At 44.0% G+C, this 111,060-nt stretch overlaps 2 protein-coding genes across 5 annotated transcripts; one reads left to right on the top strand and one right to left on the bottom strand.

The window, feature by feature from the left end:
- The first annotated feature begins 15,296 nt into the window (after positions 1-15,296).
- On the top strand, positions 15,297-79,804 carry CDC42BPG (CDC42 binding protein kinase gamma). Of its 4 annotated transcripts, none has more exons than XM_075281434.1 (37): positions 15,297-15,477; positions 38,651-38,742; positions 41,754-41,837; positions 55,033-55,128; positions 55,882-56,030; positions 57,948-58,041; positions 58,606-58,806; positions 58,940-59,188; positions 59,310-59,389; positions 60,770-60,858; positions 62,548-62,652; positions 63,479-63,576; positions 63,698-63,940; positions 64,276-64,386; positions 64,503-64,771; positions 65,309-65,414; positions 65,546-65,670; positions 66,849-66,963; positions 68,588-68,736; positions 68,919-69,007; positions 69,087-69,136; positions 69,507-69,587; positions 70,317-70,385; positions 70,654-70,759; positions 70,838-70,971; positions 72,167-72,294; positions 72,374-72,455; positions 72,640-72,856; positions 72,952-73,014; positions 74,752-75,339; positions 76,419-76,516; positions 76,875-76,959; positions 77,040-77,160; positions 78,277-78,394; positions 78,758-78,836; positions 78,915-79,000; positions 79,606-79,804. In XM_075281434.1, the coding sequence occupies exons 1-37, from the start codon at positions 15,297-15,299 to the stop codon at positions 79,651-79,653; spliced, it is 4,878 nt and encodes a 1,625-aa protein (XP_075137535.1). In that variant the 3' UTR covers positions 79,654-79,804. The 4 variants fall into 4 exon arrangements, with proteins under 4 accessions (XP_075137535.1, XP_075137534.1, XP_075137533.1 ...); XM_075281433.1 differs by having other exon boundaries at positions 69,504-69,587; XM_075281432.1 differs by having other exon boundaries at positions 62,548-62,670.
- Positions 79,805-79,963: 159 nt separating this feature from the next.
- On the bottom strand, positions 79,964-95,395 carry SCYL1 (SCY1 like pseudokinase 1). Its single transcript, XM_075281424.1, has 19 exons — positions 95,259-95,395; positions 92,247-92,387; positions 91,087-91,209; positions 90,775-90,992; positions 89,759-89,849; positions 88,823-88,978; positions 88,516-88,674; positions 87,671-87,778; positions 85,421-85,534; positions 84,670-84,825; positions 83,876-84,064; positions 83,717-83,792; positions 83,276-83,464; positions 82,193-82,323; positions 82,022-82,099; positions 81,504-81,746; positions 80,807-80,888; positions 80,557-80,714; positions 79,964-80,120 (listed from the first exon to the last, which is right to left on the bottom strand). The coding sequence occupies exons 1-18, from the start codon at positions 95,361-95,363 to the stop codon at positions 80,590-80,592; spliced, it is 2,484 nt and encodes an 827-aa protein (XP_075137525.1). The 5' UTR covers positions 95,364-95,395; the 3' UTR covers positions 79,964-80,120; positions 80,557-80,589.
- Between the last annotated feature and the right edge of the window lie 15,665 nt (positions 95,396-111,060).

Genomic DNA, 111,060 nt, shown 5'->3' with positions numbered 1-111,060 from the left:
TGCCCAGGGTGCACACCAGTCACAGTGACCTGTATCCGCCGGAGATTTGTTTGTCAAAATGGGAACAGTAATAGGAATAGAAAAAAAAAAAAAAAAAACCTCTTTAATTTACATTTGCAAAGACAAAGGCCTCGTTCACACGGGGCACGGGACCGTGTATTTTGGTCCTGATTCTGATGCGAGAAGCTGCGTCAGAGTAGGACCAAAATGCGACAGTCGCAGCTTCCCGCTCCGGAGTAGGCCCAAATGAATGGGCCTAGTCAGGAGGGTGCTGTCGCGAGGGGCTATCTCAGTCACGGAATCCGCCTGAAGAAAAGGAAGCTAGCGGTCTACATAGACCTCCATTGTGAGGGGGCGGATTCTGAGCTGGAATCGGCGTCAGAATCAGCCCAAACTCAACTATTAGCTTTGGTACAATGTGGCAGCCATCATTCGCCCCCTGCTGGCAGTGTGTCTGTAGTGTACGTGATGCCTTCCTAAAAATAAACTACATGAGCATTTTTACTATAGGTCTTCAGTTTTTTGGATGTTTATGGTAAGCCAGGATTCAGGCAGTGACCCCGACCCCATTTAACAATATGTCTGGGGCAACAGGAAGACCGTCATTGCCAGTGAGACCTCCACCCATTATTATAGTATTGATCCCTTGTGACAGGGTCCTGTCCGATAAAAATTAGGAAGCTAAAGTGGCATTAATTCTAATCCTCCGAAATGTTTGATATCCCCCTTACTGGTTATAAGGGAGAAGGGACCTGCAAACTCAAGGAACTTTGCACTTGAGATAAATGGTTTGGGTTTTTTTTTGGAAATTCAGTTGCTTTATTTTTTCTTAAAGTGTATCTACATTATTGAGGTAACGGATTTCCACAAGAGTCGTCCTCTTTGAAAAGTTTGTAACATAAATGTGAAGTGAAATTATAATTAAATTTTATTATTGAAAAAGTAATAATATTAGTTTTATTCACCGTGTAATAAGCTCCTGATGTTAGATGTTGTGTACTGGATATAGGTAGAATCGGCATGAGATTGGATGAAGATGTACTGTACTGATCCTCAGCTACAACCGGTATTAAGTACCCCAGAGCTGCATTCAGAATTCTGCCCAGACATGTAAGACACACAGTCTGCTGAGCCCCTGTAATGCAGATCTAGGTAAGTCACATTACTGTATAGCAGGGGTAGGGAACGTACGGCTCTCCAGCTGTTGCAAAACTACAACTCCCAGCATGCATACTGGCTCTGCTGTTCTGGGAACTCCCATGGAAGTGAATGGAGCATGCTGGGAGTTGTAGTTTCACAGCAGCTGGAGAGCCGAAGGTTCCCTACCCCTGCTGTATAGTATATGGTGTAAAGATGACACGTCCCTGAATCCAAATCAAAAGCTGGCCATACATATTTAGTGTATGCAACCCAAATGTGACCATTTTGGGAGACTCCTCTCACATGTTGTCCCCTGACGGCAGATATTGGCGGAGATTGGATTGGATTTTAACATGCCCGATCCTATTATTTTCAGGGAGATCCTGTCAGTGGATTTCTCACCTCTGCCCAATGAATACATATGATCTAGTTGTGCTTGGTATTCACTTGAATGGGGCTGAGGTTCGATCAGGCCATGTGACCAATGAACATACCGTGAAGCAGAAACAGCACTCAGGGAATGCCACTTTAAGGGTAAGTTCACACAGAGTTTTTTGGTAAGGATTTTGAGGCCGTATCTGCCTCAGAACCCTGACCAAAAAGACGGCTCTCATTGAAATCAAAGGGAGCCGGGCATGGTTTTTTTTTTTTTTTTTTCAGGAGCCAAACAAACCAGAAAAAGTAGCGAGGTGCTCATTCTTCAGGCTAAGTCGCCTTGCGTTTTGGCCTGAAGACACTCCCTCCTCCGGACTAGGCCCATTCATTTGGGCCTAATCCAGAGCAGAGTTCGCGGCTGGATAACGGTGCATTGCATCGGCTTTCAGTCACGGCTACCCGGTTTTTGGAATGGAACCTGAGGCGGCCTCTGCCTCAGGTTCCGGTCCAAAAAACTCCATGTGAATTTACCCTAACAGCTGATCCATGAGGATCCCAAGTGTCGAACCCCCATGAATCTTTAGTTGATGACCCGTCCTAAGCAGAAGTCCTCAATTAAAAAGTCCCAGGAAACCCCTTCAGTTTCCCTATGACAGAACGGAGCAATGAAAGTAACAGCACTACAAGATCCATCACATGCAGATATCACCGTGCCCTACTATAATGGGATTTGTTGGGTTTCTTTCATGGTCTCTATGATATTACTGGACAAAATAACCCAGTATGTCAATCGTTTTGATCAAATCCATGACAGAATCTCCAACACCAATGTGAACACAGCTTTAATCTGTCAGGGTATAAAATGATGTAGCAGCTAGAAATGTACAAGTGTTGACAGACCTATTCCACACCGGTAGCATCAGCCGAACTGTTTTCTAAGTCCCCATTCACATCTGCGTTTGGGTTTCCGTTCAGGGAATCCTCTTGGGGACCCTTCCCCTAAACGGAAACCTATACACATTAAGAAGTGGCTACCTAAGGAAACCACACGGACCCCATAGTGTATAATGGGGTCCATGTGGTTTCCACACGAAACGGGAAAGAAAAGTGCTGCAAGCAGCACTTTTCTCTCCACATGATTCGTGCGGAAACCACACGGATCTCGTTATAGTCTATGGGGTCCGCGGTTTTCCTTAGGTAACCACTTTTTAATGCGTATAGGTTTCCGTTTGTTGGGTCTCAAAACGGAATACCAAACACAGATGTGAACCGGGTCTTACAAAATATATTAAAACTTAAACATTCCATAAAAAAGTAACTTTAATACATAATAGGTTAACGATCGTTAAAAGCGGCCTCATTTACCAAACGTCCCAGCATGCCCTTCTCTATTCAGAGTAACATAAATGGAAATATATGATGGTATGGCTTCACTAGTGTCACAGAAGTGGAAATATATGCTGGTATGGCTTCACTAGTGTCACCAATACCAGCAAATTGTGCAACTAGAACCTCAGCCAAACAGGACCAAAAATAGCTAAAGACAATGTTTTTTTTTGGTGGGGGAGGTGGGTGCTACCATATAATAATGAGACCATGAGTTCCTTCGTCATATGCTTATAGAAATATTGTCTGCGCTCAAAAACGTTTCTTTGGATTTTTATAACATATATAATATTTACTTCTAACTGGAAACCTATTGGTCCACACCTTATAGCGCCATCCTTCTGTAACCAGGTCACACTACGGTTATATATTCTGCACAGACCACCATCATTTTCATCATTCTATATCTTGCTTGAGTAATTTAGTTGTATTTGGTTATGGGACAAGATTACGGGACGTGCCGCCACATCGTTCCTCCTCCGCGGTTGGTGTCGGCATACGTTTCGCAGCTGCTTCATCCCATTTTATAGTATTATAGAAGTTATGAGATGGCAGTTCTGGCCTTTTATCACACTTTGCTTATTAAAATTACTCACGATTGTAATATTTATTTGTTTGATTTAATAAAACTGGAATAAAATAGTTTGTGGTAACGTGTTTGTGATATTGGATGTACAGATATGGGGCAGGTGTGTAGAATACGGACTCATTGTGATAGTCACGTCGCCATGTGCCGCTATATTGTGCCATTATATGGAATCCAATGATACATCTCCCTTTAATTCGCACACTAGTGACATTTTTGACAGCTCTCACAGCCATTTTGCATCTGTTCTTCAGTTTTTCATAGCCAAGTGTCCATTTTTAGCTATTAAAAAAACGGATGAATTTCATCTTTTTGACCCGACCCACTGATCCATTGTTTTAACGTACGTCAGTCCATTAGACTTCGATTAAAAACTGATCTGTTGGGTCGGTATGTTCATCAAAACAGGCAAAAATAGAGCAGTCAGCTTGAAAATGTGAAAAATGGAAAAAAGCTGAACATGTGAATAGACATATTGAAATCAATTAGAGGAACGTATTAAGACCGGCGATCTTTAGGGTTGTCCCATCACAAGGATCCTATCTATACTGCTTGTGAATGTGGATGTAAGACTTTTCCTAAATACATTGCTTCAGCAAAACTGCTTTGTTTGTCCACTATCTTACTTTATTCAATTCATTGTTGACACAACCCTTGATTTATCTGCTCAAAAGTCAAGTGATGTATCTGCTGCTCTGAGGGGGGAGAGAGGAGGGGCTAAGTGCACGGGAGCGAGCCTGTGTATCTAAGCTATTCCTGTGTCTACACCACCTGACCTAGCTCCCTGTTAGCAGATAGGGGAGAGGAGCTGCTTTCATTTCTTCTGTTCTCCCAGTTATCAGGCTAGCTAATTCAATTGTGTTCATTATGGCAGAGACAGGCAGTCTCTGTATGTAACACAGAATGGAGTTGCTGCTGCCTGTACTTCATAGTCCAATATGGGTGGGCGGAGCTAAACAGCAGGTTGCATGTGAAACCCCGCCTACCAAATGATGCAAGAAACCAGGAAGAAAGAAGATTTTACAGCAGTAAAGACTGGTGAGTATGTGAGGTGGGAATACCCCTTTAATTCATTCCCTGCCAGGTGCACGGCTCTAGAATTATTAGAAGGCTCCGGCCTCTTAGTACTTCTTACACCTGATCGTAGGCTTATGGCGCAACGGACACCAGTTTTTTATTAAAACTTGTGGGCCTGGGTGTCCCCATCCCACCAAATCTCCTCCGACTGTCTAAACAAGTGGCAAGTAGGGCACAGAGGTGTGCCAAGATAAAGCACTTTTTTGGCCACTTTTGAGGCACATCCACCTGTGGGCCATTGCGTGAACAAGGGCATCATATCAAGTCTTTGTAAGACATGGGAGCAATGGTGTAACTAGGAATGGCTGTGTCCCAAGACAAACATTTGACATGGGGCCTCTGACAAGACCCTGAAGTATAATTACAGCGGTATATTTGAGGTTCACGGGTCGCGGCCTCACTTACCGATCCCTGTTCCTGATCACAGAAGGGGAAGTGCCGGTGGGTGGTAGCAGGAGCCAGGATCGGTAAGTAAATAGGGCCTGTTACCTGCTGGACTTACTCCAGCAGATAATAAAAAAAAAAATCAGGGACCCGCCAGTCCCCTATTGTCTTGGACCTTGTTGCATCCGCTACCGCTGCTACCCTGGTAGTCACGCCCAAGAATGAAGATCTTTCCTGCTTGTAAGCAAGTTCTGAGACGGAATGGGACAGCATAGATATTTCCGTTCCTTTGGAACAGACGCGGGATTTCTACTCCCCCAGTTTATTGCTTTGTGGAACTGGAATGTAAAAGCGCCAGAAGCAATGTGACCTGCTTATACAGTAGGCTATAAAAGAGAAAATCAATGAACACTGGAAACTAATACAATGAATAGCTCATCTGTCCTGGGGAATGTGACCTAATGGCATTCTCATGGGTAGAGGGAATGCAATATTGGAAAACGGCATAGCAAATGTGTTACGTATCTATTTACAGTCATGTCCAAAAGTTTTAGGCAGGTGTGGAAAAGAAAGGTTGCAAAGTAAGAATGCTTTGGTAAATAGAAGGGGTCATAGATTATTTTATTTTAAATAAACGAGAGAGAAATCTACAATTCCGTCAATAGTTGGTGTGACCTTTGCCCTTTGGAGGAAGAGTCCTGGATATGTTGGTACGGCCCCCATAGAGCCCTGAGCGCAACATCATCCAGTCAGTCTGGGATAACAGATAGTGATACGAAAGACACTAACAGCCCCCATTGAGAGACATTGGGGACAGTCACGTAGCCCGATATATATACAAGACAAGTCTATGTCTATTCTATAACGTCTATATGTATTCTATAGCTCATACAGCTCATCCCCAACTATTAACAGCGGGGGCACTATTCCAGTAATAATGTTCAGTAGCTATATTGTTGTCATGAGACAATATAATGGTGACTATACCAAACTTTTTGCATTTAATCCCAAATTTTTTATTTTTTTTCACATGTAAATTGAATGCAAATAAGCAGAACTCTATATAAAACAACAAAAAGCGATACATATTTTTTTTACTTAACCCTTATTTTCCTAAAATTGCCCAAAACTTCTCAGACTACTCTATTTGTCCAGTTTTTACCCCTTGCTCTTGGATGGATTGGCCAAGAGCAGGAGGACATGTCTTAGGCCGGAACCTGCCAGTTCAAAAAATGGGTAGCTGCCACTGGATGCCGGTTCAGTGCACTCTGCTCCGGATTAGGCCCAAATGAATGGGCCTAGTCGGGAGGAGGGAGTGTCTTCAGGCGGAATTGCGAGGCGACTCTGCCTGAAGAATGAGCATGTCCGTTTTTTTTTCCGGGAGCCGAAACAAACGGCTCCCGGAAAAAAGAACTGACCAGCTCCCATTGATTTCAATGGGAGAAATCTTTTTGGTCAGGATTTTGAGGTGAATACGGCTTCAAAATCCTGACCAAAATACCCTGTGTGGACTCATTCTTAGAGTGCGTTCATATCTGTTTCATTTATACTGTTCTGGGACATCTTAGGAACAGTTTAAGCAATAGAGACAAATCCATCTAATAGATAATAATGGATCCTAAAGGACCCCATTGACTATATTGGGGCCTGTGGGGTATCCGCCTTCTCCTCCCTGCCTTTGGCAGATTATAAAGTCTACCATGCAGAATAGAAGGATTCTGACACAAATGTGAACATAGCCTTAGGCCTCATCCACACTATTGAATGCGCAGGCTGAGTAGGGCCTGATTTTTTTTAATGGAATGTACTTGGATGACATCTGGGGCCTCCAATCTGTTCTGATGACACGGAGCAGGATAGGACCAGCTCTATAATCATCAGGACAGAATAGCTAGAGCACTGGATGGCACACTCAGCCTTAGGCCTGGTTCACCTCTGCATTTGGTATTCCATTCGGGGACTCCGCTTGGGGACCCCCTGTACAGAATACCGAATGCATTAAAAAGTGGTTAGCACAGAAAGCACATGGACCCCATAGACTATAATGGGATTCGTGTGTTTTCCGCGCAGTGTCCGCACGAATCATGCGGAAAGAAAAGTGCTGGTAGTAATAATTAAAATGGTGGAATAATTGAAGCAAAACGTCCAGAGTTCTGAATGCAGGGCTGCTCACTGTTCTCCACAGACAGATCTCATACAGCTCAGTTGAATTGTCTACGTCAGCAGACAGCTGAGGGAAATACGTGGTTATTTTTTCAACCACAAGAGAGCAGAAGTTTCCAACCCGTTTATTACCAACCATATCATCAAGTGAGGAATTGTAATCATCAGAATCCAGAATTATTATTATAAATCATGGATAAGCCAATAAATACGAAAGGAATGATTTAGTATGAAGTCCCAAAAATGCCTCGTATGTGAAGATTGCCACAGTAAAAGGTGGCCCTATTGTTCCATAACTGACCCCAGCAGTTGTAAATCTATCTGATGACGTGACTTAATACAACGCAATGACCTTGTGGTGTGAACATAGCACATGCACAAAGCTTTACCATGTATTAGGCTAGGGCTTTGCGGCGATTTTGGCCGTGACCCTTATAGTACAAGCCAATACATGGGAGAGGCCAAAATTGTCATGTAATCCCAGCCTTAAAACTTAAAGAGAAGCTGTCATGGGGCAACATGGTAGCTCAGTGGTTAGCACTGCAGCCTTGCAGCGCTGAAGTCCTGGGTTCGAATCTTGCCAGGAACAACATCTGCAAGGCGTTTGTATGCTCTCCCTGTGTTTGTGTGGATTTCCTCCCATTCTACAAAGACATACGGATAGGAAAAAATATACATTGTGATCTCTCACATAAAAAAAAAAAAGAGAACCTACCAGGTAAATTTGTGACACCATATGGACCAGTGGTTTAGTGCCAGGGGTTTTAATTAAAAAAGCCTATACTTACTAAGAGTTCCCAATGTCGGGCACATGCACAGTTAGGACTCATGCACACGATCATGCGCTAGTCATGTTTTTCATGGCTGTCACACTGACCCATTCATTTCTTTGGCTTCATACACTTGACCATGAATTTTAAAAGTCCGGTTTATGGGGCCGTGAGCAAAACTCAGGACAAATCCTGTACTTGTCTTTTTTGAAGACGGTGCTCACTGACTGCAATGAATGGGGCTGCAAAAGCACAGGCAGCGCATGGATGACATCTGTGTGCCGTCAGTGCTGTACAGACACGGCACGGTGACACGCACATGGTCGCCGGGACGCTGGGCCTTCAACTAAGGCATACTGTCTGAGAATCTCTAGAGAACTGCGCATGAGCCAAGCGTATGAGAGAACATTGGACTCATCTCAGTAAATATTAGGGCTTTCCTAACTCCTTCCCATCACATCCTTTTTTTTTATTATTATTATTATTATTATTACTACTATAATTATTATTATTATTATTTTTGATTTCTACCTTCCATAAGCCATAACTTTTTTTATTACTCCATTCACAGAGCCATATAAGGGTTTACTATGTGATAGACAAATTGTATTTCATAAGGTACCATTTAATATCCCATACAATGTAGTGGGAAGCTGGAAAACTATTCAGAATAGTATTACAGTTTATGGGACATCGCTACTACTACCGGCAAGCCTCAATAGTTATATTCCTATGACGGGCCTGGGAGCCTTCACAAGATGCAGAAAGATCCTGTGATTTTGCTGGGGCAGGGGCCATTTTGGAAGAACAAAGGAACTGAAACGGTGGAGGTGGCACCTGGGAAGACATGGAGGGGGGATCAGGGGTGTAAAGCAGCGCTGAGAGATCTCTGGTCATGGACATGAAGTGCTCCAAATCCAGTGGACATATAAGTACCTGGGCTTGCTCCTCAATAATAAGCTGGACTGGGCCGATCACCTGGAGGCGCTGCACAGAAAGGGCCACAGCAGACTCTACCTGCTCAGGAGGCTGAGGACCTTTGGAGTCCAGGGGACACTTCTTAGGGCCTTTTTCAGCTCTGTGGTAGCATCAGCCATCTTCTTTGGAGTGGCCTGCTGAGTAGCATACCTGCCAGGGATAGAAATAGACTTGACAAGCTCTGTCCTGGGGAGCCCCCTAGACCCCAGTACAGGTGATGGGTGACAGAAGGATACTGTCCGTGGTGAGGTCCATGCTGGAGAACAACTCCCATCCCATGTATGATACCGTGATAGCCCTGGGCAGTACTGTCAGTGACTGACTGCTTCACCCCAAATGTGAGAAGGAGCGCTATTGGAGATCCCTCCTCCCAACCGCAGTCAGGCTGTATAATCAGCATCAGGCTAAGTGGAGATCACTCCGCACAGAGAACTAAATGATCCTGAGTCCTTCTTTTCTCTTTGGTTGCTATGTCTATGAGTATCTTTTCTATCTGCTATGAGCTTGTATGTGTTCTTTCTTGTAATATATTACTGTATTAGCCATGCTGCTGTAACACTGAATTTGCCCACGGTGGCACTATTAAAGGATTATTTTATCTTATCTTATTATCACTGGGTCTCCACTATGTAGAACAATGGAGACTAAGATGCTTGTTCTGCTTCAGTGCCGGCACATATTTAAAATGCCGATATCCACCATGATAATATCATAACATATGTCAGCAAGGTATTAAAACAGCCCCAGACTTATCATAGGCATATTTGCTAGTGGTCTGGTGTCCCTATATTTCCCTTTAAACGAGTTGTCCCAAAGTTAATTAAAGGAAACTGGATATCAAACCAGCCACAGTACATTATACTGAGCACCATCATACCTTTAGATCCAGTCCAATAGATTCTCCATTTCCTTGTAAAAATACAGTTTAAGAAATATGCAAATGAGGCTCAAGTGCAAAGGGGGTGTCAGAGATGCTAAAGATTCCAGATTTGAATCTCCGCCCTCGTGCACTTGATTGACAGCTTCTTCCTATCCTATAGCTATGGTGCTACTTGTTGTATTCCCACATATGTGCCAGATATAAGCTTTGGGATTTCCATCACGCCCCATTGCTCTTGAGACTCATACACAGCTACAAACTGAAAAAACTGGTCCATCAGAACTCGGCTTTAGCTGCCTTGTAATTGGCTGCTATAACATAACATGGCCAGTTTTCTTGTCTTAATCAATAAGTCTATAGGCATAACAAATATTCTATGTAAATGGATTAGAGTCAAATTCCAGCATACATTGTCCAATGTCATATATGGAAATGTAAGGAGTGATTATTTATTTCTTAGAACACTTGTGTATGCAGGAAGCCAAAGTATTTTATAGGCAAGTGAAGATAATTTAATGTGATGACTAGAACTTTGGTATTTGGCCAACTCCTCCTCACCTGCAAGCATTGACCTACTGACATTAGCAAAATTTTACTCGCTTTCACTAGATGACAGCTGACTCAATGGATACACCCTGGTACAGGGAAAAGTTCTGCTCTCCCGTAATTAAGCAATGCTTTAATTAAATGTAGGGTGCGGGCCTAAGAGCCATCTGTAAACTTCTGACTTTACTAGTCCTACAAATTGTTCTCTTTGCATATATTTGAAGCTTCTGGCACTCCGGAGGTCCCAAAGCTAGGGTGACAACCCTCCATAATTGATTGGCTCTTGGACAAGCCCTTTAAGGATCCGTTCACATGAGGAGCGTGTCACTCTCGGGCCAAAATCCGCCTGCCACGACTGTCGTGGCTTCCGAAAGTCGCGGCTTCCCCCTCCGGAGTAGGCTCAAATGAATGGGCCGACTCTGGAGGTTGCTGCTGCGAGGCGGACGCCGTAGCTCAACGAGCCGTGGAATCCGCCTGAAGAAAGGGCAGTTCGCCACATGCTGTGAGCGGCATGTTGCCGCTCATGGAAAAAAGTAGCCTGACGGTCTCCATAGACCACCATTGTGAGGGGGCAGATTATGACGTGGATTCCACGCCACAATGTGTCCCCTCTGTGCCCGTGTGAACTTGCCCTAAAAATGAGTCCGCCACGATGTTCTTCCAGTCACATCACACAGTATTGGACGGATGAGAGTACTAGAAGTTCCTCCAGGCAATAACACAATAATGGTACGGCAAAAGATACCCAAGTTGGAAGGATACTATGGTCTTTTTCCTAGTGGTTTGTGGTGGATGGTACCCCAGAAGGACTTCAGTCCAACACGGACATCCTCAGCTGTTATCGTTAGGGTAAGAGGAATTTACTCATATACTACCAGTGGCGTAACTACATGTAAAGTCTTATGGGCCCCAGTGCAATCTTTTGTCCGGGCCCTCTACCTCATCCCTACAGAGAATTCTTGATAGTGATGGTTACGGGGGCTAAGGAGTTTAATCCACCTTAGTGTGGTCGGGGGAATCTGTGGGTCTCCTTGGCTTATGGGCCAGATGGAAGCTGCAATCTCAATACTGATGCCAGTGCTTATGGGCCCCCTAAGGCTCCTGGGCCCCGGTGTGACTGCACCCTCTGCACCCCCTCAAGTTACGCCCCTGTATAATACCCCTGCAGCAAAATGTTACATTGCCAATGGATTGATATAGGAAAGGGGTCCCTAGAGTGCTCTCACGGCTGAGTCTTTCATGGTAACACGGTATCATTACAGGGAGTCTGTCAGCAATAAATTGGTTATAAACTTAATAGCAGTACCTTGTAGAGGAGATTCAACAAATATACCTTTGTTATAGGGTCCCATTTTCATGCAAATTGCCACTTTAGTGACAGGTCTCTGTTGGTGTAGATAGGTGTTAATGTGGCACATCTTTGGTTTGGGGCACTTTCTTACACCACATCTCTTGTTCTGCGCCTTGTTTGCCACTTTTGGTTAAAATGGATGGAGCAGCCAGGAACCACTTGGTCTGACAAAATTATTATAACTGACATGAGTTAAATGGGAAATCTACGCCATTTCCCGACTGGTGTATAGAATTCAGGTTCACCTCGTGCCAGTCGGGGTTTTTACTAAGACTGGCTTTGGAAATGCTAAAAATTTAGTTTGCAAATATTATAAATAACTGCATAAGGGACATTTGGATTGGTGCTGGGTGAACGTAACCGGAATTTCAAATACTTTAAGGCTACATTGGCATCCGTGTCGTAGTCTGCAATGTCTGTCTGAAAATCGAAGGAGGAAACCTTCCTCCCCAAGTTTCAGTTTTAAAATGACGGACACCCCATGGACTCCATTATAGTCAATGGGGTCTAATGGACCCCATGTGTTATTTCCAATGGACCAGAACAACAGAGAGGCAACATAGTATTTGTTTAAACATTGACCAAGGGAATATAAATAAATGTCTTCAGTCCGGCTTCCAGGCTGCTTGCTATCTCGTGTTCTGTTCCTATTGTAGGACTTTTGTGACCAGACCAAAAGGACAAGATTCATGTCACCCGAGTAGGCTCGTCCTTAAAAAGCTCCTTATGATTGATGAGTCTTTTAGGTGAGTTTTCTATAGAGTTAACCTGATCACTTTACTCATTAGAAGTTCTCAAGGTGTTGGAACTTGAAGACAGGAATGCAGCATGCTGTGGCAGGGCCAGGGTACATCTATGTGTTTTTTTAGTTAACATATTTACATGAATATAAGGCTAAGGAAATTCTAAAATAGTCACGTTAGACACGAAGACGACATCTACTGACAAGAAAGTCATGGGGCTTGATTTACATATTGTGATTTCCATGTGATTTATGAGATTCTCTCATCCATCTTCATAGAAGTCATTTGGAATGTTGTATGACAGTGTTTTATGTCCATCAACATCTAGGGCGTACTGCTACTCTCGTGCCTAGCCCATGTCACATTTGTTTAAGTAACGTATCTGGCTGAGGGACGTTGAGGCTTAACAGGTTTAACACCTGAGGGGCCTTTTGTAATTTAAAGGGTCTTCCAGCCTGAAACATTCATGACCTATTGACTGGATAGGTGATACGTACAAGACAGGTGGTGGTCCAACCACTAGAAGTCTGATCTGCAAGACAGGTGGTAGTCTGACCACTAGGAGTCTGATCTGCAAGACAGGTGGTGGTCCAACCACTAGATGTCTGATCTACAAGACAAGTGGTGGTCCAACCACTAGAAGTGTGATCTGCAAGACAGGTGGTGGTCCAAACACTAGCAGTCTGATCTGCAATACAGGTGGTGGTCCAACCACTAGGAGTCTGATCTGCAAGACAGGTGGTGGTCCAACCACTAGGAGTCTGATCTGCAAGACAGGTGGTGGTCCAACCACTAGGAGTCTGATCTGCAAGACAGGTGGTGGTCCAACCACTAGGAGTCTGAGTTACAAGACAGGTGGTGGTCCGACCACTAGGAGTCTGATCTGCAAGACAGGTGGTGGTCCAACCACTAGGAGTCTGAGCTACAAGACAAGTGGTGGTCCAACCACTAGGAGTCTGATCTGCAAGACAGGTGGTGGTCCAACCACTAGGAGTCTGATCTGCAAGACAGGTGGTGGTCCAACCACTAGGAGTCTGATCTGCAAGACAGGTGATGGTCCAACCACTAGGAGTCTGATCTGCAAAACAGGTGATGGTCCAACCACTAGGAGTCTGATCTGCAAGACAGGTGGTGGTCCAACCACTAGGAGTCTGATCTGCAAGACAGGTGGTGGTCCAACCACTAGGAGTCTGATCTGCAAGACAGGTGATAGTCCAACCACTAGGAGTCTGATCTGCAAGACAGGTGGGGGTCCAACCACTAGGAGTCGAATCTGCAAGACTGGTGATGGTCCAAACACTAGGAGTCTGATCTGCAAGACAGGTGGGGGTCCAACCAATAGGAGTCTGATCTACAATACAGGTGGTGGTCCAAGCACTAGGAGTGTGATCTACTAGACAGGTGGTGGTCCAACCAATAGATGTCTGATCTGCAAGACAGGTGGTGGTCCAACCACTAGAAGTGTGATCTACAAGACTGGTGGGGTCCAACCACTAGGAGTCTGATCTGTAAGACAGGTGGGGGTCCAACCAATAGGAGTCTGATCTACAAGACAGGTGGGGGTCCAACCAATAGGAGTCTGATCTGCAAGACAGGTGGGGGTCCAACCACTAGTATTCTGATCTGCAAGACAGGTGGGGGTCCAACCACTAGTATTCTGATCTGCAAGATTTCTATTTTGGTACACTGACTCCGGATCACACAACTTGTCAGGCGCAAACTCCGATGGGTCAGTGATTATAGATCATCCCCGTAATATTCTGTCACAGTGACATGTTCAATGACAGTAAATTTCAGACAGGTCATGCAGCCAAAAACATTCGTCAGACTTGTCTGAGACATGCTGCCATGTGACTATTTTAATTTTTTAATTTGGCTATAAGAAAAAACAAACAACCCTTGTGACCTGCTTTACTGTCTATACTAGTATACTGGTGGGCGACCTGTGACCAAAAATCAAACAGTGTTGAGTTCAGGATTGTAATGTCGGAGTCAAAGTCAGTTTTGAGTAGAGTCAGAGTTGGACAAAAAGTCACTAACTCCAAAATAAATTGCAAATTATTGATATTGTATAATAATTAGATGTATAGCTTTTACATATTTATTTACATAAGAATCAATCACTACTTTTTCGTGAATTAGAGGACTTGATATTATAGCCAGTAACTCTTTCCTGGCTGGTTTAGCCTATGTGTTACAAGCAGATCAGGCTGCAGAGTGTGAGCACTGCCTGACACGTGACCGCACCTAGGACGTGCACCTTGTACTAAGTGTCAATCATGCCGGAGGGGGCGTGGCTTCCAGGTGAGCGCCGGCAGCCGCCTGGCCACACCCCTCCCGTGTGCGGGGCGTGGCCTGTGCAGGTGAGGGAGAGACGATTGCAACAATTACAGGAAGAGACAGAGACTCGTCCTGCGCCCGGACAGACATGAGCCCCACACCTCACACCTAGGCAGACACACGGCAGCAGGGTTAGCAGGACACTGAGGTGGGTGAGTGCCGGGTCTGACAACCATGTCACTGCTGTGTGGCACTGCTGCTGCTGCAGGGTGTCAGAGCGTGCCCTGTGACTGGGACAGGCAGGTATGTGCATGACAGGGCGCCTATGTATTACCTGTATTGTAAGTGTCAGGTGTGCAAAATACTGAGACATGGGAACCTATAGAAATCCAAAATTACACCTATGACCTGGTGGGCTATAGCGCCACCTAGATGACGGGTGTATACAGCAACTTTGCGGCTATTCCTAATAGGCGATTGTCCATCGTGTGGATATTTCTTCTCTATACCCGTGGCCTAAGACGCCTATAAACTGCTAGAAGCCATCCAAGAACATTTGGATACATTGTAAATACTGGACAGTCTTCCACCACTGGGCCCTCTGTAGTTCTTCCTGGCAATAAGAAGAATCACCAAGATGTCTGTAGAAAAGAGACTGAAGAAGCTGGAGGACGCGGTTCTCAAAGGCCCCTATGGATGTGACTGTGATTCGCTCAGTGTGGAGACCCTTCTAGATGTTTTAATCTGCCTGTGTCAAGAATGTAACACCACGCCAGCCCTGCGACGGGACAAGAATGTGACAGAATTCCTGGCCTGGGGTAAGAGACTGCGTGTAGACCTGAGCTGTAGTGAGTGGACGCGGGGGCAGATGTTTGGGTGGGGGGTTGTGAGGACTCAGCATATTATATCATTCCAGGGATCTATGGGGTGTTAAAATATACATTTGTCTGGACAAGATATGAATAATTTTCCATTGTGTCTCGTTTTTGAGGTCTAAGCCTAGATTCACATGACCGTGGGTAAAAACAGCCGTGAAAAAAATGTCTATTTTTCACGACCGTTTTGCACCCGAGGGGCGCACATTTTCTCAGATCCCTCATTTATTACTGTGTATTGTTATTATTACTATTATTATTATTTATTATTGTGTATGAAGACACAACTAGAGCATGAGCAAGTTTTCATAACAGCTCGTCAAAATAGCATTAATGTGCATAGCTCCTATACAAAAAAAAATCTATAGTGTAAATATAGGGTCACCCATCTGCATTAGGAAATATGTTGTGGAGTGTCTCATGTGAAAATTGACACATAAATTGAGAATTTATAATTTGAGCGTCCTGATCCCCCCCTCGCCGATTGACAGCATTCTCTGCACACTTCCACGGGAAAGCTGTCAATTTCCCCACACGTGGCAGTCTCACTATTTGGAGTTAGGCCTCATTCACACGTCTGTATTTTCCATTATTTTTTGCATCCTGTGGATATTCCATCAATGTCTAGTGGGGGAGGGGGAGGCACTCTGACATAACTCGGTGTATTCCTATGGATGGCAACCATTCATTGGTACACAATCATGTGATTGGAGTATAACTGGTGTCCCCTTCTTCATCATGGCACATGCTGTGTGATAAATACATCGCAGATTTGGATCTTTCTCGTCATTGCTCACTACTACTTGGGTGTGAGTTTTTTTTGTTTTTTTTTATATAGAAATAATAGGTCATCTACATATATCAAATCGGCAGAGATCTGACTTCTGACCTCACCACAGACCAGCTCCTTGCAGAAGCCGTGGTGCATTGGAACTAGCACCATGTACGTAGCGTCTGCGCATCCTGGTGCTAGTTCCAGTGCTTGGTAATGTTCAGCAGGGCTCAGAAGTCACATCTAGTACTGATCTCCTACACTAAGGATAGGTCATCAGTATTAAAATTCTGGAATACCCCTTTAAGCTAAGATACCAAGCCAAGGATATCTGCTACAGACCCACCTGCTGCAAAAGCGCCTGGATGTTGCCATGTCTTTCAGCCGTGATTCTTGGGCAGCTGGTCCCGGCTTTCAACCGTTTTTTTGTTCTGCATTGTATGGATGGGATTTGTAGAAACATCAACCACGACACCACTATTGTACTTCATAGCAGGTTAGCCACCGCAGCCAACCTGCAACTTGTCTCCAGCTTTATAGGTTTTCCCAACATACTAAGTTATCCCGTACCCATAGGATAGGGAATAACTTGCAGATCGGCAAGACCCCCTCTGATCAGCAGAACGGAGTTCTTCATTCATTTCAGTGGGAGTGCCGGAGATGGACAAACACATTACATAGGCTATCTCCTGCACCCCCACTGAAGTGAATTAAGAGGTGCATGTGATGCCCGACCAAAGATCTATGATCTGTTCTCCTGATCAGTGGGGGTCTGAGCAGTCTGACCCCACTGATTTGCAAGTTATTCTATGAATAGGGGATGACTTTCTTTGATGGGACCCCCTTTAAGCAGTGGTGTAAGTAAAGTCTTGTGGACCCCGATGCAATCTTTAGTCCGGGGCCCCCTACCTCATCCCTACAGCGAATTCTTGATAGTGATGGTTATGGGTGCTAAGAAGTTTAATCCACCTTAGTGTGGTTCGGGTAATCTGTGGGTCTCCTTGGTTTATGGACCAGATGGAAACTGCAATCCTAATACTGATGCCAGTGCTTATGGGCCCCCCTAAGGCTCCTGGGTCCCAGTGCGACTGCACCCTCTGCACCCCCTCAAATTACGCCCCGGTCTTTAAGAGCTGTTTCACATTAGTGTATTACTTGGGCATTTTTACAACCCTGAGTTACAGTCTCCTGAATTCACAGACATAATACTTTGGCCCAGTTGTGCCCAGGCATCATAAGGATCTGTAAGGGTGTCGGGAGATCCGTGGCGGGGTCAGGACACAAAAATATACCTGTAATAGACTTGTGTGGATGAGGCCTATGGTCCCAGTAGTGATGAGGTCTATAGGTGCCATGTATATGTCTATTTTGTATTTTACCGTTGACTACAGTAAATCTGCAGCAGTTAAAAAGAAAAGTATTGTTTTCCTGTGATGTCTCAGCTTATTAAGGGGTAAATCAAAGCAGCCGGTAGGGCGTGACTTCTTGTCATGTTGTGACATCACTGTCACCCAACCTGTCCCCTGACCACACTTTGGTATCGGTATCTATGATATTCTCATGGTGCAGACTGGTCTGTCAGGCTTTTACATATCTCGTATTTGTCTATTGCTGACATTTGCTCTGTAGATTTGGCGCTGCATCTTCAGGATCTCTTCAGTCTAGGTTTACACCAGGGTAATCCTAGTGACGTGGTATTCTTGTGCACATGAATGGTTAAACTGAGTGTGTGAAGGAGACGGATTACATTTCATATAGTGTTACTTTACTATAACAAAATAAGTTACATTGTAAATAAATGAACCTTAGAACGTACATTAGACGCTGTTCACACCTGTCGCAGATTCCATCAAAAAATGTCAGGCAAAATAGCACAGCATGCTAACGTGGAAAATAACACCCACAGTCACCACTATAGGTAATGGGCTGGTAGTCCGGGGGGCTCTGTTTATATCCCTATAGGTTGTCATTGGCCAAACTTGTATTTGGAGTTGGATAAATCTGTGGCACAAATTTGGCCGTGGAGTCTGAGTTGGGAAAAAACCTCTGATTCTTCTGTCTGACCATGGCTAGCGGCCATTTATAAAGGAGTCAGAGTCGGGTTGTGTCTGTGCTTCGGCCTAGCGACTCCACAGCAACTTGCACATGGAACGTAAAGCCTAAATGGAATATAGATATAACCTGAGGCCTGTTACGGGTATTTGTCCCAGGCTGACCTCAGGACTACTGATCCAAATTCACCGCACCTCAGGAATCTATAATGCTGTCCGTTCTGGAAAATAGACCAAAGATTGGGCCGCAACATTCATAATACAGAGGCAGTAATGTTTCCTATAATACGCTCATGTCAGTCTAAGACTACGACTCCACATAGCGTAAATTCTGCAGCGTTTTATAGCACCTGCAACACCGTCCACACATTGCAGAAAAATATCCGTAGTGGACATGCTGCGATGTCAAAAACCATCGCGATTCTGTAAATCGCAGCATGTCGCTTATATGGAAGATGTATCATCTATAGTGCTGGATAAAAGGGGCAATGATCGGGCGAATGAGTATCTTTCTGAATGCTCATTCCTTAACCTCTGCCCATGTATCAGGGTCTTTTGGGTGAGTGAATGACTGTAATGTCTATGGGAACCACAGTGGTGGGAATTTACTGTTTTCCGGTGGAAGAAATGGCACAATCTCTAACCTACATTTCAGTTCTGGCGCGTGGGACCTCCAGTGGTGCACCATCATAGCGGATGGAGACTAATAATTCTGGCACATCTGCACACAATATTATGGCCTGTGTATAATGTACATTCTCTCAATGAGGGCGGGTTCACACCTGCGACCCGTCTCCGCTTTAGCCAATCTGGCGGGTTTCCGTATTCTGCCCCAAGAAACTGGACAGGGGATGGAAACTGGCGATCAGTTTTCAAACCCATTCACTTGAATGGGTTTGCAAAGTGACCGCCTGTGTGCGTCTTCTGCCTGTTCGTGGCGAAAACGTTTTATTTTTTTTTAGTCGGACATGTAGGACTTTGAGTGCGGTTAAAAAAAAATGGTTTAGCTGCGGACAGGCAGAAGACGCACACAGGCGGTCACTTTGGAAACCCATTCAAGTGAATGGGTTTGAAAACTAATCGCTGAGCAGATGTGAACCCGCCCTGACTATGGATGCAAAATATAATGTCAGCGCTTTTTATGTGTGCTGTAGGCTGTGTTCACATCTGTGTCTGATCCTACATCGGACAACTGAAAATTGGCAGAGAAAAAGTCTTGCACAAAAGGTCTGCCGGGCTCCATGTGTAACCACTGTTTTAGCGATCTACCTCTTCGTCGTTCAGGTCAGGTGAATTCACCCTTAGAGTAGGGTCACACTACTGTTGGAAGTCCGTTTAAAAAAAAAAAAAAAAAAAAAAAACACACAAAAAAAACCCCACAACCCTCTCAACAACAAAAAAAAAACCGGATGTACGTATTCCACATAGACATTGTGTCCTACAAAGCAGTGTTTTGCCCCATTTTAGGGCCTCGTCTGTCTCATAGTTGTATCTCCACTTACGCTGGAACATCGCAACTTTTTAGCTTTCTGAGCATGCGCAAAAAAAAAAAAAAATCGGACAACAATAACACAGTATAATGGATGACCAAACTTAACTATCCTTTAACCATAAAAAGGAATATAAAAAAACCCAAAACCCCGCAACCTTCACCTCCGTTATTTTGTATATTCTCTGTTTTATCCCTTCCATAATAATAGACGTGTGATGAGTTTGATGAAAACGGACGCCAACAGACCCAGAACAAATCCCATTGAGCCCCAGGGGATTTTTAACAGATTTTTGATGGATCTGTTTATGTCAGTTGTTAATGTTTTCTGACGAATGCTGACAATGGTTGCTACTAGAGATGAGCGAGCACCCATAGCACACACCCATAGGAATGAATGGACGCAGGGGGTTAAGCTGCTTGCAAAGTCTGCGTGCCGGCTGCTTCCATTCATTCCTATGGGTGCGTGCTATTCGAAACGGCCGTTTCGAATAGTACACTCTCATCTCTAGTCTTTATCAGTTGCCAATGGATACGACCATGAATAGAGGAACTTTCAATTGTCAGAAATCCAGCCACGATTTATTTCTTGTAGCTGAATTATCTTCTTCTGTATCTAGTTTCTCTCCTTGGTAACTTGTCTACTATAGGAGTAAGTCCATACGGAGTTTTTTGGACCAGAACCTGAGGCGGAGGCCGCCTCAGGTTCCGGTCCAAAAACCGGGTAGCCGTGACTGAAAGCCGATGCACTGCACTGGCATCCAGCCACGCACTCCGCTCTGGATTAGGCCCAATTCACTCCTATGGGTGCGTGCTATTCGAAACGGGAGTTTCGAATAGTACTCACTCACCTCTAGCCAACTCACTACTAACAGATGTGTGAACACCACCTTACTAACAAAGTGAAAACCTGCCTTATTTAATCAGCCACTGACTTTGATTCCCCTTAGTCATTCAAAAGAGAATATCAGATTTTTGTACATTTGCTCATTAACATGGATCCCTATACTTTTTGTATTGTCAAGCCGAGGTTGCAACACAGTGGTGCTCATATGTCTCTAGCCCCTATTCACATCTGCGCTTGGGTTTCCGTTTCGGGGAGTCTGCTTGGAGATCCCCCAAACAATAACCTATTTGAATGAAAAAAAGCGATTACCTTCAGGGAACACATGGACCCTATAGACTATAATGGGGTCCCTGTGGTTTCCGCACGAAACGTGCAGAGAGAAAAGTGCTCACGTTTTGGTTTATTGGACCAGTACATTGGTATAGTCACATACTAGCACATAGGAAATGTATAATGGACTCCATACAGGTGACAATAGAGTCCAGTACTAATCTGTATAGATGGGCCACATTATATTATAGTGCAAATGTTCCTTTCTGTGCGTCTCTTCGTCTTTGGATCTGTTGTATGCCTTCTATAAACCTTCTTTTGATTCCTTGGGCTCCTTTTGGTTTGTAGTCAGAATCCTTAATGTTTCTACCTTTAGTTCATAAGTTTGTTACTTAAAAAAAAAAAAAAAAAAAAAAAAAAAACACCTTAGGTTTCTGCCGCCTGTCCTTCAAGTGATGTGACAGAGCTTGTTTTTCAGGTAGAACATGTCCATGCAAAACCCTAGAGAATGTGCACTTCTCTAACCAACTTCTTGAGGCCCTAATGAAAAATCTTTTGGATTTATGGCTGCGTGACTTTGTAGATCAGATACATGTAAATGGGCGCTTACTGTCTGACTCTCATTATAGCCACATACCTCTGATATAGTTGTATTTTAGGGAATTCATGGTCAGTCTAAAGTCGAATTGTGACTCCGGTGCTTGTTAATGGGATAAAGTGAACCTGTAACCTCTACCCAGAAGTGTTTTTAGTACTATGATAGAATTAGATGGTGGCGTTAGTCATTTTTCCTATTGAACCAATGGTAAAAAGTGGTATTTTTTTGCGCCAAAAATTACAGCTGGGGTACAAAACGTACTATATCAGCCCCTATGTTTCCTGTATGGAGGAAATGAATCACTATGCGGGTCTTCAGGAGTGACATTGAGACTATGTTTGCATTGTGAGATTGACCTCCTGTTTATACCGAAAACACTGTATGCATCAGAAGAGCTGAAAGGAGTTTAGTGCTCCAGAGGGGAGCATATAACTTCCTAATAAAGTTGCTCATTAATATATTATTCTTTATACTGCTCAGCCCTTGCAAGCAATCTTTCATGATCGCTGACCGCAGACTTCTGATTCCTGAAATTGAGATTGTCCTTGACGAAAAATTTCTTCTGTGAAAGGACAGAACTACATGTGAATGACATGATCATTTCACACTTTGTTAAAGCCCCAGGATTGTTTCCGATTTATTTTAGTTATTCAATCATTTCAGGTGAATTTTACTATATATAATCTGTCTTTATTAGAGATGAGCGAACAGTAAAATATTCGATATTCATTTCGAATAGCCGCTCAATATTCGACTATTCGAACGAATATCGAACCCCATTATAGTCTATGGGGAAAAATTGCTTCGTTTCATTTGACTCAGGAGAGTCACCAAGTCCACTATGACACCCCAGGAAATGATGCCAACACCCTGGAATGCAACTGGGACAGCAGGGGAAGCATGTCTGGGGGCATCTAACATGCCCAAGTCACTATTACGTTGGGATCACTGTCAGCTTGCGATATGAGGGAGCTGACTTTTTCCCATAGGAATACATTGACCAGCGTTGATTGGCCAGTGTACAGCATTCAGCCAATCAACGCTGGTTCTGCCAGAGGAGGCGGAGTCTAATATCAGTCCACAGCAGTTTCCATTGTGGCCCGATCTCAGATGTAGCAGTGCTGACACAGCACTGCTACACAGAGAAGCGGCAGAGCTCAGCACACACAGAGATGCAGCAGAGCTGAGTGTGCAGCATGGTTCAATGCACACTCAGCACTGCAGAGATAGTAGTGCTGGCCGTGCGCTCAGCTCATCTGCATCTTTGGAGTAGTTGAGCTGAGTGCGCGGCCAGCACTGCTTCATCTCCAATGTAGCATCTTCAGAGTAGTCGAGCTGAGCGTGCGGCCAGCTCTGCTACATCTCGGGATAGGAATGCATTGACCAGCGTTGATTGGCCAGTTTACAGCATTCGGTCAATCAACGCTGGTTCTTCTGGAGGAGGCGGAGTCTGAGATCCGTCCACAGCAGTTTCCATTGTGGTCCGATATCAGATGTAGCAGTGCTGACACAGCACTGCTACACGGAGAAGCGGAAGAGCTCTGCACACACAGAGATGCAGCAGAGCTGAGTGTGCAGTATGGTTCAGCGCACACTCAGCACTGCTACATCAGATGCAGCAGAGCTGAGTGTGCAGCATGGTTCAACGCACACTCAGCTCTGCTGCATTGTGGCGGAAAAATTTAAACTATTTTTTATTTGTTTTCTTAAAAAAGGGGCGGGGGGTCATTTTCTGGTGACATATTACTTATTGAATTGACTCCCTGATTGACAATTTTACGCTAGGTTCATACCTGCCTTTGGGTTTCAGTTCAGGGGTCTGCTTGGGAAACCCCGAAACTGAAACCTAAGCTGCTTAAGAGTGGTGACCTCTCGAAACCAGTGGACCCTATAGAATATAATGCGGTCTGACGGGTTTCTACCCGAAAAGGGCAGAAAATGCAGAGAGAAAATCGCTGCTTGCAGGACTTTTGTCTCTGTATTTTTAAAGTGGAATGGTCAACGGAATCCCCCGCGGAGACCGAGCGCGGGTGTGAACCCAGCCTTATCTGCCATGTTTTATGAAAGATCCCACAGATGACTGATCGGCTGCATTGTGGCTGATCACTATCTTGCATTTGGTCAGCAGACAAAAATAGTGTAATTTTTTTTTTTTTTTGTATAATGCACATGGAAATACACTAGGATATACAGCGTCTGATGTCCATATTTACTTGTATGGCAATATTCATTATTATCGGTGCAATTAATGAGGTTGTCTTCTGTTGAACCCTGGAACCCTTGATTGTATTCGAGCCTTGGCGCACTAGAGGGTTCACTTTTAGGCCACTCTCACTATAAGGAGAGAATATTTTTGTATCTTATATACACAGTCAACTTTTGCAGGCCAAGCAATAGTTACGGAGCGTTACAGCAGGACACCCCGTATGGGCCTGGGTAAGCTCACCTTATGGGTGTTTTCAGACATGCAGGTTATTGTTTGTCCTATAATTAGTGGTGTCCTTCTTTGCAAATCACTTGTTAGGATATTTTTTTTTCAGCTGCAGACGCTGCTTATTAAACATCAATTAGCATGCGAACCGGTTTGATTATATGTCTGCGTGTAAATATCTTTTTACAGAGTATATAAACTTGTGTGTACATGGGTGTATACCTGTGTGCATATCTGATCAGTTTAGCACTCTCCATATAGTGGTGGAGGTAAAAATAAGTGTTACTGATGCTTGACACTGTTCACACACCTGCCTTGTGTTAACTGCTTATTGGCTGTTTAGGATTTTATTTTCGCTGTAGCGATGCAGAGTACAGATCCCAATAGAGAGACAGGATTTCACAGAAAGGAGCCAAAAATACCCATCACTATCAAGAATTCGCTGTAGGGATGAGATATGGGCCCCGGACAAAAACAATTGCATCAGGGTGGGCCACACGGTGGCTCAGTGGTTAGCACTGTAGCCTTGCAGTGCTGGGTCCTGGTGTTCAAATCCCGCCAAGGGCAAAAAAAACCATCTGCAAGGAGTTTGTATGTTCTCCCCGTGTTTGCATGGATTTCCATCCCATATCCCAAAAAGACATACTGATAGGGAAAAAATGTATATTGTGAGCTCTATGTGGGGCTCACAATCTACATTTAAGAAAAAAAAAAATTGCATCGGGGTCCACAAGACTGAAGTTATGCTACTGGTGAGGGTGTTTAGATAAGTACATTTGGGAAGGGGGAGGGACATTATCAATACATTCATTTAGGGGGCATTCACACGGAGTTTCTGTGCGCTGATTCTGATGCGGAATTTGCGTCGGCATCCGCGCGGAAATGAAGCCTCCCATTGACTTCAATGGGTTCTGGGTGGAAAACGGAAAAGCCTCCCAAGTCAATGGGAGGCTTTTTTTTTTTTCCCGCGCGGATTCTGACGTGGATTCCGCATCAGAATACTCTGTGTGAATGCCCCCTTAGTATGCTGATCTTGACCATCCCTGAGGAAGCACCTTATTTATGACTAGGCGGGTCCTTCAGTAGGGCTGTGCGCCTGCACTGAAATCTCAGTTTTTATGAAACATTAACACCTTAAAGTATCATATGTGATCATAAATCTGCCAGGGTCAGTGGCCTCACCCACACTACACCCATCATGACACCCTTTTCAGGAAAGTGGTAGCGGTGACTTAAAAATTAAAAAATAAAAATAAAAAAAAATGAAAAGTTGGGCAAAAAAATTGTGACTTGTAAAGTCAGAAGATTATGGGGGACATAAGGCGCACATTTTACTACTGCCCTAAGTAGGAAATCGTTGATAGAATTTTTTTAGTGGGTGGAGTCCCCGAACAGAACACGAGTGTGACCTCAGTCTTGCCTTGTCACTGTTTCTCTCCTTTGAATCTAGGTCTGTGGTTTTTGGTGTTGGGGAACAAAGTTACCAATTCCAGCTTCCAAATACAATATATTATTTTAAATTCTACAAACATTGCTGTTCTAAAGTGAATTGGATTTTGTTGCAGGTTCCATTTTATACAAACTTAATCACTTAATTTATTTTTACCTGGTGCATTAGAGGAGCTTTATTGCATCTGTCTGACCATTTATGAAGTCAGAGTTCACAGCCCTGCTTGGCTCCTCCCTTCTTCCCTCTCCATAGACTTCTATGGAGAGCTGTAATTTGATGCTTCTGTGAGCTGTGGTCTGTTTTGAGTGACCAATTTTTTTCTTTTTCAGAGTGAAGGGAAATGAAGGGCCTGATAAGTGGGGAAAGAGGCATTTTTCTCTTAAGATATGTTACAAAGTTTCTTATATTTGCCTGTGCTATTAGTTTTTGTAAATTTTCTAGGGGGAAAATAAAAAAGACTACTTAGTTTGGGGCGGCCAGTGCAATGTGATATACTTCATATACTTTGTTACTTGTTGGAGAATAAGGGCTCGTTCACACAGCGTTTTTTGGCATCAGATTTTGACACAGAATCTGCCTGAAAATCTGCTGCTAAAAAATGGCTCCCATTGACCCCAATGGGAACCACTCGCTTCTTTTTTACGCTTGATAGGAGTGGAAAAAAGAAGCGAGATGCCCCTTTGTCTCCTGGACTCCGTGGCTGTCTCAAAGTGAGGCTTATTAATTCAGGCCTAATCTGGAGCGGGATGACGGTGCATTCTGTCGTGGCTAGCCGTGCGGTATGTTCACACATGGAATCCATTTTCCGCCATGTGAACATACCCTAAAGGGTAAAAAAGTGAGTTATTCTGTAAGAACACATATTAAAGGGCAATACACTGTATAATACATAAAGTAAAATACTGACCAGTAAACGAATAGTTTTCTTAATGTATGTTATGTGTGCACCAGATCATATTGTTACCATTTGTATATGAATGTTTGCAGTCATTGAACATAGTATATAGCGTGCGTGCCTGGGCCTATGCCTAGTATACAGCCAGGAGCAGGGACACACATACGTAGGACTCCCTCCCTTCTTCCCAAAGTCTTGGTTTCGGTACAGGCGTCTTGTTTTCCTTACATTTTTGCCGGATATCAGGGTGATACTCGACATCTCGGCCATTGAGAGGAATGCAGTAATATGGGATTGCATCCCCTGAGGGTATCTGCATAATTTAACCCTTATTGTGCAGGTATACATTCACACCGGTCTGGTGTGTTCTCCATGGGATTCATTGTCAAATTTGCTAAATAACATTTTCAAATTTGATCCATCAGCATTCAGCCTTTCTTTTGTACCATCACGGCCTTGTTTTATCTTAATAATTTGGTTAGAAAAACAGAACATCCATAAATGAATCCATATTTTTGTCTGTATTCAATATACCACCTGTATGCAGACAACTCAGAGAGCTGAATATCCTTTTTTTTCCGTCTTTCATATCCCCATGCGGACCCAAAGGACAGAAACCCATACGCTAGTGTGAACCTAGCGTTATTCCTTCATTAAATGCCTCCCCTCCCCCACCCCATCCTTTTATATTATCCCAGCTCCCATAGCAATGGTTCCCAAACTTTTTGATGATATGACCCACTTTTGTGCAAAACTTTTGTGACCAGGACCATCTGAACCATAGGGCAAATGGTGTCCTGGACTGGATTGTATGGAGTTGGAGGGGCCCCTCAGCTGGCCCCGATCAAGTGGGACAGTTTTGGATTTTGGGCAGCAGGTTGTGATTTCATTTGGAGAGTTGAATACAATGGGGTGCTCAGAGCCGTCCGCTCCGTGGGAATGGGATTAATGGAACATTAATCCATTTGTATTGTGTACTGTGAAATAACAAAACAATAATTTTGCTCAAAATGTCAGTGATGCCACATGGGTTAGTCCCAAATAACTGACTGTGTAGAGGAACAACTACGGTACATCTTACCCTAATAGTGCCCTTGGATTTCTTTAGCTTCATATCAGAAGAGGCTCTAAGGGGTTATCCAACTTCCAAAAACTATCTTCCAATTCATCCACAGCAGTGCTATATCCTATCTCTTCCCTTGTGCACCCTTTGCTTGACTTGATTTTACTTGCTACTCTCTGTATCACTGTTACTTACATGCAGTGAATCTGTGGACAAACTACATTTCTTGTGACTTACCTGCCTGCTCTCACGTTCTGTGTAACAAATCACTCCCGTATCCGAGGTCAGTATGAGTGACTTCAAGCAGAAAATGTAGGTCATGTGCTGCTGTGATGTTTCATTTACTGGCTGAACTGCTCACAGGGAGGGATAGTTAACTTGTAAATGAAATGTCACAGCTGTTGTCAATGAACTGAAAATAAATCAGATAAATGGTGCTGAATTTAAACTGGATATATATTAGGAAGTGTTTTGAATCGATGGATCCTGTTATTTCACCCATATTTAACCCCCCCACCCTAAAAATAATAAATAAATAAATTTAAAAAAAAATTGGACAATCCCTTTAACCAACAACAGCCACTCACCTATACAATAACCTGGACAGGTAATATTCATGTCTACACAACAGTGTACACACACACCCTACTCCAGCTATGTCCCAACGTGTTTTCCCCCTTGACATGGGTTCATCAATGGACTTCCAGCCAAAACAACCAGCATGGGGGCAGAGTAAGTGGGTCTGTTTGGAGCCTGTAGCTTGAACCATATCATAACTAGTTTTATTACTGATGTTTCATTTTTGGTCTGCAATTGTTAAGCATCATATGTTTGGATTGTTATAATACATATTGCAAATGTTAATATTCCCCTAATATGACACACCTGGCGTCTACTGTGCTATACAGAAGATACTGCTACCATATCCTATGGCCTGTGTGCAGCATCAGGGGTGACCCAGTGTTTACCTGCTCTACTGTTGTGTAATTCCTGTTCTCTAATGTAGTCTAAGGGCTTGTTCACTTCTGCGCCCGGCACTCCTTTCTGCAGGTTTCCGTTTCCTGCACAAAACAGGGAAGGAGACGGAAACCAGCCGGCATCTTTCCAAATCCATTCATTTGAATAGGTTTGAAAAGTGTCCGGCTGTGAGCGCCGGTGAGCGTTTTATGCGCTCCGTGGCAAAACCGTTTGTTTTTTTTTTGTTTTTTTAAACCGGACACAGTCGGTACTCTGTGTCCGGTTTAAAATAAAATGGTTTCGCCACAGAGAGCTCAAAACGCTCACCGGCGCTCACGCCCGGACTCTGCATGACAGGTTTCCGTCTTCTGCCTGCAGAAGACGGATACCTGATAACGGATTCCGGGCGCTGGTGTGAACCCAGCGTCATATGCTTTTCACTACAGATGTGTTCCAAAAACATACTTCATTTTTAGGATATGTTGTTTATTACAGTGATCAACTACATATGCTTGTTATGGAAGTCTGAAGTCTCCAGGTTTGGACAAAATCAACTTTGACGTCTTACACAGATACAGTTGGTGCACTTGGGGCGGGCCTTAAGCTCCAGGAGTGCTGCTCTCATTGTTCAAGTAGGATGGGTGATGTCATAGCAGTGGGAGGATCAACACTCACTGGATAGGGTTGTGCAACCATAGCGTGACACTCTCTGCTCTAGATATCCACCCTAAAAGTATGTTCACATGGCGGAATTTTGGTTTCCACGTGGCTAGCTGCAACGGGATGCCGATGCAGTGCACCGGCATCCTGCTCCTGATTAAGCCTGAATGAATGGGCCTATTCAGGAGTGAGTCTCGTGCTGTGGACGCTGCAACTTTCTGAGCCGTGGGTAGAAGTGGCATCTCGCTTCTTTTTCCTGCTACCGGAGGCTTTTGTTGCAGGCGGTTTTTGAGGCAGATTCCGCGTCAAAATCTGCCTGCAAAAAATCTCCATGTGAACATACCCTAAGGGCTAGTTCACACGTGAACTGCCCGCGCGGGTTTTGACACCGAGAGAGATGCGGGGAGCCGCTAGCGGAGAAAAGAAGCCTGGCGGTCTGCATAGACCACCATTGTAAAGGGGCGGATTTTGAAGCGAAATCCGCTGTCAAAATCCGCCCCCTTTGCCCACATGTGAACGAGCCCTAAAGCTGCCCAGCTCTGCTCTTCCTCCATGGCTTAAGTGACATTTCGCACTTACTCCGCAGTTAGGGGCAATTACTAGGAGTGGAGAGTGAAGTACTGGCAGGAGAAGACTCGCTTCCTAAAGCCCTTTATCAGCTAATTTGCGTAAGAATAAAACTACTAAAATGGAGCTGCAATGCAGAATAAGAGAGGCATCTTTGGAAAGTGTAGAAGCCGACCTGAAAAGTACTGTTAGTTTGATGCAGAGTTTTACTGCTGATGGATTCCCTTTAGTGTCCTGCTAATGGGCATCCAAACTAGTGCATATTCAGATGAATGTACCAAGAAGACATGGTGAACCCCTGTAAAAACACCCTCCTATTATCCCTCCTCCTCCAAACCTTACAGTTGGCACAGTACAGTAAGGCGAGGCGAGGAACTTTCTATGGGCCAAAACCTGTCCATCAGACTAGCCGATATAGAAGTGAGAGCTGTCGCTCTCCAGTGGCGATATTGTGGCCTACTACGCTCCATCGGACACTTGGCATTGTGTTTGGTGATGTAAGGCTTCCATGCAGCTGCTTGGCCATGGAAACCTATAGCATGAAGCTACGGCAGGGCACAGTTTATGGCAGAGGAAGTTTCTCAGTGTTAACTTCTATAGTGACCTCCTCCATTGGTTCTCCCACTGATCCCAAAAATAGGGGTCTTGTGTCCTCATATATAGAAAATAGGTGGCTATGTATATGATGGTGCCCTCTACAGGAGACTCAGAAGTAGCTGCTTTTTAGTTGTTTGGGGTTTGTTTGTTTGTTTGTTTTTTTTTTTGTTTTTTTTTTATATACCTACATGAAATGTCTTGTTAGCCAAGCTTTTAATTAAAATGACCAAGAATGGTTCATTGTCATTGCTTGAGGAGGATCTGAGCTCCCTTCAAGATCTCAAGATTAATTTTTGTTAAATTCCGTGTCATTTTAGATCTCCTTTTAAGGAGTTTAAGCAATTGCAAAAGTTCAGGTTAACGCTATTACGTCTGTATGTCCTGGCAGTACACTATGTACACTGTTTACCGGGACGATGGCTTCTGCCTTCAGCCTTTGTCGTTGTCGGGGGTCTTCCAGGTGTGTTTATTGATCACCTGGGTCCATGGTTATTGTACTCCGTGTAGAGTTGGCACCATGCGTGTGATCTAAGGCGACTTCTTATTTTGCTTTACAGAGGTGGCAGGAATGTTTTTGTGTGCGTGGTTGGTACTCTGTATAAACAGACTTCTGAATCTTAAGATGATTTGATGCCGAATGTGGGAGTACATGGGTTTGGTATGGGAATACTGTGTACACTCTGTTTGGGAATACAGTATCAATGTAAACATGTTTGTTGTTTTTACGTGAGACTCGCGTCTGTTATGGTGGCGATACTACAATATAGCATGCAAGTCAGGAACCTACATGAGACGCAGAGCCATACGCCATAGCCCATATCGCCGTCATCCCCTACTATACAATATGCTGTTTTCTTATCTGCCTATTGAAGGCCATCATTGTTGTCGTCCTAGTATAATAATGTGATAGTACCATAGATATGGCAGGTTAGAACAATCAGCATTGGGGACCCACAGTCTGTGATATGTATTATATTCACTTGCCATAAAGCACTCGCCCTGCTAAAATTTTATATAGAATATCCAAGATATGTTTGTCCCCAATATGGCCGTCGAGATTGTTTTCAGAAACTAAATCATGATGCTAAAAAAAAAAAAATCTAAATTTTTCTACAACATTCTACTTTTTTTTTTTTTTCTTTTCTTGTACATTTTTTTTTTTTCCAACAATATGTCTTTGTAGAATGGGGAGGAAATCCACGCAAACACGGAGAGAACATACAAACTCCTTGCAGATTTTGCTCCTGGCGGGATTTTTTTTTTTCTTTTTTATGTATATAGAGCTCACAATGTACATTTTTCCCTATCATTATGTCTTTGGAATATGGGATGGAAATCCATTCTAACACGGGGAGAACATACAAACTCCTTGCAGATGTTTTTTTGCCCTTGGCGGGATTTGAACACCAGGACTCCAGTGCTGCAAGGCTGCAGTGCTAACCACTGAGCCACCGTGTGGCCCCTTTTCCTGGCAGGATTTGAACCCAGGACTCCAGCGCTGCAAGGCTAGTGCGAACCACTGAGCCACCGTGTTGCCCCTATATTCTACTTTTTAGGCCAAGGCCCTATGGTGTGTGATCGCAACACACCATACACCAAAGTACTAGATTTCTAGGTGCATTTTGTGAACAATAATTTTGCCATCCATGTTAACATCATGGCGTTGTGGCCACTATTGTGCAGTTATTTGCTTTTTAGATCCTATGGCTGTTCTGGTTCATTGTTATGTTGACCTTGAAGAGAAGGCCAGCAGGATTGCGGTAAGCATGTGACGCTAGGTTCACAATAGCGTTTGGTTCTCTTGTTTGGGTCTATATAGGGACCCGAAAGTCGGAGAGCCTGTCTGCTGAAGGCTAAAGCCCCACGCTGTGGAAACGCAGCCTTTTTTGGTTGCAGATTTTGCTGCGGTTTTTTGAGCCAAAGTCAGGAGTGGATTGAGCAAAAGGGAAAGTATAAGAACTTCCTACACGCTTCCCATTCCTCTTGTAGCCACTCTTGGTTTTGGCTCAAAAAACCGCAACAAAATCTGCAACAAAAAAAGCTGCTTTTCCGCAAAGTGGGGCTTTGGCCTCAAAAGCAGTTACCCATTGACACCCAATTTTATACTAATGCTAGCTTCATACTAGTGATAGGGTTTTCTCCCCAAGCGGACCCGAAAAACAAAAACCCTATCTGCTTCAAAAGCAGTTACCCATGGAAACCGGCAGACTCCATAGACACTCAGGTTTGTGCTCAAAATTGTAGACTGAACTGTTGCCGAGTGTGAACTTACCCTGAACAGGAGCAGCAAATCAATTATCACTTTTTTTTTTTTTTTTTTTTTAACCTATCCTGAACCGGTTTCACCAGGGAACCCCGCTTAAAAGTCAAGATTCCCCCTGATGAGCTGATTTATAGCGACCACCTAAGACCGGGTTAGGACATGTTTTTACCTACTGAAAGTGGCCATACATTTTAGATGTCTGTCAAACAAGCATTCAGGTCATAGCAATTTTTTTTCCTGTCAACCCCCCTTTTCGTATTAAAAAAAAAGCTAACTGGGTGTGTGGTCTTGGTGAGAAGAGGGAAGAAAACTGCTGTCAGACACTAGCCTATCCCTGCAAGAACGAGAAGGATCAGGCATGTTACAATTTAATATGCTTGATCCTTCTTCACCTGACATCTAATGTTGAGGTATGACTCCTCCATACCCATTAGATGATCTGTCAGATGGACTTTTTTTTTTTAAGGAGGGGGGGTTTATGACCAGCAATATCAATGTATAGAATCTTCCATAAAATAGTGGGGGAAAAAAAGAAGCTTTAAAAAAAAAATAAAAGTTGTAAATCCCTCCTTTCCCTAGAATACATATAAAAGTAGAAAATCACTGTAGAACACATACACATTAGGTATCCCTGTGTCTGACAGTGCCCGGTCTACTGAATATAGGGGATCTGCAGTGCTCCTGTTCCATTAGGAAGGGGTAAATAGGAGCACTGCAGAATTCCAAGTGGGAAAAAAAAAAAAACAGTCCTCAAGCTCAGGGAAGGGGCAGACAGACAACCAAAACACCCCCTCCCCTTCCCCAGCACCTACTGCACCCAAAAACTCCGACCATTTTAATTTTTGAAATTTTCCAGTAGCTGCTGCATTTCCCCCCCTCGGCTTATACTCGAGTCAATAAGTTTTCCCAGTTTTTGTGGTAAAATTAGGGGCCTCGGCTTATATTCGGGTCGGCTTATATTCGTGTCGGATTATACTTGAGTATATATGGTACTAATATTTGGCATTTGCTATTACTATGTTATACTTGTTTGTGGTAGGAGAGCCCCTTTAGTGGGGGCAGATAGAAAATTGGAAAACTGATGATGTAAAAGAAGGAATCTCTACCAAAAAGTCTACAATGTAAATCCCAATAAATCCATGTAGTATCAGATCTGTCCTGGGTTATACCTTATCCTGGGTCTGTACTATACTTACTTTGGTTACTTTAATTGTAAATCCCCATCATTATTTTTCCCAGCGTAGACGACCTACCTAGAACGTGATTCATCGTCGCCAGTACATCCCTCACCGTGACTCATGTAAGTTATACAGGTTGTTGTGGTCACCTGGAGAGCGGTTGTATCTTACCTGAGGTTTCATGTAGTCGGCAGATTTCAGGATTTTGGATTTATTTTACAGCATTTGCTGCTTTTTGGAATTCTGATCCAGGAGATCCCCAAATAATCTGATATTGAAGGCCTATCTTTGGGATAGCTGAAAAAACCGTTTATGACTAGAGATGAGCGAACACTGTACGGATCAGCCGATCCGAACAGCACGCACCCTTAGAAATGAATGAAAGCACCTGTGACGCTGACTTTGCCGGCGGCCGTCCACTTAACCCCCCCCCCGTGTGCTGGCCACTTCCATTCATTTCTATGGTGTGAGCGTGCTGTTCGGAACGGCTGTTTCGAACAGTGTTCGCTCATCTCTATTTATGACCTAAAAATATTTAACGCCTTGCTGTACTTGTGGAAACGCAGCTTTTATTTTTGTTTGAGTTTTTGCTCTCTTTTTTTTTGAGCCAAGTCAAGAATGGCTACAAAAGGAATGGGAGATATAAAGGAAGTTCTTATACTTCTTCCTTCTGCTCAGTCCACTCCTGGCTTTGGCTACAAAAGAAAAAACAGCAAAATCTGCAATGAAAAAAAGGTGTATTACTGCAACGTGGGGAGTAAAGGTGGGATACGGCAGCCTGTAATAGAAGTCAATGGATTTCTCAATTTACTGCAAAACGTTAGTACTAGTGTAGATGTGGTCAGATCCTCTAAGGAGGGTCCACTGGAGAGGGTAGGCGGGGTGGGGTTGGGGTAGGCGGGTTGGGGTGGGTGGGTGGGGGAGTTAAAATAAATATATATTAAAAAAAAAAAATAAACAATATATATTTAAAAATATTTATTTCTAGATCCCAAACCTAAACACATCTGAAAATACAAGCATAGAAAAATTCTACCCATGCAGTGAACACCATTGTTTTAAAGGACTGCGTGAACAATCCGAGAAAGAATGGAACATGACCGAGTTCACGGATCCTCCAATTGACTCCTATCTATGAGAGATCCGTGAAATCGGATTACCCTTGGGTGTGAACTCAAATTCAGGGCTCTGTCATGTGAATGTAGCCTCAGGCAGCCCTGGTATATGGTAATGTTATGGGTACCAGAATATGATGACTCAAAGAAATTTTTTTTCTATTTTGTTTTTTTTCAAAGTTTTGGATTTAACAACCCCCTCCCCCCAACCCCTCCACAATATAAATTTGGTTTTCCCTGTAGTCGTAACGACTGAATATAGGAAACCTGTCCTATGGGCTGCACAGGGAATGCTGTAAAAACAAAACCCATAAAAAAAAAAAAAAAATGTTGCAAATGCAGTTTTTAAACACCAATTGAGACTTTGGATTTTTTAATATCACAAACTCCACTTTTCCAAAAAGTGGACACCTCGAGAATGGGGCTTAGTAGGAGGCGTTGTGGGGTATTAAATCTGTCGTTGCCTGTCAGGTTTCTTATAACATGCTACAAACTGGAGTATAGTATTGCGGGTGTTTTTAATAAACATGGCGGATCTCTGATATGACACAGGATTACTGTAGAAAAACCATTCCTCCACAATTTTTTTTAATTTATATTTTGGGGCAAAAGATTTTTGCAGGTGTGGAAAAGTGCTGCAAAGTAAGAATTCTTCCAAAAATAGAAGTGTTAAATTCAATCTTTCTGGGTGAAACCCTAAACCCCACACACGTCCTTATGGACTGGGGGGTTTTAGTGTCTGAAATTGACCTGACAGTTTCTCTTCAATAGTTTATTTTTGTTAAACAAAAAAAAAAATAAAAATAAATATACAATCAGAAAGTGAAAAATTAAGAAAAAAAAGTTACAGTATCTGATTTTAATAAAAATCACCCACACTATTATCAGTTCTATATATACCTGTACAAAGTTCTGATCCCGGGGTAATGCACAAGTCAGGTTCTAGTGTGTAACTAATACAGAGCCGTACTCTATATAGGGCTTCATGCGAGGTGCTCTGTTTATGTATTAGGTGTGGTCCTATACTGGAACTTTGCACAGGAATTTCTGGATGACTTCTAATCTGTCACCTGAAAGGTCTGTGATTGATGTGAGTTTGGTTTGGAGCGGCAAGTCATAAGCGTCGTCGAGGGAAGTGACATAGATGTCGCTCCTGATAGCTTATCTAGCACCTCCGAGGTGACTAAACGCCGACATCTATACTCCTATATTATCAGCTGTTCTAAGAATGAATGAATATTCTAGGATAGAACACAGGGAAAAGCCAGGAGCGTACAGTGTAATCCTCCTCCGATAGCCAATGAATGCGACTGCCAAACTGTGCACATTGTTGTGTTGTGTAACTGTAGGACAACTCCACCATTAATGTGTACACTGCGCCGTTTTATCACATTAGCAGATCCAGTTCAGTGCCCGCCCTCGCTTAACTTAATGTCTCCCCAAGGAGCGTACTATCGGCTTTCCCGATCTGTGCCCCGGGTAAAGAGCTAGCGGTCCCGGTACCATAGCACTTTACAGTCAGAAGGGCGTTTCTGACAGTCAGTCAGGTATGTCCTTCTCCACAGCCGTGCCTATCGCGCTGTACAGTGTGAGCTGGGAGGAACGCACTGTCGGCTTTCCAGCATTATATGGAACTGCCTGTGCCCAATCTGATGAAAGGTCCTCTTTACAACTTTTGGAATCTTCCATTTGTGAATATTCTCTTACTGTCTGCATTCTGTAGCTTCCTGTTCCTTTGTCAGACTGTAGTAACATCTTCTATGGGGGACTGCCTAAGGAGTGAGAGAACAAATAGCTGCCTCCTTCTCTTGCAGATATAGATGTGGGTTGTTTGGGTTTTTTTTGTTTTGTTTTTTTTACTCTTTGGGTCAGAATTGATGTTGATCAAATATTGTTCACCTATGATATAGGACGTTTGCCATTTGAACCCAAGATCCCCTTAATCCTCGTGGTTTTCTTCTTTTGCCCATAACCTTGAATTCTGACTTCCATAGCACTTAGCTTTCATAAGCTTAGGAGGATAAAAGCCGTCTTAGGCTGAGGCCCCACGTTGCAGAAACGCAGCTTTTTTTTTGTTGCAATTTTGCTTCAATTTGTTGAACCAAAGCCAAGAATGGCTACAAACAGAATGGGAATATATAAGAAGTTCTTATACTTCTACCTTCTGCTCAATCCACTCCTGGCTTTGGCGCATAAGACCGCAACAAAATCTGCAACATAAAAAGCTGCGTTTTCGCAAACGTGGGGCCTTAGCCATAATGTTCATATGGCTAGGACTGTATCGTGAGTCGCACACCATAATATTTGCACGCTCTTCGATGTGATTCTTCAAAAGCCAGGGTTGGGGAAAAAACTATTCTTGCTGTTTTGTTAGGTTCGTGGTTGGGGTCTTTGTGTGCAGTGTCCAACATCTTGGCTCTAAAGAGACATGTTCACACACGTGCTGCAGCATCATACTGTCATTGAATAGTCTTCCTCCGATCTGTAGCTGGATACTGTTGCTGTGTAGAAAAACTGTTATTGAATCCAGATATTAATACACGACGAGACTTGTCATCCCGGTGCCTTTGGGTACAATGGCCCGTCTGTCATGCCTGAGGGCACACACTGGTTTTCAATAAAAATGACAACCACTGCTTTATGGTAGATGGGTTTCTTCATACTAACCACAGACGCAACAAGGAAACAGAGTTGTTTTTTCGTAATCTTTGTGCCATGAGATCGTAAGGTCCCAGGTATTACATTTCCTCATGCTGTTACCTCTTCCTTCATTTTATAACAGACAGCTACCATTGACTAGAAACTGGTTCTCTGTACTATATTAGAGTCTGCCGAAAGGGGGATAAATACAAGAGACTAGGCCTCTTCCTCACAGTCCCTCCTCCCCATGATGCAAAGTAATGCAAAAGCAGGAGCATGTGCAGGAGAAAGAGGGATAAACATTAGGGCCATCCAGGTAACCTCACCTAGCCCAAGACCCTGCCCAATGCAACACAGTTACTTTGTACCCCCAGTACAGTGATAGTACCCCGCTTTGTGTAAAACACAGTGATGAAACGTTCTTAGGGCCCCCACACAGTATAATGCATCCTATCGTTCTGTTACATAATATAGTGCCTCCAATAGGGCCACAGTGTGATGCCTCTTTAGTGCCACCCATATAGTATAATGCCCCATTGTGGTCCTCACATAATATAATGACCCCTTGTAACCCCAAAAGTGCTCCAACAGTACGTTTCCTTATCAGTGCCACTTCTGTCACTGTATAGTGCCTTCTCAATGCCTTCTGTCCTTAAAATATAATGCCCCTTTATGACTTCCACACAATAAAAAAAAAAAAAATTAACCCCACCCCCCATAAACCCATTTCCTAAGAGCAGTTCTTCCATGGTCTTTTCAGTCACCACAGATGTGATTACACAATTACATCATGCCCACTTTCATCCATGGGGTGAAAGTAGGCAACAAAATGGGCTGAGTGGTGGTGCAGGGAGCTGATGGCTTCCTGCTTTACCAATACTTTCAGCTGTATCTTCATCCGAATTGAAATTGGGAAATATTAAAGTGCTAGGCCGGGCGTCACAAGCCTCATAGCAGTTGCTGGAACTGTTAGAGCAATAGATGGTACTCTGCCTGTCTCCAAATTTTCAGGTGTGACGTAATTGTAAAAGCACCCCATGAGCTGCGGAAATGTTTCACTGGGTCTTCACAATGGATACCGGGTGGTCATGAGTAAATTTTCTTTTTTTTTCTGCTGAAGCTTTGAGTATTATAATTTCACTTATGGGCAACCAAAAGACAACACGCAGCCGAAATCTGGACACAATGGTTCTGTATTAACTATTAAAATTTGATGGTGTAAAACAAAGTTGTTGGTTCTATCTGAAGAATTGTTACTATTTTTTTTTTGCAGCTGAACCTTTTGCCTCAAAAATCAAGCAAATGAGGCTGAAAAGAGAAGACTTTGAGATTTTAAAAGTGATCGGCAGAGGAGCGTTTGGTGAGGTAAGTGCCATGTCTGACCTGTACACATTACACATAGCAAAATCGTAATCGCATGTACATGTGTGAACAGATATATCATTGCCTTGGATAAGGGGATCACATGTAGTACTAGTAACAATATTAATATTATAATAATTATTCAGAGAAGTATAGCTTGTCCTGTAGATGGATATCTGTGCACTGTACATTAGGACCTTTTTCGTATACTGGTGTTTTGTTTTTTTTTGTTTTGTTTTTTTTTTGGGGGGGGGGGGTCATTTTACAAGCATTCTTTTTGGTTTATGTATGGGAGTATGTGCCTTTCCTTCGGTCACCATAAACACTACAACAGAATGCAAAATTATAGGAGAAAAGAAAAAACCTTTAGCCTACATCCTCCATTTCAACACTTAACTTGAATAGTAAAGATTTCAATTACGTGTAGCTCAGAGAAGAAAGCGGGTCCTTCAAATAAAGCAAAGCAGGTCATCCAAGACATAGGTTGAATGGTGGAGCATGGAGCTGACTGCTTCCTGCTCCACCATTGTTTACAACAATATCTACATCTTGAGGAAGTAGATACAGTGGACATTGGGATACAGAATATTAATGCTCCAGGATGGGGTGGCAAGAGGCACCATTGCAGCCATTGTGACTGTTAGAGATATTTCCACCCCTTCCTTTTTACCAAAATTCAATGGGACTGAATTGTAGAAGTATCCCAAAATCTTAATTCTCGCCTGCAAGATCTGGAAAGTGTCCTCGTATATTGTTAGGTTATGAAATAAAGGAGGCATGAGGTCAGGTATTTAGGAAAGTTGAGGAAGTACCACGTCGGACAAACAGCGGTGCAAAGCAATCCACATGGCCTTTAATAATACAAGCCATTGTTTAGAAGTGTTATTGTGGTGCCACTCTACCTGTCTGTGCAGTGGTGAATCCTGAAGGAGTAAGTTAAAGTTTTGGCTATATCCAGAGGTTTTAATCTAGTTTTTATAGGTTTGTAAATGAAGGCCTTAACACGTACCTGCAGCTTCTCCACTTTTCAGGCAGTTACTTTCTCTATGAAGAGGGGAGGGGGATTAGAAAAAAAAAATTGCTGCTGTTACTCTGCTGTTCTTTGCTTTATTTAAACTAAGTTATAGATAAGAAGCTGATAATACACAGAATGAGGCAATAAATCAATTAACCAGTGACAGGAGAATCCCCCCCCCCCCATTCTATAGAGTTCTTCATGTCAGGTTGAATATGGACACTATGTAAACAAGCAGTAAGATGAAGTATAAAGAGCAGGAGAATGGTTAAATAAGTGGAGACGGAAACTGATCTCCTTAATAAGATGTATTACAAAGTTTCTTATATTTACCTGCACTATTCATTTATAAAAGGTTGTTCATAGTTAGAGGTACGCTGTAGAGTCAAAGCCTGAGGCTGCACTACTGACGCATTCTGATGCAATTTTCTCTTCTGATTTGCGTTAGGTGCAGACCTCACTATTCTTCTATATTCACCTCTTATTTGCCACAAATAACTCCAGTTAGGGTAGTGACATAGATATGGATAGTTGATCTTGTATCCACAGTCTCCAAGACTGCACCTGACGGAAATCATAACAGGAAATGTAATCCGTATCTCTCTGTTGTAGCCTCAGGCCTCGAGTCTGCGACTTCAAATGATCATATCTCAACGCAGAACTGAACGATGAAAAGAGGCATTTCATGTTTTTAATGTATGTGAAAGGGCCTATGTCAATGTATTATTGTAGGTCTTCTTTGTGTACCATGTCCTCTCAGGTGAGAAAGTAAGCGGCAACCATTTTCATACCGTAAAACCTAAGCTATTAGGACTGTTTTAGGGCTTCTCCATCCCTTGAATTGTTCAGCCATTTGGTCTCCCCTTTAGTTGGATCTACACCATTCACAGTGAGACAATGGTCACCCACCCACCAAAGTCTTCTAACCAACCCTATCAATTGGGCCATAAAACACTGGTCCAGATCTACTGCTGTGGTTACAACTAGCATAAACCTGGCATAGTGTTGCTCATCTTGGTGCGTCTAGTTTGAGCTAACATTGTTTTTGACTAGCTAGACATGTTAGTGTGGATTCTCAGAAAAAGTGGAGTGACCACCGCATGCCAAAATTGATGTAGCCACTAGTAATTCTTTCACACCCAATGCAAACTTATCACATGTCCCTGGCCTTCAAGCCAAACTCACAATGGAAGGCCATCACAACTACACTGTGTGAGCAAGACCTGAACCATTCAGTGATGGTGAGTGAGGGGCATGACTTAAGGTGGTCTTATATTTTGGATAGTAATTTTAGTGGCTGGAACTCCTCATTGGCGAGCCATAAACTTCATATAGTTTTTCTTCTTGACCTCTGTTTTTCCATAATTCATGCTAGACTGCCTTATATGTCTTTAGGCCTCCAGAAGGATCGTACATGTTCATTTTCAAGGCCTGACTCTCTTGTTCTCAGCAGAGATGACAAACCTTCAAATGTGTTTAACAGTAGATGGAATACACTTTGGGAGGAATCGTTGCCAATGGTCCAGCACTTGCAGCTCGGCAGAGTATGCATGTGTACACAATAGGGAGGAGGGATTGAGAGCTTCTGGAAGTCACCAATATCATTGACCTCATTTTTTTTTTCCCACTATCAAGGGAAAGGCAAGGCACCTCCATACATGCTAAATGGTTGGCTGGTCTTGGTAGAATTGACATTTTGGCCACCATTCATCTGTGTATGACAACACTACACTGTCATACTGTGGTTAATAACTGTTTATAGGTATGCAGGACCACTGAGACCTTATGGAGACTTTTTTTTTTAACTTGCCACTTAGACTTGTTACACTTGCCTTGTCCGATATCTGTGGTTTTCCTTGGTGCCACCCAGCGGTGTTTTTTTTTTTTCTTTTATATACAATGTTTTTCATATACAATGAATTATTTAAAAAAAAAAAATTAACAGTTTAGCTAATTAATGTTTTTATTTTATCTACCACCTTTTGTCTTTCATTTTCAGGTGGCCGTGGTGAAAATGAAGGGCAGTGGAAAAATCTTTGCTATGAAAATCCTACACAAATGGGAGATGCTGAAACGAGCCGAGGTACGCTCTGTTGTATAGCGAATACTTTTCTATGAATATATCGCTTTGTATTTATCTTTACTTGCTGGTTTAACACCTGGATCTTTTACGTTCGTTTTATTTTTGTGTTCTTCATGCGTGGACAACAGGATTTTTTTGTTTGTTTGTTTTAGTAAACGGAAAGTTAATACAATACAGCGTATAAATAGTTTTTCTATTTTGCGTCACTTGTTTAGATCTACAATTCTGGTGAATGAAACTGGGCAGAGGGCAATGGTTTCGGTTGTGTTAGCCATTTTGTCTACTTTAGTTGCTGTAACATTTTGTTGGGATGTAAATGACATATATAAAGGTTTTTGCTTGTCCGTTTTCTGCTTTACTTTGCATAGGTTTTTTTTGTATATGTTTATTTTTTTCAGGTGTGAAATGTACAAAGTAATTTTTTTTTTTTCATTTTCCTGTTTAAATTTTAGTTGCACAAAAACGGAATAAAGTTTTGTTTTTTTTTTTCATGTTCAGTTAGGCCTGTTTTAGTGGGACAGAAATGTTTTAGAATGAAACTGTGCGACATTGCAGCAAAATTTGTGTTCTAGAGCTGAGGCATATGATTAGCCATCCTATAGATCAGGGGTAGGGAACGTACGGCTCTCCAGCTGTTGCAAAACTACAACTCCCAGCATGTATACTGGCTCTGCTGTTCTGGGAACTCCCATGGAAGTGAATGGAGCATGCTGGGAGTTGTAGTTTCACAGCAGCTGGAGAGCCAAAGGTTCCCTACCCCTGCTATAGATGATATAAAGATAGACAAACCACAGTATATTCCCTCTTATAACTTTGCCACAGTATCCCCAACCCATAATGGTGCCTTCCACAGTGTTTCTACCCTAATATCTGTGCCATTTACATTCTCACCCCAGCCATAACTGTGCCAATTCCATTGTCTTCCTACCCTATAATGTTGCCAGCCCATAATGTTATCCAAGGTGCCTCCCAACTGCATAATGTTGTCAGCCTTGTTGTCTCCCCATTGCCCAGAATGTTGCCATCCTGGTGGTCTCTCCATTGCCCAGAGTGGTGCCAGCCACGGGGTCTCTCCATTGCCCAGAGTGGTGCCAGCCTCGGGGTCTCACCATTGCCCAGAGTGGTGCCAGCTTTGTGGTCTCTCAATTGCCCAGGATGGTGCCAGCCTTGGGGTCTCCCCATTGCCCAGAGTGGTGCCAGCCTCGGGATCTCCCCATTGCCCAGAGTGGTGCCAGTCTCGGGGTCTCCCCATTGCCCAGAGTGGTGACAGCCATGGGGTCTCTCCATTGCCCAGAATGTGCCAGCCACGGGGTCTCCCCATTACCCAGAATGTGCCAGCCACGGGGTCTCCCCATTACCCAGAATGTGCCAGCCACGGGGTCTCCCCATTGCCCAGAGTGGTGCCAGCCTCGGGATTTCCCCATTGCCCAGAGTGGTGCCAGTCTCGGGGTCTCCTCATTGCCCAGAGTGGTGCCAGCCTCGGGGTCTCCCCATTGCCCAGAGTGGTGCCAGCCACGGGGTCTCCCCATTGCCCAGAATGTGCCAGCCACGGGGTCTCCCCATTGCCCAGAATGTGCCAGCCACGGGGTCTCCCCATTGCCCAGAATGTGCCAGCCACGGGGTCTCCCCATTGCCCAGAGTGGTGCCAGCCTCGGGGTCCCCCCATTGCCCAGAGTGGTGCCAGCCTCGGGGTCCCCCCATTGCCCAGAGTGGTGCCAGCCTCGGGGTCTCCCCATCGCCCAGAATAGTGTGAACCGTGATTTTCCCTCCCCTATAACAAATCCAGACAGTCTCTTGCCTTATGATGTGGTAGATGTTGGTAATACATTTACCATATTTAGTATCCGTTTTAATCTCCACTTTTTCCTAGAACAATTTTCATCACAATTAATCTTGGATTAATATATTGTGAGCCCAATATGGAGCTCACAATCTACATTAAGAAAAAAACAAAATAAAAACTTAATCTTGGATTAAGAAGTGTAAAAACAATCTATTACAAAAATAGATAAAAATAAAAAATGTTTTACTGATAAAATTCGCACCGCTGGGATATATTTTATAATGACCATCATTCTAATAGTGTTTGTCCTCTGTTCTGTGCCTGCTTTTGTACTGGGAAGGTCACAAATAGTAAGACATTACTACCGCTAATAACTCCTATTACAATCTGTAGGACATATGAGGACTGCTGGTACCGGCACAGTTTGCACAGAGAAGGCGGTGTATCAGATGGGCACCCTTAGGGAGAGCATGACGTCCATACGGCTAAACAAGAGATGTCAGATAACCCTCCCAACGTCTAGTAATCCTAAAGGCACATTATAAAATAACTAAACCATTCGGAATAGAAATAAAGGGTTAAGTTTCAAGACTATCTTATATTTATTTTTTTTCCCCCTATTTTCCTGCAAACGATGGCCGGGGACCAAAGGCGTGCTGTTTTCTGATTACATGCTTTGAAGTGAAAGGGAGGATTCTCGGTTTTCTGAAGAGACACACTTATGTAGATTATAGACCTGTTTATGAATCACTGGCTTTACATCACTTTCAGCCCAAGTCAGATTAGTGCAGGAAACTACTGTTTTTATAAGTCATTTTATACAGGCTGGTAGTTCACAATTTGTGAATCACAGCCCATAAATTATACCCACAGAGAAAAGGTTAAACTTGAATAAATCCAGAAGAAACCGGCATCTTTCTTCAGAACAGGGCCCCCGCTGCTGAGAATGGAGAGGTGGCCAGGCATTCGACACTTTCTATCCACTTTCGTTGGACTTCCAAAAAAGTATGAAACCATGAGAGTGACCCAGAGGGATCTTTCTGACACTGCATGTCAGCCATTTATGAAGGAATTGGAATTGGGCTGTGGTAAAATAGTCGTTGATGGTTTGGCCTATCGACTCAAAAAGCCTGGTGGACCTGTATCTGTCAAACTGGATAGGGGATAGGCGTCAGTTTGATGGGTGGCCCAAACGCTGGATTTCTCATTGATCAGGGAGACGGGGGACCAAAAGTTTCCCAAAAGCCTCCTTGTGAATGGCGCACCAGTGTGCTTGCATAACCAGAGATCCATTCGCTTCATTGGGGCTGCCATGATTGTTGTCTATGGCTAGGAGATAACTGCACAACCTCTTTAACATGTTGAGGGCTTTTTCTATTGTGTGGGTCAAGTTGGACTTACAAAAAAAAAATTGTTTTCCCTTATTAACTTCTTTAAAAAAAAAAAAGTCACACAAGTGCAACTTTGATATTCGACGTTCTGAAGACTTGGATAATGCACGGCCATACTTCTGCTGAGGATGGAAGAGTCTAACAGGCTTGTGTATGGCAGACTTGGGGTTGCCTTTGTTAGACACCTGGCTGCCAAAGCAACCCATCCGCACCCCTACAATGTCTAAAACCACCTAGAGGAGGCCTCTAGCCCTCTGTTGCAGAGATATCACATTTCTGTCACCAATAAGTAGGGTTTTGCCTTTATACCTTTTTCCATAGTTGCTCCCAATAGCATATTTGGATATTGACCTAAACGGTGATATCTTGGCACCAATTCACAAGGTGAAACACCTTTTGATTCAGGTGCCCTAACCTATCTACCTGAGGCTGAATTCAGGTAACAGACTCTGTTTCAGTGCCCCGTGACCATCATTGCACTACAGAGTCTATATCTAATTGTCACAATACAGCTTTCTAGTGTAAGAATCCTGTCTATGACATCCTACATCTCAGTGTCTTGGACTTACTACTTACAGTTTTAAGATGTTATCAATAGTTCCTTATAGGATTGGAAACTTGGCACCCCCACCGATCAGCTGTTGCAAGATGCCGAGCTTAGTTCTCTATGTATTAGTTATAATAAGATGGGACACCGCGGCACACACGTTTCTTTGAAGGTCACAAATTGATCTCTTAATTCACTAGACACATCAATAATTCTAATATCAGTCCTCTGTAGTAAGTACAAGAACATGAGATGATAAATCTGTATAAATATATAAATGGTCCATATAAGAATTATGGGGAAAGCTTTTCCATGTAAAATCGCCTTAAAAGACAAGGGAGCGCTCCCTCTACCTGGAGAAAAAACGTATTATATTCCAGAACTGACAAGGCTTCTTCATAGTAAGGACTGCGAATATGTGGAATAGCCTACCCACAGCTGACAGCTTCCAAAACAGGAGTGAGTAGTATCTGAGCTGTAGTAACTCAGGATGGCCACTGTACAGAGAGTGGCGCCGTCTGCTTCCTGCTCCTTTCTCTGTGTGAATTTGGGAGTTAGATGTGTCAGACCTCCACGATCAGTGAACAACTTATCCTAAGGAAAGGTCATCAAATAAATAAAATAAATCACTGTGTGTTGTGAGTAAATTGCCAATTCCGATCAGTGATGTGCTGGTGGGCTACCTAAGGACTAGACGCTTGGACGGATGGATGTCTCCATCGTACTTGTGCTTCCGGGAAGGGTCACACTTCAGAAGTGCGGTGCTGGTCTTATCTGCAGTATCACTTGACTTGGTTATCAGGGGTTGTATAATGTAACTTCCATACTGATCTTACTGAAAACTGAAGTTGGGGTTGGCTTTTGTGTTCTCTCTTTGTGTAGAATGGCTTCTTAAGTATTTCGTGTTTCCTGAGGCTGGATCTGCCATGTCCACAGTGCAGCAGTATTCAGAACGCGGCATTGTGAGCGCTGACCTTCCCCCTCCGGGTTATGTCAAACTGGAATGCCAAGATGTGTCACTGCTCTATTCACATGTCTGGGATACCTTCCAGAGATCAGACAAGTATAGGCAGGCATCCCAACCCATCCTGCACTTTGTGAGCCGGTGTATATGTTGCACACCTAATGAACTAACACTGGTGTGGTTGGGGGGGTTTATATTCTTTATTCACCTTATCTGTAATCATAAGGGACATGCATCAATATGGAGAGTAGGACCTCCCTTCTTCTTGCTATCTGAGGTGCACTACAATAAGTGTCCTTACATACTATCTAGTAGTTATACATTAGCATCAAGTTCTCAGTCATTCCTAACATCAGTGACTGTATCAACATATACTGAACAATACAATATGAGAATATAACAACAACATGGCTGCAGCAATTAATCACTGTACCTGTAATCATAAGGGACATGCATCAATATGGAGAGTAGGACCTCCCTTCTTCTTGCTATCTGAGGTGCACTACAATAAGTGTCCCACCAGAAACACACCTCTGAGATACATGGTCCCACTCTAGTGTCAGATTACAGGACCTGTAAACTGCTAGTCTGACACTAGGTAATATCCAAATTTTTGTGTGGTGGATCTTTCTGTATATATCTCACATTCTTCCCCACTAAATTAATGTCGTCCTCGACATTCCGCATTTCCGCAATTATGTGGATTGTCTTAAGGTACTTTAGTAATTGAGAACAATCAATTGGTGGTGATATCTCCAATAGAGGTCAATGCCTCATTGTGACATATGTTCCTATAAAAATGTCACAAGTTACTTCTAGGTCCGTTGCTAGCTAAGAGACCTAGAAGAGCCAATGTTAGCACTGGTTCTAAGTAGTATTGGACCACCATGCATAACAATGCTACTACAATATCTGAACCTCATTTTATGAGGTGGAGATTGGTCAGGTCTAATTTTTGCATTAAATATGACCATATAACCTCACAGTTTCTATCGCTAAACAACTAGAAACATTGCCAAATAAACAAACTAATTGTAAACATAACAGTGCAATTGCTTTGAAGGTAAATAGTCTTTATATCCGCTCACAGTTCTCCAGAAAATATGCTGGTGGTAGGTACCATTCAGGTTGTTTCTCTTGGCCAATGGTTTTCACTACCTGTTTAGCATGAAAACTTCTTGGTACCCGACTTGGTTCTCCCATGGTATCATAAGTAAGTGTAACCGGCCTTCGCCTTTCTATCGCAACAGAAGATCTTTTCAAAGTCTGTTGTCCTGAAATTTCTGTTTCTTCATCTGTTTCTGGGTCTGTTGATTCAGATTTCTCCATCCATACTTCTTCCTCTGGAGTTGTTGCAGATTCCTCTGATGACTTTTCTGATTCTGACAGTAGACCTTCAGGTGATGCCAAGATCTCTGATGAATTTTGTGGTTCAAATTCTGCTGCGTCAGGATTAAGTTTACTGCCTTGTGCTGTATAGTTATCTGTTGTAGGTGAACTTAATGAACACATTTCATCTTCTTCATCAACACTATCAGTTTCATATCCTACATGCGATGTTGGTTTTGGTCGCTTTGCTTTGGAGGATCTCTCTTGGCCTAACAATTCAGCAGTCTGCTGTACATCTGGAAGATAGTCACAAGATAATAACAGATTACGGTGCAAAATCCTTGATCTGTTGCCACCTGACTCTGGTTTTACCTCATACACTGGACTGTTTTCGTGTTTTCTTCTCACGACAACATAAATCTTATCTTCCCAATAGGAGCGAAGTTTTCCTGGTCCTCCTTTCTCATGTAAGTTCTTCACTAGAACTCGACTTCCTGGAGTAAGTTCAGCACCATGACTTTTTTGATCATAGTATTCCTTGCTTTTACATGCTGACTTCTTTGCGGTTTCTGAAGCTATTTTATAAGCTTCTGCCATTCTCTTTTTCCAGACTGTAACATAATCCGCGTAAGTTTTGTATTTCTCTGATACTGGAGTGTCAAACATTATGTCAATTGGAAGTCTTGGTGATCGACCATACAATAGGTAGAAAGGTGAATACCCTGTTGCTTCACTTCTAGTACAATTGTAAGCGTGGACAACTTTTGACAAAGAATTCTTCCAGTCTTGCTTTTCTTCCTCTGTAAGAGTTCTCAACATTGACAACAACGTACGATTAAAACGTTCAACCTGTCCATTACCCTCTGGGTGATATGGAGTTGTATGAGAATTCTGAATTCTGCAGTATTTCCCAAGTCTTGCAAATAACTGATTTTCAAATTCTCTTCCCAGATCATGGTGTAATTTTGTTGGAAAGCCAAACTTTAGAGCAAAATCATTAAATATCTTGTCTGCTGCAGTCTTACCAGACTTGTTTGTGGTAGCATATGCCTGTGCAAACCTTGTAAAATGATCCATTACAACAAGGATGTACTCATATCCTCCTTTGCATTTTTCCAGATGCAGAAAATCAATCGATACCATTTCAAAAGGATAGGTGGAGACAATGTTGTTCAATGGTGCTCTGGTTGGTTTATTGGGACGTTTGTCTTTTAGACACTTGCATTCTCTGGTGACATAATGCTCAATATCCTTCTGCATATATGGCCAGAAAAAGCGTTCTCTAACAAGATTGACAGTTCTTTCTACTCCTAAGTGTCCCATTTGCTCATGGAGTTCTTTGAATACTGTCCTATGGTAGACTTTTGGCAGGACTAATTGTAAGTTATGGCTAGTCTTCCTATAAAGAATACCATCTGAATTGAGGTATAACTTAGACCATTCTCTGAATAAGGCAGTTACAGCTGGTGGTTCTGTTTGTCTCTCCTTCTTAGCCGGAAATCTGTTTTGATGTTTGTAGTGTAGCAGTCTCCCAATGATCTTGTCTTCTTCTTGTGCTTTTCTGATAGTTTCTTTTGGGAGCTGGTTAACGCTTGCTCTGAGGCTTTGTTCAGCTTCTCCAGCTGTACTTTCTACAGTTACAGGGCACCACCATGGCATATGTTCCTCCTCTTGTATCTGAACTGCTTGGACAGTGCTACCAATAGCTTCCATGCTGATTTCTTGGGAACATTCCTTCATATACTGGTCAGGATCTAGTGGCATTCTTGACAATCCATCAGCGTCTGCATTTGCTTTCCCTGGGCGGTATTTAATGCTAAAATTGAAGTCTGCAAGTTCTGACACCCATCTATGGCCAGTTGCATTTAATTTCGCTGTAGTGAGAACATAGGTAAGTGGATTGTTGTCTGTATATACAACAAATGATGGACTATAGTACAAGTAGTCTCTAAAACGGTCACATATTGCCCATTTCATTGCCAAAAACTCAAGTTTCCCCGAGTGCAAATGGTAGTTTTTCTCTGCTGCAGTAAGAGTTCTTGAGCCATAACCAATAACTCTCAACTTGCCATTTTGCCTTTGATATAGGACAGCACCAAGTCCTTCCTGAGACGCATCACAGTGCAGTATGAATGGGATGTTGAAGTCTGGATATCCCATCACTGGTGGCTTAACTAACAAATCAATCAGTCTCTCCAGGATTTCTTGATGATGGGCAGTCCAATTGATGGGCTGATGTGCAGGAAGTTGACTTTTTCCCTTCTGTTTGGATCTATCTCTCTTTGCTTTCTTTTGTGTGGGTGATGGTGAACAAGGCCCTACCGACAGTAGATCATACAGTGGAGCGGCAATCCGGGAGAAATTTTGAATATATGTCCGGTAGTAAGACAGAAAACCTAGTATTTTTCTAAGCTCTCCCACTGTAGATGGAGGTTTGTTTTTCAAAGCCATTACTGGAGCAATTTCTGCTGGATCCATAGTATAGCCATCAGCAGAGACACTCTTACCTAGGAACCGGACTTGTCTTTTGAACAGCTCACATTTCTTCGGTGTTAGCTTGATTCCATGCTGTTGGTAGCGCTGAAGCACAGTCCGTACATGTTCCACATGTTCAGTGAAAGACTTACTGTGAACCAGGTTGTCATCAAGATATGGTTGACAGATACTGTCTCTCAGTCCTTCCAAGCATTCTTCCATGCTTCTCTGAAATTCCGCTGGAGCTGAGCTGAGCCCAAAAGGAATACAGATCCATTCATATAATCCCCAAGGTGTTATAAAGGCTGTCAAAGGCCTACTGGATTCTTCCATAAATCCTTGGTGATAGGCTTTCCCTTGATCAAGCACAGAAAACCATGAACTTCCTGACAAACTATTCAGCATATCTTGGATTCTCGGTATAGGATGACGGTCAGGAACTGACTTCTGGTTTAGTTCTCTATAATCACAGCAGAGTCTCAGGCTACCATCTCGTTTTCTTACACATACTATAGGAGAAGAGTAGGATGATTTTGACTTTCTAATCCATCCTCTATTTATCAGGTCTTGTAGGTACTCCTTCACTTCGTTATGAAGCGGTTTTGGTACCGAAGTATATGTCTTTTTAACGGGGGTGGTGTCTTTTAGATTAATCTTTAATTGGAGTGATGGAATACATCCAACATCAGACTCATCTCTGGAGAAGGCATGACATTCTTCTCTTAACATCTGCCTTACTATGCACTGTTCGTCTGCATCAAGATGATCCGTAGGAACCGGAGGATCCCATTCCTCTTTAACTGAAGACACTTCACCCTCTGCTTTGTCAACATTTTCCACTGTTTGTATGTTTGCAGTCAGAGAAGAAACTTGAACAGGTTTTATGCAAGCTGGGTATACCGCTTTGACTGTTTCCAAGTGACCCAACACGGTTTTTGGATCCAGTACAATATCATGTTTAGTGGGGTTCATTACTGGAATGGTTACCCGAGCATAGTTGTCATAAGGTACAATCACAACTGTCTCATCTGTATATATTCCCTCTGGTAACTGTGCAGTGTTACTTGGCACAAAGAGCTTTTCCTGGTTCTTCTTATGAGGTCCCACATGGACACCACACTTGACACCCATTATAGTACCTGCAGGAATAATGGTACGACGTACTCCAGTTCTTACCTCCTTCACAAATGTTTCTGCTTGGCTCACTTGGACGGCTTTTACCACCATCTCTGCTCTTCTTGTCGGCAGTGAAAATGATGCAGCCAGTGTACTCACCAAAGATGATGAAGGGATTTTTCTCAGGATGACTTCCTCAATCACATTATATCCAATGATTGGCTCTTCAGCTACATTATTGTCACTGGATACTAGAAAAGGCACCAGAAGTTCTATGTTGTCATTACCAGAGGACAGCTGGAAGGTTACTTCTATCCAACCAATGAAAGGAATTTCGGTCTTGTTTACCGCTCTCCCGCATAATGGTTCAGAGCCTAGTAATTCTTCCACTGCCCTTACTTCTGTTTGAGGAAGGTACTGCTGCCGCCAACTTTCATTGATGATACTTGCTTGAGCTCCAGTGTCCCATAATGCCTGAAGAGGAACCCCATTTAGTTTACATAGGACCATACACCTTTTTCCTATTAAATTGATGAGTTTTCTTTGGCCTCTCGACACACTTTCACTCATCTGTAAGTTAGTTGTCGTGCACTTCCTAGAAGTGACTTGCTGTATATTGTTCTGTTGAAGCTCCAGTTGTTGGATACGATCACATACATTTTGGAAATAAGTATGTAGCAGATTTTCTTTGGCTTCCATACCTGAAGATGGTACTTTCTTTGGTTGGGACTGGGGCTTGGCACAGGTTACTGATTGTCCCTCATCAGCAACCTCCTGTCTTTTAACTGTGCAGATCTGGGTGCACAACATCCCCTAGCATAATGTCCTTCTTTACCACATTTGTAGCAGTGGCGACATGTATGACCTTGATTTGATGTCTTGCAGGCCTCACAAATTGGATTCTGCTTATTTCTGGAAGTTACTTGGGATGAAACCAATCTTGGTTCTTGAGAAGTCTTAAGTAACTTTTTCAATTCTGACATCTCATTCCTCAGTTCTTTCACAGCCTCCTCCCAGTTTGTCACTTCTGTATCTCCTGAAGGTGGAACTTTCTTTGATTTTAGCGTAGGTGGGGCGGTTTGAGTTGTAGATGACTCTACTTTTGTAAGTAATCCTTGTTGTGTGGTACCAGCCTGCATTTCGCCAAGTTTGCTGATTTTGCTGGAAGAGTACTTCTTTAATTTCTGTTCCCTCTCTTGTTCCCAACTGGCAGCTTCATTCATTTTCTTTATTAATATGTCATCAGTGACAGTGGGATCATCCAAATAAGGTTTCAATTGGAATTTAATGTGTTCACTGAGCAGTCCTGTTCCTACTGATCTCAGGAATTTCCTTTGAATCAAATCCGTTTCAAATTTTTCCTCTGCTCCCACTTCTCTAGAGGCAAAGAGAAGTCTGTCCTTTAGTTCTATAGCCCTGAAGAGGAAATTTTGAGGAGATTCTTTGCTGTCTTGCGAGATATTTACCAGCCGGTGGTATAAGTCTGAGTTGCTCTCCTCCTTGTAGTGTCCTTTTAGGATAGTCTTCAGCTGTGGCAGTGTTAGATCACTTTTCATCTCTAACATATTTCTTATACTCAGGCCGGGGCTTATTGCTTTAACTACTGCCTCAATCACTTCTAATTCACTGTAGCCCTTTTGCAGTCCCATGTCTATCTGGTGCATGAGATTTGTGTAAGACAGTTTGTCTTTTTGACCTCTTTCACCAATTTGACCACTAATTTTAAAGTCTTTCCGTATTGTCATTTCTGGCCACATGTTCTGTGGAGAAGTCCTGCAGTACGTCTCTCTCTCTGACACCTCTTGCTTTGTTTGACTTGATGTCTCAGAAACAAGGGCTTTTTCTAACAGTTTGCTAGATTCCTGGAATGCTTTCTGCAAAGTAAGGTACTGTGCCTTTAAATCTTCCAATTGAGTCTGGGTCTTAGTCTCTTTTGCCTGTGCCCCGACCTCTGCCTCTGAATGCAGATCTGTAATGAACTGTTTGCACTTTTGGAGGAACAGACAGGTAACATCTTCATCCTCTGTTTCTCCCACTTCATCAAGCAGTTTATTGATAGCATTCAGCAGGTGCCTGCGGGTTCTGGCTTTAGAGATTTGCTCCCCTGGCACTTTAAGATATTTGCTAACAGCACCCAGTTCATCAAATGTTAGATGCAGCAAGGACTCACTAATGTCATTAATACAGCTCTCCACATCCATTGTCAGTCTGCTGGGCAGGATCTCACTGAGGGGACACTCACAGGATATCACTGAGATGGCTGCACTTTACAATTGGTTCTTTTCTATCTCTTATTGAGTGAATTCTGCTCTGTATCTTCTATGAATTGTCACTCAATCCCATCCTCGTCGCCATTTTTGTTGCACACCTAATGAACTAACACTGGTGTGGTTGGGGGGGTTTATATTCTTTATTCACCTTATCTGTAATCATAAGGGACATGCATCAATATGGAGAGTAGGACCTCCCTTCTTCTTGCTATCTGAGGTGCACTACAATAAGTGTCCTTACATACTATCTAGTAGTTATACATTAGCATCAAGTTCTCAGTCATTCCTAACATCAGTGACTGTATCAACATATACTGAACAATACAATATGAGAATATAACAACAACATGGCTGCAGCAATTAATCACTGTACCTGTAATCATAAGGGACATGCATCAATATGGAGAGTAGGACCTCCCTTCTTCTTGCTATCTGAGGTGCACTACAATAAGTGTCCCACCAGAAACACACCTCTGAGATACATGGTCCCACTCTAGTGTCAGATTACAGGACCTGTAAACTGCTAGTCTGACACTAGGTAATATCCAAATTTTTGTGTGGTGGATCTTTCTGTATATATCTCACATATATCTCTGCTATATTGTATATATGAGGGATAGCTTCTGTGGATTTGACCCGATTGGTCAGATACCTGTTTATAATGCACATTGTGTAAAATCATCCTTGTGAAGATGGTTAAATTGTGTCACAGTATTAACTGTTTATGTGCTTATGGGTTATGATGGGACCACATTGGACCCCCACAGATCTGATCACTACGATCTTTCCAAAGGATGGGCGATCAGTATATGGTGGAAATGGAAGAATTTGAGGTAGACTTCTGTCTCCTATTCTTCCTTCCTTTCCATCCCTCCACCTTTTTGCCGCGACTTTTACTTGCTTATTAGGCTCAGATGACTGGCTCAGATTGGTGGAGTAGTGGGCGCCATGGAATATGTGGCGAGACTGAGCTGGGCGCTTTTACGTTTGTAGGTAATGTATATGACATCATCTGGTTGCTGTATGCTGTTTTATAATAATAATATCATTATTATTATTATTATTATTATTATTATTATTATTATTATTATTATTTATATACAGTGTGTGTGTGTGTATATATATATATATGTGTGTGTATATATATATATATATATATATATATATATATATATATATATATATATATGAAATTTTTTTATTTTATTTTTTTCATAAAGGAAATATTGTTGCATTGCCTACCGATTTATTAAAAAATAAGTTGACGTGATGTATTGCGAATATATAAAATGTAATATTTATTGGGATTTTTTTTTTCAGACGGCTTGTTTTCGGGAAGAAAGGGACGTCTTGGTGAAAGCAGACACTCAGTGGATCCCCACCTTACATTATGCATTTCATGATGAAAATTACTTGGTAAGACATTTAGGTTTTCGGAAATATTCTAGAAGTTATTTGTATATAGTTAGGTTACTGGTAAATCCCATAGTAACCACAATTGTAAGTTATTCACTGTGGTGTTACTGAATCCTGTCTCTAGTATTTTGGGTCTCTTGAGACATGAGCTGGTCACATGCATTTGATAGATATCCATAAAACCTACCAATTTTAGTAGGACCGGTCAATCATCTTATACATATGGACGATCTCACCGAGTCTGGGGGTGATGAGAAATGGGTTGTTGGAATTGACTGTCCGATCTTTGCTCTCAAGGGGTTAAGCTTCTGACAGAGGTGTTGACAGTGATTTCTACCCATAGAGAACATACTGTATATTAGGGGGGTCAGATGAGGTATCTCTGGAGTTTGACTGGCCAGGGGATACTTTTTGACACCGAGACACCAACCTGTAACTGCTGACCTCTAGATAATAGGAATTAAAGACGACCTCCAGATAATATGAAAGGGTCCCAGTAAATATTCTGCAAAAACTTGCGCTCTCTCTCGCTCTCTCTCGCTCTCTCTCGCTCTCTCTCGCTCTCTCTCGCTCTCTCTCGCTCTCTCTCGCTCTCTCTCTCTCTCTCTCTCTCTCTCTCTCTCTCTCTCTCTCGCTCTCTCGCTCTCTCGCGCTCTCGCGCTCGCGCTCTCGCTCTCGCTCTATATATATATATATATATAATAGATATATGTATATAACACTTTCTGATCTAAAGATCCATTTTGTTTAAAGTACCTGGTGATGGACTACTATGTTGGAGGAGATCTGTTAACGCTTCTAAGCAAGTTCGAGGACCGACTGCCAGAGGAAATGGCTCGATTTTACTTGGCTGAGATGGTGTTGGCAATAGATTCAATCCATCAGCTAAAATATGTTCACAGGTAAGACACTCCCAAAGACACTCGGAGTTCATAGAAACTTCTGTAAATCTTTCACCCTAACCCGTGTGCCAAGTGTATTTCATATTCATAGTCTACCATGGATCTGTTAAGATAACAACATTTTTTTTGTTTGCCCTTCGGGGTATCTAAACTATGAACGTTATTTGATGTAGAAATCGCCCATTTATGAGTTAAAACATTTTAATAGGATTTGTGTGGCCAAATATATTATTTATGCTTTTCAATAAAGAAAACAGAACAGAAGCAGTGTCACATAAGGAAAAAAACAGAAACAGGGTAGTCGTATCATTATAGGACGAGTGGGCAAAATGCAATATAATGCAGGTAGGCAATGACCATACACTGCAGGGTCAAAGAACAGAAATAAACAACTAAATATAATCACACAGTCTCCCACCATTTATACCGCCCCGCGCCCTCACCTACCCTCAACTCATCCAATCAAATGGCTTTCTCAGACTTCTCCAGCCAACATGACCATAGTTTATCCAACTTGTGGGGCATCTCCTACTCGGGTATAGCAAATGATAAAGTAGAACCAAGGGCGTAACTTCAGGGGGTGCAGAGGGTGCAGTCGCACGGGGGCCCATAAGCACTGGCATCAGCATTGAGATTGCAGCTTCCATCTGGCCCATAAGCCAAGGAGACCCACAGATTACCCGAACCACACTAAGGTGGATTAAACTCCTTAGCACCCGTAACCATCACTATCAAGAATTCACTGTAGCGATAAGGTGAAGGTAAAGATTGCACCGGGGCCGCAAGACTTTAGTTACTCCACTGAGTAACTAGTGTTCGAAGTACGCCTGGAGATTTTCGCACCATGATGACCATTTTACTAGCACAAAAAAGGTAGCGTGAAAGTGGCCACCTACAATATCATTTAGTAAAGACAACCCTGGGAAGTGAATATCTGAGGGAAGTCAAAGTGATCACGTTGAAAGAACACAACTGCTGATCCAAAAGGGAGACCTCTTAGGACAGGACCATAAGCAATATATAAAGGTGGGCAATGCAACTTGACAATGGAAGCAATTTGCAGAGGAACATTCGCCCGCTCTGTGTAGTCTAACCGGTGTATAGTAGAAGCAGTGAAGAAACAGGACTGGTCTCTTGCGCTCACCTCAGTGTCAAAAAAGGATAGTTCAACTTCCCTCCAAACTTCAAGAAGCCCAACTCAGGAGCGAGGGAACCCAACTTGCAATTGGAGGTAGTAAAAGAAGACATGCCATGGGACCCTGTGACACTGCACAGGTCCTGCAAAGCAAAGGAAGCTAGTTTCACTGGATAAAAGTTAACCCTGGAACTTTACCCCAGCCCTTATCCATCTCATTGTCCACAGCAGGCCCCAGAAGTGCAACAAATAAGGGTTCACCTAAAGAGGGGTTCTCAGGAATGGCAGAGAGGTAGAATCCCCCTTTAGGATAGCATGTGTTACACACCACACTCGGGCCACAGTTTCTATCAGTAGCAGTTCTCTGCAGAGAGATTCATATCTAGAAAGATCTCCAACTTTTCATATGAACCCACAAGAGCACCCACCAGCACTGTAGCTGCATTACTCAAATCAAGGTCTATCCACCATAGCCATACACTAGCTGGTAGGCTGAGTAGTATTTATATAAATTTGGCACCAAAGCCCCATAGGACTTTTGGCCATACAAAACATAAAGATTTATCAGTTTCAACATTGAAGTTACAGAACAGTTTTCTCCAGGCATTAAAATGTGGGGATGGTGGGTTGTTGGTGGGTGGTGGTGATTGTTGTGTGGGGTATAAGGATAGGCAATCAATATTATGATTTTGGGGAAAACCCCTTTAAGTTGGGTATCAGTGACATGTATCACTAATAATATCCCATTTCCATGTAATATTCAATATGTTTTTACTCCTCAGAGATATCAAACCAGATAATATTCTCATTGACCTGAAAGGCCACATCCGACTTGCTGACTTTGGGTCTTGTTTGAAGATGCGCCCAGATGGCATGGTAAATATACTGACGGAAGCCATTATTATGTCCAGTGATGTCATCGGATCATGTTGTGAAATTATGGTTATAGTAATGTGTGGTCATTGATATGTCTGATAGCATTGCTACAGGAGTTTTGTAGTTAAAGGAGGGGTGGTGGAATGAAAGAGTTATACTTCTAAAACATATAGAAGTATATTACGTTATTCTTGGACTGCAGCACATAACAGGCGTACAATAGAGTGAGTGTTTATACTTCACATAGGGAGTAGAACGGCCCATGCAGAAGGGGTTTGGTGAGCGTATTCTACCCTAAATTTATTCGCATCAGGCGGCCATAAGAGCTTTTACTCATCATACCAGAGGGATCCAATGTATATCCCCTGAAAACAAGTTGGACAGTGTGTTCTTGCTCCCTCCTAAATCTTCTCCAGGTCTGTTGCTCGGTGCATTTACATGTACAGAGGATGTTTTGGTCCAGTCACTACTTATACTAAATCAGAATTTCCCAACTATATGGTCTGTGCAAAATCCTGGTTTCTAAGGACCATTTATAGGTTTTGTTTTATGGTACTTCTTCAGGTGGAGTCATCCGTTGCGGTCGGCACCCCAGATTACATTTCCCCAGAAATTCTCCAAGCCATGGAGGACGGCAAGGGCAAGTACGGGACGGAGTGCGACTGGTGGTCACTTGGCGTCTCCATGTATGAAATCCTCTTTGGAGAGACTCCTTTCTATGCAGAATCCCTTGTAGAGACGTATGGAAAAATAATGAACCATGAGGTAAAGTAAATAGTCATCATGTCTTCTCATGTACTGAAGATGACTTTGATTAAATTGTCAGGATATGCCAGTGTCTTATATGTCCTGTATGCTTGTGCGGTGTATTGTATAACTGCTTTTCTTATTGGTGCAGGAACATCTGCAGTTCCCGTCAGACATTACTGACGTATCCGACCACGCAAAGGATCTCATCAGGCGCCTTATTTGCCGACAAGAAAATCGACTTGGAAGAGGTGGTGTTGATGACTTTAAGAAACATCCATTCTTTACTGGAATAGCCTGGGATAACCTACATACAGCAATTCCGCCTTATATCCCGGAGGTGGACAGCCCAGCAGACACTTCTAATTTTGACGTGGATGATGACTCCTTGAAAAATTCGGTAGGTAATGGTTCGATCTCAAAACGTAACCCCACTTGAGTATACTCCAAAAGTGTGTGTGTGTATACGTACGTGTGTGTGGTTTTTTTGCCCTCTTCATTTCTGGTATATTTATTTCCAGGAAACCTTGCCTCCAAATAATCACAACGGTTTTGCTGCACATCTACTTCCGTTTGTGGGATTTACATTTACATCCAACTGGTATGCATTTTAATATTCCATCTAACTCTACTTTATAGCTGTGGACACTCTTGCTAATAGACCTCCAATGCTTATTATTCTTTAGTTCGGCACTTTTCAATCTCTGTGGCGGGTCTCACTCCCTGGTGAGGTGCGGGTCCTTTCCAGTGTCAGTTTCAACACAAAGCAGGGACTTTAAGCAGAACCTGCACTGATAATGCAAGTGTTGTATTATCAGTGCAGTTTATGTATGTAGAAGACTAATATTGTAGCAATGACATGGCTATAGTGGTCGCATAGGTAGCAAGTGGGATCACATGTTTGGGCAAATAATGAAGCAGATTTCTAATATACTGGCAACATAATCCTGCTATAGTTAGAGCGCTCGCACTATATGATGTGTTGCACCTCCTATATTGTATTACCACGTGGCACAGTGACATGTAGTAACTGCTGGTTTGGAAGTCGGCCTTGGTAGAAATGTTATGCTTATCCTAAGATATCCAGTTGACGTTGCGTAGAGGAGGAGGTCTGTGTGCAGAGTAGAGAGTGATATCAGGTATAATTTTGGCAAAATACCACAATGGTTTGGTCTTATTTAGGATCTGTGTGGTATATTTAAAACACTGGGGTGGAATTTATTAACATACATTGGTGTTACCTACGCCCATCTTAATCCATTCCCCTGCTGGCACAAGACGTGCCTGAATTACTAAGAGTCTCTGGCCTCTTAATAACAGGTATACTCCGTAGTAGAAGTAGCAGTCATGGCAGTGCGACCGCATTCACTAACATGAGTGATGTACTGGCAAGGTGACCAGTGCTGTCTGCACTGTGGAAGTCGTGGCCAAAGTCGCCATGTAGCCCTAGTCCTAGAGATGGTCATAGCTGGATAAGGCTGTATTCATATTAGAGTATACTCTTACATTTTTTGGTCCATTATGTGGCTTGAGCTGAACTCTATGCTGTGAGGTCTCCCGCATTAAGTGAGTGGAACTGCAGTTATTAAAAAAATAAAGAAATAAATTCACTCCTTTTGATCTCTTAGGTCATTTTCACATGGTCAGTATTTTCTATCTGTATTTGCACCCCAAAACCGGAAGTGGAACCTATGGAAGAGATACAGACCATGTGAATGGATCTTTAAAATCAGTCAAAACCAGGAGCCTTGGTGCAGATAGACGTCCAATATAAGACAATAAATGGCAAAATGTTTTCTAATAATAATAAATTTTTTACACATTCATATTGTGTGTGTGTGTGTGTGTATATATATATATATATATATATATATATATATATATATATTTATATATTTATTTTTGTGTGTGTATTTTTTTTCTCTTATAATGGCTGATTGTAATCTTCTCGTGAAATGACAACTCTATATTCTGTACGTAGCCCATTATCAGACAAAGGCACCCTGGTTAACTGTGTGGTCAGTAATGGTATGGGAACCAGACCGGAGCAAGAGAGAGACTCCATTCAAGGTAAGACCTTCACAGACAACTTACGGAAGATTTTGATCATACAATATGTTATATAGATTTGTGTTTTACTTTTTTTTTTTTTTTATTTAATAAAAGCCCTCCATACTTTATGTATATATAAATATATCACGCCAACTTAACGCTGTCTGTCTGTCACACAGAGGAATTTGGTGCTGATTTCGGGTTGAAATCTGCACCAGAATCTGCCTCCTGTTGTCTTCAATGGGAGGCAGAGATTTAAGGCGGGATTCTGAAAAATGTGTCCTGTGCAATCTCGCCACGTATACTGTGGTCAGCCCCATTCAAGGGTGGAGAGATCCCTGTGAAAGCATTTAGGGTATTTTAGGTTTCTCAGGGCAGTACACGACATGTCTGAAGCTTCTTTCCTTCAGGTCCTTGGCCATACTCAGTACTGGGTTTAGCTTTGCTCACACACAGAGCGTGCACCAGAAGCATGGAGACCGAGAGACACAGCCGTCTGCTAGAACATTCTGCTATACTGGCCCTAGGGAAGGAAGAAAGTGTGCAAGACTTCAGATGCTGTTTCTCTGACTTCTTACCTTCACTGGCATCTCATATTGAGCGTGACTAAAGAGCTGACACTGTGACTAGTCAGTGCATTAGACCCACCCAGATGACTAGACATATGGATTGAAAGTGTTGTGTATTTTTTTTATTTTTTTTTAATAAAGCGTGTCATTTAATCACTTGTTTTTGTCAAAAACATACCTTTAAACCAGTTTAAGAGCACTGTAGCCATGTGGTGGGGGGTTAAAATGGCAAATCCATGACACCGATTTCCACCAAGGCAGAACAAAGGCCGCAAATCTCTGTCACGAGATCAGAGGAGTAACTGCACCCTGTGTGGCCCATGATGTCAAGTGTTGTAAAAAATTTTTTTAAAGTAACATTGTTTTCCTACTTTTTGTTTACATCAGGTCCTTTTATAAAATACTGCAAGTACATCTCATAGGTTACCCATAGTAAAATGTTTCCCCTATTATTGGGACAGCAGATCTTTGCCAAATGCTTCTTGTTGGGTGAAAGAATTGAACAATTGACTTTGTTTGTCCAGGTGTTTCTTAAAGGGAACCTGTCAGGGCGATTTGGGAAAATTGGGCTGGGGGTTTAGTGTCCCAAATAGACCTGTTATAATGTATCCATGGCCACATTAAAAATAAAAAAATCTCTATACTCCCCTAGAGATGAGTCTCATCGGACTCCTCTCTGGTGACTCCTGCGATGTTCTTCAGTGAAGTAGGAGACTTACAACATGGCTTCACTGCACATACCCCCAAGAATTGCGCTATAAGAAGGTGATAAGGACCTGTAGGTGGTGTAGATGACTTCTTAAGGTGTCTCCCTGTTATTACAATAACTTGCGACTTGACAAACCTGGTGAGAGAATCACACACCTCTCTCCTAGTCAACAAGTACTTAATTTTATGTATATGGCCAACTTTGTGCCGTTTTTGGCTCAATAGGTGTTTATTCACATCTCTTAGTCGTGTTGCAATGTTTGCGGTAATCTTTTTTTCCTGAATTGCAACATGTAACTATATCCATGACGAAATAAATCCAAGTGTTGTGAATGAAATATTTTAGTTCTCAAAGAAAGAGGTGTCATTCATAGTAGAGATTCCTATGTTATACTGTAGAAATCCTATATCCTAGATTCCTGTCTTACAGCCGCCATGCAGAATTCCCATGTTTCAAACCCTGAGACCCCCGCCAAAGATCGCGAGATTCGGAGTCTAAAGACAGAGATGGAAATTCTCCAGAAGAAGTTAGCAGGTGTGTGTGCACTGTGTGGTAACTACTTTACACTGTGTCAATGCTATATCCTTGCACCCCCCCCCCCCCTCTAAACAAAAACTGCTAAAAAAAAACCCAACAAAACAAACTGGTAATACCGGAGTTGTCTTTGAGTGATGTTTCAGAAATAGACGCCATTCCTAAAATAGACAGGTACATTTGACTTCCTCACCACCAAGGTATTTACTCCCGTAATGACCAGACAATGCGGCAGTTGTACTTGCAGGATTATTGACTGTTATGTTTTCACTTGTGGCATAGCTAAGGGGGGGTTTAACCTGGGGCATGTGCCCCCCGGCTGCTGATTCAGGGGGCACCATCAGACCACTGTTATGTTTTACACTGTTATGTAACTGCAGACACATGTGAATCGGCCCAATGTTTAAAGAGGGTCTTTCACCCCTCCCCCAACTCATTACTTTGCATCCTTCAGTGCATTTGGAATTTTTTTTTCTCTAGCCACCGAAGTTCCTGAGCAATCAATGCTGTTAGTTTCAGCATTCAATATGCTAACTAGGCTCTCTACTGTCAGGTGGGTGGTGCTTGCTTGGAGCAGACTGACTGAGACCACCCACCTGAAAGTAGAGGTCTTCATTAGCATATTGGGTGCTGAAACTAACGGCATTGATTGCTCAGGATCTGTAGTGGCTAGAGAAAAAATTCCAACTTCACTGGAAAGTTCAGCAGCACCTATAGGAGAATGCAAAGAGTTTTAGAAGGTGGAAGCGGTGAAAGAATATCGTAGTCCAGGGCTAGTCGGTAATAACCAAGTACGTAAAAGGTAATTTGCCAGTTTACTCCACAGAAAAATCCACAGAGCATGAGACCATATCAGGAACACAAATTCAGTCCTTGGAAAAACAGATCAGGACCCTCAAACAAGATAAAGATCGATACTCTAAGGTAATTTCTAAGAACCGAGTGAGTCTTCATGAAAAATTATTGTAAGACTTGACAAGCAATAACCTACATATCACATATGTGGCTATACTCATCCAGTGCTCTGTTTTTTTTTTCATTACAGGATCTCACTGAATTGCTGGAACAACTAAAATCTCAAGGAGAAGAACTAAGGAACGCTTTTGAGAAGCAACGAAAAACTCAGGATGAACTGCGACTAATGGAGGACAAGTGTGAAGGGCTAAGTACCCAAAATAATAGGTTGTCCCGTAGACTGAAAGACAGAGAAGATGAGGCAGAAGCGGCAGCAGAAAAAGTGAGGACCTTGAGAAAGGACCTGCATAAAGCCGAAGCCAGTAGACGGGAGGTAAGAACATATAATTTGTTGTCCAGGCCATAGAACTTCTTTTGATATTTCCTTCTCCTTACTATTTCCTGCCACCTCCTCCATAAAAATATTTCTTGTATCTACGGTTTAGTCAACCCACAAGTCTACAAAAATGCTAGTGCCCTCATCATCTCCCATATAGACTACTGCAACATCCTTCTCTGTAGCTTCTTTATTCCAGTCTTATTGGGGTTATCTAAGGAGAGGACAAAAGTTCCTTGGTGGTAGAAATGGTTGTAACGTAAGAAACAGCGCTATTCTCACTCCTCCAATACATAGCAGCAAGGAACCATTGTTTGGTTTTCATTTTCTAGGCAGAATCTCTAGTGGAGGACCTGACCCTAGAAGTGGAAAGACAGAAGAAGTTGGTAGAAAGAAGTGACGCGCAGGCAGCCCAGACTTTAGAAGATCTGGAAAGAGTGAAGGTGAGCGGTCTGTAAAGTCATCGTCTGTCCTAATGGTTTTGGAATACCGATTTCTAGAAGAGCTTGAGTTGTGTGATCTGGGGGGTGTAGTAGTGAAACTGCCTATTCATCTATAGGTACAGCAGGCCGTTGCGTCCCCAGTCATCAGCGGATCGCTTCACAACTATGAGATGAGCCAACAAAGAACAGAATTGGAAAGACGGATTCAACAGCTGGAGGCAGAACTTTCTCAATCGAGAGAAGAGTCTTCACGTCGGGAGGCAGAACACGCCAATGAGACCAAACTACTTCGTAGAGAACTTGGCGAGAAGGAGGAGGAACTGATGTCCTTGAAACATGAATTAGATGGAATACAGGAGACCATTGGCAAAACAAGAAATGATAGGTAAATATTATACTTGGACCTTCTGTGCTTAAAGGGGTTGTCCACTATGAAAATAATAAATGATAGACCGCTGCCGACCTCAATCTGTCATTTTAGAGGGCCCCTTGCTTCTCACAGTTCCAACTGGCCCATGTCAACAAAGTTACATTTCCTTATCAACATGGACAAGGGATAACCCCTATGAGAATATTGTTGATGACCTATCCTTCAGTTAGGTCATATATAGAAGATTGGCAGGGGTCCGAGTCCCAGCACCTCTTTTGATAGGCTGTTTATGGAGTTGTAGTGTACCAGAAATGTACAGCTCCATAAACTGCATAGTGGCTGACAATAGTACTGCAGTCTCAGTCTTAATTTGAATTGGACTTGGGGTTTGTTTTTTTTTGTTTTTTTTCCTTTAGGTTGTTCAGTAATTTTTTTATGTCCTCCATCTCCTCACATAACTTCTATTCTCTGGTCTTAATTGAAATGTTCTCTTCAAATATCTATCAATTAAGATTGTTTGTACTTAGAATTTCTATCCTATTCCTCGCTCAGTGCTCGCAACCAAGAGGAGGAGCTTCAGAACATACACAAGGCCAATGAACGGGAAAAAAATCAGCTTAAGGAAGAGAACCAAAAACTTCAGGAAGAAATCGCTCGGGTAAGAGACTTTCCCTGGAACCTCAAATATGTTCTATCAGCACCTTCAAGTCCGTCTTCATTAACCCGGATGAGGCTTTCATCACTGCTGAGATTTTGTAAGATCATTAAAAATATTTTTGATTTATGTAGTTAAAGACCATATCAGAAAGGATGTCCGCTTCTCAGAAGCAGATGGAAGAAGACGTCCGATTACTGGAAGATAAGAAAGAGACGTTAGCCAATTGGGAAGCCCAAATCACCGACATTCTTCAATGGTGAGCCACATATATGATAATAATTATAAGTAGAGATGAGCGAGTAGTACTCGAGCGAGTAGGTATTCTATCGAATACTACGGTATTTGAAATACTTGTACTCGATCGAGTACCACTCGCTATTCAAATGTAAAAGTTCGATGCAGAACCAGCATTGATTGGCCGAATGCTATACAGTCGGCCAATCAATGCTGGTTCTTCTCCTACCTTTAGAAGTCTTCTCCGTGCAGCTTCCCCGCGGCGTCTTCCGTCTCTGAATTCACTCTGTCGGGCATGAGCAGAGCCAACTACGCATGTCCGCTTGTAGTGTGGGCATGCGCAGTCGGCTCTGCCCAAGCCCGATGCCTGGCAGAGTGAATGAAGAGCCGGAAGATGCCGTGGGGACGCTGCAAGGAGAAGACTTCTCGGAGGACCCAGCCCGACCCTCACTCGTGGACTTGGTAAGTCTAATTTGATCGAACGTTGCCTACCCCTGAAACGAGCATTTTCCCCCCATAGACTATAATAGGGTTCGATATTCGAGTAGTCGAATATTGAGTGGCTACTCGAAACGAATATCGAACCTCAAACATTTTACTGTTCGCTCATCTCTAATTATAACCTATGATATAAATATCTTAATCCTGACTGTGTTTTCAACCAGTGATATCTCTGGAAATAATCTAGATAGCATTGCAATCTTAGTGTGTCCTTTCAATATACAGAATTCTTTTAGGGGTTGTCCAGGATATACAATTTTCAGCAAGGAGGCAGGGAAAGGATAATAATAATAATAATTAATAATAATAAAAAAGCACTGTCTCTCACCGTGGTCCGGTCCTGCTGCTCCTGATGGAAGTCCTCCCATCGCGTGACCTCTGAGGCCAATTGGCAGCCATTGCTTGACTTCAGGGGTCCCATGCGGTGAAAACCTCTGATGAAAGAAGCACTGGGGCAGCAGGACCGGACTATGGTGGGAGACACTGGGGATGGGTGAAGTCGTGGTTTGTTTGTTTTTGTTTTTTTATTTAATTTTATTTTATTTCTCCCCTTACCCAACCTCTTTGCTGAAAATTGTATACCCTGGACAACCCCTTTAAGTACAGGAGGATTTTAGCTCAATTACCAAGGATGCAATTAATTTGAAATACAAGGACCGTCAATACATGTTACATATGTACATATTTATTCTTTTGTAGGGTGAGTGATGAGAAACAGTCACGTGTGTATCTACAAGCCTTATCAGTCAAAATGACAGAAGAGTTGGAAACGTTGAAAAGTTCTGGAAATCAAACCCCATCCAGCAAGACTGGGGTAAGGAGTGCTGGGAGGTCTCAGGGGCTAAAAACTCATTGTCCCTATAGGGTATTTCCACACCGTGTAAGCCTTGATTCAATGACTATTCTTGGATGAATGTGTCTGATAAGCTTGAGGCTCGTGACACAGGATCTGCGGCTTGGTAGAGCAAGACACATATTTTTTCAGCATCCGGCTTTGTATCTCTGCCTCCAATGGAACGCAAATTCGTACGTACCTTTACACAGGCAGATACCGCACAGAGTCGGTGACCTGTATATTAGGATCTTTTTAATTCCTTTACATGACCTTTAAAGGGGTCACCAGGAGACTGAGAGTTGCCAGCATCCATCTTGGGTTCGTCTGGTCCCAACATTGGGGGTTACGTGTCTGGCAACCAGCTCTCTTCATCCTATTGCTTGTTATGACATGTACTTTAGGGCAGTGGTTCTCAACCTCTACTGAAGTACCCCCCAGTGAGAGAACCTCCCAACTGAGCACCCCCAAAGTGACGCTCACTTAAAAATGTTAATAAAATAACGTTTTATAAACATAATTCTTAACACAGGCTCCAAACAAGTCTACTTCTACAATGTAAGGGCCTACTCATTGCCCCAGTAGAATATCAATGTCAGTGCCCTCAGTATAATGGCCCAGCTAGTGCCCCCACATGTAGTATAATGGTCCTCACACTTCAGTGCCCAAAATGTAATAGAATTGCCTCCACATGTAAAATAACAACCCCCCAGTGTCATAAATGGCCTCTCCATACACAATGTCCCGTAGTGGCCCCTACATTAATAAAATTAAATAATTCTACGTACATAGGGATTTTCTAATATTTCTTGGTTTGGCCGAAACCACATTTTTCAGACGAACCTGAAATGTTGGAGATTTGTCACCCACGAACTACAATTATACTCTGTGTTTCTTCAGCAGAGGCTCTGGGACAGTGAATACACATAAGAAGCAGTGTTACTCGCCTCTCCTAGGCTCTGGTGCTGCTCCTTGAGTTTTTCAGGCTTCTAACAATGACTTCCACCTCAGTGGTCATGTAGCATAATGACTTGTCGTTTCATAGTGTCATTACACCACGTGACTTAGGTGACTGCTGAGGCCCATTGACAGGCCTAAGCAGCCCCTGATATCCTCTCTGGAGGCTGGAAGAGGAGAAGCATCGGAGCCCAGGGGAGGTGAGTAACATTGTTTATTCACCTTCTTGCGTCCCCCACTAATTATACTTTGAGGGTCTGTAGAGACCTCAGAGTATAATTGTAGGTCATGGGTGACAAACCCCACAAACTACCATTAGGGAAGGGGGAGATCTCACCATGGCACCCCACCGTTAAAACCACTGCTGTAGGGGGGCTAGCGGAATTGCAATGACAGAGAAGGGATTGGTTTAGCTATTACATTGCGTACATATAGTACGAAGCAAGAATACAGAGTGAGGAGAGAGCCAAACGTGACCCAGACAAGCCCAGGGTTATGAACCTGCAGAATCTTGGCCTGATGCTGATCACCTTCCGTCCTTTTAACTTCTCACTAAGAATAATTTAATTTTATAATATATATTTGGTGAAATAGCCACATCAATCATCTTGGATTATTACATAGTGTATACTTTTTCCTCCCTTTTTAGGAGAGCCAATGGAAAGCACGTAGGCTTCAGAAACTAGAGGCTTCGGCGCGACTCGAGCTTCAGTCCGCCCTCGAAGCCGAGATCAGAGCTAAGCAGAGTATCCAAGAGGAACTGAACAAACTGAAGTCCGAGAGCCTCGAGACTGACAGGTGCGGACGCTCATTGTGTAGAACTATATCGGGACTTTGTGAAATTCGTGATCTTAGATTTCCGTTACGTAACTGAACTTTCTGTGCTATGCTATTCACAGTATATTGTAGATAACCTATGTGATAAGTTATTACTTGGTCAAGAGGCAGATTTAATCGTGTATTTTCTGACTTCTATGTAGAAAGTTACAAGAGGCAGATGACGAAAACAAGACGTTGAGAGCTGAAATAGAGAAGTTGCGCGAGGAGGCGAAGACCAAAGGGACAGCAGGTGACAATGGGTTATCAATTGTGATAATATTACAGCTTTGAATTGCCCAGGTCTTCAATGGAAATTTCTTGTCTTTCAGAAAACAAGCCGCAGCGTTCTCTCATTCCATTTTTATCATTCCGTTCCGAGGTATGAATAGGCTTTTGAGTTGTACGTAATGGTGCAGATTTATGGAGACGGGCATTTCGTATGTCAATCTTAATAAAGGCTCTGACTGACACAGGGCAAGACTGATTTTGCCAGAGGGGACCTTGTGCCAGATGTGTGACACAGTATCACCCCTCTATGCCAGTTTTTAAGGATTGATAAGTTCCCCCCAATGTATATAAAGAATGAATACTCTTTTGCAAGTGGCGTCATTGGCAGCCTATTAAAGTGCTATTCTTGGATTCTCTCTCTAGATTTCTAGTCCCTTTAGTCTTCCATAATCTACAGTAAAGGAATATTTCTTGGCCTGTTTGTCACAGTTTAAGTGATTCTTTTGTTTTTTTTCCAGCAGAAGGACGTGGTCGCATCAGAAAACTCCGAACAGCCACCAGTGTTAAGCAATGTCATCATGAGGCGAGGGGACAGAACCGATGTGAGTAGGGGTCCGCCAGTAATGATTCGGTATTTCTTATTGAGAATTAGTACACTACTTTACTCCATTATAAGGTGGTTGAAATTACCATAAGCTCCTCTTGATGGATAGCAGAGCTTGTTCTATTGAAAATCAAACCAACTCAGTTCAAGGCCTGCTGGACTCTAATTTCTGCAGCCATGATGTGCCATAGATGTGTATATGACAGCTGCATCCAATTGGTGACCTTGGCGGTAGTGACAATATGTATGGGCAATGGCTGAAGACTGAAGAAAGTAGAGTGTACATTACTGTAATTGCAGGGAATTGAAGAGGGGAGTATAGGGGTTTTTTTTTTGTTTTGTTTTTTACACAGGCTCGGACTGGCCCCTAGGGGAACAGGTGAATTCCCTGGAGGGCCCCTGAGCCCCACTCTCTCCATGGGCACTGTATGACACATACAGATAGGTAGCATACAGTATCTCACCCAGCGTATGTGTCATTGAAATAAACCAATGTAACAAAATACCCAGTATATTACCTTAGATGCATTTCGTGGCTGAGATGACATCTTGGGGTGGAGGCAGGCCTGCCAGTGTCCTTCATCCCCAGGCCGACACGAAGACTCCGTTTTATGAATTTAAAGTATTTCATGGCTGGTCCTGTATGTAATGTGTAATGCTTGAAGTTATTATATAGTAAACCTATAGGATGATAAATGTTAAGTTCACTGTCTTATCTTTTTCCTAGTCTGTTAAAAGTAAAGTCAACAGGAGATCTGCCGGGATCTTAGAAAGTGTAGAGGAGTCCTCAGACAAGGTATCTATGTAGTCAAACTTTGAGACAGTTCACCTCAGATTCTTCTTCCATTTCCACCTTTTAAACTTTCTCTTATTTTCCGCCATTTAAGCCACAGAACCAAAACTTCATGACCAGACACTTGCCCAATCGTTTGTTCGTTTTGCTTCAAATTTTTGATAAATTTGCCTAATTTGGTTTTTGTCAAAAAAGGGTGCAGCATACACCTGAATTCTGACGCGTGGACCAGAGTGTTTCTGATTCCGTTTTTTCTATAACTTGCTTACAGCCTAGGTCGCACACCTTCAAAGTGAAAAGCTTTACGTCGCCAACTAAATGTCTCCGCTGTACGTCGGTCATGGTTGGACTGGTACGGCAAGGCGTGTGCTGTGAAGGTGAGACTGGCTTCTTTTGGATCTGGTAAGTTTTGTAATGTAATGGTTTAGAACTGATGTTCCCCTATGTTTCTGCAGTGTGTGGATACATGTGCCATATATCCTGTTGCGATGGTGCCACGATTTGCCCATCTCCCCCTAGTCAAAATAAGAGGCTTCTTGGAGTAGATCCGAACACTGGCAGCGGCACCGCTCTGGAAGGACACCTATCGGTTGGTCAATTATTTTTATTACTGTATTACTTCACAAAGAAGAATGGTAGAGACCTGTTCTTAATATTACAACTTTACAAAACCTGCCGATTCGTCCCAGTTGGGTCAAAAAGCCACATTCGTGCTCCATTTTTTTCTGTTTAACATATCATTTTACACACACATTCCTGCGCGCTCTATGCCCCATAGTGGCCCCAGTACACAGTATTACGCCCCATAGCGGCCCCAGTACACAGTATTATACACCATAGTGGCCCCAGTACACAGTATTATGCCCCATAGTGGCCCCAATACACAGTATTATACACCATAGTGGCCCCTGTGCACAGTATTATGCCCCATAGTGGCCCCATTACACAGTATTATACACCCTAGTGGCCCCTGTGCACAGTATCATACACCATAGTAGCCCCTGTGCACAGTATTATGCCCCATAGTGGCTTCAGTACACTGTACTAGGGCCACTATGGTGTATAATACTCAGTATTCTGCCCAATAGTGGCCACTGCACACAGTATTATACCCACTGTGGACACCCATGAACAATTTATTATACTCTGGGGTCTTTTCAAGACCCAAGGGGGGTGGGGGGGAACCAACATAAAAAAATACCATCACTTACCTATCCCTGGCTCCACTGCAGTCCTTGGTGGTATCGCCCATCTTCCTTGACGTTCGGACGTCACATGACCCGGGACGCAGGCCCGGGTCATGTGACATCAGGGACGTCACACAACTAGGTCCAACGCCTGCCGGGAGCGTGGAAAGGTAAGTAACACCGTATTGTATATTCGCTTACCTCTCCCGGGTCTCCGATCATTATACTCGGGGGTTTGTGGGGCCCGTGGTGTCACTTACCGATCCCGGCCCTTGCCAGGATGGGTAAGTAAATAGGGCCCGTTACCGGCTGGAGTAACTTTAGTCAGTAATGGCCTATTAAGAAAAAAAAAACTCAGCAGTAGCGGCTGTCACCGGGCCCCTAATTTCCCGGGCCCTGTGCCAGCTGCTACCCCGGTAGTTGTGCCACTGCTTGTATTGACGTCATGGTCCAATGTCACAATCCACGTGTGAACCTAGCCTAATAATATTGGTTCAGGATAATAGAAAAGGTTCCGGTTCATTGATCTGCTCTTTATCTTTAGCCTACTATGGTTTGTACGTTTTCTGTATATTATTGTATATTATTGTTATTTAGATCCCTAAGCCAACTGGAGTGAAGAAGGGATGGCAGCGAGTCTATGTGATTTTATGTGACTTCAAGGTCCTTGTGTATGATGCCAGCTCCCAGTGTAACACCACAATGCTACAGGTCATCGATATGAAGTGAGTAGCCACAAGGCACATACCTGTTTACCGTCCTTATTATATTTTCTGCTGTTACTGACTTTTTTTTCTTCTGCAGAGATCAATATTTTTCTGTCAGTTCTGTCTTGGAGTCGGACGTCATTCACGCTAACCCCAAGGACATTCCTTGTATATTTCGGGTAAGTTACGAGACTTTTAACTCTTAAGAATCAACCCCCTAAGCAATGCATATAGCAGGTGTGCACTGTTCCAATATGGCGCAGGCTGAAGAGCTGAGCTCACGACACTGCCGCCGTGCAGCCGCCATGTGGTCGCGGTGGAGTTTTCATTGCTCAGTCCTTGCCATGTTTTCCATTGTTGCAGGTGACCTTCTCGCAGCTCAGCTCTCCGCTCACCACGTCCTCTCAGCTTCTGCTGGCAGAGAGTCCTGAGGAAATGCAGAAATGGGTACAAGTGCTGAAGGAACTTCAATCCCTCCTACGGGAGCAGAGACCCCAGGATCACACTGTTCGGGTATTAAAGGAGGCGTACGACAGTGCCTTGCCCCTCATACGCACAGCGCTCTGTGCCACCATCATGGGTAAGATCACTTTTGATGGCTTTATTATAATAATGTAAGCACAATATACTGTCTGTATCTAGAGAGTACGTGTAATGTATAAATGTGTCTTACAGATCAGGAAAGAGTTGTATTGGGGACGGAAGAAGGACTTTTCCTGTTACACATGAATAAAAACGGTGAGACCTTCTCAGACTAACCTTATAGCCCTAAGGCTATATTCACACAGCTTTGCTGATTCTCAGCCATGTTTTGTCACTGGCACCAGCAGGGTGTCGTGTTTTGTGTTTCACAAACCTATTGAGTATCAGGTCTGTGAAAACGGAATTGTTTCCGTTCCATCAAAAAGTAGATTTTGCTGTACTCGCACAGATCATAGGCAGCATGTGCCAAGAACATTGATAGTGTGAATAGAGCCTTAAAGGGGTTGTCCAGGATGACCTTTTGTGATATGAGGCCAGGGGAAAGTGAAAGAAGAAAAAAAAAATACTCGCCTGTTCCCAATGTCTCCCACCGCTGTCCGGTCCTGCCGCTCTGGTGTCTTATTGTGGCGGAAGTGACCATTGAGGCAATCACTGGCCTAAGTAAAGGACCTGGAATATCACACGCACACGTCACTTGTGATGTCCCGTGTCCTTTCCTTAGGCTGATGATTGACCTCAGCGTCACGTGTGGCAGCGACTCTTGCCAAAACAGGACATCGGAGCCACAGGATCAAACCGCATGGGAGACACCAGAGCACTGGGGACAGGCGAGTATGGTTTGGGGTTTTTTTGTTTTGTTTTTTTTCCCATCTTCACTAGATTAATATAAAAAAAAATAGGTTATCCTAGAAGAACCCTTTAAGATGTTGTGTGTTTTGTTGTTTTTTTTACTTAATTTACATTTCTTAAAACTTTGTGCTGGAAATCTGATGTGTAAGGGGGATTCATATTGTTAGTCAATGACATATCCACCAAACTTAACATTAAAATCCCACTAAAATCCGTCAAAAATAGGGGCAATATGGTGGCTCAGTGGTTAGCACTGCAGCGCTGGAGTCCTGGGTTCGAATCCCGCCAGGAACTACATCTGCAAGGAGTTTGTATGTTCTCCCCGTGTTTGTGTGGATTTCCTCCCATTCTACAAAGACATACTGATAGGAAAAAAAAATGTACATTGTGATCCCTATATGGGGCTCATAATCTACATTAAAAAAAAAAATTAAAAAAAATCCGTCAAAAATATATGTTTATGTCCATCTTCAAGGAACACTAAATTTAGATATGAATTGTAAAAGTAAACAACAAATCTAGTTTTCTTCGCTCTTTCACAATCCCATATAAATCCTACAGAGAGCAGAGGAGTTAAGCTGTGGATCTTCCGCTTATGGACAGTTGAAGGGGCAGGGCTTAGCAGAGAGGGTGTGGCTAAAGATCTTCTGTTCTAGTGCAGACAATGCAGCAGGGACATTCCTGCCCCACCCCGTTGTCTTGTATCCAGACACAGGAGGACGGTGAGGATAACCACTAAAGGAATATGGCTAACCTACTGACATGCGTAGACAAGACTTTGTGTATTTCTCAGATTTTAATTTAATTTGAGACAAAATAAAACAAGGAAATAAGAGCGGAAATATTTTTTTTATTAGTGTTCCTTTTAAAATGGCTGACATTGAAGAGTCTAATTAACATATCTGGCATCAAGACTGCCTGATGGGATTGCTCAGGAATGGTGGGGGCTAGGGAAAAAATTGCAACTGCATCGGAATCCATGATGGGGAGGCTATTAAATGTTAAAATGATAAAAGGTCCTCTTTAAGGGCAAATTGTAGTATTGATGTTATTTTATCTGTTTTTTAGTTTTTTGTGTCTTTTTTTTTTTTTTCTCAGTGCTCATAAAATTGTAACTCCTATATGTACATTTCTCTGAACTAGAAATCACCCAGGTGGGAGACTGCAAGCGTGTGTTGTCGTTGCGCTCTGTTCCAGAAGTCCAACAGTTGGCAGTCCTTTGTGGGAAGAGCCATAGTGTTCGTCTCTTCACTTGGGACCTCCCTCCAGACTCTCCGGGGACTAAAATCCCTGAAGCAAAGGGTTGTCAGGTTATCGCGACTGGTCTGGTGTGCCAGGGCTCAACGGCTGTTCTTTGTGCCGCTTCCAAGCGTCAAGTTGTCTGTTTCCAGTTGACCAGCCGAAAGGGTCTCCCCCGGCGGATTAAAGAGTTCCAAGCAGCCGGCGCCGTGCAGTGTATGGACATCTTGGGAGAACGATTATGTGTGGGATTTACGTCTGGTTTTTCTCTTTATCCCCTCCTTAATGAAGGGGCACCAGTGAACTTTCCGAATCCCGATGATCCCAAACTAACCTTCCTTATACAAGCTGCCCCGGACGCACTCTGCGCGGCTAGACTGACGCTCAGCGAGTATCTGTTGTGTTTCTCCACGTTTGGAATATATGTGAATGGAGATGGGAAAAAGTCACGTTCACAAGAAATCATGTGGCCCGCACCGCCCCTGGCTTGCTGTGAGTCTGACGTTTTTCTTCAAATTTAATTTCTTTTAAGTTTTACTAAATGTAAATTTTGATATTTATTCACATCTCAAAAATAATTGAGGCCATTCTACTGCTGTTTATTTTGTCCCCCCGTCTGCTAGGCCCCCTATGCCATCTTGCCCATTCTTTTCTCTAATACCGATACACTGTAGCGACACCATGGTGGCAGTTATCTCCTATGGGAACACAGAATAGGACATGTTGTATTCTAGAATGCTTGTGTCATAGGCAAACGCCAACAGGAGAAATTCGTGAGGCTTCCACTCATACATAGGAGTGCCACACTGTCCTACGTCATTCTTAGCAATGGCCCCAACAGGCGCAGGGCACGGCTGATATATGAAGCAGCTCCGGCCTTTCCTCCGTTCTGCCGCACAGACGTGTGCCTGCTGTAGATTTGCATTAGAACTGATATGTTGAACCAAGGTATCCCTGGTCCAACCCATTGGCTCACCCCATTTGCAGCAGGAGGGTTGTAGCACGGTTTTGCTACCAGACGTGTACCACAAAATCGTTCCTCTACTCAAGAAAACTGCCATAGTTGGTGTTTTGTTTTATCCAAATCTGTTCAGCCATTCCATAGATATAAGCCCTGTCAGTGTTGATGCAAATTAGGGCGTACTAGCCAGGGAGTAGAGACTAAGCCTGAGAGGAACCCCATAAAGTTAACATCAGCCTGTGTGAATATGGGGAGTTTCTGGTTATTCTTGTATTATAATATTCGTAAAATATGGCCGAATTAGATTTTTTTGTGTATCCACTGTCCTCGTGTGCCTTCATTTATATACATGACCTACAGAATGTCTTGGGCCCCATGCACACGACTGAGTGTGCATCTGAGCTGGGGACGATTGCGCGTCCTAATGCAGGTGGATGACACTTGGGGAGCCATATGTACTAACCTGTATGTGGCTTCGATCCGTTCTATTCCAATGAAATGGAGCAGGATAGGACTTGCTTTATTTTTGCCCCTTAGATGCCCCCTCGGATGGTGCACTCTGAGTGGTACATTAACCACACCTGTTAATGAAAATGTCTTCTTCCTTCAGCGTACACCTGTCCTCATCTCACCGTTTTTAGTGAAAATGCCGTAGATATATTTGATGTCCGAAAAAGTGAGTGGATCCAGACTGTCCATCTGAAGAAAGTGAGTACCCCTGACTACTAATCCTGACCCTTACCCAGGAAATACCACTACACTACCATTACATTATTATATACGTTCTCAGAAGTGGAACTAGAGTATCAGGAATCTTATTTCCCCCCCCCCCCCCATAGATACAGATTGTGTACACGTCACCTCCATGGCCCAGCAGGCTGTCACTTGGCTGTACAGCAGTAGTTGCCTTTCTCTCTGACATCTTGTGTTACAACATGGCGTTACACATACAGAGGGTTCCCTCGGTGCTGACCCAGTTTTAATATCCTGTTCTGCTGTCAGTTTTTAGCTCTTGTACACATGGTACATTTACAATTGAGAATCTTGTCTATATTTTTCTCCCCAGATTCGGCCTTTGAATTACGAAGGATCTCTGTGTGTCTTTGGGACAGAAAAGGTCCGCCTGGTGTATCTCCGGAATAAGTTGGCCGGTTAGTACAGCTCAGAGTTATTGTGCACAGGATTTTCCAGCCATGTCGGTCTCTGGTCACTGACTGTCAATTCCCAACAGATCAAGATGAGTTTGAGGTCCCAGAGACGTCCGATAACAGCCGGAAACAGCTGCTTAAGACGAAGAGCAAAAGACATTTCTCCTTCCGAATTTCAGACGAGGAGCGGCAACAACAGAGAAGGTATGATGGCGGATTTAGTAAGATGGAGAGGTGGATCGTCATTAGGACGTGGCTTTTATAAATACAATTTGTAGCTTATCATACTAATACCATGGAGGTGTCTGATCTGAGTCTTACAGAGCTCCAAAGCCGGTCTGCACAGTTCGCATATACTGTGTGTGTGTGTATGTGTATGTGTATATATATATATATATATATATATATATATATATGTGGACAACCAGTAATAAGAGGACCTTTTAGTCCGGGAGATGGTGCTGGTTGTCTGTCCGTCCAGTCTGGTCTCTGGCGGCTCAAACAATTGGCCTGGTGCTAGTCCAGTAGCCTTGGGTTCTATGGTTGTGCCATAGTAGCCGCAGAGCAGCCGCACTGTCCCCGTGTGTTGTTTTGGTCAGGGAAGTGATCTGCCCCCTAGGCCATCTTTGGGGATGTCAATATTTTTGGGTCCTTGTACCCTCTTGCTTGTGCTTTTGCTGCTGGGACTCGCAACCTTTATTAAAAGGACTACATTTTTTTGTTTGTTTGGTTTTTTTTTTTTACTACTTTAGTGAATATATATGTAGGGTGAATTCACACCTGGCATACTTTTTGTCAGAAATATCTTGGACTGAAAATCCATTCAATACATCTGACTGAGGCTAACTCTATAGCATGTGCACATGGATTTCTGCAAGCCCAATTGATCTGAATTGGGACCGTAGCAGAAGATTCTGCAAGTGTGTGTGTATATATATATATATATATATATATAATATATATATATATATATATATATATATATATAAAATATATATTCACACCTACAGATTCCATAGAGCAGATCTAATTGTGGACCTGCAGTTGACACAGACTTTAAAGGGGAATACGCGGCTCTTTCTCACAACCAGCAGGTTGAGAGTTACACAGACAAACACAAGTGGTCTCCACTGCTACTCCTGTATCGGGCAGTGCTTTGAGGTTTTTGTAACACCCCCTCCCCCCTTTACCTCTATGGAAGTGCTGGAAACTGCATAGAACTGTAATATCCTATACATGGGTACACGGAGGACTTGTCTGCTACCGCTCCTTGTGGAAGCTCCTCCTAAAAGTATCACCTCTTGGTAATTCTGTTTACAGAGTGATGATGAAGGACCCTCAGATGAGATCCAAACTAATCTCCAACCCCAAGAATTTTAATCATTTGGTTCATGTTGGACCTGGAGATGGAAAACATCAGCTAAAAGATCTGCCGGTGGTAAGACCTGTCTTGTCGTCTTCTCCTCTACATTACTAGGGGAAGGGGAACTGGCAAAAAATGAAAATGATCCAATAACTAACTTTATAAATCTCAAATGTCTGGGGGGCGACCATAGTGTGTGGTGTCCGATCATACACGTTCAGAGGGGATCCGAAATCTAGAACAAACACAGCAGTCTCTCAACCACCGGGCTGTACATTGGCAGCTGTGTTAGGTATTGCAGCTCAGCCCTGGTCACTTGAATGGGACTGAACTGCAAACAGGCCACTTTGAGTAGTCTAATTACAACTTGATCTAATATAAATATAATATAATACATTAACAGGTCATAATAGTTTAGTATTATAATGTATCGATCAGGCACAAGAAGAAAAAAGGAGAAGCAGCGGGCAAGAGTTTGCAGGGGTGGGAAGACCATTATCTTCCAGCAGCGACACAGGTAAGACTAAGCTCAATATCTGACGCCTACAGGATACCGCCATATAACATAACTAACACTATGGGTTTTGTAATGCAGTAAAACGAAGTTCGTGCAGTTCCCAGTCAGAAGATTCCCTGTCCTCACCTCACAACTTGATGCCCCCGTCAGACGTCCTACATGAGGTAAGAACCCTGTATCGTCCGCACCTGTATCACACAGGAATAAGATTCTATGTACGCAAAATATATCTAAAAGTATAATCCGTTAGGTTGGGGAGGCTGACAGTCACTGGTCACCCCTAAGAGCATTCACATGTCACCACCATGTTACAGGGCACATTATAGTGACATATATATGAGGTATGATGTGTAACAGTAAGGTAGTTGGTGCACTAGGGGCGGACCTTCAGCTCCTTGGAACTCTTGCCCCTCAGATCCCTACCATCTTCTGCCTATGTTAGCCCATTCAGTGAATTGAACCTTGGACTGCTATGACATCACCTATGCTACTTGATCCCTCAGCCCTGGTCACACTGCTCATCTCCAGTGCACCATGTGCTACATTTACACAAGACTTAGGGAGCCTTCACACGATGTAACGCTGCGCTCATTCTGATCGTAAAAACACGTTCAGAATGAGCGCGTAAAAAGCAGCTCCCATTGACTTGAATGGGAGCCGGCATACGTGCGCTCCTCATTGAAATCAATGGGAGGCTTTTTTCCCTATGCTTTCAATGTATTACGTGCTCTTATGTTGCAGTAACACTTGTAACTTTTTCCTTTCCCAGAGTCCTGATCACGCCGCTACATTAAATACGTCCAACTCTTCTTCATAAGACAAGATACAAGACCATTTGTTTTTTCCTTTTGCTGCCAAGGGTAAATCACAAATGACTTGGTGGATTTTTATAAATTTTTGGTACAAATCGTAGATTTTACCTATTATGTTTTATTGGAAGTGTGAATGTTTTTTACTGGATCGCCCAAGGCTACAACTTTCCATCTCCGCTACCCATGGACGTTAGACGCCAGACCAAGTGCATGAGTTGTATACAGTATTTCTCACGTGGCAAGAAGCAGCTGGACAGGGGAGACTTTTTTTATGGAGTTTATTATATATGTACATGGAATTACAGAAGCGATAAATTCTGTTTGGAAAGTGTCATTTTATTCTTCGGCTGTGAATATACAGCATTGTATGTAAGATAAAAATTTATACAGCATAAATATTATGAAATCTCTGACCGTGTCCAATCTCTTCCTTGACGTCAAGTAGAACAGGGAGCCGGGCGCGTTCTGTGTCCTGTACAAGTACAAAATACACAGCTCAACACATAGTATCGGACATTGGTGAGAACTAGAGATGAGTGAACACTGTTCGGATCAGCCGTTCCGAACAGCACGCTCCCATAGAAATGAATGGAAGTGGCCGGCACGCAGGGGGTTAAGCGGCCGGCCGCCGGCAAAGTCTGCGTGCCAGGTGCTTCCATTCATTTCTATGGGAGCGTGCTGTTTGGATTGGCTGATCCGAACAGTGTTTGCTCATCTCTAGTGAGAACCACTGCGGGCTAAAGCGGAGCTTTTTAATAGTATAGCGTGCATGTGAGGAATGACTCTATATCTGCTCATCATATAAGTAGACTATACATAGATTTTTATATAAAAAAGATGAAGTATACAGCAAGACTTTGTCCATCATACATTTAATGGCTCCGATCTATAAAACATGGCGTACATACCCGATCTCTGTTTTCACTGAGTCACTTTACAGTTCAATCCAGCTTTCTCACACCGAGCTTCAGTGGCCCCTTTGCCGCTCTCCGTTCTGCCCTCTTGGCTTCTATTTCTCGCTGCCGTTCCTCCCTCTTCTTCTTAGCGATCTCTGCCTTGCTTAGACCTGTCAAAGAAGCAACTTACACGTTCACATAATACTATTACATACAAGGCCTGAAAGCCAACCAAGATGGACTATATTTTATGGCATCTCACCCTGCTCCGCTTCCACAGACTCCCAGTTGTCATCTCCGCCCCAGTCTCCGGCTCCTTCTGAACTAGGATTATCATCTTGTTTCTGTGGAAGAGTCACGGGATAAGTCTTGCCGCTAAGTTTCTCCTTCTCCCACAAACTTCTATAATGGCTGGATAGGTAAAGACCCTATAGTGGGGGATTTATCAAGACCGGCATATTTTGTGCCAGCAGAGGGCGCTCCCAATTCACTATGAGGCTGCAAATACACACCAGGGCCTTGCTAGCATGGATTTACAGTATATCACTTCTGTGCTGGCCCTGCACATTCCCAATTTTGGAAAAGCTGTGAGGCTGATGCAAAAACAGCACTTGCAACTAAGGGTTAGTCATCAATATGCAAGTTTGGGGAAAGCAATACTGCCATGTGGAAGTAAATATAAAAATAAAATAATAGCATGCCATTATTCCTGCCAGAGATTTATGAATAGCTTGACAATAGGGCGTTACCAGCTAAGGGGGTGTATGGCTGCACCTCTCGGACAATAGCAGTGGTAACAGTTGTCAATTTATTCAAATATTTCTAAGAGGAATACAAGTATGTACTAAAGCAGACATGCCGGGAGAGGCGACACAACGTCATTCTTTAGAGTACAGAGCAGTGACGCACAACGTATAAAAAGAAACTTCAGCAGAATATTTGGACAGAACTTTCCTTACCTGCCCGGCTTTGTCAGTAGCAACAGCGAAGAAGTCGGCGTTTTTCCCGCTCCCTTCTGTAGCCCCCCAGTTGTATTCACTGGCTGGTCTTGTGCCCTCTGGCTGGGGGAAGGAGGACTGGGTTCGCCCTTTGGTCTGGGAAATGGGCTGAAAAGCGTCCTCCCACCCCCAGTTATCCTCAGCGGAGCTCTTGTTATCCACCAGTCTATGATCGGTTTTGTTTTTTGATGAAATGTGTGAAACCTGAGAAGAGAAGCCAAAGAGATTACAACCATATAAGTCACTGACACAATCAATGTCTTACTTGTGTTGGCTATGGGTGATGGCGTACGGTAAGCTCCTATGTCTGCCCTATAACAGTGCGGCAGATATACGGCACAGTCTACACTTCCTATAGCACGATACATTCAGACAGGGATAAAGAGGTTCCAAATGTGTTGTAATCTAAAAGATCTCACAGCTTCATGAGCCGTGACTTGTATACCATATATACTGCCTGACATAACAGCTCCTCTTACCGCCTTTTTACTCGTACTCTGTCCCCAGGCCGTGTCCCAGTCATCGCTCTCAGGCTGTGCTTTGCTCTGATCTGAATCCTAAATACAAAAAAAAAATTATTATTCTTAATAAAGTGGTCATGTAGTAACACTGCACATCACACACCAGGCCAAGCATAAGATATCACTTACCTCCAGACTTCCCCAGTCTTCATCATCCCACCGGTCTAAGGGATTGTCATCGACCTCATTTTCGTCATCTTCCGGTTCATATTGGGATTTTAGGGATGAGGTAGAGATGGGAACTGCGGCGGGGGCGGTATCTAGAGGAACAGGAACAAAGGATGAAACAATCAGCGCGACAAACAATTCCTGCACAACTTATAAGCCATGGATGGCGCTCTGCATGCAAGTAGCTCGGGGACCACGGTCTCTGTGTATAATTGTATTACATGTCACCAATGTGCAGGGTTAAGTTGTAATACTGAGGTAGACAAGCACCCTATGATCAATGGCCAAGACTGAGTTTTCTCCAAAACTGGATATTAGTATGTCTGTCAAACAATGGTGTTGTGGCCGTGTGACCACCATGACTAACATGTACATCATCAAGTGAGATGTTAAAGAGATTTCCTGGGCTATAAATATTAATAAAGATATAGTACTAATGTCAAAATGGTGGATTAACTTCACAGAAGCTAATACACAGAGAATAGAGCAGGAAGCGGACAGCGCTGTTCTATGTAGTGGCAGAACGGAGTCACTGTAGCTTTGCTCTCATTCAAATTAACTTGCAGTACTAAATCTGGCCACTATATGGAGAACAGTGCTGTCTGCTTCCTGCTGCATTCTCTGTATCAGCTGCTGTGAACAGCTAATCATCGGTATTGAGCACACCGTCAGCTTTCCTGGAGTTGGATATATCGGAAGATGTCAAAAGGCCGACCTTACAGCCTAGTGTCATCATAAATAATTCTATTGAGTTGAGTAATAACTAAGGGTAGGTTCACACTATCGTTATTTATTGTCCGTTGCTCTGACCCTTTATAGAATGAGAGAAACAAACTTCCATTATAAAAGTAAACATGACAATTTTTTTATTTTTTTTTTACATTACAGCCAATGGGTATAGACACCAGATCAAGGGGGTGGGGGGGGGGGGGGTTTACCATCTACATTCGTCACTCTATCACCAATAAGAGTTCCTTGCATCCTATGATAGTGTGATCATCCCCTTAGACAAAATAAAATGGCAGACTTTCAGAGCAGAGTTACCTGGTTTGGTGGCTTCTGCAGGTGCGGCTGTTGCGGGTACAGAAGGTCCAACGGCTGGTGCTGGTTCTGGTCCACCCGATGGACTGGTGCGGATGAATTTAGACGTCAAGGATGAGACTCCTGTTACAGCCCAACCAGCCCATCCCCCGACGACACCTGGGCTTGTTGATGCTGAATGTACATCTTTTTCTGGAGGAATAACAGAAACCTTGATGATTGGATTGGATATAGTATAGAGATTTCATAACCAAGTTATTGGCAGGCAGGAATAAGAAGCAGCGGTGCCAGGGTTATGTGCTCTGCCCACAACCTGACCAGTACTGTGTTGGATATTGCCCCTCACCTACCATGGAATAGTAATGACAATATTCTAACCACATAAGTGACAAGCCCCAGAGACACGAGACACGGCATGCAGCTGCGCCAACATATTTCACCTACCAAGCTCCGCTAACTGCGATGGATCCTCTGATACGGCCTCCAGTTTATCCAGAAAGCTACGGATGGTTTTGAATGCCTAGAAGAAATGTATATATTATATAAAGCCTGCCAGGCACTGAATTCTGGCCCCGTAATCGTGACAGCTTGTATTCTGCTTACCTGATCCCGGACGCTCTTTTCGGGATCTATTGTGACCCCACATAGTACAGGAAGAATTTTCCCAGCGCAGTCGTTCATGGAGTAAAAGTTGTGTGTAGCGGCGAAACCGAGGACACCGGCCGCACGAGATGGTGAAAAGGGGTCTTTGGTGGCTCTGCTGAATGCCGATATCAAGACCCTCTGTCGTGTCTGCAAAAATGACAAGTAGGATTAAGGGCCGCTCACTGCTGCCATTCACAATAAGCGAAAACAGGTCACTTCTTTAGCAGATTGCATGCTTTTACTAGTTCTCTGTCTATAAACGGCAGTGACGGAGTCCAAGCCATAAATGTGGGTTATAAACTAGGCCGAGAATGGAAGTCCCCAACCCAATCTCATGGCCACAATGAAGGAAGATAAGGCAACGTATGCACGGGTCTCTTGATTCAAAAATAGATGAGCCGACCACCTCAGGAATTTTTGAAACTCCCATAGAAGTCAATGGAGAGTCACAAACACGTGCGCACGGCCATCTCTACCTTAATCACTAGGACTCGCATCTATTACGCATCTATGTGGAAACAGCCATAAATATCGTGCTCTTTAAATACAGTCACATCCTTTGGGGTTTGCCGAATGAGAAAAACCATCGCTGCTTTCTTCCTAAAACAGTGTCACAACTGTCCGTTAATGTGAACTGACTGCAATGCCACGTACAAACCAAGGACAGGTATGATACGGTTTCTAGAAGACATCAGCCATATATTTGTAATCTTCGACAACGGCATTAAAACCCTAGTATGGCCTTTACTCACCGCAGGGTTCAGGTACGATGCAATCTTGCCCAGACACACCGTTGTATTGCAGCGGATTGGTCCCTGGTCATCACGCGCTTGCAGCCGAGCAAAATGTTTCATCAGCTCCACGTTCAGGTTATTTTCATTTAACTTGGGAGCCAGGAGCAGCATGGACTAGAGAGGAAAACAAGGCACATCGCCTCAATAGGAGGTCACACGGGGTGGCGCAATAATACAATAAGTCAGATACTACATATATTAAACCAAAAAAACAAATGTTGCGACATAAATTCTAAAATTGTAGCAAAGTTCCTAATGAGACCTCATAATTGATATTTAATAAAAACTTGGGGTGTGATCACACCTGCACTGGTTCTTCTGGTCCATCACCAGAGCTGCGAGTAGTAATTAATGCTGAAATCTGTCACAGCGCTCACTCCATAGGCTGTTAGTGCTCCCCTCCTCCGCCACCTCCCCAGCAACTTTGGGTCACAGCGCCCCCATGTGGAATCAAACAATTGGGCTAATACATTTCAATATTAACATAGTGTATCGCACCATCCCTAGTCTAGAGAGCAAGTGGGAACTGCTGCTATACGTCACTTAGTACTGAAATATCAATCTCTGATACAAACCATTTGTTCATCCACAGTATCAAAGTAACAATGAATTTTCGGTGCATCGTGCTCCCCCTCCCGTAGGGTTCTGGCTTATCCCGTAGAACCCCTTTAAATGAATAAAGCAGACAACTTCCCCATACTGCCATTACCTTCACAGTCTGTTCACGTATAGCTGGGTTTGTATCCATAAAACCATGGACCACGTGGGGGAAGATTTGGGAGTTGACGGTGGGCTCAGTAAGATACTGGATGAAATTCTCCATCTGTTTCAGGTAAAATCACAAGAAACTCAGATTAAGAGCAGAACAAAAAAGATATTCATCATCGCCAAACAATGGTATATAGGGTGGTATACTCTATACAGAGCCCCTGGCTGACATGTCACCAAGTACACAAAGCTGCAGGCAGAAGATACATTATTCACTGAACTACAGCGGCTGCTGCATAACCTCTTTATAAAGGGAAGCTTCACATACAAGTGTGTGGTATCTCTGTTACTGCACAAAGGGCCATCAAAGCTTTGATCAACCACAGCCTGACGTCTCCAGACCGCAGAGATCCTCTTATCCATAGGTCCAGCTTAGACATCTTACATTAGATGCCATACTGTCTGCAGATGCCACCAAAGAACTTACTCCAGTTGGGTATCGAAACCTATTATTCCGTCACTTGGCTGCGTGCCCGGGCAAACAGGAGGCGAATGTTGGACGTATTCTAGAAGAGCAATGGAATAATATTCTGGAGCTCACTCCAAAACCTCTATGGGGTGCAGAGATGATCTCCTCTGTATTTACTGACTAGAATATATCGCACTCCTACTTCACTTATTAGGATTGGGTAACACTCAGATGCCGTATCCTTGAGCCATGTGTTAGCGCCCATTGGCAGAGTCTATGGTATACAATTAAGAGCAGATCCCAGGGCTTGTTTACTGGCCTGTTTGTGGAGGGGAGAGGGGAAAACTTTGGAATCCCTTTGACCTTAGGAATCCTAAGAATTCTGTTCCAAGCTAGGAAGCTGTTGCCGTTCCACTGGTTGAAATCCTTGTCATTGTCCATGGCGGAGATAAAGGTTATAATAAATTAATCCAGCTAGAATTAAAAGAAAGGGGGTCATATGGGGGGGGGTCATGGTTTGATATTCCAGGACTCCCTTCTGCACTCTCTCAGTGTTTCCCCTAGGCCTTGCAACACTGCTCTGCATTTAGAGACTGTTCCTATTCATAGTATGTATGCCTCTCCCCCAGGCCACTGTCACGCAGCCCCTCCTTAAGCAGATATTTGGACAATGGAACACGTATAAAGGGCAATGTGTGCTCATCATTCTGTGTATACACTTCTACACCATTATAATCCTTAAATTGGTTGTTGCTGCTGGTGGGGGTTTGGGTTAGTTTAGCCTAAATGTTGTACCTTGTCCTCATTGTAATTTATTGTGAAGATTTCTGTGTTTTGGTTTCCATAAATAGGATCGGGATAAAAGGGGATCTCTCACTTTCAGAAATCTGTAAATACATCCACAGAAGTGGCAAATCCTTACTGTCCCCTTGTGTGCCCTTTGCTTTACTTGCGGCTCCTTGTATCACTATTATTTACTTACAGTGAATCTGTGGACAAACTATATTTCCCAGGATTCATTTGCCTGCTCTCACTCTGTATACCCCTCCCCCTCTCCACCCCTCCCTGCTACAGGGTCTATTTTGTATCTCACGTCTTCAGTCCATGTAGCATTGCTCCCCTCTACATATCTGACCGAACAATAAAATCACTCCCATGACTGGCTTCAAGGGGCAAGGAGGTCACTTGCTGCTGTGACATTTCGTGGCTGAACTGCTCACAGGGAGGGTTAGTGAGATTACAAACAAAACATCACAGCTGTGGTTAAAATAAATCAAGATAAATGAGGCCAAATTTAATATATATTAGGAAGTGTTTTGCATTGATGCATCCAGGCCTATATTTTTTAAAAAACTGGATAACCCCTTTAAATATAATAGAATAAGGTTTTGACCTGTAAGCACCATGGCATTCAACATCATGGTGGGACATGCTGGGATGGCCCTACTGCCATAGGGCCTGATACAGGTACACCGCTTACCCTATGGTTAAAGTGCTCCTGCAGGCTGTGTGTGGTATTGCAACTTAGCCCCTTCAATGTACTATACTTCAATGTAGCTGAGCTGCAATCCCACAGATGGACAGATGTGGTGCTGTTTATGAAAGAATGGACAAACCCCTTTAAATATACTCTTGCATTTTTCTCAGACTTCTACGCTCACAAAATATAGGACAAATCTTTCGACATCTTCTATATCATGGACAAGAGCTCTTCATAGTATCAGTTGAAATAAGGCAAAAAAAAAACAAAAAACCCCTCTCTCTATAAAAGAAGTCCCGCACCTGCTGCAGCAGTCGTATCCTCATGGCTCGGTCGGTGGAAGAAAACATCTTCACAATGATGGGGATGATCTTCTGCTGATATTCATCTGCATTCAGGAATTTACCAATCTACAACAGAAACAAGAGAATATATCGGGCTGTGAAGTGTTAGAATAGAAAGGAGAACAATAACGTAGCCATCTTGATGGTGGTGGGCACAATCTGCTGTCCTATTCTAGTGTGTGGAAACATGGCGGAGGGGGCAGTGACAAAAAATTAGCTATCATATGGTTTCATATTCAGTATGGCTTATTTTATGGCTCCTTCGGCACAACAGAGGGATGTAAACTGGGGGGGGGGGAGGTGAAGTGAGGGGCTGGCAGGGGAGCAGCTTCAAATAGCATCACGTGATTGTGCTTCAGAAGTTACTATCACTTCTCTGTGATCACCAAAAACAGTAACATTTTGCTGATCACGGTGATGATAAAGGAACTAAAAGATTCCCTTATCAAAGAGGAACTCCCTGACTTTAAGCTGTCGGCGAAATTCACATCTGCACGCAAGGGGGTGTGATTGCCCGCGCTCCTGCCCGACACCACCCAATGAGGCCTACTTATCTTATTAGGCCTCAAAACTAACTGCACTGAATGTTCGGGAATGGCTGGAACTAAAGAAGAACTCCAACTTTACCAGTATCAGTGGAGTGGTGCCTATTCAAGGATTCTAAGAACTGGAGGTGGTGAAAGGTCCTCTTTAAGAGAATTTGGGAATTGATATGTCTGAAAAGTTTAAGATTGCAAAACAAGGAGTGACGTGTTCCAAACCTATAAAGAACAGATCTGTCTTAAGGTTCGCACGGTGCTCACTTTAAATAAGGGTGTAAGGATTACAGCGCCGGCACTGCCAAACTCAAAAGCGGTCAGTAGCTGCGGAAGGATCTTATGCCGACAGAAATCTTCAGGAAAGGAATCCAAGTGTTCACTGAGCTGCTCGAAAAATGTCTGACGTTCAGCGGGGTCTTTAATCTGTAGGGGGGAAAAAAGTAATAAAAATTGTAGTGTAAGGGAACGCGCCAACTGTAATGGAATAATAAACTAGTAATATAAAGCCGTAAAACAACATGGCGGCTTCAAGCACCTCCCAGGCATACGTTCCATGTGTGAGGGCACTGACCTGTATTTCTTCAAGGAACAGATTGGTTTCTACAAAGCTGTTGCTGAGGAATCCCCCAGGAGCGCAGCAGTTCTGCAGGAATCGTGCAGGGTTGGGACGGATTTTAGGATTTGCTCCAACGAGTTCGCAGTAGTGAGGCACCAGTGATTTAGGGATCTGAAGTACACAATGATAAGGATTACCTAAGAATGGTACTGATATAGATGTGGACACCAAGAATCTATACAATCACCATAATACAGTCCTGGCCTAGGTGATGACTACTTTACTTAAAGGGGTTGTCCAGGACATAGGAGAGTTCATTAGTTTCAGATCAGCCATAGTTAAACACCAAGACCCTGCGTCAATCAGCTGCTGAGCGGAAGCCATATATCAGGTATATGGCCAGAGACGGCGTTGGTCCTATTCGGGTAAATGGGAGCAGACCAGCAGTTCCTGGCTATACTGTCCGGTCAGGGAGCTGTATGCAGAGTAAGAATGGCGCTGGGAATTAGAACTCTGCCCCCATTCACTTAAACAGGATCAAATCAGGTTCCCGCCATATAACGGGTATATGTCCATTGGCGGCCAAAACAGCCAATATCCGCAGGATCTGGGTGACGGAACGAGACTGATCTGATACTGATGACCTATCCTGTGGAAAGGTCAGCGGTATCCAACTTTGCTATGTTCTCAGCAATCCCTTTAAACCCATACCAACCAGGCAGTCTATAAAGTCAGAGCTTTTTATGATTGCAGCACCAAAAGGATAGGCCCTGTTATACTAAATATATATGTTTATTACGGTTATGTTCACACATGGCAGATTTGGCACACACCTTCTTCAACTATCTCATTGAACTCAATGGGATCAGCAAAACTATATGCAAACACTGTGAAACAAACCCATTAATCTGCAGCATGTGGACAAGGGGCAATAGTATACAGTTACCGTACCTTTCCAAGTGAGCGAAGAGCTGTGGGGCGTGGAAGAGGGCCATTGAAGACTTCCCAGATTAAGCAACCAAGACACCACATGTCTGCTGACCTGTTACAGGGAGAGCACTGGTCACAACCGCGCTATATCACGTCACATAGAGAACATTTACCTGGACATACAGGGTGGGACCGGAATATGTTGGGCCCATCAAAGGAAACGGTTCTGTGGCCCAACCTACAACAACAACTACGTAGATCACGTTATGTGCACATCCACATTTACACTATGTGATCAAAAGTATCCGGACCCCTGGCTGAAAATGACTTACAAGTTGGTGGCGCCCTCCATGGGTAATGCTGGATACAATATGGTGTTGGCCCACCCTTAGCCTTGATGACGGCTTCCACTCTCGCAGGCAGACGTTCAATCAGATACTGGAAGGTTTCTTGGGGAATGGCCGCCCATTCTTCACGGAGTGCTGCACTGAGGAGAGGTATCGATGTAGGTCGGTGAGGCCTGGCACCAAGTCGGCGTTCCAAAACATCCCAAAGGTGTTCTATAGGATTCAAGTCAGGACTCTGTGCAGGGCAGTCCATTACAGAGATGTTATTGTGGTGTAACCACTCCGCCACAGGCCGGGCAGTATGGACAGGTGCTCCATCGTGTTGTAAGATGCAATCGCCATCCCCGAATTGCTCTTCAACAGTGGGAAGCAAGAAGGTGTTTAAAACATCAATGTAGGCCTGTGCTGTGATAGTGCCACGCAAAACAACAAGGGGTGCAAGCCCCCTCCATTACCGATGGAGGGCGCCACGAACTTGTAAGTCACTTTCAGCCAGGTGTCCGGATACTTTTGATCACATAGTGTATCTGCATAGTTACATATCACAGCTGAGAAAAGTCTGTTTCTAGATGAATTGCCTTCTGCTGGACCTTTAGGGCCCTGTTGTATTAGGGGCCACTGCTACACTAGTGGGCCAGTCCGACCCTGTGACGGGCTATGGGAAGAAATATTTAGTGGACTCTCACATACCATTTCTCCCCAGAGGTTTTTACGCGGTCTGACTTCTCAGGGGGATTATATTTCTCCAGTTCAGGACCTTTTTTGGGGGCACTTTCTTCACTACCCGCTGGGTACATATAGTCCAGGCCCCCAAGTTTCCACTCCCCTGCCCGGTCCACAAACACGGCTGACATGTAGACATTGTTGTGAATGAGGTTGCAGTCGTTTGTCAGAAAACTGAGCGCTTTCTAAATCCAAAGAGAGAAGATATTAGAATGGAATTAAGCATGGAGATAGATTTATAGTGACACATATAAGGTAAGACGCAACAAATACACTCACCACTATCTGGTGAAGGCCCCACGAGATTTCCAGCTCGCTGATTCCTCCGGAGTCAGCCCTGGATTTTATGTAGGTTCCCAGAGAGGTCACTGGTTCAGTCACTATGTATAAACATTTGTCTGTCTGCGGCACAAGAGGAATATGGGGTCAGAGCGATGGGGTCTCACGTCTGTAGTAATTCGGATTTGTTGTAATGTCATGTATATCTTACAGCCAAATGTGTATTGTACCAATGCATCTCAAACGGGGTTCTCTGGGCACTCCCAGCTTATCATATTCACAGATTCACCATCAATATCTGATCAATGGGAGTCCAACAACAAGACCCCGCACAGATCAGCAACTGCTGTTTACAGAGCCAGAAGCAGCTTTGCTCATATTCACATAATAGCAGTAAAGCAGAGCTGCAGTACCCCAGCGTCACCACTAGAGTGGATGGGGCTCCAGCGCAGCAGTACAGCATCTTCAGTCCTCATACACAGCAGCAGCTGTTAGCACCTGGATAAGCTGATCGGTGTGGGGGTCGGGGTGTCAATCATATACTGATGGCCTATTCTGAGGATTGTGGACTCAGTAAGCCAAAACACCAATTCTGACTCTTCTATTTTTCCACAGCCCAACTCCAACTCCCGCATAACTGGCTGATAATCAGGGTCAATCAAAAGCAGTAAAAATCCTCTAATTTCTTTAAAAAAAAAAAAAAAAAATTGAAAGTAAAAATGTAACAAATTACACAATAGGAATGACTGTGTAACATAGGCCATCAATATTAGATTGAAGGGGGCCCCAACAGATCACTAGAACCATGACAGCGCTGCCCCATTGAAGTCTATGCAACAGCGCCGCAATACCTACACTCACCACTACAGGTGAAGGGCACATGAGCATTTCGTCTTGGTACCGGTGATCTGTGGGTGTCCTGGGTGTTGGACCCACGCAGATCTAATATTAATGGCCTAGCCTAAGGACAGGCCATCAATATTAGAAACCGGATAACCCCTTTAATGGTCAGTGTAGATGCAATAAGCACAATGTACATAGTCTTTAAAGAAATGTCCCAGAATCGCAACTCATAACCTATCGACGTAATAAGATACAGATTTTTGCATGCAGTAGTTTGGCATTTCGTTACAATAGATCCAGCTCACAATAGACATTACCTCTAGGCCATCCACATAGGCCAAGATATTTGGGTGTCTCAAAGTCTTGATTCTTTTCAGGGCAGACTTGGCCGCTTGTGTCTGTTCTTCTGCTCCAGGATGGATTTCGTAAGTGAACACCGATACTGGGTCACCGCCGGCCTTATCAATGAAGACAGAACATACAAGTCAACCAAATAGAACATATAATACATATTAGTAATAACAATATGTGATATCCAATCTATGAGACACAGAGGACTAGTAGCCTATACATAGAGGTGTCTGGCATACAGTTATAAGACGTCTTGGGTTAATGCAGCAGAGGAGAAGCGTCTTGGGTTCATTGTGTGGAGACACGTTCCCACAAAAGGGATCTGCTGAACGTGTGAGAATATGGATATATGGACCATTTGTACATTGCAGTTCTCCATGAGCTGATGGGTAGAGGCTAGATGGCACACACTGTATACAGCAAGGATACATGTACATCTAGCCTGGCCATGACTGAACATCTGAAATAGGGCCCGTCCTCAGTTCTGACCCGGACTCACAGCCAAATACACTGAGAATACATGGCTGTGTGTATTTGGCCAAAGAAATGAATAATCGTGAGAAGACACAGATACAGCAGCGACACAGCACACGGTTCTGTACATGTGGCCTTAGTAGAGAAGAATCTGCGCCATAATTTTCTCTTTACCGCTCAAAACATAAGATAAGATAATCCTTTAATAGTCCCACAGGGGGAAATTTCAGTATGTTACAGCAGCCTAGTAATACAGATACAGGATAATACACAGTAATATATTACAGGACACACATAAGCTGAGAAGAGAAGATATACTAGGAGTCCATAGCAGCTAAGGAACAGAAGAAGAAAGAAGGAAGACATCATAATCATAATCATTAGTTCTCTGTGCGGAGTGTCTTCGCTTGGCCTGATGTAGATTATACAGCCTGGTCGCGGTTGGAAGGAAGGTCTTGCGATAGCGGCTCCTTCTCACACTTGGGGTGAAGCAGACGGTCACTTACAGTGCTGCCAAGTCCCATCAAGGTCCCATACTTGGGGTGGGATTTGTTCTCCCGCATGGAGGTCACCACAGACAGTATCCTTCTGTCACCCACCACCTGTACTGGGTCCAGGGGGCTCCCCAGGACAGAGCTGGCCCTTCTGATCAGCCTGCCAAGTCTATTTCTGTCCCTGGTTGATATACTGCTCCCCCAGCAGGCCACACCGAAAAAGATGGCTGAGGCAACCACAGAGTTGAAGAAGGCCCTAAGAAGTGGCCCCTGGACACCGAAGGCCCTCAGCCTCCTGAGCAGGTAGAGCCTGCTGTGACCCTTTCTGTGCAGCGCCTCCAAGTGATCAGCCCAGTCTAGGTTAACCTAGACTAACCTTTCAGTCCCCAGACTACAGTATCTAGACCCCTACCATAACACTGCATATTCAATAACCAGCTGCCATATTGTTTCTCCAAAGTAATAAACAGCACCTGTATACTGATGATGGATCCTGCTACTGCTGTGCTGTCCACAGAATGTAGTACCCTGCCAGGACATTGCCAATTCATCCATAATCATTTGCTGACAGATTGTGCCTTCAGATAAGAAAGTGCAGACTGTAGTAAACAGCACTTATATCCTGATGATAGATCCTGCAAGGTACTGTGCTATCTACAGAATACAGGATGCAGCACCCTGCCAGGACTTTGCAGCCGCCATCATCTGCTGAGCGCCTGTTCCCAGAGCACTAAATACAAAACACATACTGTATTCTGATGATGGATCAGGCTACCTTGTTGTCCACAGAATACAGGATGTAACACCCAGGGTGGACACTGCAGATGAAGCCGCCATCATCTGCTTACAGATTATCTCCAGATCCTGCAGACCACTGTGCTATCCACACAAGTCCTTACAGATGCTGTCACCATCATCAGCTGACAGACTGTCTCACAAAATCAGTAAACGGCGCCTTATTCTGATGACAGATCCCGCAGGCTACCTTTCTTTCCACTGATACTAGAATAAAATATCTAGTACTAGTAAACAGCAGGAGCAGTGATCAGAATCTGTATCCTAATGATTCTTGCATGCTACTGTGCTGTCCTCAGAATACAGGATCTAGTACCCTGCCAGGACATTACAGATACAGCTGCCATCATCTGCTTATATATTCTTCCAGATTAGTAAAAAAAAACCTCCTGTATTCAGATGATGAATCCTGCATGCTACCTTATGGTCTACAGGATCTAGTTCCCTGCCAGGACATTGCAGTTGCGGCTGCAATCATCTGCTAACATATTACTTCTCCAAAGAAGTACGGTAAATACTTTCTGTATTCTGATGATGAATCCGGCAGACTACCTTGCAGTCCACAGAATACAGGATCTACTACCCTGCCAGGACATTACAGATGTGGCCGCCATCACTTGATGACATATTATTTCATCAGAATAGCAAATAGCTGCTGTATTCAGATGCTAAATCTTGCAGACTACCCTCCAGTTCACAGAATACAGGATCTAGTACCCTGCCAGGACATTACAGATGTGGCTGTCATCATCTGCTGTCATATTATTTTTCCAGAGTAGTAAATAGTTCCCGTATACAGATGATGATTCCTGCAGCCCACCTTGCAGTCCACAGAATACAGGATCTACTACCCTGCCAGGGCATTGCAGTTGCGGCCGCCATCATATTATTTCTCCAGTATACTGTATACAGCTGTATACTGATAACAGATCCTGCAGATAATAGTGGAGGGAGAGATCTCAGTGCCACCACATCAGGTAATTGTTATACAGTTTCCTTACATGAGGGTAGTGATGCTTTATATACTGTGTATTATCTGGGGTTCACACCGAGGATCCACATTAGGCAGCAGTGGGGTAAATAACCTTCCCCCCTCAGTGTCTATCACAGGCACCTGCACAGACCCCCAGCCTGGTACAGCCACCCTCCATTACAGCCCATTTGCCCCCATGTTTCCCCTGCTGTCCTAGAGGAGGGGGCGGGATCTTTACTCACCTTCTTCTTGCCTTTCTGAATCCCCCATCCTCCCGGTAATTCCTCTCGCTCCCCGGTAATATCATAAGGAAAATCACGGGCCGGGTCCCGGGACCAGAACCACATCTTCGCACCGGGATAGACACGTCACCGTGACGTCGCACAAAACTGGGAGGGATTACCCAGACACATCACCAGCGGGTCATGTGACCCCAGGAACACACGTCACCAACTCCGTCACGTGATCAGCTGGAGCGCAGGCATAAAGAAAGATCACATGACATGCTTACGTCATTCATTTAAAGGGACAGTAAACCTTTAATTGCCAGGCTGATATCTGCGCGCTATTGTTCGGTGTTACTGCTGTACATATGTGTGATACCATGCAGTGCCCATAGGGGTGCCCAGGCTGTGCCATAGAAGAGCAATTCCAGCACTTCATTCCCTGACACTCAGTAAATCCCTTACACATTGCTGTAAATAAAGGAGTAAATGTCTTGTAGAGAATATCTGCATCAAACAGGAATCATTTTCATACATTTGATGGGATTCGCGCCATTCATTTTGTTACTTTTTATTTCTTGTACTTGTATAGCAAACCAACCTACTACAGGACTGAATGTGCAGCCGCAGCGGATTTACACATTGTAAGACCCAAATCCTCCCAATCCAATCCAGGTCTCTTTGTGCCCCCACACAGTATAATGCCCCTATGGTGGCCCCTTTCCTGGTGTACTTGCAGTATAATGTCCCCCTCCATCTGCCCCCACAGTATATTGTCCCCTTCGAGCTGCACCCACAGTATTAATATTGTCCCTGTCCATCTGTCACGGGGCAATATCACTACTGTGCTCGCTATTATCCATCACTGCTCTGTTCCCTGCAGCGATGATCCGCCTCTACTGCGCATGCGTGGATGCGCAATAGAGGTGGATTAACCACAGCAGTGTTAATAGCAACGCTGTCTGACCCTTCGTTCACATCTGCGTTCGCATGGAGACCCCCGAACAGAATACTGAACGCAACTGCAAGCAGTGTTCAGTAAAAGTACATGGATCCCCATAGACTATAATGGGGTCCGTGTGCTTGCCGTGCGCTGCCCGCATACGAATCATTGTGAACTACTTTCCTGTCCGCATGATCCCTGAGGAGATCTGGCGGCAAGGACACGGACCCCATTATAGTCTATGGGGATTCGTGTGCTTTCACTGGCACACCGCTTGCAGTTGCATTCGGTATTACGTTCGGGGAGGTCCTCATGCGGAGTCCCCCGGTCAGAATACCAAAGCAGATGTGAACGAGGCCTAAGTTTTTGATTAATTATGTTATTTAGAAAGTAGGATGGGGGAGGGTTGTTTAGATTAGTGAGGAGCTTTCCAGTTATCCTGGACAACCCCTTTAAGCGGCACCCCTTTCTTCTGAGAATTCACACACACGTGTCTATCATGTCAAAAATTTCTAGCCCAAATTATATGTGCCGAAGATGCGGAGTGTTTACCAGTGTCTAGTTTCCAGTATCCACAATATTAAATCTGGGCCAGTGAGTCTGAGGCTTATCAACTAGCGAACCAGCAGCAGAAAGCCAAAACTCTTTCTCAGCTTTCTGTCTCGGAATCCAGAGGGACAGAATTTGGAGAGGGATTTGAGAGAAGACATGCCTACTTTCCAGATACCTCCATAGGGACCTAGCCTAAGGCCTCGTTCACATTTGCATTGGTATTCCGTCCGGGGTAGTCCGCATGAGGACCCCTCGAACGGAATACCGAACACAAGTGCAAGGGGTGTGCCAGTGAAAGCACACGGACCCCATAGACCATAATGGCTCGTGTGCTTGCTGCCAGATCTACACAGGGAACATGTGGACAGGAAAGTAGTTTACATTATACTTTCCTGTCCGCATGATTTGTGCGGGCATGCGCGGCAAGCACACGGACCACATTATAGTCTATGGGGCCTGTGTGCTTTCACTGCACTGTGCTTGCAGTTGCATTCGGTATTCCGTTTGGGGGGTCCCCATGTGGACTCCCCGAATGGAATACTGAACGCAGATGTGAAGGGTAAGGCTCTATGCACACAGCCGTGTGCTTTGTCAGTGTGCTAGCATTCTTTTTCAAGGCTAGCCCGCTGATTCATCTCTATGGCTCCATAGACACAGGACTGGTGGACACAGATAAGAACAACAGAGAAGTGAGGAAGAGATGTAATAAAGAGGACAGGATATAAAGCGAGACTTCATAAGTAGGAAGACCGGACATGCGACAAAGAGGGTCTGCTCAGACAGGCAGGGTTCTACCATACACTAAAGACATGTGGACGTGGCTTCAGAAGAGGTCAGCGCTGGGAGTGGAAGAAGGTGCTGAATAATCACTCTGGATTGTATAACAGATGAGAAGACATTCCTAAGATCAGGAAAATCTTGTTTGTATGGTATGTGAGGATATTTTGGGCAGTGCTTTTTAATCTGTATCTTATTATTAGAATACCTTTTCATTGAGATAATAATCTAATTTGTGTTTCACAAGTTTTGTGGTGTGAGTTATACCAGACAGTTCCTTACTGGCATAGCGAGAGAGAGAGAGAGATGATAGATAGATAGATAGATAGATAGATAGATAGATAGATAGGAGATAGATAGATAGATAGATAGAAATATAGATAGATAGATAGATAGATAGATAGATAGATAGATAGATAGATAGATAGATAGACTCCTACTGGGAGAAGAAGAGGCCACTGTGGAGATTGCTGCCCAATACGTGTCCAGCTGTCAAAAACAAGAGGAAGATGAGACTCCACGGACTGTTATACCCCAAACCACCTGCCCCACCCCACCTTCCCATACAGAGGTCACCAACTAAGAGGAAGTTGAAACTCCATGGACTGTTAAACCCCAAATCAGCCACACACCCCCATACTCTCCCCCTCGACTCCAACTCTCCCCCCCACACACACACACACACACTTTACTAGCTTTGGCAATGCCAAATATCCATTCGGACGTGCCAATAAAGCCTATTTGATTTGATAGATATGAGATAGATAGAGAGATAGAGATAGAAAGAGAGAGAGATAAATAGATAGATAGATAGATAGATAGATAGATAGATAGATAGATAGAGGGACGGATAGATAGACAGAGGGGTGGTTGGATGGATGGATGGATGATAGATAGATAGATGGATGATAGATAAATAGTGCTCCTGAGTTATGGTGAAGCCATTGACTGTGTACAAAATATGCCCCACTGTCTTTTCTATAGAGGCTATAGCTCAGTATTGCATTATTGGGTTAATTTTGCTTCTTGGTGGTTCTTGCACTGTAGTTCTACTGCTCGGTTCACGCTAGCACTTGTACTCCCTTGTTTGGGTACATTGGGGACCAAAAAAATGGATAGGTGAGGCGCCAGAAAAGCTGTTACACACAGAGCCCAGTGCACCCCCTGGACCAGGGGTAGGGAACCTTCGGCTCTCCAGCTGCTGTGAAACTACAACTCCCAGCATGCTCCATTCACTTCCATGGGAGTTCCCAGAACAGCAGAGCCAGTATGCATGCTGGGAGTTGTAGTTTTGCAACAGCTGGAGAGCCGTACGTTCCCTACCCCTGCCCTGGACTATCATTAGGTCCCACTGGGTGGCCGTTGTTTTGAAACTGAAAGCGGCAAAGATAAAGTCATCCATGCAAGATGTTTTTTACTGCGACATTTTTCCTAAGACTCTATGACAGTGTGAGTCTAGCACAACTTTATTATAGACTTATACTAAGTCTTGGTACTGTCTAATACAAAGGTGTAAGGTCACATTCCAAACCAGTGATCCTAAGTCTGTCTGTACAACCGTACTCAATCCCCAAAGGAGGATGGCAACTTCAATGGCTGTATCTCCAGTTTTATACCATCTAGAAAAATGGTACCGTAATATGCAGCAGGTCATGATACATATAAAAATCACATTCCCAACTATGCTTTTAACTTGTAATATCTGAGATTCTGCTATAGTTAGTACTTCAATCTGAAAATCTCAGCTTTCTTATGATATCAGAACTGTCTTTCAGCTCTGCATATTCACACAAACACAACACAAATGTGTACAGACATTGAACTAGTTAACAGCTGCTAGAGCAGCGGTTCTTAACCAGGGTTTGATCGAACCCTTAACCTATGTCTTGAATTTGGAAATAAATCATATTTGATTTATCACTAAAGAAGGGTTCGGTGAATGTGCATATGAAACTGGTGGGTTCAGTATCTCAAACAAGGTTAAAAACCACTGTGCTGGAGGGTTACATAGTTACATAGTAGATGAGGTTGGATAAAGACATGAGTCCATCAAGTCCAACCTATAACCCTACAATCCCCTACAGTGTTGATCCAGGGGAAGGCAAAAAAAACCCCATGAGGCTCATGCGAATTGCCCTATTTCAGGGGAAAAAATTCCTTCCCGACTCCAAATCTGGCAGTCAGTATAAAACCCTGGATCAACGTGTCCTTAAAATCTAGAGACCATAACCCATTATATTTTTCTCTCCAAGGAAGGCATCCAGGCCCACTTTGAACTTGTTCAGTGAATCCGCCATCACCACTTCCCGGGGCAGAGAGTTCCAGAGCCTAGTTGTTCTTACTGTGAAGAATCCCCTTCTATGTTTCTGGTGAAACCTTCTCTCCTCCAGACGTAGAGGATGTCCTCTTGTCACTGTCACTGCTAAGGAGAATGTTACAGCCTGTTTTCTATTACAAAGGAAGTTAAATAGGATAATAAAGTATATTACAAAAAAGTTTACCAAACACCCAGACACAATAGCAAAAAAAAAAAAAAGTGAGTTACAGCAATGTCGGTTTGTTCTGTCTTCGGCCTGAAGATCCCGAGCACTCATCACCATCTGATCCACTGTGTATAGCTGTAGACAGTGGTTCCTATGGCGGGAAGTGCTGGGGATCTTAAGGCCACAGACAGAACAAATAGCTATGGGGGAGGGGGGTCACAGTGGTTGCATTTGTGACTGGGCCCCTATGACTTCATACGCTCCATTGCCAAACTAATGTCTCCTACTGTTAGCTATGCAGTCTCCTGCTCTCTGGTACTGAGATACTATTACGTATATGTCAGTGGTGTAACTAGGAATGGCGGGGCCGCGTGGCGAACTTTTGACATGCCCCCCCCCCCCCCCCGACTTCGACCAACCCCCTCCTCCGCATTCCTGTGCGCTCTATTATGTCCCTTAGTGGCCCCTGCACACAGCATTATGTCCTTCAGTGGCCCCTGCACACAGTATTGTACCCCATAGTGGCCCCTGCACACAGTATTATGCCGCACTGTGGACACCCATAAATAATTATTGTACTCTGGGGTCTTTTCAGACCCCAGAGTATAATAATCGGAGACCCGGGGGAATATGTTTTTTACCTCTCCTGGGCCTCCGATCATTATACTCAGGAGTCTGCGAAGACCCCCGAGTATAACGATAATCTTTGTGGGGCCCGCGGTGTCACTTACCGATCCCAGCCCAGCCAGGATCGGTAAGTAAATAGGGCCCGTTACCGGCTGGAGTAACTCCAGCGGTAACGGCCTAAAGAAAATAAACCAAAAAAACGCAGCGGTAGCAGCTGTCACCGAGCCCCCTAATGTCCTGGGCCCTGTGGCAGCCGCTTCCACTGCTACCACGGTAGTTACGCACCTGGTATACGTATAGGAGGGCACTATTACCTACTGTATGGGGGGAATATTATGTATGGTGGAGATAATTAAGATACGACAACCTATATGGGGGACAATTATACAGGGTGGCCATAATATAACCTCAGGTGTTTGGAGTCGTGTGCAGGCTGACCCAATGGACGGAAATGCCTGAAAATTTGTATGTGTGCTAATCAAGGCATGGGGAAATGGACTGCATGAAAAAAAAAAAAAATACAAAAACTCCCCACCAGGGAATAATGTGGCGCTGTACAGTGAGCGTGCGGCGCAAAACCCGTCTGTCGATACTTACGGATGTCCCATTTGGACCACCGACTAGCATGACTGTTCAATGTGGCTGCCATCATGCATGATGAGCATGGTCATCCTATGCAGAACGTGCTCGATGCTTGCATGTAACGTCTCTGGTGAGATGCTGCGCACTTCCAACATGATGCGGTCTTTGAGGTCAGGCAGGGTTTCGACATTCCCCCGATAAACACACTCCTTCAAGTGTCCCCACAACCAGAAATCACAAGGAGTGAGATCCGGAGAGTTCGGTGGCCACGCTGTAGGGAATGAGCGGCTCTAAATCCTGTCATCGGGAAAATGTGAACGAAGAGCGTTCTTCACAGGATTTGCGATGTGAGGTGGGGCTCCATCCTGCATGAAGGTGATCGTCTGCAGACACTGCCGCTGTTGGAGTTGGGGAACGAACACTGTTTCCAGTATTGTCCGGTACCTCGCTGCTGTGACGGAACAGGTGGCAACCCCAGTTGGGCCCAAATCTTCGAAAAAGAACGGTCCGATCATGAATGATGAGGTGAACCCACACCAAACGTTCTCCTTGGGCGAATGCAGTGGAACCCCCTCGAGCGACTCAGCCCTATTCTCATCTTCTTGATGGATCAGGACAATGGACACAATGATGACATTCCATAAAAATATCTTGCTGAATAAGCACTGTTGAGCACACAGCACTGCTACATCTCAGGTGTAGCAGAGCTCAGTGCACGGCCAGCTCTGCTGCATCTCAGGTGTAGAGGAGCTGTGTCAACTCTGCTATACCTGAGATCGGACCACAATGGAGACTGCTGTGTACCGATCTTAGACTCCGCCTCCTCACAGACGAGCCTCCGGCAGAACCAGCATTAATTCTGACTGTGAGATAGGGATAGATGTACAGGCAGGGTTAGCTAGGGATTACCTTTATTTAGGTGGGAATGTCACTCACCCAGCTCTTTGGGACTCTATCTGGTCGGGATACCTGTCAGCTTGCAATATGCGGGAACTGACTTTTTCCCATAGGAATGCATTGACCAGCGTTGATTGGCCAAATGCCATACAATGTACAGCATTCGGCCAATCAATGCTGGTTTTGCCGGAGGAGGCAGAGTCTAAGATCGGTCCACAACAGTCTCCATTGTGGTCTGATCTCAGGTATAGCAGAGTGTGTCAGGGGCCTGAAGGGGCGTATATGTGGCTCCGCCTCTCCCTCCACAGCCCTCCTACTTAAACCCCCCTCCACCATTCAGTATTGTTTGTCGCTTCGGTTACAGGCACATCATCTGAGAGCTGCTGCCTCAGAAGACTGATCCACTGCACAAAGTTGGATTTCCTTTCCGTAGAGCTCTGGTGGAGGGGGAGGAGGTGGGGGATTTTAGCCTTAGGAGACACAGGACCCTCATGTTGCATGTGTGTGTTTTTTCTCTCTCTCTCCCCTTTCAGAATGTCTTCCTCATACTCATCCACCCTCCCGCGAAGGAAGTCCGCCTCTAAGAGAAGACATTTGGCCTGCGCCAAATGCAGGATCCCCCTCCCAGACGCCTGCGAATACAGGTTCTGTCAGGGATGTAGGGCCCCCCCTCTGAGACTACCCCCATCAGGAAAGTAGTCTCATGGGTTAAAGATTTTGTCTCCCAGTCTATGAGAAAGATGGATGATACCATTTCTCATCTAGCAAAGAGGCCTTGGCTAGATGTGGCTGAGCCCTCCCTCCCCCTCTTGGAAAGATTGCATATCGGGGAGGCGGAGTTCTCGGACGTAGAGGAGACAGAGAAAGAGATCTTTCCTTTGGAAAAGATGGGTAGACTCTTTAGGGCCATTAGGCCCAGAGACCGTGAGGCTGGTGAGGGACCTAGCCGCAAGGCGAAGACATTCCGAGCCAACTCGGACCTGGTCCGCGTGATGGAAGGAGAGTGGAGGCGCCCTGAGAGAGCCTTTACACCATCTACCCGGTTCAAAACGCTCTTTCCGGTGACAGATTCCCAGCAAGGGGTCTGGGGTCCGCCACCCAAAGTGGATATCGTGGTGGCGAAGCTGTGCCACCAAACAGTGCTTTCCGCAGAGGATGGCTCAAGTCTGTGGGACCCGTTGGACCGCCGAGTGGAGGGGTCCCTAAGGCGGGCATACTCCACTGCCTCCTCTCAGGCCTCTGTAGCCATTGCAGCCAATGAGGTGGTCTCAGGCCTGTGGGCCGAGGCGGCGTCCCTATCTAGGCACATAGACACGGGTCCACCGTGACGACCTCCTGTCGGTCATGTCCGACATCAATTTAATGGTGGACCACCAAGGAGATGGCCCTCTCCACCCTAGCCAGGCGTCCATTATGGCTGAAGCTGTGGAGGGTCGACACTTCCGTTCGAGCCTGGCAGGCTCTTCAGCAGGGAACTTGACAGGATCATGGAGAATCTGGCAGATACAAAGACAAAGAATCCCCCACAACCGCCTGAAAGGAGTAGGGCGTCCTTTCATGGCTGTGGATCCTCCTCTAAAGGCTCTAGAGGTCAGAGGTGTGCTAGTTCCCAGTCCAGTGGTAGGGGGCGGGGCGTCTCCCGCGAGCGCAAGAAGGGCCTCTGACTAAGCCCCCACGTCTCAAGTCCAGAGATAGGCGGGTGTCTCTCTCACCATCTAGACACCTGGCGCCAGTAGATGCAGGATCCCTGGGTTATCCAAACTATCCAGGACGGCTACGGAATAGATTTCACTTCCCCTCTGGTGGCCGAATTGGTAATATCTCGCACTTTTTAGGGCATCAAACAACTTCATCTAGAAAGATCCGTCCAAGAGTACACAAGCAGAGACAACTTAGAGCTTGTCCCTCAGGCAATGCAGTGCCAGGGTATCTACTCTCCGGTCTTCTTGATACCCAAGACAGCAGGCGGAAGATGTATGTTCATCGATCTCAGATACCTGAACCAATTCATCCACAGAGCTCGGTTCCGCATGGAGACCTTCAGGTCGGGGTTACCCTTTCAACAGCCTGGAGATCGTTTCGTCACCCTGAACCTGAGAGACGCATATCTGCACGTTCCCACCTTTTCGGCGCACAGGAAGTTGCTAAGAGTGGCTGTACATCTGGACGGAAAGATGCGGCATCCTCAATTCTCCGCCCTCCCAGTCGGCATAGCCTCAGCCCTCCATACCTTCATAAAGGTAATAGCTCCGGTCGCTGCCACCCTGCGCCTTCAAGGAAGCTTCATAGCCCCTTATCTGGACGACTGGCTTCTCAAAGCCCAAGCCAAGGAGGTCCTTACCACATAGGTTCAGACCGTAGTAGCTTGAGAGAGCCAGCTTGGCTGGCTAATAGACTTGTCAAAGTCAGTTGTGATTCCGTCAACACGAATCTAGTTCACCATAGACTCTCTCACCATGACAATCTCTTTGCCCACTCCTTGCAAGGGAAGGATTGCTCGTGCGGTGCATCATCTCTCCGTCATGGTCGGGACAGCCAGGAAAGTCCTAGGTTTGATGTCCGCCTCCATAGAAGCAGTTCCCTGGGCTCTGTGGCACATGTGCTCACTGCAGAACGAGGTCTTGAGAGTCTGGAATCACTGTCCTTTGGGACTACAAAAGCCTATCCAGTTAACCATCAGCACCCGGCAATCACAAGCCCGGTGGGCCCGTCTGCACGACGGGATGTCCTCGGCCAGGTTTACCTGGACCCTGTTGACAACAGATGCCTCTCTCACAGGATGGGGAGCTCATCTGGGGGAGACCCTGGTACAAGGCACCTGGAATTACCTGGAGAGTACGTGCTCATCCAGCTGGCGAGAGCTTATGGCAGTTCACTGGAGACTTCGGACGTTTACGCCACTTCCACGAGAGAAGGCAGTCAAGACTCGGACAGACAACCTGATGGCAGTCCATTACATCAATTAGCAAGGTCCCCCGTTCTTCTACAAGTCACCAACTTGATCTTCGCCTGGACAGAACAGAATCTCTCCCAGCTGTCGGCGGTCCATATCCCAGGTCGCCTGAAAATCCTAGTGGACCAACTCAGCAGAGCGTTGGCAACCTCAGGCGAGTGGTCCCTACACCAGGGTACCTTTCACCATCTCACCGAGATGTAGGGTCTCCCTGAGGTGGATCTGATGGCCACCCAATACATCGCCAAAGTAGAAAAATTTACTCCCGGTATCGGAAAGACAACCCTTTGGCGATGGATGCCCTGTCAATATCTTGGAGGTTCAAACGAGCAGACGTTTTTCCTCCCATTCCGAGAATTCCGAAGGTATTGACGAAACTCAGGCAGGACCAGACTTCGGCAATAGTGATCATGCCGTTCCGGCCAAGAAGGGCATGGTTCACCGACCTCATCCTTATGAGTCGAGGGAACTACTGGAAGCTTCCACCAGTGCAAATTCTGGTAACCCGGAACAGTCGGTTTTTCCAAAGCCTGGACAAGTTCAACCGCACTGCCTGGAGGTTAATCAGCCCGTAGGTGGCGAAAGAGGACTGTCTCAGGGAGTGCTAAGGACTTTGGCGCACTCAGGAGCAGAGTCAACTAACCAGAGCTACCAGAGGGTCGCCCGAATATTCCGGAACTGGTGTACAAGTAACCAGCGCGAACCTACGATGCAGTCTTGGAGTTCCTACAAGATGGCCTGGAAAGAGGGCTGGCACCCGCTACCCTGGAGGTTCACGTTTCAGCTCTGTCTGCTCTCCTGGAGACCAGGTTACCATTAGATCCTCTAATTAGACAATTCCTAAGAGGGGCTGCTAGACTTCACCCTCAGGTGCAGCCTCCTGTTCCTACCTGGGACCTAGCTGCGGTTCTACAGGGGCTCTGCGCGCCCCCCTTCGAACCCCTATCTGAAGTGGATTGGAAGTACCTGTCATAAAAGGTAACTTTCCTGCTGGCAATAACCTCCACCAAGAGGGTTGGCGAGCTACAGGCCTTGGTGGCCTCCGAACCCTTTATAACTTTCTTTCCAGACAGAGTCCAACTGAGGTTCGTCCCAGGATTCTTGCCAAAGGTACCCACTTTTCAGAATATTAACCAGGTAATTGTCTTACCGTCTTTTTTTCCCTCTCTTGTCTCTGAGTGGGAAGAAAGGATGCACAAGCTGGACTTGGTGAGAACATTACGTACTTACCTGGAGCGCACTGCGCCCTTTCGGAAATCAGAAAATCTGCTAATTAACGTGTTTGGCCACAATAGAGGTGCCAAAGCATCAAAACCTACCTTATCAAGATGAATTAGGGAAGCCATCACCTGCTCCCTGCGTGCCCAAAACCTTCCTGCACCGGATTTCGTCCGTGCCCATGCCACTCGAGCAGTGGCAACATCATGGGCTGAAAGACGTTCCCTTTCTTTGGAGCAGATATGTGCCGCTGCTTCCTGGAGTTCGCATCTGACTTTTGCCAAACATTATAGTTTGGACTGGCGGACGACGGACTCTACAGCGTATGGACACTCTGTTTTAGTGTCAGCCTGCCAGGATCACCCACCCTAGGGTAAACCAATACTTGCTAAATCCCCAGTTGTGCTGCTGTTGGGTGTAGGGGGAATGAAAGATTATGAATGATAATCTGTTTTCCCTTAGCCCAAACAGCAGGACAAGGCTCCCTCCCTATGCTGTAATTTGTACTATTGTGTATTATTTCTATGATATATACGCTGTACTTTATACTTGCTACTAACACAAGGGGGAGTTGGTCTTCCGGCCTCTTATATAGGTCAAAGCTGTTAGGTAATTAAAAATTCCACCTGTCCTAACAGCTCATAGGGGCAGGAATACCGCAGTTGTGCTGCTGTTTGGGCTAAGGGAAAACAGATTATCATTCATAATCTTTAAGACTTGGGCTTGTTATATGCCCCCAGGCATGCTTCTCCTGCTGTCCCAGTTGCATTCCAGAGGTGTTGTCATCATTTCCTGAGGTGTCATAGTGGACTTGGTGACTCTCCTGAGTCGAAGAGTGATTTCCCCTGAAACAAAGCTTTTTTTTCCCCATAGACTACAATGGGGTTCGATATTCGTTCGAATTTTCGAATATTGAGGGAATATTCAAAACGAATATCGAATATTTCACTGTTCGCTCATCTCTATACACCAGTTATCTCATGTGGAAGGCTTCTTTAAAAAGTAACAATTTTTAATGCAATTCAAATTGTGCAAAACTTTTAATTTTTATTTATTTTATGCCCATATCCATCAGATTCAAGTCCATTAAAGATCTATGAAAATTGGAAAAGCCATATAAATGATGCTCAGATTTTTTGTGTGTGGTTAGCTCTGTAGTATTTTTGGGATGCTGCTGCCATCTTGAGTTAACATGTAGGATTGCAACGTTTGTTGTCTCATGGCCTTTATTATGAGTATCAGAATTATCACGCTACATTTCATGATTTTATTTATTTTTAGAAAAGTTGCTATAAATTTTACATGAAAGTAAAATTCATAGTGACTTGGTCCCCCCACATGACATAGTGCCTCCTTTGCAAACCCGTACATGGTATAACGCCCTATTCACATAGCATAATATCCCACAGTGGCCCCTCCATACAGTATAATGTCCCATAGCGGCACCTACAATGTTTGTTGCAAATATTGCAAAATTTCAGGATTGACAGAAAATTTGGGGGGTCACCACCCTCAAACTATTATAGTCTATGATCTCTTCAGACCCCAGAGTACAATGATCGGAGGCCCAGGGAAGGTGACAAACATGAAAACCTGTTGTGGCATCATTGAAGAGGCCCGAAGACTGTCGGAGAGGTTTTTAGGTTTACTCACGTCCGCCTGGGCTTCCGATTATTATACTCTGGGGTCTGAGGAGCCCCCAGAGTATAATAATAGCTTGTGGGTAGAAGTGGGTAACATTGCTTTCTATTTTTTTTTTTTCTATTTTATCACCTCACCTGAACCTCTGATCATTTTACTCTGGGGTCTGAAGGACACCAATACACCTGAATACATGGTAGAGGAGGAAGCTGTTGGCTTCCTGTTCTACTATTCTATAAACTGTAGGCCACAAGCAACTTCAGGCCTGTAGCCTACAAGGTGCCCTAGCAACAAGTAAGAAGTCAGCAATCTGACACAAGCATTGCCCCTCCTATATAGACATCTTGTCTGTGGTGACAGCACCTTGTAGGCCCTAGGCCTTAAGTGGCTTGCTGCCTACATGATGAAGTGCAGAAGAAACAGAAAGGGGCACACTAAGGGCATTAATAATTTCGGGGCACTATTATTATAAACCGACAGATCATAAATTTTAAGCAGGGGAGAGTTATAAAATAAATATGCAGTGACACTTACATCCTCCTGTCCGTTTCTGTGCTGGGCCGGCTATCACTTTCGCTGCTGTTTGAGGCTTCAGTGGTAACATCATGTTGGCAGTACCACAGCAGCCAAATACCATTTCCCCTTACGTCTAACAGCAGCACAACACATGGGGGGGTAGTATTCCTGCCCCTGTGTGCTGTTAGGACAGGTGTAAGTTTTAATCAAAATTAATTATACAAAAAGAGCCCCTATGTTCCAGTCGCAGGGAGGGGAGAATTCCGTTTTTTCCCTACAGTTATGGAAAAAAGGCTCTAGGAGTATTGTTGCTTCTTCCTCTCTCTTCTTCCATTTTAGGCAAGGGAATTTATGTAAGATTTAAAAAAAAAAAAAAAAAGAGGCTATTTAGTTCCTTGTCTGTTTGCTGGTCCGGTAGCCTGTTCTAAGTTTTCTTGGGCCAAGCTCCCTTATGCTTAGCCTTTGGCTTCTTGCGTGACATTTTCTGGTGTTACTAAAGGTCCTGTTTGTGGGTGCTTTTCTTTCCACTTCACAATATTTTTCCTTTGGTTAAGGTGGTATAATGGAGGGTGAATGTGTTTGGGTCTCTACCCTTCTTCTATTTTCTAGATGTCGTCCTCTTCCTTAAATGATGAGGAGGTTCCCAGGAGGAAGAACACTTCAAAACGCAGGTATCTTGCATTTAAAGATTGTGAGACTCCTCTCCCCAATGGTTATGATTACCAGCGTTGCCGTCAGTGTCGGAGTCCACCACCGGAGGAGCCCTACTTGCGTGACGTCATATCCTGGGTGAAGGAATACGTGGAGGATACTACGAGGGAGAGTAAAGACTCCATCTCTCACATAGCTAAGAAGCCATGGTTGTAGGGACATTTACAACCTGTTCCCTCGGAGGAGGATTTCCAGATTGTGGATTAAATTCATTCCTCTGATGAGGACTCTGCGGGTTCTGTAGGCCTCTCTTTCCTCTGGATAAGATACCCAAGCTACTCAAGTCCATCCGGTCTGGCGATCAAGATGTTGACCCCGGGGAAGCTTTGAGTTCCACCTATAGGGGGGCCCAGAGCCTTCCAAGTGGACTCTGCTTTGGAAAAAGCTATGATGGCTGGGTGGATACGTCTTTGAGAAGCCCTTTTTTTTTCTCTCCAGGAGATTTAAGAACCTTTTCCCGATATCAGAAAGTCAGCAAGATAGTTGGGGCCCACCTTCAAAGGTGGACATGGCCATGGTGAAATTATCCTGGTGTACGGCTGTGGCTGCTGATGATGGATCTATTTTATAGGATCCTATAGCCAGGCACACAGAATGCACCTTGAAGCGAGGTTATGCTGCTCCCTCTGTTGGTATTGTTACCAGTGAGGTAGCAAATGAGCTTCGTTCTGATCTGGCTAGACTGGAGAACGATATTGATTCAGGCGTCTCCCGTGACAACCTCGTCATTTATCTCATCACTTTCCCTGGCTGCGGACTACCTGGCTGAGGCCTCGCATCGCGTCAAGTTGGCATCTAAGTCCATGGCCCTGTCTACGGCAGCGAGAAGGCCGTGGTGGCTTAAAACTTGGAGGGCTGACAACGCCTCCAAGTACAACATCTGTTCTCTTCCCTTTGATCCTGGCAAGCTCTTTGGAAAGGAATTAGACGATATTATGGAGGGTTTGGCTGACAAGAAGGGGAAGTGTCTCCCTCAGTCCTACAGAGGTAGATCTGAGCCTTCTCCCCAAGGTAGGGGATTTCAGCATCAGACCCCACCTAGATCTCAGTACCAGAGGCGGTCTACGTATCAGGCTAGAGGATCTGGATGCCATTTCTCCAGGGAAAAGCCTGTAGAGCGAAGAGGTTAGAGTTATATTCTAGGAAAGTTGTATCTGATACTGATGACCTAACCTAACCTCACTATTTTATCTTCACACTGCTTATGATCCATATATTTGGTTTGGACACACAGAATTTACGCATCAAGCTACAGTTGTGATCACTGGCTTTAAAAAGAGCCTTTCATGTCCTCAGTGTGCGGTATTATTATTATTATATACCACTAGAAAGCCAACAGTGCTCTGAATTCAGCACAATCAGCTTTACCAGTATATGCCCCAGTGGTGGAGACATCAGAGCAGTTAATTTCAGCACCGCTATCATTAGGGTGGGCCTTACAGTCTAGCGTCATCATGTTGCTTACTACCCAGCAATGGCACTGAACTGTAAATTCAGAGCAGTCGGCTTTCTAGCAGCATATTATACATTGAGAAGCCAGGGTCTCAGTTTTTATTTATTTATTTTAAAGAGGAATATATTGTCAATTTTATTTCTTAAAAACAGATATTGACATATCATATTTCCTATTTTTTTTTCCTGCAGCATTTTTTTACATCGTCTGAGTTGCTCTGTTCTGCTAACAGAATTTAGTGATCTACGTAGCAGTATAGTTATGGCCATAGCTAGCAATAGACCAGAGCCGATTCATTGAGGTGTATAGGTTTTTTTTACACATGCTCTGTGCAGGTTGTGATACACTATGACATCCACCTATTGTCAGTAGTGGATATGGGTGTTATCTGCCAAGGTGTTATCTTTTATCATTATACCAGCTGTCTTGTCTGTGATGTTGTCAGTTTCCCCTGCCTGCGGCCTCTG

This window comes from Leptodactylus fuscus, chromosome 7 (genome assembly GCF_031893055.1).
Source record: "Leptodactylus fuscus isolate aLepFus1 chromosome 7, aLepFus1.hap2, whole genome shotgun sequence".
NCBI lineage: Eukaryota > Metazoa > Chordata > Amphibia > Anura > Leptodactylidae > Leptodactylus > Leptodactylus fuscus.
Note: the sequence above shows the minus strand (reverse complement) of the source record. Positions and strands in the feature narration are given on the sequence as shown.

Excerpts from the sequence above, each read along its gene's own strand:
- CDC42BPG (XM_075281431.1), top strand. The coding sequence starts at position 15,297 with ATGTCTGTAGAAAAGAGACTGAAGAAGCTGGAGGACGCGGTTCTCAAA. Across the intron at positions 15,478-38,650 it reads GACAGAATTCCTGGCCTGGG|CTGAACCTTTTGCCTCAAAA; the intron begins GTAAGAGACTGC and ends TTTTTTTTGCAG. Across the intron at positions 68,737-68,918 it reads GAGAGCCTCGAGACTGACAG|AAAGTTACAAGAGGCAGATG; the intron begins GTGCGGACGCTC and ends ACTTCTATGTAG.
- SCYL1 (XM_075281424.1), bottom strand. The coding sequence starts at position 95,363 with ATGTGGTTCTGGTCCCGGGACCCGGCCCGTGATTTTCCTTATGATATT. Across the intron at positions 87,779-88,515 it reads TCCTTACACCCTTATTTAAA|ATTGGTAAATTCCTGAATGC; the intron begins GTGAGCACCGTG and ends TTTCTGTTGTAG. Across the intron at positions 83,793-83,875 it reads AAAAGAGCGTCCGGGATCAG|GCATTCAAAACCATCCGTAG; the intron begins GTAAGCAGAATA and ends CATTTCTTCTAG.